The sequence below is a fragment of the Aquarana catesbeiana genome, linkage group LG02, assembly GCF_042186555.1.
Source record: "Aquarana catesbeiana isolate 2022-GZ linkage group LG02, ASM4218655v1, whole genome shotgun sequence".
NCBI classification, from domain to species: Eukaryota; Metazoa; Chordata; class Amphibia; order Anura; family Ranidae; genus Aquarana; species Aquarana catesbeiana.
In genome coordinates this window covers 795,383,677-795,527,855 of record NC_133325.1, presented here as the reverse complement: position 1 = coordinate 795,527,855, position 144,179 = coordinate 795,383,677, and positions in this window count along the sequence as shown.

Sequence of the window (144,179 nt, the reverse complement as noted above, 5' to 3'; positions counted from 1 at the left end):
TGTCTTGTGAGTGAGCTGTTTTTATGCTTTTATTCGTGTTTTATGCTATGGAACGTTCCTTTTTTTTTGCAAATAGCGAATTGAGAGGGGTTATTGTCAGATGAGCCGCGTGTGGAGGATGGTTGTAGATTTGACCATTGATTTATAGGATCAAGTCCTTGACATGAGTAAAGCTAGGTCTGCAGCACCATGCGATTACCTGGGGCTATTTTTGTAAAAAAAAAATTTAAAAAGGTCAGCGACTTTTTCCCCCGCAGGTACAGCAGCCCCTTTGAATGAATGAGATGGCGTGCCCGCACAAGCGCAGCGCACACAGGGTCCGCACAAGTGTGAACCCAGCCTTAGAGGATATTGGAGGGGATCGCCAATTTATTTATCCATCACGGCACTTTGTGGCAGAAGCACTTTTTGCACTTTACTATTGCAACTTACACTAAGGAATTGTAAATATTATTAAAAATTTTGTGAATAATATTAGTGTCCATAAATTTACAATATATTCTATCGATTGTTTTTCATTCTCTGAATTGATTCGGGTCAATGTTGCACTTTAGGATTTGTCTGTGGCACTTTATTTGCACAATATTGCAAACTGATTAATTATTTTTTACCTTTTTGCACTTTAGGCCGGGTTCACACCTATGCAAATTAGATGAGGGTTTCCCCGCATCCAATTCGCATAGCAGGAGAATGTGACCGTGTCTCTATGGAGCCGGTTCACATATCTCCGCAGCAGGTCCGGTGCGATTTGCTGAAAAAACGTGTGCTTTTTTTGGTGTGTTTTAGGTCTGAATTCAGCCCATAATTCGGGCTGTAATCTGACATGAAATGGTGAACCAGCACACACCGGACCCCTGCTACGGATCCGGCGATGGTGTGAACCCGGCCTTATGGTTGTTTGTTGGTATCAGCTTTTTAGTTGGTGCTCTTTATAACACACATTGATTGGTTCAACCATTTATTTTGCATGTATAACAGCTGTAGTTGGGGTGAAATGTTCATTTACTGGGTTAACCTCTTCTCCCCTGGATCAGTTGTACTCATTAAAATCTGAATTTTTTTTTTGTTATTTACCCCCCCCCCCAGAATATTATATATTCTGAATGGAGAGGCCACATAGAAAACAGACAGTAGTTGAAATAGTTTATGTTGCACAATATTTGCCCAACTATATTATCAAGTGATTGTAAACACTCAAAAAATAAAAAAAATGTTATACTTACCTGCTCTGTGTAATGGGTTTGCACAGAGCAGCCCAGATCCTCCTCTTCTCGGGTCCTCGCCGGCGCTCCTCCCCCCTGCTGAGTGCCCACATAGAAATCTTGTCTATATTCCTATTGCACACTTTCTGGAAATCAAGGCTCATCAATAGTGGGTGCTGTACCGATTACCAGCTGGATCCTGGAAACATCAGGCAAGTGTACATATTCACCAGCACACCAAGGATCTACAATCACCGTCTAAAAGTTTTTATTGCAGAGATCACATCACAGTGATAAGTGCAACATTTTGGAGTCGCGCAGGATCTCTTCATCAGGCATGTGATGTAATAATAACCTTTGGACGGTGATTGTAGATCCTTGGTGTGCTGGCGAATATGTACACTTGCCCACATACCAAGCTGCTTGCTATGGCGTCATGCATGTAGGCTTGCTCCTGAGCCGGGTCTGTGTGTCTATTGACACCCTCTGCTCCTTCCTCACTGGTTGTGATTGGCCCCAGCAGGAGCCAATGACTCCTGCTGCTGTCTCTGAGCATATGAGGAGGGAGGGAGCCGCTGCTCTCATACACATCGCTGGATTGGGATTGGGTTCAAGTAAGTATAAGGGGTGGGGGGGGCGCTGCAAGCAAAGGTTTTTTTTTTTAGCTACATAGTTAGTCAGGTTGAAAAAAGACACAAGTTCATCTAGTTCAACCATAAAAAATAAATAAAACAAAAAATATCATACAATCCCATATACCCAATCCTATACCCACAGTTATCACCGAATGTAGAGAATGCATTAAGGCAAGAAAAACCTTCTGCTTTTAGAACCACTTTCAGGAAAAATACAGTAAATTAAATTTCAACACCCAAACACAATATAATCCCTGATTCTTTTTTACATTTTTTTTATGTACAAAATAAAAGATGAGGTTGCATATAAATAGATACCAAATACGTCAAACCTGAAAATGGCGCGCTCCTGCAAAATGACAAAAAAAAAAAAAAAAAAGACAGTGTCCCAAATTATCAATAGGTGGCGCTTTAAATGCCTTTACAGCTTATTTATTTATTATTTATTACTCATCACTTTACCACTGTAAATAAATAAGTAAATATAATAAATAAGGGATCTAGAATAATTGCTCTCACTTTGATGTTTGCAGTGATACCTAGCATGACTTGTGCAATTGTTTACATAAAAAAATACACACTGGATGTGATCATTTGTGTTCTGTGGTTGTTTTTAAATGCCTCAATCGGGAAAAATACCACATTATGGCCACTAGATGGCACTTCCAATCATATAAGATTATTATATTGGCCCCTTAAAGTAAATATTAAGATTATTCCATCAATATAACAATATGTGACGGTTTCTTCTTGAAAAGGAATCAGTAAAGAAATGTGATATTGATTCGTTTTCACTTTTTAATGAGAGTTCTGATAATCAGCAATCCCAGTAAATGTGAGAGACATAAGATATGTGAATGATGAATACAGAGATTTTTATTGTGTTTGAGGAATCAGAGTAAAGCTGGATTTTCACTTTAATGGAATCGGGAAGATTTATTATAGAAATGTTGGAATCCGATATCCTGACACGGCACTTTTCAAGCTCTCATTTTATAAACCTTTCACTGGTTTTTCAACCATAACTCTAAATTGAATGCATCTTATCAAATGTGGGTGTCTTCACCATAAAAATATGGGGTCCCTTCTCTGACCCCCATCCGCCATTTTTTCTTCTTACCCTAAATTTGGTGGAAAAATGCAAACAGGGGACAAAAATAAAATGCTGAGCTATTTATCCTGTGAAGTTGCTTGTACATTCGTTCTGTGCCAGTCGGAGCAAAATTGAATGGTATTAGCCCCTTTTATCTCCAGTCTGAATGTTCTTTGTAAGTTATTAGGAAAATACAGCACTATGGCCTGTAGATGGAGCTGAGCATTGCAATAAATATTTATCTCCTATGATCATCAGCTCCATCTAGTGGCCATAAAGCCGTGTCTTCTTGATTCACTCTATTGTACATGTATGAAGAACATTTGACTGACAGTAAAAAAAAAGCCTAATAATATTCTATTCTGTCCCCATTTTGCACACAATTAATGCACATGGAGCTTGACAGGTAGAAACACTTTTTAGAAATGATCCCCACAGTGGACAACATTTACTGAAGAAATGCACAAGTGTCCTCAACCTTCCATTCCAAAACTTCTACAGAAAACCTCTCCATATATGTTATGATGACATAATGTGTAATGTCTGTATGTACGGGGTTTCCCAATCATCATCTCAGGGTTCTCATAGTTGCTCGATCTCAGGGGCTATAAAGCATTTATTGGATGGAATATGTGCAATAATGAGATATGGAGGATGTAAAGTGTACCTGTCTAATACCATTAAAGGTCTTTGGATCTCCTAGAAGTATCAGCCTGTGTATGGGAGGACATTGGAGAAGAAGGCAGAATCTTCTTGTTGGCACTTTGACCTGAAATGTAACATTTTATAAATACTTTGACTGTAAATTGTTTCTTTTATATGAAAGTATCATTTTCCAGACAGATCAGCATTGTATTATTTATATTGGTGTTGTATTCCTAAGGCCGTGCTCACACAGGGGGGGGGGAAGGGTTTTACTGCGGCACACGTGTGGGAAGTGTGGAGAATGTCGCTCAGGTTGCATCACATATCAGACTTGTCCATTGAAGTCAATGGGACTTCACCACCATCACCACCACCACATGGCAGATGCTTGGCTCCTGGTTGTGATGTTTTATGCCAAACCACCATGTGGGAAAAACCCAAACCATACAGACATTCAGGAGGTTTCATCCCCTCCTCCATCACCTGGAAGCTGCTGATCACCACCCATCTGATAAGCGATCCACCATCAATCATTGGGGGGGGATGGGGACAGCCGCCTGTGTGAACTCAGCATTGGGTTCGGTTCTGTCATCTCTCTCTCTGGATAAATATTCTGTCATTTTATATCCTTCATGCCGGAGCAATACAGAAATAAAATATTTTATACTTGTTCTCATTGTGTGATTTCCTCTGTTCATCATCTGATTGATATTTTGGAAGTTTTCATTCCTGGACATTCTTGTCTCCTTCGGATTCTTTTCACTGCGATAACAGGAGCCCCAAAATTAATTATTAAAGTACTGAATATGTAAAGACAAACCTTTTTTGGTGGGTTAGACCCTCTGTCCGGATTCTATTACTGTCTGTGTCCCGGCTGGGGAGAGTCACCCTATTGGTTCTGGTGACCTTTATCCCCGAGACAGAAACTGAAGGGAAATCCAAATGTTACAGCCGTCACCAGAGGGGAAATCATCCAATGGGGACACATTTCTAAGATGGGAATTCTCTTCACTTCAGTCATTTCCTGTTCTCTCCCCAGGATAGGAAGTTCTGAGGGGGAGACAAAAATATAACCAGATAGGGGTCACCGGAGCGCCTTTCATAACAGGAACTCTTAATGCTTGAGAAGGACCTATAATGTCCCTGGACCAGTGGGGACCTGTCCATTAGGTGCATCCGGGCACAGCCTCCTCTATCCTCCCCACCCCCCATATGGATAGATTCATGCATAGCCGTGGTGGCCACCCCCTATTCATGCCTCCGGCCCTCTTTTAGGATGCCGGCGCCTGAATTACAGCGGCGGGGGTGTTTTTTTGAAGCACCTAATTAGAGCCATAGGCTCTAATAGGCTTAAAAATAGGGTGGGCTTAGAGCATTGTGCCATGAGCCCACCCAGGTGTTATAATCATTCACTGTTGTAACACTGATCCTTAATCCGGTCAATCAGAAGCAGGTCCAAGACCCGTTTTCTGATTGGCCAAAAAGAGAAGACCCCCAATTGGCCACCGAGGAGGAGGGAGGAAACGGAAGCCGCTGATGCCCATGGAGAGCAGAGGAAGGGAAAGCTGTCGCTGCCGCCAGAGCCCAGGAGAAGCACTGCATAGATGGGGTAGATTCACCAGACCCCCCCCCACACCGACCGATGGTCTAGTACTGTTTGCCGCATCCACAAAAATAATTACCACCGGCTGCCACTGCTCTGGACTGGTCAAATGACACTGGGAAATAAGGTATCTATACATTGAATGTAATAAAAAAATATATGAAGTGATAGGTGACCCCCCCAACAACAACTGAAATTAAACTCCCTAATTCAATGCTGACATCTCACTGACAGAGCCCCCCCCCCTCCCTTTAGTATGACGGCCCACCCAATGTTCAGCATTCAATGGTAAACTTCAAACTCCAAGATGCACATTAATATCGCAGTTATGTGATTTGGATTTTTCTTTTGTCCAAAAGTTGCATCCATCTCTGCAGGGCATTCTTGATTTAAATAAATGATCCACAGATTGCTTTTCATAGGGCAGTAATCATTCCACTGCTCTTCCTCCTTATTCCTGTCCACCGAGATTTAAAATAGAATTCCTGCATTACACTATGTTTAAAAATGTCCCCCCTCCCCTCCTGCTAACAATCCTGGCAATCCTGAGTAAGAAAGATCTGTGCACTTCCCTATTTATAATCCGCTCCGGTCACATGATCAGCAGGTCCGCCTCCCCTGTGTGAGTCAGCAGTGGCTGCTGCAGGGGAGAGGACAAAGCACCAACAATGTATGGGACATGGGAACTTATGGGTGACATCACAGCTCCCAGAATTCCCAGCCGCTCTTGAGCGCTCCCTCCTCTCCCCTGCAGCTGAGCCCCCCCTCCTCTCCCCTGCAGCCGCCACTCACTAACTCTAGAAACAGGATAGGGGGAGGGGGAAGGAACAGACAGTTATTAAGATAGAATTTGACTTTAAAGAGCATTTAACCCTTGCAGTGCAGGGGGGTGGACCACTTAGCTGCTTCAGCCCCGGAAGAATTTACTCCCCTTCCTGACCAGAGCACTTTTTGCGATTCGGCACTGCGTCGCTTTAACTGACAATTGCGCGGTCGTGCGACGTGGCTCTCAAACAAAATTGATGTCCTTTTTTCCCCACAAATAGAGCTTTCTTTTGGTGGTATTTGATCACCTCTGCCATTTTTAGTTTTTGCGCTATAAACAAAATAAGAGCAACAATTTTGAAAAAAAAACGCATTATTTTTTACTTTAATAAATATCCCCCAAAAATATATAAAAAAACATTTTTTTTCCTCAGTTTAGCCCGATACATATTCTTCTACATATTTTTGGTAAAAAAAAAAAAAATCGCAATAAGCGTTTATTGATTGGTTTGCGCAAAAGTTATAGCATCTACAAAATAGGGGATAGTTTTATGGCATTTTTATTAATAATTTTTTTTTTTACTAGTAATGGCGGTGATCAGCAATTTTATTTTTATTGGGACTGTGACATTATGGCGGACACGTCGGACATTTTTGACACATTTTTGGGACCATTGTCATTTATACAGCAATCAGTGCTATAAAAATGCACTGATTCCTGTGTAAATGGCAGTGAAGGGGTTAACCACTAGGGGGCGGGGAGGGGTTAAATCAGTATTAGGGAGGTGTTTCTAACTGTGGGGGGGAGGGGCTGTGTGTGTCAGCACACTGATCTCTGCTCCAATGACAGGGAGCAGAGATCAGTGACACTGTGACTAGGCAGAACGGGGAGATGCTGTTTACATCAGCATCTCCCCATTCATGCTCTCCGTGAGACGATTGCGGGTATCCCCATGGCGATCGAGTCCGCGGGACCCGCGACCCGACTCACGGAGCTCCCGGCCGGCGCGCACGCAATGACACTGCGGGAAATTCAAATGGACGTACCTATTTGCCCAGCCGTGCCATTCTGCCGACGTACATTGTCGTGCGTCGGTCGGGAAGCGGTTAACAAGACCCCGACACCAGGGGGCATCAATCTCACCCAGGCAAGAAAGGTGGAAATGCTGAATGTACTCCACTAAAAATAGTTACCCCCCCCCCCCACCTGTACATAGACCAGCATGCAACACCTCGGCTATGACCGCTCACAGATCACACGGGGGGGGGGGGGAAGACTTACCTCCGAGTAGAAATGGTGGTGGATCCCAACATCCGCCATCTTCCTGTACTCTCAGACATAGATGGGGCTGAGCTGTGTCAGTCAATAAACAATATTCTCCAAAAAGGACAGACGAAAAAAGCTCTAAAATGAAAGTGAAAACCAAACTCACTCAGTCATTAACTACGACTAATCCTTATGCTCTGGTCTTAGTAAATAGATAGGAAGGTAAACAGTAATACCTCGGATTGCGAATAACGTGGTTTACAAGTGTTTTGCAATACGAGTTGTTTTTTTTTTTTTTTTAAATCCCGACACGATTTATAAGCCTCTGGGGTGTGCAGTACCGCATGTGGACAGAGGTGTGGGGGCGCCGGTGACGCTTTGAGTAGTCTGAGTGTTTCTGAGTGTCTCCACCTCTGGCCACATGCGGTATTGCATACACCAGCAGTGGCACTGGAACGCATTATCTGAGTTTCCATTTATTCCTATGGCGAAACTCGCTTTGATATACGATTGCTTTGGATTACAAGCATGCTTCTGGAATTAAATTATGCTCATGATCCAAGGTATTACTGTATTATATTTACTTGTGTTGACCTTTAACATTTCCTTAGTTACCTCCTGGATTCTGGCCTAAGCCAAAATGATGTCATACATCTCAGGAGTCTTCATGGGCATTTCTTTCTTTATTATATATCGGGAGGAGGGACTTTCTCACCTAAGCACGCCCTCCTGCATGCCTGAGCTAAGGACAGGTGAATTCCAGTAAGTACATATTACATGAATTATTACCCTTAATCTAGGTGACCACAGCCAGAAATGCTAGTGGGGACTTTTTCAAAGTTATTTCTCAGCAAAATAAAGCATGGAGACATAGATGAAGGGGAGAGTTGGCTGTGACTATTAAAAATAAATGAAATAGTCTCTTCAGTTTGTGGTGGTCAGATAAAGCTTAGTTATGCTTTAACTTCTTGCTGCCCGCCCAGCTTTAAATGACAGAGTGGTGCGCCTCTCTTTCTGGGAAGACATCATATGATGGTGCCCTAGAACGGCCGCTCCTGTGGGGGGCGTGCAACGCAGTGATCGCGGCCGCTACGTGTCCCTAGGACATGGCACGACCCCATTCTCGGTAAAGAGCAGATGAGGCGGCTCTTCAACCATGTGATCGGCTGTGTCCAATCACAGCCGGTCACATGGAAAAGGGGAAGTGCCGTTTATCCGCTCTCCTCACCTCACACTGACAGAGTGTGTGGTGAGGAGAGCCGATCAGCAGCATCTCCTCGCAGGGGAGACCAGGACAGGTAATCAGGGCACTGATCATTAGTGCCCTGATTACAGTAAAGCCCCAGCAGTGCCCATCAGTGACTCCAATCAGTTTTTCCTTTCAGTGCCCACCAGTGCCGCCTATCAGTGCTTATCAGTGCCACCGTTAAGTTCCCATCAGTGCAGCATATTAGTGCCATCTCATCAATGCCCATCAGTTCCCATAAGTGCCGCCTCATCAGCAGGGCAGCCATCAGAAATTTTGGGGCCCCTTACACAGCTTTAGGCCTGGGCCCCCCAATTTCTTTTAGTTGCAGTCTGCGGGGTGACCAGGGAGTGATGTTGGGAAGATAAGGGTCCGAGTGATGTCCATCAGCTGGATGTATGAAGTGGTCTGGGGGGGGGGGGGTGATGTAAGCTGGGGGAGTGTAGGGGGACTGAGATGGGGTCAGATAGTCATGTTTACAATATAAAAAAAAACTAACTATTGTGCTTATCTAATATATACAACAATACATAATACAAAAGTACTACTCAGAGAACCTCCTCTGGTTATAAACTGTAAATATACAAGATCTATATGAGCAGCCCCCAGCACTCTGTGTATGTCCAGATGAAGTAAAGTTAATTTATGACCATTCATTTAACCATTTCTGGACCAAGCCTCTTTTTGAGATTTGTTGTTTACAAGTTAAAAAAAATTTTTTGGCAGAAAATTACTTAGAACCCCCAAACATTTATATATATATATATATATATATATATATATATATATATATATATATATATATATATATATATATATATATATATATATATATATATATATATATATATATTTATATTTATATATATATATATATATATATAATTCCCCCCCCCCACACCCTAGAGAATAAAATGGCGGTCATTGCAATACTTTGTCACACCGTATTTGCGAAGCGCTTTTTTGAATTAAATAAGACAACAGTAAAATTGTCCCAATTTTCTATATTGTGAAAGATGATGTTACGCTGAGTAGATTGATACCAAACGTGTCACGCTTCAAAATTGCGCCCCCTCGTGGAGTGACAACAAACTTTGGCACTTAAAATCTCCATTGGTGATGCTTAAAAATTTCTACAGGTTACCAGATTTTAGTTAGAGGAGGTCTAGTGCTAGAATTATTGCTCTCTTTAACGATCGCGCCGATACCTCACATGTAGTTTGAACACCGTTTTCATATGTGGGCGCTACATACGTATGTGTTCGCTTCTGTGTGCGAGCTCAGCGGGACGGGGCGTTTAAAAAGTCAAATAAATAAGATTTTTTTTACATTTTTACACTGTCCTTTTAAAAAAAAAACAAACATTTTGAGTCACTTTTATTCCTATTATAAGGAATGTAAACATCCCATGTAATGAATAAAAGCATGACAGGGCCTCTTAAATATGAGATCTGGGGATCAAAAAGACTTCAGATCTCATATTTATACTAAAATGCAATTTAAAAAAAATTCCCCTTTTTAAGAACATTGGGTGGAAGTGATGTTTGATGTCGGTTCTGTAATCCAATGATATGGAGCCGAGAGAGGACCATCTTCCCCTCACTTGTCATCCAGTCTCCCAGGGGAAAGGATCTGATAGTCTGACCGAGATGACAGGAACACGGTGGAAAAGGGGGCACCTCTCCCACCGCCGAAAAAAGTGATCTTGCGGCGAATCCGCTATGGAGACCACTTATATCTGAAAGCCGATCGCCTGCCGTTTAAGAAAATACCATTGTTATGGCAGCTAGGTGCTGCCATAACAACGGTATTGCATGTCAAAGTACCGATGTATAACGATGGCGGCTGGTCATTAAGTGGTTAATGAAGAAGTAATGATGCCTAGAATGAGACTTACCTCTCGGTACTGTAACTATCTCCTAAATGTGCGCCGTTTAGGAGATATTTACTGTATACTGCGCTGATGATGTCATTGGTGTATGCGCTCTGAAGGAACGGGCGCCTGTGCCGTTTCTTCAGAGCCGTGTGCTGTGACCGGCGGCTCCCGCACATGCATGGGAGTGATGTCACGCCGCTCCGGCCAATCACACAGCCGGAGTACGCAGCCCTGGAAGGAAGGCGAAGGTGCATGTGGCCTCCAGCAGGGGGGATGAGAGCTTTGTTTGCAGGTAGGTTTAACAATGTGCTAGTATGCCAAGCATATGCCAAGCATACTAGCACATTATGCCTTTACTTTGCAGGTCAGAAAAATAAATCCTGCATTTAACTTCCTCTTTAAAGTGGTTGTAAACCCACTTTGAAAAAAAATAAATAAATAAACTAAAACCTGCAAGAGAAAGGCATAATGAGCTAGTATGCAGTCTTATTATAGCCTTTCCTGTAGTATAAAGTGGTCTGTAAGAGTTTACAACCACTTTATCCCTGTGTCAGTCATGTGAGTCCGGACAATCAGAAGTGTGAACTCCCCATATAAACACATTATCAGTACAGAGAGATCGGGGGTGATATATAGATATATAGGGCTGTGTGCTGGAGGGGAGAGATCTGTCACTCTCACTGTGTACTCAGCAGGAGAGCTCCGCCCCCCTCTCACTACAGCTCCGCCCCCCTCTCACTACAGCTCCGCCCCCCTCTCACTACAGCTCCGCCCCCCTCTCACTACACAGCTGTGCAAAGTTTTGCTTTCGGTTAACAGATATCAGCCTTCCCCCCCCTCCCCTCCCTCACTACTTGCCCCGCCCCACTCCCTTCCCGTGTGGTTATCGAGGAGATGAACACGCCCCCACAGTGGCAGAGGGAGGCCAAAGGGAGAGGACGAGGGCGGGGACACAGGGAGAGGGCGGGGACACAGCATGGAGGCTGGTATATAAGGGTACGGGGACGCAGACTAGCATAGAAGTCTGGGAGCTGAGTGGTTCCTCCAGATGTGTGTAGAGCGGTCCTGTGATAGACGGCGGAGGAGGAATACACAGCACCGGGGAATACGGGGTAAGACACCGGATAACAGGGTGATGGGGGGTGGAATGGAGAGAGTTCTCAGGGGGGTATTATTATTAGGGGGGTGGAATGGAGGTGATATTGGGGGGTCAGCCCAGTATAGGGGGGGGAGGGGAGGTGATTGCAGACTGAACAGGCAGCATGGCTTATAATTGGGGGGCACTATGGGGGGGGGGGACTTGTACTCCTTTCCTCTCTATGTAATACCCCATGGTTGATCTTGCACTCCTCTCCTGTTCTCATCACCTTCCATCATACTGATCACTGTCTGTATCTAGAACTATCTGTATATGATAAGATATTACAAATTATCTTCACCCCCCCCAAAAAACATTTCCTCTCCTTCACACATCCCCTTTCTAATTCTGTACATACTGCCCCCTGTTATACCTGCTACACTTCTCTCCTCTACCTCCAGTCCTCCTCTCCTATACACACTGCTCACTTTCTTACACTTTCACACTCCTTTCTTACATATACTGGGTATGATTATCCCCCCTTCTATACATGTACTATGATAATAGAAGGGGGGGGGGGTGATGTGAGTCAGCAGTGGCTGCTGCAGGGGAGAGGACAGAGCACCAACAATGGCTGGGACATGGGAACTTATGGGTGACATCACAGCTCCCAGAATTCCCAGCCGCTGTTGAGCCCTCCCTCCTCTCCCCTGCAGCTGCTGCTCACTAACTCTAGAAACAGGATAGGAACATTCTTAGACAGTTATCATCAAGATAGAATTTGACTTTAAAAAGCATTTAACCCTTGCAGTGCAGGGGGGTGGACCACTTAAGGGGTAGATTTTTCAGGAAGTCCCAAGTTCAGCTTTAACAAGACCCCGACACCAGGGGGCATCATTCTCACCCAGGCAATAAACAATATTCTCCAAAAAGGACAGACGAAAAAAGCTCTAAAATGAACGCAAATCTAAACTCACTCAGTCATTAACTAGGACTAATCCTTATGCTCTGGTCTTAGTAAATAGATAGGAAGGTGAACAGTAATACCTCGGATTGCGAATAACGTGGTTTACAAGCGTTTTGCAATACAAATTTATTTTTTTTTTTTAAATCCCGACACGATTTACAAGCCTCTGGGGTGTGCAGTACCGCATGTGGACAGAGGTGTGGGGGCGTCGGTGATGCTCGTCTTCAAGTAGTCTCAGTGTTTCCGGGTGTCTCCAGCGCCCCCGCACCTCTGGCCACATGCGGTACTGCATACACCAGCAGTGGCACTGGAACGCATTATCTGAGTTTCCATTTATTCCTATGGCGAAATTTGCTTTGATATACGATTGCTTTGGATTACAAGCATGCTTCTGGAACTAAATTATGCTCATGATCCAAGGTATTACTGTATTATATTTACTTGTGTTGACCTTTAACATTTCCTTAGTTACCTCCTGGGATCTTGCCTAAGCCAAAATGATGTCATACATCCCACGAGTCTTCATGGGCATTTCTTTCTTTATTTTATCGGGAGAAGGGACTTTGTCACCTAAGCACGCCTTCCTGCGTGCCTGAGCTAAGGACAGGTGAATCCAGTAAGTAAATATTACATGAATTATTACCCTTACCCAAGGTGACCGCAGCCAGAAATGCTAGTGGAGAGTTCTTCAAAGTTATTTCTCAACAAAAAAAAAAGCATGGAGACATAGATGAAGGGGAGAGTTGGCAGTGACTATTAAAAATAAATGAAATAGTCTCTTCAGTTTGTGGTGATCAGATAAAGCTTAGTTCGGCTTTAACTACTTGCTGCCCGCCCAGCGTCAAATGACAGAGGAGCGGTGCGCCTCTTGTTCTGGGAAGACATCATATGATGGTGCCCTAGAATGGCCGCTCCCACGGGGGCACGCAGCGCTGCGACCGGGCCGCTACATGTCCCTAGGACACGGCACGACCCCTGATCTCGGTAAAGAGCTGATGAGGCGGCTCTTCAACCATGTGATCGGCTGTGTCCAATCACAGCCGGTCACATGGAAAAGGGGAAGTGCCGTTTATAATCTCTCCTCGCCTCACACTGACAGATTGTGTGGTGAGGAGAGCCGATCAGCAGCATCTCCTCGCAGGGGAGACCAGGACAGGTAATCAGGACACTGATCATTAGTGCCCTGATTACAGTAAAGCCCCAGCAGTGCCCATCATTGATTTCAATCAGTGCCCATTAGTGACGCCAGTCAGTTTTTCCTTTTAAGTGTCCACCAGTGCCGCCTATCAGTGCTTATCAGTGCCACCGTTAAGTTCCCATCAGTGCAGCATATTAGTGCCATCTCATCAGCAGGGCAGCCATCAGAAATTTTGGGGCCCCTCACACAGCTTTAGGCCTGGGCCCCCCAATTTCTTTTAGTTGCAGTCTGCGGGGTGACCAGGGAGTGATGTTGGGAAGATAAGGGTCCGAGTGATGTCCGTCAGCTGGATGTATGAAGTGGTTTGGGGGGGAGTAGGGGGCTGAGATGGGCTCAGATAGTTTTTTTTTTTTTTTTTTTTTTTTTTTATATTGTAAACATGACTAACTATTGTGCTTATCTAATATATACAACAATACATAATACAAAAGTACTACTCAGAGAACCTCCTCCTGTTATAAGCTGTAAATATACAAGATCTATATGAGCAGCCCCCAGCACTCTGTATGTTCAGATGATGTCAAGTTAATTTATGACCATTCATTTAACGATTTCTGGACCGAGCCTCTTTTTGAGATTTGTTGTTTACAAGTTAAATTTTTTTTTGCCAGAAAATTACTTAGAACCCCCAAACATATATATATATATATATATATATATATATATATATATATATATATATATATATATATATATATATATATATATATATATATATATATATATATTTTCAGACACCCTGGAGAATAAAATGGCGGTCATTGAAATACTTTGTCACACCGTATTTGTGAAGCGGTGTTACAAGCAAAGTTTTTTTGGAAAGAATATACACTTTTTTGAATTAAATAAGACAACAGTAAAATTGTCCCAATTTTCTATATTGTGAAGGATAACGTTACGCCGAGTAAACCGATAGCAAACAGGTCACGCTTCAAAATTGCGCCCGCTCGTGGAGTGACAACAAACTTTGGCACTTAAAATCTCCATTGGTGACGCTTAAAAATTTCTACAGGTTACCAGTTTTTAGTTAGAGGAGGTCTAGGGCTAGAATTATTGCTCTCTTTAATGATCGCGGCGATACCTCACATGTTGTTTGAAGATCGTTTTCATATGCGTTCGCTTCTGTGTGCGAGCTTGGTGGGACGGGGCGCTTAAAAAGTAAAAAATATACGATTTTTTTTTTTTTTAATTTTTACACTGTCCTTTTAAAAAAAAAAATAACATTTTGGGTCGCTTTTATTTCTATTATAAGGAATGTAAACATCCCTTGTAATAGAATAAAAGCATGACAGGGCCTCTTAAATTTACACTAAAATGCAATTTAAAAAAAAATCCCCTTTTTAAGAACATTGGGTGGAAGTGATGTTTGATGTCGGTTCCGTAATCCAATGATATGGAGCTGAGAGAGGACCATCTTCCCCTCACTTGTCATCCAGTCTCATAGGGGAAAGGATCCGATAGTCTGACTAATATGACCGTAACGCGGCGGAAGGGGGGCACCTCTCCCGCTGCTGAAAAAAGTGATCTTGCGGCGAATCCGCTGCGGAGACCACTTATATCTGAAAGCTGAGTGCCTGCTGTTTAAAAAAATACTGTTGTTTTGGCAGCTATGTGTATTGCACGTCAAAGTACCGATGTATAACGATGGCGGCTGGTTGTTAAGTGGTTAATGAAGAAGTAAAATTCCCTCTGTTTGTGCCTAGAATGAGACTTACCTCTCGGTACTGTAACTATCTCCTAAATGTGCACCGTTTAGGAGATATTTACTGTATACTGCGCTGATAATGTCATTGGTGCATGCTCTCTGAAGGAATGGGCGCCCCTTGCCGTTTCTTCAGAGCTGTGTGCTGTGACCGGCGGCTCCCGCGCATGCATGGGTGTGATGTCACGTGGCTCTGGCCAATCACACAGCTGGAGTCCGCATCCCTGGAAGGAAGGCAGGTAAAGGTGGATGCAGCCTCCAGTGGGGGCGACGAGGGCTTTGTTTGCAGGCAAGATTAACAATGTGCTAGTATGCCATGCATACTAGCACATTATGCCTTTACTTTGTAGGTCATAAAAAGAATACCAGCGTTTACCTTCCTCTTTAAAGTGGTTGTAAACCCACTTTGAAAAAAAAAAAAAAACTAACACCTGCAAGACAAAGGCATAATGAGCTAGTACTGTATGCATAGCTACAGGTAAGCCTTATTATAGGCATTCAATGGGCAGCGCTTATGAATATGATTAATCACATGACATGAGCAATCTGTTCCATATATGTCCGTTCTATGAAGTCCGTACACCAATATGTATAAATATAAATCCGTAAAGAATGATAAAAACACAAGATTGTGTCATTATTTGTTGTGGAGAAACAGCGAGTCCTTTGAGATCATTTATATAAAGAACATTTGAAATGAAGAATTGCTGTCACCAGAAGAAAGCCAACATCACACATGCACAGATAGAGGGGGAGGGGGGGGGGGGTGCAGGAAAACCACCTATTGAATGAAACTCTTACCAGATAATCTTTGACTATATATCTCTCAAAGCAGTGGGAAGTCTCTGCCGGGATCCTCCTTCCTTTACCCAAAGCATGACAGCTATCAGATCGCTCACTTCATTTTTTCACACAACTGTAAAAGACCTCCAAGTATAAGGAAGAAAACACTCCATAAACTGCTGTCTTCCAGCCATTCAGATATAAGAGCCGGCAGTCCAGCCATTTTTTCTTTTTTCGTATCTTCTTTAGCAGTGCGTTTGGTTCTTTCAGACTTTACAATGACGGCATCACAAACGAAGACTTCCCAGTACACTTACCAGCCTTTATTTTGCACAATCCAGTGCCGGTGTCTTGCCGAGAAAGTTCCTGTACTACGCATGCGCTGCGCTTGTGCAGTACGAACGACTACAGAGCCGCCGAAAGTCTCCGAAGTTGAACAGCTGATCGTCAGCTCTACACTGCGCCTGCGCGCTACATTCTGCCCTGAGTCCAGGTTCAAGCCCCATCATCCAAGTGGACATAGAGTTAGTATAAAAATATGCCAAGCGAGGCCGTGCCCGAAGAGAGGCCGTGCCCGAAGCGTGGCGAGCGAAGCGAAGCCGTGCCCGAAGCGTGGCGAGCGAGGCCGTGCCCGAAGCGTGGCGAGCGAGGCCGTGCCCGAAGCGTGGCGAGCGAGGCCGTGCCCGAAGCGTGGCGAGCGAGGCCGTGCCCGAAGCGTGGCGAGCGAGGCCGTGCCCGAAGCGTGGCGAGCGAGGCCGTGCCCGAAGCGTGGCGAGCGAGGCCGTGCCCGAAGCGTGGCGAGCGAGGCCGTGCCCGAAGCGTGGCGAGCGAGGCCGTGCCCGAAGCGTGGCGAGCGAGGCCGTGCCCGAAGCGTGGCGAGCGAAGCCGTGCCCGAAGCGTGGCGAGCGAGGCCGTGCCCGAAGCGTGGCGAGCGAGGCCGTGCCCGAAGCGTGGCGAGCGAAGCGAGGCCGTGCCCGAAGCGTGGCGAGCGAAGCGAGGCCGTGCCCGAAGCGTGGCGAGCGAAGCGAGGCCGTGCCCGAAGCGTGGCGGGCGAGGCCGTGCCCGAAGCGTGGCGGGCGAGGCCGTGCCCGAAGCGTGGCGAGCGAGGCCGTGCCCGAAGCGTGGCGAGCGAGGCCGTGCCCGAAGCGTGGCGAGCGAAGCGAGGCCGTGCCCGAAGCGTGGCGAGCGAAGCGAGGCCGTGCCCGAAGCGTGGCGAGCGAAGCGAGGCCGTGCCCGAAGCGTGGCGGGCGAGGCCGTGCCCGAAGCGTGGCGGGCGAGGCCGTGCCCGAAGCGTGGCGGGCGAGGCCGTGCCCGAAGCGTGGCGAGCGAGGCGAGGCCGTGCCCGAAGCGTGGCGAGCGAGGCGAGGCCGTGCCCGAAGCGTGGCGAGCGAGGCGAGGCCGTGCCCGAAGCGTGGCGAGCGAGGCGAGGCCGTGCCCGAAGCGTGGCGAGCGAGGCGAGGCCGTGCCCGAAGCGTGGCGAGCGAGGCCGTGCCCGAAGCGTGGCGAGCGAGGCGAGGCCGTGCCCGAAGCGTGGCGAGCGAGGCCGTGCCCGAAGCGTGGCGAGCGAGGCGAGGCCGTGCCCGAAGCGTGGCGAGCGAGGCCGTGCCCGAAGCGTGGCGAGCGAGGCCGTGCCCGAAGCGTGGCGAGCGAGGCCGTGCCCGAAGCGTGGCGAGCGAGGCCGTGCCCGAAGCGTGGCGAGCGAGGCCGCGCCCGAAGCGAAGCGAGGCCGCGCCCGAAGCGTGGCGAGCGAGGCCGCGCCCGAAGCGTGGCGAGCGAGGCCGCGCCCGAAGCGTGGCGAGCGAGGCCGCGCCCGAAGCGTGGCGAGCGAGGCCGCGCCCGAAGCGTGGCGAGCGAGGCCGCGCCCGAAGCGTGGCGAGCGAGGCCGCGCCCGAAGCGTGGCGAGCGAAGCGAGGCCGCGCCCGAAGCGTGGCGAGCGAAGCGAGGCCGCGCCCGAAGCGTGGCGAGCGAAGCGAGGCCGCGCCCGAAGCGTGGCGAGCGAAGCGAGGCCGCGCGGGGGCCTGTTACAGGCGCCATGTACAGCTGACTTACAGGTGTTCAGCTTCGGCTATTTTCGGTGGCTCGTATTGCACAAGCGCTGCGCCTGCGCAGTACAGGGGGGTCCTTATCCGCCGGGGGGAACTTTCTCGGCAGAACAGGGTCACATGACTTTGAATCAACTTCCTTCTAAAAGTAAAATCATTTGACAACTCTCTGCTCGGATGTTCTGTTTTCTGCCTTCTGGATAAAAACAGCGGCGGGGAAAGGAGAAGTCACATGGGAGGAGAGAAGAGACCTAGGCAGACAGTTTTCATCTGAACTCCCCCCCCCCATTCATTCATTCATTCCAGCAGCGGTACTGGATCTAGCAGTACAAGGAGCTCAGTCTGTACTCAATGCAACATCGGGTGTGACATTTGTCTGACTTCCTTAGAGAAAAAAAAAATCATCAGCGAGTGTCTGTAAATTATGATAGGCTGGTAGGAAATTGTCCTCCTGCCAAGCTGCAACAGAGGCGGGGTTATACAGGACACGCCCCCTTGTGGTCACATATAAAAGTGAGGAGGACGGAGAGGATCGTAGTGATCGGAGACATAGAGACGGTCCTGTGATAGGAGGAGGAATACACAACACCGGGGAATACGGGGGAGGGAGACTGATAATAGGGGGGTCCGGTGATATATAGGGGGTGTCATTGTAGTGGGGGGTAAAAATGGGTTCAGGTGGAATGGAGAAGAGTTCATTGTGGGGGGTTATTAAGGGAAAGTGGATCTCATAGGATCTAGATTAGGGGGGGGGGGGGTGATATTGGGGGTCATCCCAGTATGGGGGGAGGGGTGATTGTTCTCTATGTACTGCCCCATTCATGATCTTGCACTCCTCTCCTGTGCTCATCACCTTCAATCATACTGATCACTGTCTGTATCTAGAACTAGCTGTATGATCCTCATAGGAGACAATATAGAGGAGAGGAGTGCAGAGAGTATTATGTATGGGATCTCTTCATATTCTACATACATATTACCTTCACCCCCCCAACCACAAATACTCTTTTCCCACACATACTGCAGTCTGTCATTCTGCACTCCTCTCCTACACATACTACCCGCTGCTTATACCCTCCTCAGTTCTCTCCCATACACCCTCCAAATTATAATACCCTCCAGTACTCCTCTCCTACACACACTCCCTCCCTGCTGTCCTCCTCTCCAGTACTCCTCTCCTGCACACACTGCCCTCTGTCCTCATCTCCAGTACTCCTCTCCTGCACACTTCCCCCCTGCTGTCCTCCTCTCCTACGCACACTGCCCTCTGTCCTCCCCTCCAGTACTCCTCTCCCTCCCTCCCTCCCTCTCTCTCTCCTTTCCAAATCTGTACTCCTCCACTCACCTGTCACTCCTTCCTCCTCTCTCAGTAGAGCAGCTCTAACCCCCTGTACTCCTCTCCCCTCCATACCGCCCCATGTGTGACCCCCTGTACTCCTCTCCCCTCCATACTGTCCCATGTGTGACCCCCCTGTACTCCTCTCCCCTCCATACTGTCCCATGTGTGACCCCCCGTACTCCTCCCCAGTGTGAAAGGGGTCTTAGTGGCTGATTTGCACCATTAGTAAAAAAAATTATATAAAAATACCCCATACTGTGTAGATGTTATAATTTTAGTGTAAACCAAACAATATACACTTATTGGTATTCACTTTTTTTTTCTATTGGATGTGTTTTAGAGCACAAAGTAAAAAAAATTGTCGTTTTTTTTAAAGCGCAAAAAAATAAAACCGCAGAGATGATCAAATAACACCAAAAGAAATCTCTATTTGTGGGAAAAAAAGATACAAATTTTATTTGGGTACAACGTTACATGAGTGTGGAATTGTCAATTGGCCTGGTCAGGAAGGCGGGTTAGGGGGGTAAAACTTCCAGAGTTCAGCTTTAACAAGACCCCGACACCAGGGGGCGTCATTCTCACCCAGACAGGAAAGGGGGAAATACTCCACTAAAAATTGTAGCAACAAAAAGTAATTACACTTAGATGAAGGAGGAGGAGAGGATGAAGAAACCTGAAGAAGTGACTGAAAGTTGGAAATGATTCAGTGAGGAGAACTGACAGCTCGGGGGGGGGAGGTGATCATTAGATCTGTCAGTCTGTTCTAAAAATATCCTCACATTCTCCCCCCCCCCCCCCAACCCTAATTATAACCCTCCAGTACTCCTCTCCTGCACACACTCCCTCCCTGCTGTCCTCCTCTCCTAAGCACACTGCCTAACCTTCCAGTACTCCTCTCCTACATACACTGCACCCTGTCCTCCTCTCCCCTCTGCTCTAGACGAAACCTCATTTTGCTGCCCCTGACTCCTCCCCCTTTGCCCTGCCCATGTATACGGTGGAGGTGGCAGGGCGTGGAGTTTATTTGCGGCTCCACCTATTTCTTCAGCTGTGGTCTCCACCACGTCTCTGGACCCGTCCTGAAGAAAAATAGTGGCAATACAGGGCCCCTTTACAATACAGGGCCCCTTTACAATACAGAACCCCTTTACAATACAGAACCCCTTTACAATACAGGGCCCCTTTACAATACAGGGGCCCTTTACAATACAGGGGCCCTTTACAATACAGGGCCCCTTTACAATACAGAACCCCTTTACAATACAGGGCCCCTTTACAATACAGAACCCCTTTACAATACAGGGCCCCTTTACAATACAGCGCCCCTTTACAATACAGCGCCCCTTTACAATACAGAACCCCTTTACAATACAGGGCCCTCTTTCCATTCAAGTCCCCCAATTTACATCACAGACCTTCCCCCTTTACATCAGTGTCCTCAGCCCCCCTTCCTTGCATCCCCCTTTCTTTGTACCCCAGTCCCCTCCACAGCCCCCGTCCTTACATCCCAGCACCTCCTTCTGTGTACACCAATCTCCTCCACACAGATCTCCTCCTTGTATACCAATCTCCTCCACACAGATCTCCTCCTTGTATACCAATCTCCTCCACACAGATCTCCTCCTTGTATACCAATCTCCTCCACACAGATCTCCTCGTATACCAATCTCCTCCACACAGATCTCCTCCTTGTATACCAATCTCCTCCACACAGATCCCCCTCCTTGTATACCAATCTCCTCCACACAAATCCCCTCCTTGTATACCAATCTCCTCCACACAGATCCCCCCTCCTTGTATACCAGTCTTCTCCACACAGATCCCCTCCTTGTATACCAATCTCCTCCACACAGATCTCCTCCTTGTATACCAATCTCCTCCACACAGATCTCCTCCTTGTATACCAATCTCCTCCACACAGATCCCCCTCCTTGTATACCAATCTCCTCCACACAGATCTCCTCCTTGTATACCAATCTCCTCCACACAGCCCCCTCCTTGTATACCAATCTCCTCCACACAGATCTCCTCCTTGTATACCAATCTCCTCCACACAGATCCCCCTCCTTGTATACCAATCTCCTCCACACAGATCTCCTCCTTGTATACCAATCTCCTCCACTCAGCCCCCTCCTTGTATACCAATCTCCTCCACACAGATCCCCTCCTTGTATACCAATCTCCTCCACACAGATCTCCTCCTTGTATACCAATCTCCTCCACACAGCCCCCTCCTTGTATACCAATCTCCTCCACACAGATCTCCTCCTTGTATACCAGTCTCCTCCACACAGATCCCCTCCTTGTATACCAGTCTCCTCCACACAGATCCCCTCCTTGTATACCAATCTCCTCCACACAGATCCCCTCCTTGTATACCAATCTCCTCCACACAGATCCCCTCCTTGTATACCAGTCTCCTCCACACAGATCTCCTCCTTGTATACCAGTCTCCTCCACACAGATCTCCTCCTTGTATACAATCTCCTCCACACAGCCCCCCCCCCTCCTTGTATACCAATCTCCTCCACACAGCCCCCCCCCCTCCTTGTATACCAATCTCCTCCACACAGATCTCCTCCTTGTATACCAATCTCCTCCACACAGATCTCCTCCTTGTATACCAATCTCCTCCACACCCCCCCCTCCTTGTATACCAATCTCCTCCACACAGCCCCCCTCCTTGTATACCAATCTCCTCCACACAGCCCCCCTCCTTGTATACCAATCTCCTCCACACAGCCCCCCCCTCCTTGTATACCAATCTCCTCCACACAGATCCCCTCCTTGTATACCAGTCTCCTCCACACAGATCTCCTCCTTGTATACCAATCTCCTCCACACCCCTCCATCACATTTGGCTACCCGCTGGAGTGCGCATGCGCAACGACGCCATACGTGTTCCAACACTTTTACGACAAAATACAACACTTAAACCGAGTGCAACAGGGCCCCTCGCAGTCTCGCCACGTTTCGGGCACGGCCTCGCTTCGCATAATTATATATGAATTCTATGTCCACTTGGATGGCGTTGCTTGAACCTGGACTTAGGGGTGGAGCCACATTATAACTGTGTTTTGTTGTAAAACTGTTGGAACACATATCAGCGTCGTGCATGCGCACTCCAGCGGGTAGCCAAATGTGATGGGTCGCCATATGTGATGGGTCGCCATATATGACGGTACACCCCCTTCTTTACCTGCAGATAGAAGACAGAGGATGCGGCATGCTGGATCAGAGGGCAGGAGATGTCCAACATTCAATGTAACAGACAGATCATTGGTTGCTAGGACCGCCCCTAGCAACCAATCACAGAAGTTTAAACTTAAAAAGTTTGACAACTCTCTGCTCCGAGGTTTTGTTTTCTACCTTCTGGATAAAAACAGCGGCGGGGGAAGAGGAGTCACACGGGAGATGAGACCTAGGCAGACAGTTCTCACCTGTATTCACCTCACTAATTTCAGCAGCTGTACTGGAACCAGCAGTGCGGGGAGCTCAGTCTTCAGTCAGTGCAACAGTGGGAGGCGTGACCGCCGTCTGATCTCTTCTCAGAAATAGGGGAAAAATCAAGCGCGCCGATCCTCCTCTTAAGTCCCGATCCTCCTCTCAAGTCCCTAAAAGGCATGGTTATACAGGACACGCCCCCCCCATTCTATGTCCACTAGTGAGGAGGATGGATGGAGAGGATCGCAGTGATCGGAGACATAGAGACGGTCCTGTGATAGGAGGAGGCGGAATACACAACACCGGGGAATACGAGGTGAGACACCGGAGAACGTGTGATAGGGAGGATGTGTGGGGGAGGGAGACTGATAATAGGGGGGTCCGGTGATATATAGGGGGTGTCATTGTAGTGGGGGGTAAAAATGGGTTCAGGTGGAATGGAGAAGAGTTCATTGTGGGGGTTATTATTAAGGGAAAGTGGATCTCATAGGATCTAGATTGGGGGGGTGTGACATTAATCTTGCACTCCTCTCCTGTGCTCATCACCTTCCATCATACTGATCACTGTCTGTACAGAACTAGCTGTACGATCCTCATAGGAGACAATATAGAGGAGAGGAGTGCAGAGAGTATTATGTATGGGATCTCTTCATATTCTACATACATATTCCCTTCAAACCCCCCCCCCCTCCCCCCAACCACAAATACTCTTTTCCCACACATACTGCAGCCTGTCATTCTGCACTCCTCTCCTACACCTACTACCCGCTGCTTATACCCTCCTCAGTTCTCTCCCATACACCCTCCAAATTATAATACCCTCCAGTACTCCTCTCCTACACACACTGCACCCTGTCCTCCTCTCCTACATACACTGCACCCTGTCCTCCTCTCCTACATACACTGCACCCTGTCCTCCTCTCCTACATACACTGCACCCTGTCCTCCCCTCCAGTACTCCTTTCCTACACACACTCCCTCCCTACTCTCCTTCTCTCCTATGCACACTGCACACTGTCCTCACCTCCAGTACTCCTCTCCTGCACACACTCCCTCCCTGCTGTCCTCCTCTCCTACATACACTACACCCTGTCCTCCCCTCCAGTACTCCTCTCCTACACACACACTGCCCTCTGTACTCGCCTCCAGTACTCCTCTCCTGCACACACACTGCCCTCTGTACTCGCCTCCAGTACTCCTCTCCTGCACACACTCCCTCCCTGCTGTCCTCCTCTCCTACATACACTACACCCTGTCCTCCCCTCCAGTACTCCTCTCCTACACACACACTGCCCTCTGTACTCGCCTCCAGTACTCCTCTCCTGCACACACACTGCCCTCTGTACTCGCCTCCAGTACTCCTCTCCTGCACACACTCCCTCCCTGCTGTCCTCCTCTCCTACATACACTACACCCTGTCTTCCCCTCCAGTACTCCTCTCCTACACACACTCCCTCCCTGCTCTCCTTCTCACCTATGCACCCTGTCCTCGCCTCCAGTACTCCTCTCCTGCTGTCCTCCTCTCCTGCCCTTTGTCCTCCCCTCCAGTACTCCTCTCCTGCACCCACTGTCCTCCTCTCCTGCACACACTCCCTCCCTGCTGTCCCCCCTCCAGTACTCCTCTCCCTCCCTCTCTCCATTCCTAATCTGTACTACTCCACTCACCTGTCCCTCATTCCTCCTCTTTCAGTAGAGCAGCTCTAACCGCCTGTACTCCTCTCCCCTCCATACCGTCTCATGTGTGACCCCCCGTACTCCTCTCCAGTGTAAAAGGGGTCTTAGTGGCTGATTTGCCACCATTAGTAAAATATATATATATACCCCATACTGTGTAGATGTTATAATTTTAGTGTAAACCAAACAATATACACTTATTGGTATTCACTTTTTTTTTTTTTATTTATTTTTTTTTTTTACCAAAAATATGGAGCAGAATACATATTGGTGTAAATTTTATGAAGATATATATTTTTTTTTTTTTTTTTTATATATGTTTTAGAGAAGTAAAAAAAAAATTGTCGCTGTTTTTTTAAAGCGCAAAAAAATAAAAACCGCAGAGGTGATCTAATATCACCAAAAGAAATCTCTATTTGTGGGAAAAAAAGATACAAATTTTATTTGGGTACAACGTTACATGAGTGTGGAATTGTCAGTTAATGTAACGCAGTGCTGGATAGTTAAACATGGCCTGGTCAGGAAGGCGGGTTAGGGGGGTAAAACTTCCGGAGTTCATCTCTAACAAGACCCCGACACCAGGGGGCGTCATTCTCACCCAGACAGGAAAGGGGGAAATACTCCACTAAAAATTGTAGCAACAAAAAGTAATTACACTTAGATGAAGGAGGAGGAGAGGATGAAGAAACCTGAAGAAGTGACTGAAAGTTGGAAATGATTCAGTGAGGAGAACTGACAGCTCGGGGGGGGGAGGTGATCATTAGATCTGTCAGTCTGTTCTAAAAATATCCTCACATTTCCCCCCCCCCCCCAACCCCAATTATAACCCTCCAGTACTCCTCTCCTGCACACACTCCCTCCCTGCTGTCCTCCTCTCCTAAGCACACTGCCTAACCTTCCAGTACTCCTCTCCTACATACACTGCACCCTGTCCTCCTCCTCTCCCCTCTGCTCTAGACGAAACCTCATTTTGCTGCCCCTGACTCCTCCCCCTTTGCCCTGCCCATGTATACGGTGGAGGTGGCAGGGCGTGGAGTTTATTTGCGGCTCCACCTATTTCTTCAGCTGTGGTCTCCACCACGTCTCTGGACCCGTCCTGAAGAAAAATAGTGGCAATACAGCACCCCTTTACAATACAGGGCCCCTTTACAATACAGGGCCCCTTTACAATACAGAACCCCTTTACAATACAGGGCCCCTTTACAATACAGAACCCCTTTACAATACAGAACCCCTTTACAATACAGGGCCCTCTTTCCATTCAAGTCCCCCAATTTACATCACAGACCTTCCCCCTTTTACATCCGTGTCCTCAGCCCCCCTTCCTTGCATCCCCCTTTCTTTGTACCCCAGTCCCCTCCACAGCCCCCGTCCTTACATCCCAGCACCTCCTTCTGTGTACACCAATCTCCTCCACACAGATCTCCTCCTTGTATACCAATCTCCTCCACACAGCCCCCCCTCATTGTATACCAATCTCCTCCACACAGATCTCCTCCTTGTATACCAATCTCCTCCACACAGCCCCCCCCCCCCCTCCTTGTATACCAATCTCCTCCACACAGCCCCCCCTCCTTGTATACCAATCTCCTCCACACAGCCCCCCCTCCTTGTATACCAATCTCCTCCACACAGCCCCCCTCCTTGTATACCAATCTCCTCCACACAGATCCCCTCCTTGTATACCAATCTCCTCCACACAGCCCCCCCCCTCCTTGTATACCAATCTCCTCCACACAGCCCCCCCCCTCCTTGTATACCAATCTCCTCCACACAGCCCCCCTCCTTGTATACCAATCTCCTCCACACAGATCCCCTCCTTGTATACCAATCTCCTCCACACAGATCTCCTCCTTGTATACCAATCTCCTCCACACAGATCCCCTCCTTGTATACCAGTCTCCTCCACACAGATCCCCCTCCTTGTATACCAATCTCCTCCACACAGCCCCCCTCCTTGTATACCAATCTCCTCCACACAGATCCCCCCTCCTTGTATACCAATCTCCTCCACACAGATCTCCTCCTTGTATACCAGTCTCCTCCACACAGATCTCCTCCTTGTATACCAATCTCCTCCACACAGCCCCCCCCCTCCTTGTATACCAATCTCCTCCACACAGCCCCCCTCCTTGTATACCAATCTCCTCCACACAGATCCCCTCCTTGTATACCAATCTCCTCCACACAGATCTCCTCCTTGTATACCAATCTCCTCCACACAGATCCCCTCCTTGTATACCAGTCTCCTCCACACAGATCCCCCCTCCTTGTATACCAATCTCCTCCACACAGCCCCCTCCTTGTATACCAATCTCCTCCACACAGATCCCCCCTCCTTGTATACCAGTCTCCTCCACACAGATCCCCTCCTTGTATACCAATCTCCTCCACACAGATCCCCTCCTTGTATACCAATCTCCTCCACACAGATCTCCTCCTTGTATACCAGTCTCCTCCACACAGATCCCCTCCTTGTATACCAGTCTCCTCCACACAGATCTCCTCCTTGTATACCAGTCTCCTCCACACAGATCTCCTCCTTGTATACCAATCTCCTCCACACAGATCCCCCCTCCTTGTATACCAATCTCCTCCACACAGATCCCCCCTCCTTGTATACCAATCTCCTCCACACAGATCCCCCCTCCTTGTATACCAGTCTCCTCCACACAGATCTCCTCCTTGTATACCAGTCTCCTCCACACAACCTCCTCCACACAGATCCCCTCCTTGTATACCAGTCTCCTCCACACAGATCCCCCCCCCTCCTTGTATACCAGTCTCCTCCACACAGATTCCCCCTCCTTGTATACCAATCTCCTCCACACAGCCCCCCTCCTTGTATACCAATCTCCTCCACACAGATCCCCTCCTTGTATACCAATCTCCTCCACACAGATCCCCTCCTTGTATACCAATCTCCTCCACACAGCCCCCCTCCTTGTATACCAATCTCCTCCACACAACCCCCCTCCTTGTATACCAATCTCCTCCACACAGATCTCCTCCTTGTATACCAATCTCCTCCACACAGCCCCCCTCCTTGTATACCAGTCTCCTCCACACAGATCTCCTCCTTGTATACCAATCTCCTCCTTGTATACCAATCTCCTCCACACAGATCCCCTCCTTGTATACCAGTCTCCTCCACACAGATCCCCTCCTTGTATACCAATCTCCTCCACACAGATCCCCCCTCCTTGTATACCAATCTCCTCCACACAGATCTCCTCCTTGTATACCAATCTCCTCCACACAGCCACCCTCCTTGTATACCAGTCTCCTCCACACAGCCCCCCTCCTTGTATACCAGTCTCCTCCACACAGATCCCCTCCTTGTATACCAATCTCCTCCACACAGATCCCCTCCTTGTATACCAGTCTCCTCCACACAGATCCCCTCCTTGTATACCAATCTCCTCCACACAGCCCCCCCTCCTTGTATACCAATCTCCTCCACACAGATCTCCTCCTTGTATACCAATCTTCTCCACACAGCCCCCCTCCTTGTATACCAATCTTCTCCACACAGCCCCCCTCCTTGTATACCAATCTCCTCCACACAGCCCCCCCCCTCCTTGTATACCAATCTCCTCCACACAGATCTCCTCCTTGTATACCAATCTCCTCCACACAGATCCCCTCCTTGTATACCAGTCTCCTCCACACAGCCCCCCTCCTTGTATACCAATCTCCTCCACACAGCCCCCCCTCCTTGTATACCAATCTCCTCCACACAACCCCCCTCCTTGTATACCAATCTCCTCCACACAGATCCCCTCCTTGTATACCAATCTCCTCCACACAGCCCCCTCCTTGTATACCAGTCTCCTCCACACAGATCCCCTCCTTGTATACCAATCTCCTCCACACAGATCCCCCCTCCTTGTATACCAATCTCCTCCACACAGATCCCCTCCTTGTATACCAATCTCCTCCACACAGCCCCCCCTCCTTGTATACCAATCTCCTCCACACAGCCCCCCTCCTTGTATACCAATCTCCTCCACACAGCCCCCCTCCTTGTATACCAATCTCCTCCACACAGCCCCCCTCCTTGTATACCAATCTCCTCCACACAGATCTCCTCCTCCTTGTATACCAATCTCCTCCACACAGCCCCCCTCATTGTATACCAATCTCCTCCACACAGCCCCCCCCCCCCCCTCCTTGTATACCAATCTCCTCCACACAGCCCCCCCTCCTTGTATACCAATCTCCTCCACACAGCCCCCCCTCCTTGTATACCAATCTCCTCCACACAGCCCCCCCTCCTTGTATACCAATCTCCTCCACACAGATCTCCTCCTTGTATACCAATCTCCTCCACACAGCCCCCCCTCCTTGTATACCAATCTCCTCCACACAGATCCCCTCCTTGTATACCAGTCTCCTCCACACAGCCCCCCTCCTTGTATACCAATCTCCTCCACACAGATCTCCTCCTTGTATACCAATCTTCTCCACACAGCCCCCCTCCTTGTATACCAATCTCCTCCACACAGCCCCCCCCTCCTTGTATACCAATCTCCTCCACACAGATCCCCCCTCCTTGTATACCAATCTCCTCCACACAGATCTCCTCCTTGTATACCAATCTTCTCCACACAGCCCCCCTCCTTGTATACCAATCTCCTCCACACAGCCCCCCCCTCCTTGTATACCAATCTCCTCCACACAGATCCCCTCCTTGTATACCAGTCTCCTCCACACAGCCCCCCTCCTTGTATACCAATCTCCTCCACACAGATCTCCTCCTTGTATACCAATCTCCTCCACACAGCCCCCCCCTCCTTGTATACCAATCTCCTCCACACAACCCCCCTCCTTGTATACCAGTCTCCTCCACACAGCCCCCCCCCCTCCTTGTATACCAATCTCCTCCACACAGATCTCCTCCTTGTATACCAATCTCCTCCACACAGATCTCCTCCTTGTATACCAGTCTCCTCCACACAGATCCCCTCCTTGTATACCAGTCTCCTCCACACAGATCCCCTCCTTGTATACCAATCTCCTCCACACAGATCCCCCCTCCTTGTATACCAGTCTCCTCCACACAACCCCCCTCCTTGTATACCAGTCTCCTCCACACAGCCCCCCCCCCTCCTTGTATACCACACAGCCACCCTCCTTGTATACCAGTCTCCTCCACACAGCCCCCCTCCTTGTATACCAATCTCCTCCACACAACCCCCCTCCTTGTATACCAGTCTCCTCCACACAGCCCCCTCCTTGTATACCAGTCTTCTCCACACAGCCCCCCTCCTTGTATACCAGTCTCCTCCACACAGCCCCCTCCTTGTATACCAATCTCCTCCACACAGATCTCCTCCTTGTATACCAATCTCCTCCACACAGATCCCCTCCTTGTATACCAATCTCCTCCACACAACCCCCCTCCTTGTATACCAATCTCCTCCACACAGATCCCCTCCTTGTATACCAATCTCCTCCACACAGCCCCCCTCATTGTATACCAATCTCCTCCACACAGATCCCCCCTCCTTGTATACCAATCTCCTCCACACAGATCCCCCCTCCTTGTATACCAGTCTCCTCCACACAGATCCCCTCCTTGTATACCAATCTCCTCCACACAGCCCCCCCCTCCTTGTATACCAATCTCCTCCACACAGCCCCCCTCCTTGTATACCAGTCTCCTCCACACAGCCCCCCTCCTTGTATACCAGTCTCCTCCACACAGCCCCCCTCCTTGTATACCAATCTCCTCCACACAACCCCCCTCCTTGTATACCAATCTCCTCCACACAGATCCCCTCCTTGTATACCAATCTCCTCCACACAGCCCCCTCCTTGTATACCAGTCTCCTCCACACAGATCCCCCCCTCCTTGTATACCAGTCTCCTCCACACAGATCCCCCCTCCTTGTATACCAGTCTCCTCCACACAGATCCCCTCCTTGTATACCAATCTCCTCCACACAGATCCCCTCCTTGTATACCACACAGCCACCCTCCTTGTATACCAGTCTCCTCCACACAGCCCCCCTCCTTGTATACCAATCTCCTCCACACAACCCCCCTCCTTGTATACCAGTCTCCTCCACACAGCCCCCTCCTTGTATACCAGTCTCCTCCACACAGCCCCCTCCTTGTATACCAGTCTCCTCCACACAGCCCCCTCCTTGTATACCAATCTCCTCCACACAGATCCCCCCTCCTTGTATACCAATCTCCTCCACACAGATCCCCCCTCCTTGTATACCAATCTCCTCCACACAGATCCCCCCTCCTTGTATACCAATCTCCTCCACACAGATCCCCCCTCCTTGTATACCAATCTCCTCCACACAACCCCCCTCCTTGTATACCAATCTCCTCCACACAGCCCCCCTCATTGTATACCAATCTCCTCCACACAGATCCCCCCTCCTTGTATACCAATCTCCTCCACACAGATCCCCCCTCCTTGTATACCAATCTCCTCCACACAGCCCCCCTCATTGTATACCAATCTCCTCCACACAGCCCCCCCCCCCCCCTCCTTGTATACCAATCTCCTCCACACAGCCCCCCCTCCTTGTATACCAATCTCCTCCACACAGATCCCCTCCTTGTATACCAGTCTCCTCCACACAGATCCCCTCCTTGTATACCAATCTCCTCCACACAGATCCCCTCCTTGTATACCAATCTCCTCCACACAGCCCCCTCCTTGTATACCAGTCTCCTCCACACAGATCCCCTCCTTGTATACCAATCTCCTCCACACAGATCCCCTCCTTGTATACCAATCTCCTCCACACAACCCCCCTCCTTGTATACCAATCTCCTCCACACAGCCCCCCCCCCTCCTTGTATACCAATCTCCTCCACACAGATCTCCTCCTTGTATACCAATCTCCTCCACACAGCCCCCCTCCTTGTATACCAATCTCCTCCACACAGCCCCCCCTCCTTGTATACCAATCTCCTCCACACAGCCCCCCCTCCTTGTATACCAATCTCCTCCACACAGCCCCCCCCTCCTTGTATACCAATCTCCTCCACACAGCCCCCCCTCCTTGTATACCAATCTCCTCCACACAGCCCCCCCTCCTTGTATACCAATCTCCTCCACACAGCCCCCCCTCCTTGTATACCAATCTCCTCCACACAGCCCCCCTCCTTGTATACCAATCTCCTCCACACAGATCCCCTCCTTGTATACCAGTCTCCTCCACACAGCCCCCCTCCTTGTATACCAGTCTCCTCCACACAGCCCCCCTCCTTGTATACCAATCTCCTCCACACAGCCCCCTCCTTGTATACCAGTCTCCTCCACACAGATCCCCCCTCCTTGTATACCAATCTCCTCCACACAGATCCCCTCCTTGTATACCAATCTCCTCCACACAGCCCCCTCCTTGTATACCAGTCTCCTCCACACAGATCCCCTCCTTGTATACCAATCTCCTCCACACAGATCCCCCCTCCTTGTATACCAATCTCCTCCACACAGATCCCCTCCTTGTATACCAATCTCCTCCACACAGATCTCCTCCTTGTATACCAATCTCCTCCACACAGATCCCCCCTCCTTGTATACCAATCTCCTCCACACAACCCCCCTCCTTGTATACCAATCTCCTCCACACAGATCCCCTCCTTGTATACCAATCTCCTCCACACAGATCCCCTCCTTGTATACCAATCTCCTCCACACAACCCCCCTCCTTGTATACCAATCTCCTCCACACAGATCCCCCCTCCTTGTATACCAATCTCCTCCACACAGCCCCCCCCCCCTCCTTGTATACCAATCTCCTCCACACAGATCCCCTCCTTGTATACCAGTCTCCTCCACACAGCCCCCCCTCCTTGTATACCAGTCTCCTCCACACAGCCCCCCCTCCTTGTATACCAATCTCCTCCACACAGCCCCCCTCCTTGTATACCAATCTCCTCCACACAACCCCCTCCTTGTATACCAATCTCCTCCACACAGATCCCCTCCTTGTATACCAGTCTCCTCCACACAGCCCCCCCTCCTTGTATACCAATCTCCTCCACACAGATCCCCTCCTTGTATACCAATCTCCTCCACACAGATCCCCTCCTTGTATACCAATCTCCTCCACACAGATCCCCTCCTTGTATACCAATCTCCTCCACACAGCCCCCCCCCCTCCTTGTATACCAATCTCCTCCTTGTATACCAATCTCCTCCACACAGATCTCCTCCTTGTATACCAATCTCCTCCACACAGATCCCCCTCCTTGTATACCAATCTCCTCCACACAGATCCCCTCCTTGTATACCAATCTCCTCCACACAGCCCCCCCTCATTGTATACCAATCTCCTCCACACAGCCCCCCCCTCCTTGTATACTAGTCTCCTCCACACAGATCTCCTCCTTGTATACCAATCTCCTCCACACAGATCCCCTCCATCACATTTGGCTACCCGCTGGAGTGCGCATGCGCAACGACGCCATACGTGTTCCAACACTTTTACGACAAAATACAACACTTAAACCGAGTGCAACAGGGCCCCTCGCAGTCTCGCCACGTTTCGGGCACGGCCTCGCTTCGCATAATTATATATGAATTCTATGTCCACTTGGATGGCGTTGCTTGAACCTGGACTTAGGGGTGGAGCCACATTATAACTGTGTTTTGTTGTAAAACTGTTGGAACACATATCAGCGTCGTGCATGCGCACTCCAGCGGGTAGCCAAATGTGATGGGTCGCCATATGTGATGGGTCGCCATATATGACGGTACACCCCCTTCTTTACCTGCAGATAGAAGACAGAGGATGCGGCATGCTGGATCAGAGGGCAGGAGATGTCCAACATTCAATGTAACAGACAGATCATTGGTTGCTAGGACCGCCCCTAGCAACCAATCACAGAAGTTTAAACTTAAAAAGTTTGACAACTCTCTGCTCCGAGGTTTTGTTTTCTACCTTCTGGATAAAAACAGCGGCGGGGGAAGAGGAGTCACACGGGAGATGAGACCTAGGCAGACAGTTCTCACCTGTATTCACCTCACTAATTTCAGCAGCTGTACTGGAACCAGCAGTGCGGGGAGCTCAGTCTTCAGTCAGTGCAACAGTGGGAGGCGTGACCGCCGTCTGATCTCTTCTCAGAAATAGGGGAAAAATCAAGCGCGCCGATCATCCTTTCAAGTCCCGAACCTCCTCTCAAGTCCCTAAAAGGCGGGGTTATACAGGACACGCCCCCCCATTCTATGTCCACTAGTGAGGAGGATGGAGAGGATCGTAGTGATCGGAGACATAGAGACGGTCCTGTGATAGGAGGAGGCGGAATACACAACACCGGGGAATACGAGGTGAGACACCGGAGAACGTGTGATAGGGAGGATGTGTGGGGGAGGGAGACTGATAATAGGGGGGTCCGGTGATATATAGGGGGTGTCATTGTAGTGGGGGGTAAAAATGGGTTCAGGTGGAATGGAGAAGAGTTCATTGTGGGGGTTATTATTAAGGGAAGGTGGATCTCATAGGATCTAGATTTGAGAACTTAAGTCAAGCCATCAGACAGTTGCAAATCAGTGGTCATGCTATCAGACGAGTATTTTTTGGTTGGATTTTAAACACACAAAAACTAAATATAACATAATGGATGTGTGAGAGCTCTGTATAATCATTATATTATATGTTACATCACCCTCTCTAACATTTACAATACGGTGAGATTTTACTGTGGAAATTTAAAGATACAGAGCCCCAAATACCAACCCATTGGCTACATAGTGACATTTTCCCAATAATTCTAAATGGGTTAAAAAAAAAAAATTTCCATTGGACCAATATGTTTACAATGCAGATGTGTCATACACACCCCCCTCTATGGTATCTTACAATACGGTAAGATTTTACTGTGGAAATTTAAAGGTACAGAGGCCCAAATACCAACCCATTGGCTACATAGTGACATAATTGCAATATTTCAAATTGGGTTCAAAACCAATTCTCCCATTGGACCAATACGTTTACAATGCAGATGTGTCATACACACCCCCCTCTATGATATCTTATAATACGGTAAGATTTTACTGTGGAATTTTAAAGATACAGAGCCCCAAATATCAACCCATTGGTTACATAGTGACGTTTTTGCAATATTGCAAATTGGGTTAAAAAAAAATTTTCCCATTGGACCAATACGTTTACAATGCAGATGTGTCATACACACCCCTCTCTATGATGTCTTATAATATGGTATGATTTTACTGTGGAAATTTAAAGATACAGAGCCCCAAATACCAACCCATTGGCTACAAACTGACATTTTTCCAATACTTCTAAATGGGTTCAAAAAATGTCACTATGTAGCCAATGGGTTGGTATTTGGGGCTCTGTATCTTTAAATTTCCACAGTAAAATCTTACCGTATTGTAAGATACCATAGAGGGGGGTATGTATGACACATCTGCATTGTAAATGTATTGGTCCAATGGGAGAATTGGTTTTGAACCCATTTAGAAGTACTGGAAAAATTTCAGTTTGTAACCAATGGGTTGGTATTTAGGGCTCTGTATCTTTAAATTTCCACAGTAAATTCATACTGTATTGTAAGATATCATAGAGGGGGGTGTGTATGACACATCTGCATTGTAAACATATTGGTCCAATGGGAAAAAATTTTTGAACCCAATTTGCAATATTGTAAAAATGTCACTATGTAACCAATGGGTTGGTATTTGGGGCTCTGTATCTTTAAATTTCCACAGTAAAATTTTACCGTATTGTAAGATACCATAGAGAGGGGTGTGTATGACACATCTGCATTGTAAACATATTGGTCCAATGGGAGAATTTTTTTAAAACCCATTTAGAAGTATTGGAAAAATGTCACTATGTAGCCAATGGGTTGGTATTTGAGGCTCTGTATCTTTAAATTTCCACAGTAAAATCTTACCGTATTGTAAGATACCATAGAGGGGGGTATGTATGACACATCTGCATTGTAAACGTATTGGTCCAATGGGAGAATTTTTTTTAAACCCATTTAGAAGTATTGGAAAAATGTCACTATGTAGCCAATGGGTTGGTATTTGGGCCTCTGTATCTTTAAATTTCCACAGTAAAATCTTACCGTATTATAAGATACCATAGAGGGGGGTGTGTATGACACATCTGCATTGTAAACATATTGGTCCAATGGGAGAAATTTTTTTGAACCCAATTGGCAATATTGCAAAAATGTCACTATGTAACCAATGGGTTGGTATTTGGGGCTCTGTATCTTTAAATTTCCACAGTAAAATCTTACCGTATTGTAAATGTTAGAGAGGGTGATCTAACATATAATATAATGATTATACAGAGCTCTCACACATCCATTATGTTATATTTAGCTTTTGTTTGTTTAAAATCCAACCAAAAAATACTCGTCTGATAGCAAGACCACTGATTTGCAACTGTCTGATGGCTTGACTTCAGTGATTTGAGGGGGGGGGGTGATATTGGGGGTCAGCCCAGTATGGGGGGGTTATAATGGGGTGGTCAGCCTATATGGGGGGGTGATAGTGGGGGGGGTCAACCCAGAAGGAGGGGGGGGTGGTAGTGGGGGGTCAACCCGGTATGGGGGGGGTGATAGTGGGGGTTCAGCCTAGTATGGGGGGGGTGATAATGGGGGGGTCAGCCTAGTATGGGGGGGTGATAGTGGGGGGGGGGGTCAGCCTAGTATGGGGGGTGATAGTGGGGGATTCAGCCCGGTATGGGGGGGTGATAGTGGGGGGATTCAGCCCGGTATGGGGGGGTTATAATGGGGGGATTCAGCCCGGTATGGGGGGGTGATAGGGGGGGATTCAGCCCGGTATGGGGGGGTGATAGTGGGGGGGTCAGCCCGGTATGGGGGGGGGTGATAGTGGGGGGTCAGCCTGGTATGGGGGGGGGTGATAGTGGGGGGTCAGCCTGGTATGGGGGGGTGATAGTGGGGGGTCAGCCTGGTATGAGGGGGGTGATAGTGGGGGGTCAGCCCGGTGTGGGGGGTCAGCCCGGTATGGGGGAGAGGGTGATAGTGGGGGGCCAGCCCGGTATGGGGGGGGTGATAGTGGGGGATCAGCCCAGTATGAGGGGGGGGTGATAGTGGGGGGGTCAGCCCAGAAGGAGGGGGGGGTGATAGTGGGGGGTCAGCCCAGAAGGAGGGGGGGTGATAGTGGGGGTCAGCCCAGTATGAGGGGGGTGATAGTGGGGGTCCAGCCCGGTATGGGGGGGGTGATAGTGGGGGGGGGTCAGCCCGGTATGGGGAGGGTGATAGTGGGGGGGGTCAGCCCGGTATGAGGGGGTTGTGATAGTGGGGGGCCAGCCCAGTATGGGGGGGGTGATGGTGGGGGGCCAGCCCAGTATGGGGGGGGTGATGGTGGGGGGGCCAGCCCAGTATGGGGGGGTGATGGTGGGGGGGCCAGCCCAGTATGGGGGGGTGATGGTGGGGGGCCAGCCCAGTATGGGGGGGGTGATGGTGGGGGGGCCAGCCCAGTATGGGGGGGTGATGGTGGGGGGCCAGCCCAGTATGGGGGGGTGATGGTGGGGGGCCAGCCCAGTATGGGGGGTGATGGTTGGGGGGCCAGCCCAGTATGGGGGGGTGATGGTGGGGGGGCCAGCCCAGTATGGGGGGGGTGATGGTGGGGGGGCCAGCCCAGTATGGGGGGGGTGATGGTGGGGGGGCCAGCCCAGTATGGGGGGGGGTGATGGTGGGGGGCCAGCCCAGTATGGGGGGGTGATGGTGGGGGGCCAGCCCAGTATGGGGGGGGTGATGGTGGGGGGGCCCAGCCCAGTATGGGGGGGGTGATGGTGGGGGGGCCAGCCCAGTATGGGGGGGTGATGGTGGGGGGGCCAGCCCAGTATGGGGGGGTGATGGTGGGGGGGCCAGCCCAGTATGGGAGGGGTGATGGTGGGGGGGGCAGCCCAGTATGGGAAGGGTGATGGGGGGGGGGGGGGCCCGCTGTCGTCCTCCTCTCCTGCACACGCTGCCCGCTGTCGTCCCTCCTCTCCGACACCGGCCTGATAGAACCGAGAGATCTGTCCACTACCGGTACACCGATATCCAACCCATTTATATGGGTGACACCCCAAAATCTGCCCCCCCCCCCCCATACATAGGAGAAGATCAGTCGGTGCTCCTCATCACCCTCCAGTCGGTGCTCCATATATGACGGTACACCCCCTTCTTTACCTGCAGATAGAAGACAGAGGATGCGGCATGCTGGATCAGAGGGCAGGAGATGTCCAACATTCAATGTAACAGACAGATCATTGGTTGCTAGGACCGCCCCTAGCAACCAATCACAGAAGTTTAAACTTAAAAAGTTTGACAACTCTCTGCTCCGAGGTTTTGTTTTCTACCTTCTGGATAAAAACAGCGGCGGGGGAAGAGGAGTCACACGGGAGATGAGACCTAGGCAGACAGTTCTCACCTGTATTCACCTCACTAATTTCAGCAGCTGTACTGGAACCAGCAGTGCGGGGAGCTCAGTCTTCAGTCAGTGCAACAGTGGGAGGCGTGACCGCCGTCTGATCTCTTCTCAGAAATAGGGGAAAAATCAAGCGCGCCGATCCTCCTCTTAAGTCCCGATCCTCCTCTCAAGTCCCTAAAAGGCATGGTTATACAGGACACGCCCCCCCATTCTATGTCCACTAGTGAGGAGGACGGAGAGGATCGTAGTGATCGGAGACATAGAGACGGTCCTGTGATAGGAGGAGGCGGAATACACAACACCGGGGAATACGAGGTGAGACACCGGAGAACGTGTGATAGGGAGGATGTGTGGGGGAGGGAGACTGATAATAGGGGGGTCCGGTGATATATAGGGGGTGTCATTGTAGTGGGGGGTAAAAATGGGTTCAGGTGGAATGGAGAAGAGTTCATTGTGGGGGGTTATTAAGGGAAAGTGGATCTCATAGGATCTAGATTGGGGGGGGTGTGACATTAATCTTGCACTCCTCTCCTGTGCTCATCACCTTCCATCATACTGATCACTGTCTGTATCTAGAACTATCTGTACGATCCTCATAGGAGACAATATAGAGGAGAGGAGTACAGAGAGTATTATGTATGGGATCTCTTCATATTCTACATACATATTACCTTCAACTCCCCCCCCCCCCCCCCTCCCCCCAACCACAAATACTCTTTTCCCACACATACTGCAGCCTGTCATTCTGCACTCCTCTCCTACACATACTACCCGCTGCTTATACTCTCCTCAGTTCTCTCCCATACACCCTCCAAATTATAATACCCTCCAGTACTCCTCTCCTACACACACTGCCCTCTCCTCCAGTACTCCTCTCCTACACACACTCCCTGCTGTCCTCCTCTCCTACATACACTGCACCCTGTCCTCCTCTCCTACATACACTGCACCCTGTCCTCCTCTCCTACATACACTGCACCCTGTCCTCCCCTCCAGTACTCCTTTCCTACACACACTCCCTCCCTGCTCTCCTTCTCTCCTATGCACACTGTCCTCACCTCCAGTACTCCTCTCCTGCACACACACTGCCCTCTGTACTCGCCTCCAGTACTCCTCTCCTGCACACACTCCCTCCCTGCTGTCCTCCTCTCCTATGCACACTGCACACTGTCCTCACCTCCAGTACTCCTCTCCTGCACACACTCCCTCCCTGCTCTCCTTCTCTCCTATGCACACTGTCCTCACCTCCAGTACTCCTCTCCTGCACACACACTGCCCTCTGTACTCGCCTCCAGTACTCCTCTCCTGCACACACTCCCTCCCTGCTGTCCTCCTCTCCTACATACACTACACCCTGTCCTCCCCTCCAGTACTCCTCTCCTACACACACTCCCTCCCTGCTCTCCTTCTCACCTATGCACCCTGTCCTCGCCTCCAGTACTCCTCTCCTGCTTGTCCTCCTCTCCTGCCCTTTGTCCTCCCCTCCAGTACTCCTCTCCTGCACCAACTGTCCTCCTCTCCTGCACACACTCCCTCCCTGCTGTCCCCCCTCCAGTACTCCTCTCCCTCCCTCTCTCCATTCTAATCTGTACTACTCCACTCACCTGTCCCTCATTCCTCCTCTTTCAGTAGAGCAGCTCTAACCGCCTGTACTCCTCTCCCCTCCATACCGTCTCATGTGTGACCCCCCGTACTCCTCTCCAGTGTAAAAGGGGTCTTAGTGGCTGATTTGCCACCATTAGTAAAATATATATATATAAATACCCCATACTGTGTAGATGTTATAATTTTAGTGTAAACCAAACAATATACACTTATTGGTATTCACTTTTTTTTTTTATTTATTTTTTTTTTTTACCAAAAATATGGAGCAGAATACATATTGGTGTAAATTTATGAAGATATATATATATATTTTTTTTTTATATATGTTTTAGAGAAGTAAAAAAAAAATTGTCGCTGTTTTTTTAAAGCGCAAAAAAATAAAAACCGCAGAGGTGATCTAATATCACCAAAAGAAATCTCTATTTGTGGGAAAAAAGATACAAATTTTATTTGGGTACAACGTTACATGAGTGTGGAATTGTCAGTTAATGTAACGCAGTGCTGGATAGTTAAACATGGCCTGGTCAGGAAGGCGGGTTAGGGGGGTAAAACTTCCGGAGTTCATCTCTAACAAGACCCCGACACCAGGGGGCGTCATTCTCACCCAGACAGGAAAGGGGGAAATACTCCACTAAAAATTGTAGCAACAAAAAGTAATTATCCTTAGATGAAGGAGGAGGAGAGGATGAAGAAACATGAAGAAGTGGCTGAAAGTCTGAAATGATTCAGTGCCAGAGAACTGACAGCTCGGGGGGGGCGGGATGATCATTAGATCTGTCAGTCTGTTCTAAACAAATCCTCACATTTCCCCTGAAGAGTGGGACAACATGGACCAACCCGCAGCAGCCACTGTGCTAGATCTAGGGATCACCCTGGAGAGGGGAATACCAACGGGCGCATGCGCCACAGCTGTCAGAAGACACTGGACCACAAAACCTCTATAGTCTCTAGAGAGGCGGGGTTATACAGGACACGCCCCCTTGTGGTCACATATAAAAGTGAGGAGGACGGAGAGGATCGTAGTGATCGGAGACATAGAGACTGTCCTGTGATAGGAGGAGGCGGAATACACAACACCGGGGAATACGAGGTGAGACACCGGAGAACGTGTGATAGGGAGGATGTGTGGGGGAGGGAGACTGATAATAGGGGGGGTCCGGTGATATATAGGGGGTGTCATTGTAGTGGGGGGTAAAAATAGGTTCAGGTGGAATGGAGAAGAGTTCATTGTGGGGGTTATTATTAAGGGAAGGTGGATCTCATAGTATCTAGATTTGAGGAGGGGGGGGGTGATATTGGGGGTCAGCCCAGTATGGGGGGGTTATAATGGGGTGGGTCAGCCTATATGGGGGGGTGATAGTGGGGGGTCAACCCAGAAGGAGGGGGGGTGATAGTGGGGGGTCAACCCAGAAGGAGGGGGGGGTGGTAGTGGGGGTCAACCCGGTATGGGGGGGTGATAATGGGGGGGTCAGCCTAGTATGGGGGGGTGATAGTGGGGGGGGGGGGTCAGCCTAGTATGGGGGGTGATAGTGGGGGATTCAGCCCGGTATGGGGGGGTGATAGTGGGGGTTCAGCCCGGTATGGGGGGGGTTATAATGGGGGGATTCAGCCCGGTATGGGGGGGTGATAGGGGGGGATTCAGCCTGGTATGGGGGGGTGATAGGGGGGGATTCAGCCCGGTATGGGGGGGGTGATAGGGGGGGATTCAGCCCGGTATGGGGGGTGATAGGGGGGGATTCAGCCCGGTATGGAGGGGTGATAGGGGGGGATTCAGCCCGGTATGGAGGGGTGATAGTGGGGGATTCAGCCCGGTATGGGGGGGTGATAGTGGGGGGGCGGGGTCAGCCTAGTATGGGGGGTGATAGTGGGGGATTCAGCCCGGTATGGGGGGGTGATAGTGGGGGTTCAGCCCGGTATGGGGGGGTTATAATGGGGGGATTCAGCCCGGTATGGGGGGGTGGTAGGGGGGGGATTCAGCCCGGTATGGGGGGGTGATAGTGGGGGATTCAGCCCGGTATGGGGGGGGTGATAGTGGGGTTCAGCCCGGTATGGGGGGGGTGATAGTGGGGGGGTCAGCCCGGTATGGGGGGGGTGATAGTGGGGGGGTCAGCCTGGTATGGGGGGGTGATAGTGGGGGGTCAGCCTGGTATGGGGGGGGGTGATAGTGGGGGGTCAGCCTGGTATGAGGGGGGTGATAGTGGGGGGTCAGCCCGGTGTGGGGGGTCAGCCCGGTATGGGGGGGAGGGTGATAGTGGGGGGCCAGCCCGGTATGGGGGGGTGATAGTGGGGGATCAGCCCAGTATGAGGGGGGGGGTGATAGTGGGGGATCAGCCCAGTATGAGGGGGGGTGATAGTGGGGGGGTCAGCCCAGAAGGAGGGGGGGGTGATAGTGGGGGGTCAGCCCAGAAGGAGGGGGGGGTGATAGTGGGGGTCAGCCCAGAAGGAGGGGGGGTGATAGTGGGGGCCAGCCCAGTATGAGGGGGGTGATAGTGGGGGGTCCAGCCCGGTATGGGGGGGGGGTGATAGTGGGGGTCCAGCCCGGTATGGGGGGGGGTGATAGTGGGGGTCCAGCCCGGTATGGGGAGGGTGATAGTGGGGGGGTCAGCCGAGTATGGGGGGGTGATAGAGGGGGGTCAGCTCGGTATGAGGGGGTTGTGATAGTGGGGGGCCAGCCCAGTATGGGGGGGGTGATGGTGGGGGTTGATGGTGGGGGGCCAGCCCAGTATGGGGGGGGTGATGGTGGGGGGCCAGCCCAGTATGGGGGGGTGATGGTGGGGGGGCCAGCCCAGTATGGGGGGGTGATGGTGGGGGGGCCAGCCCAGTATGGGGGGGTGATGGTGGGGGGGCCAGCCCAGTATGGGGGGGGTGATGGTGGGGGGGGGGCAGCCCAGTATGGGAAGGGTGATGGGGGGGGGGGGCCCGCTGTCGTCCTCCTCTCCTGCACACGCTGCCCGCTGTCGTCCTCCTCCTCTCCTGCACACGCTGCCCGCTGTCGTCCTCCTCCTCTCCTGCACACGCTGCCCGCTGTCGTCCTCCTCCTCTCCTGCACACGCTGCCCGCTGTCGTCCTCCTCCTCTCCTGCACACGCTGCCCGCTGTCGTCCTCCTCCTCTCCTGCACACGCTGCCCGCTGTCGTCCTCCTCCTCTCCTGCACACGCTGCCCGCTGTCGTCCTCCTCCTCTCCTGCACACGCTGCCCGCTGTCGTCCTCCTCCTCTCCTGCACACGCTGCCCGCTGTCGTCCTCCTCTCCTCCTCTCCTGCACACGCTGCCGTCCTCCTCTCCTCCTCTCCTGCACACGCTGCCGTCCTCCTCTCCTCCTCTCCTGCACACGCTGCCGTCCTCCTCTCCTCCTCTCCTGCACACGCTGCCGTCCTCCTCTCCTCCTCTCCTGCACACGCTGCCGTCCTCCCTCTCCTCCTCTCCTGCACACGCTGCCGTCCTCCTCTCCTCCTCTCCTGCACACGCTGCCGTCCTCCTCTCCTCCTCTCCTGCACACGCTGCCCTCCTCCTCTCCTCCTCTCCTGCACACGCTGCCCTCCTCCTCTCCTCCTCTCCTGCACACGCTGCCCTCCTCCTCTTCCTCCTCTCCTGCACACGCTGCCCTCCTCCTCTCCTCTCTCTCTCTCTCTCCTAGTTCCACGATCGTCTGTGACCCTCCTCAACGCATATCGATACAGGGTCTTTTATCTTCCTCAGGGGGATTTCTATAGGAAGAGCGGGCTATCAATCTATTTATACAGATGGGCACCAATTTCTTGTAGTCTTGCAGGTATGACCAGAGACCTCCGACACCGGCCTGATAGAACCGAGAGATCTGTCCACTACCGGTACACCGATATCCAACCCATTTATATGGGTGACACCCCAAAAATCTGCCCCCCCCCCCCCCCATACATAGGAGAAGATCAGTCGGTGCTCCTCATCACCCTAGAAGCTTCATTCAGAAAAACAAATAAAACTCGGATCGGTTCGGAGGATTTCCAGCTTCTCCCGATCACTCCGCACCGATCCGGGTCACCTCCAGAGATTAGAGACCCTCCGACCTCTATCCGATCATCACCGGGGAGAGTCCGGGGTACAAATCCATCAGTCCGGCCAGTATTACTCTACACTCGCCGGATGAGCCCTCCGAGGTCCCGATTATTTCAATAGAACGTCCTGAGCACAGCGCCAGTCATCTCATACATTGTATCCAATCCGTTCCTCCCCATCCAAACATTGTATCCAATCCGCTCCTCCCCCTCCATACATTGTATCCCATCCGCTCCTCCCCCTTCCATACATTGGGTCCCATCCGCTCCTCCCCCTTCCATACATTGGGTCCCATCCGCTCCTCCCCCTTCCATACATTGGGTCCCATCCGCTTCTCCCCCTTCCATACATTGGGTCCCATCCGCTTCTCCCCCTTCCATACATTGGGTCCCATCCGCTTCTCCCCCCTTCCATACATTGGGTCCCCATCCGCTTCTCCCCCTTCCATACATTGGGTCCCATCCGCTCCTCCCCCTTCCATACATTGGGTCCCATCCGCTCCTCCCCCTTCCATACATTGGGTCCCATCCGCTCCTCCCCCTTCCATACATTGGGTCCCATCCGCTCCTCCCCCTTCCATACATTGGGTCCCATCCGCTCCTCCCCCTTCCATACATTGGGTCCCATCCGCTCCTCCCCCTTCCATACATTGGGTCCCATCCGCTCCTCCCCCTTCCATACATTGGGTCCCATCCGCTCCTCCCCCTTCCATACATTGGGTCCCATCCGCTTCTCCCCCTTCCATACATTGGGTCCCATCCGCTTCTCCCCCTTCCATACATTGGGTCCCATCCGCTTCTCCCCCTTCCATACATTGGGTCCCATCCGCTTCTCCCCCTTCCATACATTGGGTCCCATCCGCTTCTCCCCCTTCCATACATTGGGTCCCATCCGCTTCTCCCCCTTCCATACATTGGGTCCCATCCGCTTCTCCCCCTTCCATACATTGGGTCCCATCCGCTTCTCCCCCTTCCATACATTGGGTCCCATCCGCTTCTCCCCCTTCCATACATTGGGTCCCATCCGCTTCTCCCCTTTCCATACATTGGGTCCCATCCGCTCCTCCCCCTCTATACAAACTCTAAAAGCAGCACGTGCCTCCTCCGATACATTGTATCCTCCGCTCTCATCACACCGACCAATCAGGTGATGGACGCACAATCCTCACCTCCTCGGTGCTGTTCTCCTCTCTGCCGGGAGGTGGTGCTCTCCGCTATGTCCTGTGATGTCACCAGACGCTCTCCCTTCTCCTGTCAGATCTCTCCATGTACTTTATCCGGGAGATCTCTGTCCGTCTCCTCACCGTGTCCAGGGTGGGGGCCCAAGACCTAAAGTTATGTAAGGGACCACAAACTTTCTGATGGCTGCCCTGTTGATTACCACTGATAAATAGTAGAGAAAACTGATAGTGCTTATATAGTTTAAAAACCATTTATTTGCATAAAAACTGATGACTGGGTACTCACATTTTTCTGGTGCTAAAATTGCACCAGTCTGTAAACGGCAAAGATAAAATCCGTGTTTGGGAATCACCTCTCCGATCAGCACTTCTCATGGAAATAACTAGCTCCGTGCTAGTTCCTAGTTCCACGATCGTCTGTGACCCTCCTCAACGCATATCGATACAGGGTCTTTTATCTTCCTCAGGGGGATTTCTATAGGAAGAGCGGGCTATCAATCTATTTATACAGATGGGCACCAATTTCTTGTAGTCTACAAGAAAATGGCACCCATCTGTATTGATAGCCCGCCCTCCAAAATATTCAGCACCAGCCGCCACTGCTGGAGACCATACAGCAAAGAACTAATGCAGAGTTCAGGTTTAACCACTTCCGGACTGCCCACCGTGAATATACGTCACTACTTTGACGTTAAATACTGGTATTTTTTAAAATGACAGGCGGTCTGCTTTGACATAAGTGGTCTCAGAGGCGGTGGGAGAGGTGCCCCTTCCCCTCCCGCCATTTCCCGGTAGTCTCCGCCGCTTACTGGAGCCATTGGTAGCAGTGGAAACGTTTCGATTTTTTTTTTTTTTAACCACTTCCAGACCGCCACACGCCGATATACGTCGGCTGTTTGAAGTGGGATATCTTTGTTATGGCAGCAGCTAGCTACCATAACCCCAGTATCCTCTTCAGCCTGTGGTCTGGTTTCCAATAATGGTGGTCTCTGCGGCGAACTTGCCCCCACCACTCTCCTGTGCCCTCCACCACTTACCGGAGCTGTCGGCAGAGACGATCGGGTCCTTCTGGTGGCTGGGTATGGAGATGAGTGAGGGAAAGATGGCCCCCACCCAGGGGTGGACCGACCATTGAGCCACTCGGGCACTGCCCGAGGGCCCTGGGCTACTAAGGGGCCCCATCAGGGTTGCCAACCTCAGTAAAACCAGGGACAGTATGTATAAATCTGTGTTTTTTTTTTTTTTTTTTTTTTTTTTTTTACATCTGTCTGTGTATACTGTGTGTGTGTGTGTGTGTATATACTGTGTGGCCCCATAATCTCTGATTGCCTGGGGGCCCCATGATTTCCTATTGCCCGGGGGCCCCATGAGTTATCAGTCTGCCCCTGCCCCCACCCGTCTCCATACCATTGCTGGATTGCATTTTAGTGTAAATATGAGGTCTTTTTGACCCCCAGATGTCATATTTAAGAGGTCCTGTCATGCTTTTTTTTTTTTTTCTATTACAAGGAATGTTTACATTCCTTGTAATAGGAATAAAAGTAACATTTTATTTACTAATATTTTTTTTTAAAGAACAGTGTAAAAAAATAAAAGTAAAAGGTAAAATAAATAAGAAAAAAAAAATTTTAAACACTCCCCGTCCCACGTGCAATAGTGAACGCATACGTGAGCAGCGCCCACATATGAAAACAGTGCTCAAACCACACATGTGAGGTGTCGCCGTGATCGTTAGAGCGAGAGCAATAATTCCAGCCATAGACCTCCTCTGGAACTCAAAACATGCAACCTGTACCTTCTTTTTTTTTTTTTTTTTTTTTTTTTTTTTTAACATCGCCTTTGGGGATTTTTAAGGGTAAAAGTTTGACGCCAATCCACATGCGGGCGCAATTTTGAAGCGTGACATGTTGGGTATCAATTTACTCGGCGTAACATTATCTTTCACAATATAAAAAAAATTGGGCAATCTTTATTGTTGTCTTATTTTTTTTTTCCCAAAAAAGTGCGTTTGTAACACCGCTGCGCAAATACGAGTGCGCAGGTGTGTAGGCTCATTATAAGCAAGGCATAGCTCAGACAGCCAGTTGAGGTTTTGAGCTCCTAAACAGACAATTAATGGGTATATTCTGTAATTTTCCTGATTATAGATCCGGTCCTTCTCCCTGATAGATGACAATAGGACGCTGATTATCCCCAGTGTGCAGAGAGACGACGCCGAGAGGAGATTCCGGGTCAGGATCACAAACCCGGTCAGTGAGGAGATCCGGGAATACCGTCTGGAAATGGAAGGTAAGAGGAGCAAAGACAACATTTCGAATAATAAAAAAATAAATAAAAAATTTGATATTAAAAAAAGTACATGGGTGCAGGAGGGAGTTAAAAGCTGTACAGGCTTATTATAAATAAAACAATATCTGATAGTGAAGTAGCCTCCGCTCCTCCGGAATGACAACCACCATACAGTGTGCAGGAATGTAAAGATTTCTAGTAACAGAATCCATGGAAGGTCATTCTGGAAACAAGGCTTGTGAAAGAAAGTGATCCTTTGAAATGCGTTGGTGCCACCTAGTGGCCATTCCTTAATCACACACAGCTGCCTCTATCCACACACACTAAGAGGTTTCCTGAGTGAGATGATTCAGCGCAGCTCCTACCAGAGTTTATTCTTCAGCAGCAAAGTCACTTGAAGATAAGATGAGATTTATTGTCATTGTAGAAAACAAATTCACAATGAAATTATATTTCTACTCCACACATTTATTCATACATCACAATTATCAACCATGCATTTACCACACAGGATTTAATTATACCAACAAATATATATATATTTATATATATTATAATATGTGTCCCTGTATTATAAAAGTATAAAAAGTGTCCTCATATTAAAAACTAAACAAGACAATAAAACAAGATTATGTGACCTTTCATTTCATTCTTGTATTGACAGCCTTACTAGCCCTGTGAAAAAAGCTCTCTTCAAAGTGATTGTAAAGGTTTACATTTTTTTTTTTTTTTTTTTTTAAATTTTTTTTTTAACCACTTGCTGACCAGGCCATAGCCGAAAGACGGCTATAGCACGGTCAGCTTATTCTGGGTGGGTGTCCATGGACGTCCTCCCAGAATCTTGCTCCCGCGTGCCCCCAAGGCCTGTTATGAGTGGAACCTGTGTATATATATATACATACATACATACATACATACATACATACATACATACATACATACATACATACAATTAAACATGTCCAATAGATGGTAGTAGTAAATGACTTGCTGGTTGGAGGGATAAATTAAAGTGATGTAGCACTATCAACGAAGGGCTGCTCTTCCCAGGAGTGAAGTCAGCTCAGAGTCAACAAGGGAAAAAAACAGAGATGAGCGCTTTATTCCATGTATAAAAGAAATAGTAGCCACTTGCATGTCAAGAAAAAAACGAAGCTCTACACAGGTTGATGTCTATCGAAATGATGTAGCTGTAAGTATGTAGCGGAGTCCCCAGGAGTGTCTCTGATCTAACTGCAATGATGGCGGGGAACCGAGATGGACACAGCCGATCCTGCTGAAAAGGGAACGAGTACTCGTGGAACCTGCGTGTGACGTCAGCTAGTGAGGGGAACACAACACGTTTCAGAGCATGCGTGAAGTCCATGAGGCGCATGCGCGCTCCTTTCCCAAGTGTAATAGGGGATAGGTAGAACGACATTTATATGCGTGCCATTTGCTGACCAAAATGGCACACAGCAGACAATATAGTGGAATATCTACTGCAAAACAATGTAAGGACTGGGAAGTGCATGTTAAAAGGGTTATAGCCCAAATCTGCTAGCCGATAAAGTGGACATAAGCAAAGGGGGTTGTGACCTGTCCACACCATTGTATACGCAATGACATGCCTCCATCCCTAAATAGTATAGAAACAAAGAATAGAAATTGGAGCGGGACTTTAGATGAGGCATGTCAACGAGTTGATATAAAGTTGTTAATTGGAAATAAATTACTTTGTTTTTAACAATACTAAATCATACTAAATAGTAAAGAATGGGGCTTGGGGTAATTCAAATAAAAAGATGCATGTATGGGCAATGACGTAACTAAGATGAAAAGGAACACATGCATCCCTACGAAACTATATTATATTAGCGTGCCTACCAACAAAATTAATTGATTAATAAATTGGTCAATAAATGATATATGTAAAAAAATATATATACTATAACAGGCACTGGGGAGCAGATGTACAAGAATAATAAATGAAAAACAAATTATTATAATCATAAATTATTATATATTATGAAAAACAAAAAAAAAACTTTTTATGACTTATTATAATTTTTGTTTTTCATTTATTTTACTGAGTGGTACTGGCATTTAGTGTCCTGTTCCTTTTTAAGGACAAAGTTCCAGAATGTGGTATTCCAGAACCCTTTCCCAAAATAGATGGAAACATCAGTACCGCTCTGTACAGCATCCAGCTGCAGCCTACCATACACTTTATCAGGCTGCCTTCAGCAGGGCTGGATGTTGCTCCTCTCCTTCCCATGCATTGCACACTAATGCTGGGTGGCCCCATGTGCAAGGGACCCTATAGTTACATGTATTAGTAGCTGGCAGTGTAAAAAATATCTTGTTCTGTGCTGGACTCCCATATGTACATGTAGTATTATTATATAACTGGACTGGTCATGGCCAAAGCTGAGCCTAAAGGACTAAGATTGTGCACAATATTCCTACCTGGGGCAGGTCCATACATTGGGGTAATAACCTGAACTGTATAGATTGAACATGGGGGATCTTATATTCTTGTGTGACACACAATGGTAACATTGTTTTTCTCTATTCTCCTCTGCTTCAGGGATATTACAGGTCAGTTATAAATCTTGTATATAATTACACGGTTCTATTTCTATACATTGTATTATCACACTCTGAATATTATCTCACAAAATGGTTAATATGAACTTTATTCTCTGACAGATTCTCATTCAAATTTCCGAACATTACCAGGACCTCCCATTGCTGCTGGTATAAATATCCGTGTTCTGGTGAGTAATATTTTGTGGGCACAGACTGTAGTATATGTTGCTGTGTACACAGTGAGTAGGCTCAAGCTTTAAGCCCCTCCCACTATTAATGCAATTGTTCAGTGCACTTCCAAAAAGTTCCCTATATTGATGGCTATTTAGTGACAGGTTCTCTTTAATGAGACATCAGTCTTTCCTTGTCCTCTGTAATGACGGAAAATTAATAACTTTACACAAAGTTCACTATATGGACCACTTGTGTATTTATACATTGTGATCATATTCTCCTTTATGTATTTATTTATTGTGATCATATCCCCCCTTAGGTATTTATACATGGTGATCATATCAGTTTAGACATTAATGGCTGTGTGTTGAGTTATTTTGAGGGGACAGCAAATTTACACTGTTATACAAGCTGTACACTCACTACTTTACATTGTAGACAAGTGTCATTTCTTCAGTGTTGTCACATGAAAAGATATAATAGAATATTTACAAAAATGTGAGTGGGGGGTGTACGTACTTTTGTGAGATAGGTAGGTGGGTAAAGGTGATTCTGAGCAGCATAGTTGTTAAGTTATCATCTTATGATGGAGATACAAGACACATATATTTTGGGAAATGCTGACCTCGGGTATATGACTAAGCACCAGTACCACACCAGGGTGTGAAACGCGTCAGATGATTCATCCACTGTCCTTGATTGCTGTATGGACTGATTTTATTCAATAAAGAAATTTTTTTCTGGAGTGCAGCTGTCTGGATTTCCTCTATTGCATGGGTAATAAATACAATGGGGGGAAATAATGATTTGATCCCCTGGAGATTGTGTAAGTTTGCCCACTTAGAAATTATAGACCCTTCATTTCTTTGTATTATAGGTGTATTTTAAATGATAGAAACAGAATATTAACCATAAAGAGAAAAAAACGCATAAAACAAATGCTAAAATGTAAGATACAGTTCAGTGAGTAAAATAAGTATTTGATCCTCAAGAAAAACATGACTCAGTAATTGGTGGAGAAACCCTTGTTGGCAATCACAGAGGTCAGACGTTTCTTGTAGATGGTGACCAGGTTTGCCCACATCTCAGGAGGTAGTTTGGTCCACTCTTCTTTACAGATCTTCTCTAAATCCTTAAGGTTTCTTGGCTGTTGCTTGGCAACTCAGTTTCGTCTCCCTCCATAAATTTTCTATAGGATTAAGGTCTGGAGACTGGCACTCCATGACCTTAATGTGCTTCTTCTTGAGCCACTTATTTGTTGCCTTGGTGGTATGTTTTGGGTCATTGTCCATGACCCATCTTCAGTGTTCTGCCTGAGGGAAGAAGGTTCTCATCCAAGATTTTACAATACATGACCCCGTCCATTGGCCCCTCAATGATGCAAAGTCGGCCTGTACTTTTAGCAGAGAAACGGCCCCAAAACATCATGTTCCCACCTCCGTGCCTGACTGTAGGGATGGTGTTCTTAGGGTCATTAATGGGATTTTTTTTTTCCTCCAAACAGTTGCGTTAATTCAGAAGAGCTTAATTTTGGTCTCATCTGACCACAGAACACAAAATGTGCAGGAGATCAAATAACTATTTCCCCCTGTATGATAGTGATGTATTGCTCCATCACCTGACCTGCAGTTGTCTTTTTATATTTCTAGACTTGTTGCAAAGAAGAAAGTAAAGATCTTCCTCTGAGTATCGTGGAGGAAGGATATTCACAACCAATCCACAATGAATCCACATCCACCCATGGGATCCATGAAGATGATTCTCTGAATATAATGGAGGATGAATATGAGCAACTCAACAACAACACATCTACATCCACCCATGGAATCCATGAAGATCTTCCTCTGAGTGTCATGGAGGTTGGATATTCACAATCCATTCATAACGAATCCATATCCAGTCCTGGGATCTTTGATCCACATTTGAATAAAGAGTGAGGGCGGGGGGATAATCCACCAATTAGAAGGGATCCCTGTCTGGAGCGGGGGATGGAAGAGTGCTCCACAAACTCTACTAGGCCATGCCCCCCCCCATCTATTTACAGTGATGAATGTAAAACTCGTACCGTTTTTTTGTCATGGCTGGTGGACTTCTGGAGGATATGTATTGATACGTTATTTTATCTACTTTTATTATTATGCAATCTGTACATTTTATGATTTGTGGTTTATTTTTGTTTTTAAGGAGACCTTAAAATGGAACTCCAGACAGCCAGAACATTTTTATTTAGTGTGGAGGAGGGTGGGGAAAGCTTAGAACCTCATCCAGGTTGTAAGTGTATGTGCTGGGGGGGGGAGATTTTACTCACTTCCTGTTCCACTGACCACAGAGGAAGTGATGGAAATTAGTCCAAACACAGAGGTGCCAAACCACCCCTACACAACTTTTATAGCTGTGCGTGTCCCACTCTCTCTCGCCAAAAAAATGGCTGGAGGTTTGTTTTTAAAACCAGTTATACAGTAAGTAAGCTTATGTAAGAATCAAAATATCTTCAGCTTTGTGTAAGAAGTCAGAGATCACATCAGGGTTTTAAAAAACATTGCTGGACAAATGTCGCAAGCATTCACCCAGCCACCACAAATATTCACTCTAATTTGCCAAAGGTGTTTATTACGTATAATCGTCAGCTCCATCTAGTGGCCATAATGTGGTAATTGGATTGGATTGATGCATTTCAGGAAAATACCACATTGTGACCACTAGATGGAGCTGGCAATTATGGAAAATAAACAAATCAGGCAAATGATGGTGATTATTCGTGATGGTTGGGCAAATGCTTGTGTCAGCTCATCCAGCATTATTTTTTGTTTTTAGTTTTTTTTTTATAACTGGACCCCTTAAAATCTAAAAGTTGCTGTCTGATCCTACACTCCCTATTCCTAAGAGTGCGCTGGGTAAAAATGTGTGTTTATAGATGGATTTAAAAAAAAAAAAAAAAAAAAAAAATGAACCTACCAAATAAAATTGCCAAATCAAACTACTATAAAGAGCAAAACAGGTGAAAAATAATTAATCGGTGCACAATAATTGTTACAGTGCAAAATGATTTGTCTGCTCCTGATGAAATGCTGTGAGTGGGCGGAGACATGCTGATGTCATCACGCACACCAGGAAGTCTCACTGTTACAAAGCCTAAGAGGGGTGGCTGAGCGCAGGTTCTGGTGATGTTACAGCACCTGTCTTGTGAGTGAGATGTTTTTATGCTTTTATTTGTAAAAATGTTTGTTTTTATGCTATGGAATGTTTTGTTTTGTTTTTTTTTTGTGTTTTTTCTCTCAATGGTAAATTGTGAAGGATTATTGGCCACAGAGTGGGGGAAAGAAAGCGATGTGTGGGGGGGATTTAACCATTTGATTTATGGGGTCAAGTCCTCAAGGTAAGTAAGATGATACTGGAGAGGATCAGCACTTTATGTATTCATCCCGGCACTCTGTGAAAGAAGCACTTTACTATTGCAGTTTGTTATAAGGGATTGTAAATAGATTTATGGGCCTTTTTTGTTTTGCATTCTCTGAATTGATTTGGGTGAATGTTGCACTTTAGTTTTTGTCTGTGGCACTTTATTTGCACGTTTATTGTGAACTGATTTTTATTTTTACCTGTTTTGCACTTTTAGTATGGTAGTTTGTTAGTATTCATTCTTCTTCCCTTTTTTTTTTTTTTTTTTTTTTTTTTAAATTAAGTGCACTTTATAATCCCACATTGATTGGGTAAACTGTTTTTACTTGCTCAGCAGCTGTAGTTGGTGTGGTCGGTAGGTGGACAGGATCTGTGGGTTAGCCACTTCCCCTCTGGAACACTTGTTTGCTTTTTCACACACATTAAAAAAAAAAATCAGCATTTTTGGTTAGATTATTTAAACCCCCCTCAGAATTGTATATATTTTCTGAATACAGAGGCCCTGTAGAATAATTTTTTTTTTTTTTTTTATACCAAATATGCCAAGCCTCAAAACTGTAAAAAGATTGCAGTACCTCAAATCACCAGTAGTTGGCACTTTAAATGCATTTACATCTTATTCGTTTAGACCCCTTTCACACTGAGGCGCTTTGCAGACGTTATAGCATTAAAAATAGTGCCTGCAAAGCGCCCTGAAACAGCGGCTCCATTCACTCCTCGGGCTTTCACACTGGAGCGGTGTGCTGGCAGGGCGTCAGAAAAAGTCCTGCATGCAGCTTCTTTGGAGCGGTGAGTTCACTGCTCCTAATGCGCTCCAAAGAAGCTGCATGCAGGACTTTTTCTGACGCCCTGCCAGCGCACCGCTCCAGTGTGAAAGCCCGAGGAGTGAATGGAGCCGCTGTTTCAGGGCGATTTGCAGGCGCTATTTTTTAAAGCGCCCCTGCCCATTGATAATAATTGGGCAGTGCTGCTATACAGCTGCAGCTGCGTTTTGCGGGCGGATTTAACGCCTTTTCGGCCGCTAGCGGGGTTAAAACCGCCCCGCTAGCGGCCGAAGAGCGCCGCTAAAACGACGCTAAAAATAGCGCCGCTTTACCGCTGACGCCTGGGGCGGCTCAGTGTGAGAGGGGTCTTGGGGGCAAACAGGCATGAATTTTAATGCAGAAGGGACATGCTTTTGCTTCTTCTGCATTCAAGTTACAGTAGCGGCTGGTGCTCAATTCCTGCGCCCACCCAGCCAGCCAAAGCTCAGGCTCTAATCATGTGCTTCCAAAAAAAGAAATTTAAATCCATGCGCTCAGAACCATGCATGTAGATTAGAGGCCGGGCGCATGGATTAGGTGAGCGGTTATCACTGATTACCTGCCTGTCCACATGCAGCTCACTGTACAAATTTGGCAATGCCAAACCTGAATGAACTCCCATCCATGAGTGAGAGGGACGTCATCTCTCCCAATAATAGCAGCGAGCGATGAGACCCAGAAGCCGGCCGCCCACAGATGTCAGTGGCCTGATGGGGGAGATCCAGGACGGTGCATTGCTGGATTGGAGGTGAGTATAGTTTCGCTTTAATGGTAAATTAGGGACTATGAATTATCACTCTCACTGTGACGTTTGCGGTGATGCCTAGCAGCATGACTTGCGCAATTGTTGTTTACATAGATATACACACCCAACATGTTTGCTTGTGTTCTGTGTTATCAGTTTTTAAGCCAGGAAAAATACAGCATTATGGCCACTAGATGGCGCTTCCTATCATATGAGATTATATGAGCTGTGTAGATGTTTCCCATTCCTTCCATACATGACTCTCTAGAGTGAATATTACGATTATTACATGGACCAAATTGTGACTTTCTTCTTGAAAAGGAACCAGATAAAAAAATGATATGTGATGTGTTTTGCACTTTTTTTATTGACCGTTCTGATAATCCGCAATCTCTGTCTCAGTATATGTGAGAGATATAAGATATGTGAATGATAAATACAGGATATTTGTGTTTGTGTTTTGAGGAATGTCAGAGAAAAGCTGGATTTTCACTTACATGGAATGAGGAAGATTGTCTACAAAAGTTTTGGAATCTGACATCTTGGCACGACACTTTTTAGGCTTTTTTTTTTTTTTTTTTTTTTTAAACCTTCCATTGCTTTTTCCACCATAATTATATGAAGAGAGCAAAAGACTAAATGTGGGCGTGTCCTCACCATGAAAAAACCATGGGGCCCCTGCTCTGCATTATGGCCAGTAGATGGAGCGGAAAATCATAATAAATTTTTTTTTTTTGTTTCACAAAGTTTTATTGAATGAACATAAAAACATATTACAATGTAATGTTGGTATGAACACGTAAACAAATTACATATAACAAATGGGTTTTAGTACAATTTATATTAAAGTATCAATATTGTTCTATACTTTTTCTAGGTATCTCCAGTGATCATCAGCTCCATCTAGTGGCCGTAATGCAGAGTTTTCATAATTTGCTTTATTGTGTATGAATTAAAGTGGTGGTCCGGCCGAAATTATACTTTTTAAATAAAAATACCCCTATAATACACAAGCTTAATGTATTCTAGTAAAGTTAGTCTGTAAACTAAGGTCTGTTTTGTTAGTTTATAGCAGTAGTTTGTTATTTTATAAACTTACAGCAGGCCGTGGCCAAGTGTGGGCATCTGAAGCCAGACTGTATTTCTTCCTGGATCTCATCCTTGCAGATCTCGCACATGCTCAGTGCAGCACAAGCAGTGTAATAGGTTTCAGGTCAGGTTTCCATAGCAACGGCAGTGTCAGAGGAAGTTGCTGCCCCTTCCCAGAAGGCATTGCAAACAGGAAATGATGCGATGGGCCACGGCCAGGGAGGGGGAAGTGAAAAATGAATACAGCAGATATACAGTAGGTGCTGAGAAAAAAAATAATAAAATATCCAATTCATTTACAGTGCACAGTTTAGTGAGGGATGCTGAAGAGTTGTAAAAGTGGGTGGAACTCCACTTTAAGAACATTCAACCTACAGCAAAAATAGCCTAAAACATTATATTTTGCCCCAACTGAATGCACATGCAGGACAAAAGCCTCAATTTTTTATTTTTTTAACAATGTGCCGAAGAAATGCACAAATGTCCCCCAACCTTTCCATTACGAAACTTCTCTAGAAATCCTCTCCATGTGCATTTTCTCTGTTGATGGCATAATCTGTAATGTATGTAGGGGGTTTCCCAATCATCATCTCAGGGTTCTCATAGTTGCTCAATCTCAGGGTTTATTGCAATAAAGCATTTATTAGATGGAATATGTGCAACAATGAGATGTGGAAGATGTAAAGGGCACCTGTCTAATTCCATGGAAGGACTTTGGGTCAGGTAACATTGGAGAATAAGGCAGAATGTTGACCTTAATTGTAACATTTTTTAAATACTTTGACTATGAATTTTTTTTATTTTTTTAAGAATATGTATCATGTTCCAGACATATCAACATTGGGGGGTTATTTACTAAAACTGGAGAGCGCACAATCTGGTGCAGCTCTGCATAGAAACCAATCAGCTTCCAGGTTTTATTGTCAAAGTTTAATTAAAGTTAGAAGCTGATTGGCTACCATGCACAGCTGCACCAGATCATGATTGCTCCAGTTTTAGTAAATCTCCTCCGTCATTTTATTTATATTTGTAATGTAATCTTGTTTTACTCGCCCCCAAACCGTCCAAAGAAAGCCTAGCAAGGCAGCTGGAGGGGGTTCCACACATGCGGCAAGTCTGGCAGATTTGAATCCGGTTGCAGCACATATCAAACTTTCCCATTGAAGTCTATTGGACTGCACCACCACCACAACATGCCAGATGCTTGGCTCATGTGTACTGCGTGTTGCTTTAATGCAACAAAACAAACATTCAGGAGGTGTCGGCATCACCTGGAAGCTACTGATCTACCACCCTCTGATAAGCGATCCACCATGAATCGCTTTTAGTAGGGAGATAGAGACAGACATCTGTGTGAACTTGGCATTGGGTTGGTTATATTACCTCTCTGTATAAATATGCTGTCATTTTATATCCTTCATGCTGGAAAACTGTAGGAGGTCACACCCATACAGCAATAACATTTTTTATACTTTTTTCTTATTGTGGGATTTCCTTTGTGTTCAGAATCTCATCCATATTTTGGAATAAAGTTTTTTACAAGTTCCTTGCGGGCAGGGACCGATGTGAATGTATAATATATGTAAAGCGCTGTGTAAATTGACGGCACTTTAGAAGTACTTGTAATGAATCAATAAAGTTTTCACATTCAGGACATTCTTGTCGTCTTTGGATTCTCTTCACTGCATTACAGGAGCCCCAAAATCAAATATTAAAATATATGTAAAGGCAAACTTTTTTTTGGTGGGTTAGACCCTCTGTCAGGATTGTATTACTGTCTGTGTCCACCACTGGGGAGAGTCACCCTATTGGTTCTGGTGACCTTTATCCCCGAGACAGAAACTGAAGGGAAATCCCAAAACTTAACAGCTGTCACCAGAACAGGAAGTGGGGGGAAATCATCCAATGGGGACACATTTCTAAGGTGGGAATTCTCTTCACTTTAGTCATTTCCTGTTCTCTCTCCCGGAATAGGAAGTTATGAGAGATCTCCCAAGGGGGAGCCAGAAATATAACCTGATAGGGGTTATCTGAGCACCTTTCAGTACAGGAGCACCTACCGCCTGAGGAGGAGGACCTGCGATGTCACCGGACTGGTCAAATGACACTGAGAAATAAGATATCCGTTCACTGAATTTATTTTAAAAAAATGTGAAAGGTCCCCCCCAATTGAAATTTTAAATTCTGAAATCTCACTGACAGAGGCCTCCCCTCCCCCTCCCCATGGGCCATTCAGTAGAAGACCGACTACCACTCACCCAATTTTTAATGTTAAACTTCAGACTGCCAGATGCACATTGATATCACACAGTTATGTGACTGCGATTTGTATTTGTACTTTGGCCAAATGTTGTGTCCATCTCTGCAGTTCAATTGAAATAAGTGATCCGCAGATCACCTTTTAGAGAAAAGTAATCATTCTTCTGTCTGATGCCCTTCTACCCCATTCCTCTACTCCGAGATTTATAATCAAATTACTACCTAAAACTATGTTTCAAAATATTTTCTCTCCCCTCCTACCTATCCTATCCAGTGGTGGCGGGTGCTCAAAATTTCAGGAGGGGAGGGCGGCACACAGACTAACAACCCCCCCACCTGGAGCAAAAAACGGCGCCCCACCCCCACGGGAGACCAACGGTGGAGATAGGGAGGGAGTCATTAGACTTCGTGGCCAATAGGGGCTTCCTGATTAGCCAGGAGGAGGATCAATGTGTGAATAGCAAATATTTATTTGCTATTGCCACACAAGTGGGTGGGATCAGTGCACAGTGCTCTGCACCCCGAGCCCACCCTTTTTTGAAGCCTGGTTTGAAACAGGAAAATCTGGATGCCGCACACCGGATAAAGTTGAAAACATCTTCTTTATTGTAAAACTTGGATCATAAAAAACAGGACAATCAGGCGGGTGGTACAGACACAGCTGACGCGTTTCACGCTCTAGTTTGAGCACTTACTCATAGCACATAGTGCTATGAGTAAGCGCTCGAACTAGAGCGCGAAACGCGTCAGCTGTGTCTGTACCACCCGCCTGATTGTCCTGTTTTTTATGATCCAAGTTTTACAATAAAGAAGATGTTTTCAACTTTATCCGGTGTGCGGCATCCAGATTTTCCTGTTTCAAACCCTGCTTCAATTTGCATTTAGCCAGCACCTGGGACTCCTCTCCTCTGAAGGATTCACTAACACACACCTGAAAGCAAGTTCTCCTGAGCGGTGATCTATTTTCTCTGTCTTTTTTGAAGCCTATTAGAGCCTCTGGCTCTAATCACGTGCTTCAAACCCCCCCATTGAAATCCATGTGTCTGGCGCCCTGCATATAGATTAGGGGGCTGGATGCATGGATGGGGGGTGGCGCCACTGATCCTATCTACCCTGAGTACCCTGAGTAAAAAAAGATCTGTGCACTTCCTTATTTATAGTTCGCTCCGGTCACATGATCAGCATTGGCTGCTGCAGGGAAGAGGAGGGAGCACCAACAATGGCTGGAACATGAAAACCTATGCATGACATCACAGCTCCCCAAAGTCTCAGGTGTTGTCGAGCGCGCTCTCCTCTCCCCTGCAGCCACTGTTCACTAACTCTAGAAACAGGATAGGCAGAAGGGGGAGGGAACATTTTTAGACATAGTTAGTGTTGGGCTGGAATTCTACCTTTTTAATGTGCATTTAAGTGGTTAAATAAACACTTCTCAATGTTAAAATTTATTTTTGATTTTTTTAATGTATTAAAAACGTTTATTTGCACTAGCGGTTGAGGGGGATTTACCGCCCCTCCACCGCTACCACCTTTTAGCTGTAGAGGCAACGGCTGAGCATATTCACATGCTGCAGTTATACCCACTGTTACTTTTAGCAGGTGTAGCACCCACTGACCGGGACCCATTCAAGTGAATGGTGGCACAATGCAAGCACCCTACAACTGTGTGGAGTTAAAGCAGGTGGTTTTAAAAAGCTGTTTGCTTGTTACAGAGAAACGCGTCGGTTGGAGAGAATCTTGTGACATCACCACGCACCAGCTGGCAGCCTGATAGCTTGTAGCTGTGTGTTTGTATGTTTCTTCTTTCGTTGTGCATGAGAAGAATTTTTGGAATAAAAATACCAATAATTTATCACACTATGAAGTTACCTAGGTTGGACTTGATGGACTATGAAGTTACATAGGTTGGACTTGTGTCTTTTTTCAACCTCACCTACTATGTAACTATGTAAGTTCCTCCTTCTTTGTTTTTTAAAAATATCCTAAAAATCTGCTGGAGGAGTATCGAGCGGAGCAATTGGGAAGTGTTTAATCCATCTTGATAACTTTGACAGGGGTGACTGGCTATTCGGATTAGGAGTGGACTAGGTGGAAATCTACAGCTGATCTTTCCCAGAGTTACTTCCAGGTTCGTGAGCTCCAGTGCTGTGATTCGCCGGAGCCGTGATGACGTCACTCCCATGCATGCGCGCAGGTCCCGCCGGTCACAGCAGAGGGCCCTGAAGAAACGGCACGATCGGCTGTTCCTTCAGTGCGCATGCGCCAATGACGTTTGTGGCAGCGTATATAGTAAATATCTATAAAAATGTGTGCAAGTTTAGGAAGTATTTTAATAGACTTACCTGTAGGTACAATTAAACAGGAAGACTTTACTTCTTCTTTAAGTCCAAGCTTTTATTGTTATTTTTCTATTTGGAGATTACTTTGAATAACGGGTCCTTCTCTTGGTGTCTGTATCTATCTCTATCCCTTTTGCCACGCTATCCTGTCAATTCACTAACGGTTACCCCATGTGATAACAAGGTCACGTGACTCATTTACATAACTTATCACATGCAGTAAAAATGGTTAAATTCACACAAAAAAAAAGATTGTGCGGTCTTTAGTGCTAAATGAAAAATGTGTCGGTATATATTACATAAAAAACATGCGGTAAGCTCTTAACTACTTCAGCCCCAGAAGAATTTACCCCCTTCCTGACCAGAGCACTTTTTGCGATACGGCGTTGCGTCGCTTTTACTGACAATTGTGCAGTCGTGCGACATTGCACCCAAACAAAATCATTTTATTCCCACAAATAGAGATTTCTTTTGGTGGTATTTGATCATCTCTAAGGTTTTTATTTTTTGCGCTATAAACAAAAAAAGAGCGACAATTTTGAAAAAAAAAGCAATGTTTTTTACTTTTTGCTATAATAAATATCCCTAAAAAATATATTAAAAAAAATTCTTTCTCAGTTTAGGTCGATACGTATTCTTCTACATATTTTTGGTAAAAAAAAATCACAATAAGCCTATATTGATTGGTTTGCGCAAAAGTTATAGCGTCTACAAAATAGGGGATAGATTTATGGTATTTTTATTACACATTTTTTTTTTAATTAGTAATGGCAGCGATCTGCAATTTTTATCATGACTGCGACATTATGGCCGACACATCGGACACATTTGACACTGTTTTGGGACTATTGGCATTTGTACAGCGATCAGTGATATAAAAATGCATTGATTACTGTGTAAATGACACTGGCAGGGAATGGGTTAACCAGTAGGGGGCGATCAAGGGGTTAATTGTATTCCCTCACTGTGTTCTAACTGTGGGGGGGATGGTCTTACAACAACATGACAGAGATCACTACTCCCGATGACAGGGAGCAGTAGATGCCTGTCGTGTTGCTAGGCAGAACAGGGAAATGCCTTGTTTACATAGGCATCTCCCCGTTCTGCCTCTCCGTGACACGATTGCAGGCCCCCAGCGGACATTGAGCCCGCGGGCACGGTCACGGAGTACACAGCGCGCGCACCCACTATGCCACAATTTAAAGGGGACGTACAGGTACACTGTGCCAACGTATATCGCCGTGCGCTGGTCGGCAAGGGGTTAAAGTGGTTGTAAAGGCAGAAGGTGCATTCTATGCATTAATATAAAAAAAACCTGTGTGCAGCTCCCCCCCAATACTTACCTGAGCCCCCTCTCTCTCCAGCGATGTCCACAAGTTCCTCGACCGTCACACAGCAGTGGCACTATTCGATCCTGCTGCTGTCAAAGTCAGTTAGCCAATCAGCAGAGCCGAACCGGGGCTGCGTGTCTGAAAGGACACAGGGAGCTGTGACTCGCCTCGGGTGCCCCCATACTAAGCTGCTTGCTGTGGGGGGTGCTCAACAGGAGAGAGGAGCCAGGAGAGCCGAAGAGGGACCTGAGAAGAGGAGGATCAGGGCTGCTCTGTGCAAATCCACTGCAACAGAGCAGGCAAGTATAACATGTTTGAAAGAAACAAGACTTTATAAATACTTAAAAGAGAAGTATGGTTTTTTTAATTCCCTAATCATACTTACCTCGGTGAATGCAGCATCAGACCGATTCTGCAGCTGTCCCCCGGCGTATCTGCACTGAAAACCGAGCCACCGAGCACCACCGATGGCTCAGTTCTCACTCCTCCCCGAGCAGAGCGGTGCCGACTGTCAGTCAGCATAACTTCTGTTCTACTTCTCAGCGATCAATGGAGGGGCGGGGAGAGGCTGTCTCAGCGGCTCACTGAGACGGCCATCAGTCAAGGCAGCTGGCGGATCCAGACTTGGAAAAGGGTGAAAACGGGTCACAGGAGTGCAAAACGAATTGCACTCCTGTGACCCATAGGAGAAGCCCAGCCTAAAAAGCTCAGGCTGGACTTCTCCTTAAAAGTCCAATTCACAAACAGAACAGAGTAAAAAACATGCAATATTTAACCATTTCAATACCAGGCACTTTTACCCCCCTTCTGGCGCAAGCCAATTTTCAGCTTTTTAGCACTCTCGCGATTTGAATGGCAAATTGCACTGTCATACAACACTGTACCCAAACTAAATCACCACTTTCTGTAGCTGCTGACTTTTAATAAACAAAGTCTGGAACTCCGCTTTAAGACGGGTTCAGGATCACTGGGTTCTCAAAAACATTCAATTGCAATATTGGCAGAACACTAATTGTAAACTCCGTGTTTCCTGGAGGTAACAGGGAGAGGACGGCACATTCAGGACCCTCTAGCAGCAGTTCCAGTCCATATAGAGACCTCTGACACGTGTTTGCCTTCTGGCACTTCGCACAACTAAGTCGGTTCACACTGAGGCAGCACGACTTGCAGCGCGACTGCCTCAGACGACTTGAACACGACTGCAGCGGCGACTTGCAAAACGACTTCTATATAGAAGTCAACGCAAGTCGCCTCAAGTCGCCCCCAAAGTAGTACAGGAACCTTTTTCTAAGTCGGAGCGACTTGCGTCGCTCTGATTAGAACGGTTCCATTGTACAGAACGGGACGCTACTTGTCAGGCAGTTAAGTCGCCTGACAAGTCGTCCTAGTGTGAACCGGCTCTTAGGGTCCTTTCACATGGGACGGATCCGAGATGATCCGCCCCGTGAACATCCACTTGCTCAGCGGGGATCGCTCCACCGATCCCCACTGAGCAGGCAGATGACAGGTCCGTCGCTGCACACTGTGCAGCGACGGACCTGTCACAGTGCCGCTCTCCTCTATGGGGGATCGGATGATGACGGACCGTAGAGTCTGTCGTCACCTGATCCAATCCGAAAACGGATGGAAAAGTAGGTTTTTCCTCCGTTACACTTTTTTGGAGCGGGTCGGATGTCAGCGGACATGTCACCGCTGACATCCGATGCTCCATAGAGGTCTATGGAGGGTCCGTTCAGGTCCACCTAAAAAACTGACAGGCGGACCTGAAGGGATCGTTCGTCTGAAAGAGGCCTAACAGTCCACAGCATGGTCGTTACTCATAGTGTCCGAGGAGCTGTCCACCACTCGGCCTCTACAGGTAGTTCTTCAAGCGGAGGTCCACCCTAAAAAAAATTACATAAAAAGGCTCCTAAAAATGTGAATTAAAAAAAATTTTACTTACCAGAAATGGCTGTTGCTAGGCAGATCGTCCTGATCTGCCACTTCCTATTCCACGGTAGTCTTCATTCTTCTCCTCCTCGCATTGTTTTCTGGGGAATGGGGCGCGCTGTCTTCTCTGACCTGTGTGTGTCCCAGAACACAGCCAGCCATTCACAAAGCGCCGTGCAACTCGCGCATGCGCAGTGGGAAATGGGCAGTGAAGCCGTAAGGCTCCACTGCCTGTTTCCCTTAGTTTGAATGGCGGTGCCGGGACCCGATCCGATGGACGTAACGGCCTCGGGCGGCCGACATCGTGGGCACCCAGGACAGGTTATTGTGCTTATTAAAAGTCAGCAGCTACAGTGTTTGTAGCTGCTGACTTTTAAAATGTTTTTTTTTTTTTTCAGCTGGAACACCGCTTTCAGTGAGAGAGACAAAAGATCCTTCTCCAGATCAGACAGTGCCCTCTAGCAAATAAAAACGTTTAGCTCCTGCTGAGGCCCAGACTGCAATCTCTTCTCTCAGTAGCCTTCTCTTTCAGGGGCAGCAACCCAACTTGGGGAGGAAAGAACAATCAGCTCAGGCCTCCTGCACATGTATTACCTTCTGCATGCCTCCTTCAAGGGATTGGCGGGAGCACAATAAATATTCAACTGATTATTTTAATCTCCCCCTATGCTCTGGAAGCTTCTTCTAGGGGCAGGGAGAAGTAATCTAACTCTCAGCTCAGGAATCCAGGTCAGACCAACACAATCAACAACCACTCCACTCACTACAGAGGAACCAACAAATAACTAGGAAGGTGCTACTACAAGTGTCACTGAATCATTGGGTGTTTGATGCCCATGTCATTCCCTCCACACTGCGACATGCCATCATACCCTCCTGCACACACTGCCCCATTTTACACCCTCTATGTTCACCATATATACTACAGTAAAACCTTGGTTTGAGAGTAACTAGGTTTGAGAGGTTTTTGCAAGAAAGGCAAATTTTTTTAATAAATTTTGACTTGATATACAAGCGATGTCTTGATATACAAGTAACATCATGTCACAACTGAATATAAAAGAGAAGAGAGGCGCCTCTAAGTGTAGCAATGTGGTTACATTTCATGAACGTACAACATTTAGCAACATGTTGCTACACTTAGAGGGGCCTCTCTTCTCTTTTATACTCTGGAGCTCCTGTTGGATTTTGCTTCTAATCCCCTTGTGGAGGCTTCCATTTGTGGACGGACATTTTATGGTTACACAACCAATCACATTGCTATAATCTTTTTATATGGACTATAAACTGAAGGACTTATGAATATATGGTTGTGGAACAAATCATTTGAGTTTCCATTATTTCTTATGGGGAAATTTGCTTTGATATACAAGTGCTTCGGATTACAAGCATGTTTCTGGAACAAATTATGCTCATAATCCAAGGTTTTACTGTATTTGCTATCAGTATGTTGACTATTTGTGTATTGGTCATGTATACAGTTTAGTATCAGTATTGACAATTTGTATATTGATCATGTATAGTATTATTTGTACATTTACCATTTGTGTATTGATCATGTATAAAGTTTACTATTGATATATTCAGTGGTGGCTGGTGTTCAATTTTCTGGGGGGGGGGCTGCAGCCCCTCCAGCCAGCCAACCAACCACATAACCCAAACACCCCCCAGCGCTCACTCGATCACCACTCCCCCCATTGCTCGATTGATCGCCCATCACCTGCCGGGCCCACACTTACTCCATCCAGGTGACAGCTCACCCCCCCTGCATGCATCTCCTCCTGAGTCCCGGTGGTCGCTTCTCCTCCTGGCCAATCAGAAGTTAGGACTCGCTGCCAATCGGGTCTTAGTACTCCCAGCCAATCGGGTCTCAGGACTCTCGGCCAATCGGGTCTCAGAACCTACTTCCTGATTGGCTGGGAGGAGAAACAAGAAGGCATTAGCAAATATTAATTTGCTGATGTCACAGAACTGGGAAGGCTCGGGGTGCAGTGCTCTGCACCCTGAGCTCACCCTTTTTTAAGCCAATTTAGAGTCTGTGGCTCTAATCATGTGCTTCTAAAAAGAAAAAAAACATTGGAATCCATACATCCGGCACCCTGCATGTAGATTGGGGGCCAGGTACATGGATTAGGGGGGCGGTGCCCCTAATGGATGGGCGGCCACTGGATATATTTACTATGTACATTTATTTATTGTTCATTTTGTTGACAGTGTATAATTACTATTCCTATACTATATGCAGTTTCATGCAGATTTTGTAGCGATCATTCCCCCCCAATTTCCCCTTCCCTTTATTTTTCTGATTTGATCTCCAGTCTTCCCATCATTCCCTCAATACTCTCCCCCTCATTTTATGAATACAGCTCAGACTCACAGTATCGATCCTCCTCATCCTCCTGTCCATAACCCCTGATTTACAGTATCTCACAAAAGTGAGTACACCCCTCACATTTTTGTAAATATTTTATTTTATCTTTTCATGTGACAACACTGAAGAAATGACACTTGTCTACAATGTAAAGTAGTGAGTGTACAGCTTGTATAACAGTGTAAATTTACTGTCCCCTCAAAATAACTCAACACACAGCCATGAATGTCTAAACCGCTGGCAACAAAAGTGAGTACACCCCTAAGTGAAAATGTCCAAATTGGGCCTAAAGTGTCAATATTTTGTGTGGCCACCATTATTTTCCAGCACTGCCTTAACCCTCTTGGACATGGAGCTCACCAGAGCTTCACAGGTTGTCACTGGAGTCCTCTTCCCCTCCTCCATGACCACATCACGGAGCTGGTGGATGTTAGAGACCTTGCGCTCCTCCACCTTCCATTTGAGGATGCCCCACAGATGCTCAATAGGGTTTAGGTCTGGAGACATGCTTGGCCAGTCCATCACCTTTACCCTCAGCTTCTTTAGCAAGGCAGTGGTCATCTTGGAGGTGTGTTTGGGGTCATTTTCATGTTGGAATACTACCCTGCGGCCCAGTCTCCGAAGGGAGGGGATCATGCTCTGCTTCAGTATGTCACAGTACATGTTGGCATTCATGGTTCCCTCAATGATCTGTAGCTCCCCAGTGCCGGCACCACTCATGCAGCCCCAGACCATGACACTCCCACCACCATGCTTGACTGTAGACAAGACACACTTGTCTTTGTACTCCTCACCTGGTTGCCGCCACACACGCTTGTCACCATCTGAGCCAAATAAGTTTATCTTGGTCTCATCAGACCACAGGACATGGTTCCAGTAACCCATGTCCTTAGTCTGCTTATCTTCAGTAAACTGTAAACTTCAGTAAACATGATTTTTAGAAGAGGCGTCCTTCTGGGATGACAGCCATGCAGACCAATTTGATGCAGTGTACGGCGTATGTTCTGAGCACTGACAGGCTGACCCCCCACCCCTTCAACCTCTGCAGCAATGTTGGCAGCACTTATATGTCTATTTCCCAAAGACAGCCTTTGGATATGATGCTGAGCACGTGACCTCAACCTCTTTGGTCGACCACGGCGAGGCCTGTTCTGAGTGGAAACTGTCCTGTTATACTGCTGTATGGTCTTAGCCACCGTGCTGCAGCTCAGTTTCAGGGTCTTGGCAATATTCTTATAGCCTCGGCCATCTTTGTGTAGAGCAACAATTATTTTTTGCAGATCCCCAGAGAGTTCTTTGCCATGAGGTGCCATATTGTACTTCCAGTGACCAGTATGAGAGAGTGAGAGCGATAACATCAAATTTAACACACCTGCTCCCCATTCGAACCTGAGACCTTGTAACACTAATGAGTCACATGACATCAGGGAGGGAAAATGGCAAATTGGGCCCAATTTGGACATTTTCTCTTAGGGGTGTACTCACTTTTGTTGCCAGCGGTTTAGACATTAATGGCTGTGTGTTGAGTTATTTTGAGGGGACAGTAAATTTACACTGTTATACAAGCTGTACACTCACTACTTTACATTGTAGCAAAGTGTCATTTCTTCAGTGTTGTCACATGAAAAGATAGAAGAAAATATTAACAAAAATGTGAGGGGTGTACTCACTTTTGTGAGATACTGTATATATTGTGGTTACTTCACAATATTCTCCTCTTTTGGCTTTTTTGACAGAACACCGGTGATAAAGCTGAGGGATTATCATGGGATGTCCATTATATGGCTCCACCAGATATGTCTACAGCCAGTTGTCATATTACACATTCCCCAGACAGCTGTAAGATGTGTGATCGGAGCATGCATACAGCTATCAGCCAATCAGGATGCGGTAGCCTCGACTGTCAGATCGTGATTGGATGACAATCGGACAAGAAGATGACCTTTATTTCCAATGCAGAATTTCTGCGATGTGTAGAGAGAAGTCAGAAAGTTCACAGTGACCGGGGAGAAGATGAGGCGGCCGGTGGCGGTGATCAGTGTGTACTGCGGGGAGTGGGGGGAGGGGAGGGCAGCTTTGCCAAACGTCAGTATTTTTACTGGCAGCCAGTAAAAAACAGGCACTTTTCTCCTGCCAGTAAATGCCACTGACAGGAAAAGGTTGCCAGTAAAAAATATGGCTGTGATGCTCGGCTCGGAGCTGCGCATATGCAGTTCTGGACCGGAGCCCGCCAAGACCATCTGAGTGTCTGCTACAGTGTGTTCAGGCAGTGCTGGTGGGGGGACTTGTGGAGGCGGTGCCTGAGTGCGTTGTGTGATGTCATGGTGCAAGGGAGCCGAGTAGAGCGGAGTGGTCCGGAGTCTCATGTGTGGGTCTGTGGGACGGGAGCAAAGCAAACCAGGGGAAGGGCTGTCAGTGCTGTTTGGACTGGAGTGGACTAAAGGGACCACTTGGTGTCACTGTGACTCAGGAGGGGACGTGCCATGTTGGTGAGGTGTCATCATCATGCCACACACTGCTGTCAGTGTCACTGTGAGAGTCAGTTCCATGTGTGTGGCCACCCATTCTAATTTCTTGCCCTCCTGAGTCCTGTCCCTGGGCTACTTACTTACTATATCCAAAATAAAATAAGAAAAACATTTTTTTGCCTTGATATCTCCCTTACATCATATTGCTAATTGCACTTGTTTGTACCCTAAATACTGAAATTTGCACTTAAATCTGTAATATTGTAACTATAGGATATGCCAGTAAAAACTTGGCTGTGCTAGTAAATTTTGAGTGCCGCGTCAGTAAATTTCAGTCTGAAAGGTTGACAACAGTGGGGGAGGGGGGATTCTGCATCTTCACAGCTCTCCTCCCTGGCTCCTCCACATTCAAGGGTGACATCTCCCCCTCCGGATCTCCCCTACAAGAGTCTGCTGGAAGTCTCCTGATGCCCCCCATAATTTGTCCTGTCTGCACTGTGCTCCCCTGTCTGCACTGTACTCCCCTGTCCCCTCTGTGCTCCCCTGTATCCACTGTGCTCCCCTGTATCCACTGTGCTCCCCTGTCTGCACTGTGCTCCCCTGTCCCCTCTGTGCTCCCCTGTCCCCTCTGTGCTCCCCTGTCCCCTCTGTGCTCCCCTGTCCTCTCTGTGCTCTCCTGTCCCCTCTGTGCTCTCCTGCCCCTTCTGTGCTCCCCTGTCTGCACTGTGTGCCTCTATATCCTCTGTGCTTCCCTGTCTGCACTGTGCTTCCCTGTTCCCTCTGTGCTCCCCTGTCCCCTCTCTGCTCCCTTGTCCCCTCTGTGCTCCCCTGTCTGCACTGTGCTCCCCTGTCCCCTCTGTGCTCCCCTGTCCCCTCTTTGCTCCCCTGTCTGCACTGTGCTCCCCTGTCCCCTCTTTGCTCCACTGTCTGCACTGTGCTCCCCTGTCCCCTCTGTGCTCCCCTGTCTGCACTGTGCTCCCCTGTCCCCTCTGTGCTCTCCTGCCCCTTCTGTGCTCCCCTGTCTGCACCGTGTGCCTCTATATCCTCTGTGCTTCCCTGTCTGCACTGTGCTCCCCTGTTCCCTCTGTCTGCACTGTGCTCCCCTGTCCCCTCTCTGCTCCCTTGTCCCCTCTTTGCTTCACTGTCTGCACTGTGCTCCCCTGTCCCCTCTGTGCTCCCCTGTCTGCACTGTGCTCCCCTGTCCCCTCTGTGCTCTCCTGCCCCTTCTGTGCTCCCCTGTCTGCACTGTGTGCCTCTATATCCTCTGTGCTTCCCTGTCTGCACTGTGCTCCCCTGTTCCCTCTGTCTGCACTGTGCTCCCCTGTCCCCTCTCTGCTCCCTTGTCCCCTCTGTGCTCCCCTGTCTGCACTGTGCTTCCCTGTCCCCTCAGTGCTCTCCTGCCCCTTCTGTGCTCCCCTGTCTGCACTGTGTGCCTCTATATCCTCTGTGCTTCCCTGTCTGCACTGTGCTCCCCTGTACCCTCTCTGCTCCCTTGTCCCCTCTGTGCTCCCCTGTCTGCACTGTGCTCCCCTGTCCCCTCTGTGCTCCCCTGTCTGCAGTGTGCTCCCCTGTCCCCTCTGTGCTCTCCTGCCCCTTCTGTGCTCCCCTGTCTGCACTGTGTGCCTCTATATCCTCTGTGCTTCCCTGTCTGCACTGTGCTCCCCTGTTCCCTCTGTGCTCCCCTGTCTGCACTGTGCTCCCCTGTTCCCTCTGTCTGCGCTGTGCTCCCCTGTCCCCTCTCTGCTCCCTTGTCCCCTCTGTGCTCCCCTGTCTGCACTGTGCTCCCCTGTCCCCTCTGTGCTCTCCTGCCCCTTCTGTGCTCCCCTGTCTGCACCGTGTGCCTCTATATCCTCTGTGCTTCCCTGTCTGCACTGTGCTCCCCTGTTCCCTCTGTGCTCCCCTGTCTGCACTGTGCTCCCCTGTTCCCTCTGTCTGCACTGTGCTCCCCTGTACCCTCTCTGCTCCCTTGTCCCCTCTGTGCTCCCCTGTCTGCACTGTGCTCCCCTGTCCCCTCTGTGCTCCCCTGTCTGCAGTGTGCTCCCCTGTCCCCTCTGTGCTCTCCTGCCCCTTCTGTGCTCCCCTGTCTGCACTGTGTGCCTCTATATCCTCTGTGCTTCCCTGTCTGCACTGTGCTCCCCTGTTCCCTCTATCTGCACTGTGCTCCCCTGTCCCCTCTCTGCTCCCTTGTCCCCTCTGTTCTCCCCTGTCCCCTCTGTGCTCCCCTGTCCCCTCTGTGCTCCCCTGTCTGCACTGTGCTTCCCTGTCCCCTCTGTGCTCCCCTGTCCCCACTGGGCTACAAGAAGGGATATGGTAGAGGGACAAGGGTAATTGTGCTAGGAGGAGAAATGTTTTGTTTGGAGGCAATATATGTTAGGAGGGGGGATTTGTACTAGGAGGGGGAAGGACGTGTACTTGGAGGAGAAATTTGAGGGGTAAAGGATTTGTGCTAGGAGGGGTTTTTTTTTGGGTGGGTCATTTGTCCTGGGGGGATGGGGGAAAAAGATTTGTGCTGGGAGGGGAGATTTCTGCAGGGGGGGTGAGTTTGTACTGAGAGGTGTGGGGGTTAATACTTGAGGGCAAGCATGCAGATTAGTGCTCTATTTTTTTGGGTGGTGCGGGGGATTTTTGCTGACACATAATGCTCCTACATCTTGGAGGGGTGCGCAGTTTGGCATGTTCACCCTCGGCTCCAGGTGACCTTGTCCCAGCATTGCACTGCCCCCACCTATCCTATTCTTTTATCTGTTCTATATGGTTTGTTTCTGTGTTTTTTATTCTTAAACACAAATCTCTCTTCTTTCTATATCTCTGGACTCTCAACATCCAAAATAATGCAATAATCCTCTGACATAAAAAGATATATTTTCCCTCCCCAGGTCTTGTGTTCATCTGGCACATCTCATTAGTATTACCAGGAACCGTGTATGGGGGACGAGGTTTGGATTTCGGTGACTGTAACATGAAGTGTCCTCAGAGGTCCAGGGTCCTGTTGCTGGTTCGGACCTGTACTGATTCTGTATGGATTCTAGCTGAAGTCCACTGTGACAATCTGATGGTCTGTAGTAACCCTGAACTCCGAAACCACCTGAACACAAGCAGCGGGTGCTGGACCATGATGAACACCACAAAGGATGACTCCTGTCTATTTAGAGTCTGGTATGATGGACGCCCCCTGGATTCTACTCACATCCGCATACCCGGTAATCTTCTATTACATGGAAAATTATTTCTTATGTCATTCTGCCTAAATGTTTGTAGCACAGAAGTATTTGTTCATTATGTAGCAATAGTAGTGCTGCACCATGGTTAGCTGTTCTCCCTAAAGTCTGATTGTAATAAATATGTCGTCGGAAAAAGCTATGATGGTTTTTCCGACGGAATTCCGCTCAAGCTTGTCTTGCATACACACAGTCACACCAAATTCCGACCACCAAAAACGCGGTGACGTACAACGGGACTATAAAAGGGCAGTTCAATACAAAGTGTGCCACCCTTTGGGCTCCTTCTGCTAATCTTGTGTTTATCTTGTGTTAATAGAAGTTTGGTGAGAGATGATTCGCGCTTTTCAGACTCGTGCTTTTTCAGATCGTTTTACTGCTGTTCAGTTTGTGCTTGTGGGTTTGTATCTGCTTTTCAGTGTGCGTAGACAGTTCGTATCTGTTTACCAGTGTGTTCTTGTCCGCTCGTTACTGATTTTCAGCTTGCTCTTCACAGACCTTGCTGTTCTTCAGTGCGTTCTGTTAGTTCGTTCTGACCAGCTGACCATTTTGAAGCCATGTTGCGGGTACGTGCTCGTCGTAGAATTCGTGCTGTTCGGGCTTGGTGTTGGGCTTCTAGCTTTGACCCAAGCCCGGTCCATGAACAGGGTGGGGAGGAGTTCATCGACCAAGAATTGGTTGCTCCAGCATGACCAATTCTCTCATATGCCTTTGTTGCGGGAGATCCAGGAGAATAACCCTGATGATTTCAGGAATTATCTCCGGATGACGCACCCCGTTTTTCACCGATTGTTGGCTTTGCTGTCCCCTTATATCAGCAGGCAGGATACTTACATGCGGCAAGCCATCACTCCTGAACAGAGGCTAATCGCTATGTTGTGGTACTTGGCGACTGGGAGAAGCCTGCAGGACCTCAAGTTCTCGACAGGCATCTCCCCCCAGGCTCTGGGGATCGTTATCCCAGAGACCTGTTCTGCTATCATTCAGGTCCTGCAGAAGGACTATATTAAGGTAAGATTTCTCCTTTAACATCACATTATATGTATTTAATGTTTGCTAATATATTGTATTTCTTTCATCATTCCCTAATGACCATGATTGTAATATGCTGTGAATGTCCCCTTTGTCCTCATGCATGCTGGAATTTTTAAAAGTTCTTTTTTTGTCCTTCATGCATATTTGCCTTCACTAACCTCCCCAACATGCTATCCTGGGCCCATACACACCTAGCCTAGTCACTTAACAATGTATTTAGTCAGCTCCATAGTAGTGCTTTACCCTAAACACCCCCTAAAATATGTCCAAATGTTATTTCTGTCCTTAAATTCATGCAGAGTGCCAGAGGCTTTTTTTTTGGGCCCAAAATCATTTGTAACCCTCCCTACCCCGAACCGTTAAATCAACCGATACCAATCCTCAATCTGCCAAACCCATACACACTATACCTACCTCTTTTGTGGTCATATTTATGGAGGAATTCACCAAAGCATGTAGTGCAAGGGCCTGCCAGAATACCTTCAAATGGTACTGTTTAAAGTTTTGTTCTCCTATTCTCTTCTTTGGTAATTGCAGAATGTAAAAATGTGCTTCAATTTATACAGTGTGTATTTTTATTTTTGTATTATGACACTTCTTACCTGTCCAGTGGGCTGCCAATAGTGTAAGTAAGGAGGGGCTGGCCAAAGTAACACACATTATGTATGCATTCATCTCTCAATGAAGTGGAGAGGGTTATCTGTCCAAAACATACCCCCCCTAAAATTTTTACAATGGGCCATCAGAGGGGGTGAGGAATCTGATAAGTGGACCTTATACTTTTGTCTTTAAATACTCCTTCAAATAAATGTTATACTGATGTTGGCCAAGAATGTTTGTGTCTAATCTGCTTGCAATGTTTATGTGCAAAATGAATAATTTTTCTTTCTTGTTTGACTTCACAGTTTCCTTCAACGCCACAGGAATGGCAGACTGTGGCATCCCACTTTGCCGACCGTTGGGACTTTCCCAACTGTGCAAGGGCAATCGATGGGAAGCACGTCCTACCACCCCATTCGGGGTCATACTATTATAATTACAAGGGATTTAATAGTATTGTGTTGATGGCGATGGTGTCGGCGACATATGAGTTTTTATATATGGACGTGGGGAGGAATGGCCGGATGTCGGATGGTGGAGTATTTGCTCGGACCAAGTTCTACCAATGTCTCGAGAGTGGTGGCTTGGGATTGCCACCTCCGGAGGAGAACGTGGAAGGACTGCCATTTGTCTTCGTCGCAGATGAGGCATTCAGTTTGGGTGACCACGTGATGAGGCCATTCCCCCAAAGGACCCTCACCCCGGAGAAGAGGGTTTTTAATTACCGGCTGGCCAGAGCCAGAAGAGTCGTGGAGAATGTGTTTGGGATCCTGGTCATCCGGTTCCGCCTATTTCAAACAGCCATAAATATGGCGGAATATAAACGAAACCATATCATTTTATATCGCTGCATCCTGCACAATTTTTAAAAAAAACATAATGCAAGTTATATTGCCTCCGTTGGGCCTGAGGCCGGACTTTCAGAAACTCCAATGACGGCCCTGGAAGCTGGCCATCCTGGCTTACCCCCCCAAAGCACCCATGAAGTGCAACACAAATATGTTGAATATTTTACGGGTAGGGGGGCCATTGCTATGCCACCAAATTTTGAATACATTTTATATTTTATCAGATCAAATCTTGAATTTCATTTACTGCTTGGGTTTATTTTTGCTCTCTCCTAGGTTCTCCTAGTGCACTTGTAGTGCCAAGTGGTTTTTCCATTATTAAATAACACCCATTGTCACTGTAAACTCCAACTTAACACAAAAACTGGTATTGATCATTGAAAGAAGAAGCCACACATTGTTGGGTATAAAATCTTTTACTCCGTGCACATTCACATGTGCGTTTTAGAAAACATTTGGCGGTACCTTGAAATTTTTGTAAAAAAAATGAAACAGGCATGTTTCCAAACATAACATATACAATTCTGAAACTTACAAAGTTCAACATTGCAAAAAAGAAGGCAATATCAGACATTTTATAATAGTGTGAAAAAGGTCTTGATCTCACCTTCATCAGATGGGGTGATGTCACCCCTGTAAAAGCCAAATTTAGAAGATGCACACAAATTGTGAGTCAAAATGGGGATTTCCTTTCCGATTCCATGCCCAATGTCAACATGTGCTATCTTTCATCATGGGGGATCAATGGACGTGTTTTGAGGGTGCAACCCCTTCCTCTCACCTACTAGAGTTACGAGGAAGGGGTTGCACCCACAAAACGCGTACATTGAAATCCCCTGATGGCAAATAGCACATGTTGACACACTGTGTGCATCTTCCAAATTTGGCTTTTAAACTGTATAAAAACGTTAGATAAAATTTGTTAGCAAAAAAAATAAAACATTCCAAGAATCTTTTTATGATTTAGATTCTCCCTAGTACATCAATCATGTTCTTCAGTCTTTGTTCAATCTCCTTGGTTTTTTCTTTGATAAGGTCCAAATCCTGACTACAAAACATGATTTCCTGGATAATCCATTGTGCACTGTCCCTGGTGAAATGACTCAATTTTGGTACCACAACCTGAACATCACCTAAAATAGAAATACACACCATGTATTATAAATATGCAGGCATACATCTATTACCTGATACTGTGGTGTCTGACACTGACCTGTTGTGGTGCCAAATTCGAACAATTCTTCCACCTCTCCTTCCTCCACATCCTGAGGTACCACAATACTCTGCTCCCCTTCTTCATGAGGTGGGGGATTCCTGGTGTGCTCCGATGGAGCGAGTCTTTTCTCCCCTATGAGAATGAAACAAAAGGTATACTTAGCACACAGATATTTGTGGATAGAAATATGAATGTGAAACATTGCTGGGAAGTGGGTACAATTGTCTGTTTGGGCAGAGTTCCAAGTTGAAGACATGATTAATTCCCTTAACCAAGCTGGAATACTTACCTTTTTTGGACAAGTTTCACACATGTAGACACCCCAAGTATAGCACCTGTGTGAGACACCCTAAAAAGTTTGTTCTAGTGTACCATACTAGTGCTCCAAAGTCAAGATGTGTAAACAGCTGCTGAGTTTCCTCTCCTTACATTACACTGAATGAAGTTTTCAATTACTTCCAGTTTCAAACACATCTAGACAACAATGTCCTAAACTTCTTTTAATACAAATTATCAAGACCAAATGTAGTTAACCCTGTATCTGGCAAAAACATTGTATATAGTTGGCAAACGATGTTTACTACGACCGATTACTGTGCCCACGAACATGAAAGTAGCCATTTTAAAATGTCCAACAGTAAATCACATGGAGCAGCATGCAAGTAATAATAATAAGAATAGGAACACACGACAACTACTTACTTTTTCGAAGAACTTTCTTGATCCTTCTTTACTGATCCTGCTCCCTTAATTTGAGGTCCGACCAGTGTTTCCTCAATTGCTCCTTGGATCATCGTACCCCAAAATTCCAGCGCAGACTCTTCACAACTTTAGTCATGATCTTGGCCTTTCTCATATTTGGGTTTGTGTACGGTCCAAAATCACCATCATAGTCGGCACTCTTCAATATGTCCACCATCTCTACAAAGGACATATTTGAGGCCTTAAATCTGCTCCTGGATCGGGACGTTTCTGGCTCCGGGCTTTCCTCTTCGTTACTGCTATTATGCACCTGTTGTGTCTCCGCCATGTCGTCTCCCACTGCGTGGAAAGAGACTGGGTGAGGAATATTCTAGAAAGAATGTCAGGGGTGGGCGACACGGGCAGAGTTTCACGCATGTGCAGTGTCTATGAAGCTAACACACGTGTGTCATACCTACGTTCTGTGTGCGGATGAAGGAGGAACGGAAGTGACGAGTGTAATAACGAAGGTAAAACATTTTAACATGAGTGGCCTATACTGATTCTAGATTGAGGCCTATATTGGGATAAGATTAGAATTATCCCAATAAAGGTCTGTTTGGTCTTTCACAAAAAAAGAAACAATTTAAAGATCCTGATTTTATGGGACAATTCATAGACCGATACAGAGATATGAGGAATTTATGGGTGGTGAAAAACCCCCTATATAGAAACAAACCAGCAAGGACGGCATCGTTGGAGAAACTGCGTGAAAACGCAGGTCCCAGACACAGACATCACGTTTGTTGAAAATAAAATTGGTAGCTTGAGAAGCACATATAGGAAGGAGCTTCAGAAGGTCCAGAAGTCCATGAGGTCAGGAGCAGCAGCAGAAGCCGTGTATGTACCCAGTCTTTGGTACTACAACAAGATGAGTTTTCTGGATGACCAGATGGAAACCAGGGAATCACTTTCCACTCTTCCGGCCCCCCTTCCATCCAGCCTTCCCTCAACCCCAGCTGAGGCTTCCGAGGACCAACCTGGGCCTTCCATCCAGAAAGAAATTGAGGAGCCCAGATGGAGCCAGGTATAGTTTTATTAAAAATATTCTTTGTGGGAAAATGATTGTTGTTAACTAGATGTTATTATTGCTAACAAATGAATGATTTAACAAAAAGTGTTTTACATATCAATAGACAGTAGGGGCCAAAAATGATTTTGACAAGAATGAAAAATGCTGGGCTCAGAATGATAGTCTTTTCTATTTATTAACATTCAATTTGCAACAGTCATGAGCTGAAAATTGTGTGTGATTGATGAACCAAAAACTAAAACTATGTCCCTTTTTCATACACAGGAAGACCTCAGCCAGGACGAGGCTCTGGCAAGTGGCACACAGGAGGAGGCGGGGGAAGTGCCAGCCAGGAGGTGGCGGGGGTTAGTGTCAGCCAGGAGGTGGCGGGGCCCAGCCTCACCCAATCCCAGGTCCCTCCCCTCTGCCTTCCAACCAAAAGGCCCAGGAAGGGGAAGAATGTGGAGGAGGCAGCACTGGGCCTCATTAAGGAGGCTAATGATGCCCTGAAAGCTCTCCTCAACGATATAGAGGCCTATGGCATGTATATAGTATCAAATTTGCAGAAAATGGAGGAGGGCCCATGCCGCAAATGTGAAAAAATAATTTTTGAGGCCATCCACAAGGGGTTGAGTGGCCAAATGACGGATGACGTCCAGTTATGTGTGCTCGCCCATCCTCCTCCTCCTCCTCCTGCCACAAGTCCACCTCCAGAGCCACAGCCTGCAGGATAGGGTGCAGGGCAGTGTAAAGGGAAGGTTGCAGCGAAGAGAAGAAAGTGATTGCCTGGCTTCAGTCTGGTCTGACAGAACACGCAGGCTGTTGTAGTACCACAGCCTGAGGACATTTATGTCACCTGCTGCTGTTCCTGATCTCTGGGAGTCCTGGACCAGATTGTGCTCCCTTATACATGGACTTCTCAAGCTACCATTTTTTTTTATCCAAAGAGTTGATGTCTGCCCTGGGGGCCAAAGGCTTTGCAAATTCCAGCTGTTTCTCCAGAGTTGCCTTCCCTCTTTATTTTGTTCTTATGAGCCAGAATAAATGGAGATTTTTTTGTTATGAAAATACTTGCCTATGTGTTTTTCTTCAAATGGGACAGTTTGTGAGTAGGCAGGTACATTTCAAAAATACAATGTCAAATTAACAAGGGACACCAAGCAACCTCCTTGAGGTTTACAAATACAAGTTAATATTGGTGTTGTGGAAACGTGACATACAAAAAAATATGGAGATCACTCTAAAATAATTACCAAAAAAAAAACAACGGGAGATCTTGATTAAAAAAAATTACTACTACTCGTGGAAGTCCTCTTCCTTAAAATAGCTCGGGGTCCATATCACGCCCACATACGACACTCTATATAAAGCTAACTTCCCTCAACTATTTACCTACATTAGAGCTTCCCTGACCAAATGGAAGTCTTTAAAACTGTCCCTTTTCAGCCGCCTTGCGACCTTAAAGATGACAGTCCTACCTAAACTCTTATACTTTTTTGAGACGCTGCCCATCCCCATCCCATCCTCGCACCTTAAGAGACTCCAGGGCGACTTAATACATTTTTCTGGAACTATAGGAGACACCGTATCGCTAGATCGGTTCTGTATGCTCCTTGTAACCAAGGTGGCCTAGCATTCCCTAACATAGCCAAGTATTATCTAGCTGTCCAGTTACGCCCTGTAGCCTCTTGGTGCACTCTCCATGCTTATAATCGATGGACACAAATTGAAAAATTATGGTTGGCCCCTGTTCATCCGAATTCCATGCTATGGAGCTCTGATATAACATCTGGCAGCATACAGCTGCTAGGACCAATGGCCCTTCTGCGTATGCTGTGGCGACGAGCCAAATCGATATATCCGCTTACCACTACCTCTTCCCCAGTCACCTCATTCTTATTTACACCCAATATTCCCGATAACTTGACCCTACAGATGTCTCACTTCTGGATGGATAAGGCCCTATTTCGCTATGGTCAGTTGATAGACCCTAAAACCAGATAACTAAGATCTTTCCAAGATCAGCAAGACACCTTTGATATTTTTTTAGTTATTTGCAAATACGGCATTACGCACAATCTTTGGTAACGAATCTTTAATTCTCTCCTTTAACTGAATTAGAAAAACTATGCTTAGAGGGCTCGTCCCCTAAGGGTATGATCTCGCGCACCGATCAGCTCCTGATCATGGACTTATCGCCAGCTGGACCTATCGCCAGCAGCATACCTATATGGGTAAGTGGGAGCAGGCCCTGGGTACAGATATACCCCTGACGACATGGCAGTTCATATGGTCGCAGGCCTCTAAGAGCTCCATCTGTACGTTCTATAAAGAGAATCAATATAAGATTCTATTCCATTGGTATCAGACCCCTGACTTGCTCCACTCCAGTTACCCCTCAGCAGATCCCCGTTGTTGGCATTGTTGTAAATATAGGGGGACGCTATTTCATGTCTATTGGACCTGCCCTCTAATCATCCCCTATTGGCATATGGTGCAAACCCTGCTTCAATCTATCTTTGGTACTGGAGTGCTCCTTGACTCGAAGATCTTTCTTTTGGGCCTTCCACCTACCTTCTTCTCTAAAATGTCAAAAAAACTCTTAGTACATGTGCTAACTGCAGCACGGTGTTTGGGGGCCCTAAAGTGGAAAAAGAGGGAACCCCCCTCACTATCCAAGCTACACTCCAGGATCAGAGATGTTAAGAGAATGGAGTACCTGACGGCCTCTTTAAATGATACTCTTGATAAGCTTAATCGAGTATGGGAACCCTGGGTCCTGTTGGGGACTCCTGTGACCTAATGCTCTGCATTTCTCGATTCTTGATTATCTTTGGTTGGCCCCCTCGGGGTGGTTCCGGGCTTTGGGGACGGGTGGTTGTTCTCTCTCTCTCTACTTTCTCAACACCTTTACTATATCTGTCTCCTCTTTCATATGTTTGTACGCCTTAATATAGGGATGTACTCTCTGAGTTAAATGATGCTTCTGCATACTCCCATTGGTTGTAAACTATGCATGTTCACATTGAAATGTACCATTGACCAAATGTATGTTGACTGTATACCGGAAGTACCTGTAACACTATGAAATGTATTTCCTGTACCCTATGCTGAAAATTTCTTTATATTTTTGAAAAATTAATAAAAATTGTCAGTTATAAAAAAAAAAATGACTAAAAAAAAATAAAAATAGTATTCATGAGATCACGAGAAATAATAAAGAAAGAAGTTTGTGAGAACTCTGTGTGAATATGAGCAGCAAAACAACTTCATTCTTCTAGCATTATAAGAAGAGAATGTGCTGCATTGAAAGATTTAAAAATGATCTGTGTGACGAATGTGCCATCTCCATTACGAACGGTAGTTTTACCAGACTGAGCGGCTCTGTCTCGTACTTGATTCTGAGCATGCGTGGTTTTTTGCATGTCGGAATTGCATACACACGAACGGATTTTCCGATAGGACCTTTTTCCGTCTGAAAAACTGAGAACTTTTGCCGATGGAGCATACACACGGTCGCATTTTCCGATCAAAAGCTCTCATTGGTCTTTTGCTGACCGAAATTTCGATCGTGTGTACGGGGCACTACACTTGTCATTGGGAATAATCCTCTCTTACGGATAACTAAAAAAGATCAATGGTGTCAGTGGGAACTTATCTAAGAGGCAAATATTGCTCAAGGAACCCCTAGCAACCTCTGGAGGAACCTTAAACTTCCATGGAACCCTGGTTGAGAAACCCTGCTCTACTCCAATATTTGATGTCAATATATATATATATATATATATATATATATATATATATATATATATATAAAATTTTAAGCTTGTCACTTTATTACCCAAAACTTCTCCTATTGCCCTTTTTTATATAAACAGAGTGAATCACAAATTAATTGTTTTTTTAGTATATTTTTTATTTATTATTATTTTTTTATTTGGTAATAATGAGTCACCTATATTCTTTTATTAGGTTTCTTCACAATTTGCAATGTTTTAGAACTTTTTTTGTAGTAATTTTAGCATTTTATGCACAACTATGCTGAGTTCTTTATCTCCACGTTTCAATATTTAAATATCTCCTACCACTTCCCAGACACAGACCCCACATGCTGGTGGTGCAGGACATCTGGAGGTACAATAATTCATATTTTCTGGTTATGTCCATGGATCTGGCCCTTCTGACAGAGTGTCTGTGCTTTTATTCAGGATCTGACTGGTTTGGCACTAGACAATGACCCAACTGCCTGCCTAGTACATCTCAGCCCGCTATCCGAATGGAAGTACCGCCACTCTCTAATGAGACTCCTCATCATTGCAGCCAGGGCTTGTATACCAGTCCTTTGGAAATCTGCCTCACCTCCTACAGTGAGTCATTGGATTCATTAGGTTAATGATATTATGTATATGGAGGATCTTACCACCTCTTTGATTAGACAAGAGGCCCAGATTCACAAGACTTGGTATTACTGGACCCAATTCATTTTCTTTGACAAGTACAAGGATCTCCATGACTCCAACTCCAATTGGGAGGTCCAGGGAGGAGACCCTTATTATAATTTTTTTCCTCGCCTCTCCCCCCTTTTTTATTTCTTTTTTCTGCCCCTTCTTTCTGCCCTTATCTTGCTAACTCCTATCTTTCTTCAAAATTGTATGGGGTACATTAGTCCCCCGCCAGCATCTCCTGATTACTTTGCATCTATAGCCGGACTTTATTTGCGATAGGCTTACAGTGTCTGGTCCTCTTGAAGTGCATACCATTTGTTTCCCTGGCTTTCTGAGGAACTGTCACATAATGTATTGTACTTCATGTACTGTATACACTGTAATGATAAAGAACCAGTTTTGCTGATTGAAAGTATGCCTCGCTGTACTGTGTGTTTGGTTGCTATAAATAAAGAGTTTATAAAAAATCTCCAAGTACTGTTGCCAATTTCAGGCTTGAGAAAGGGGTGGAATCCTCAGAAACACGTTGCCTGATTACTCTGAGAGTCTCACCTGTGCTCCAGTCCTGAGTGGTGGTGTGGAGTCAGTCTGTGGAGTGAGATGTTCTTATTGCTCCAATGCTGGATTTGTCTTTGACAGGCGGCCGGTGCTAATCTCTGGATCTCCTCTGGGCTCCTCTGTACTTTTGTGATGTCCCATTTGGAGCTTTTGCACCATCCCCTCATTATCACATGACCCTGTGCTGTATTAGTCACACATTCTCAATCTAAGTGATGGATGGATTCCAAATGTACCCATTCAGAAGTCTACAAACCACAATGTAAGTGGATATGCTTTTTTATTTATAATAAAACTTCTTCTTTTTTACTGACACCCTCCTGCACTCTCTACACTTCCATTATTTATTTATCTGTGCAAGTTGGATCGTCTCCCAAGATCTGTTTTTTTTTTTTTTGATGCTGCGGTCAGTGATATGTGCGCTCTCTGATTGAAGACATCTCTTCTCCTACTCTGTCCATACAGTCCTGGCCAGCCATTAAGGATTGAGTCACTGTTTGAACTGTTATATATACACATATGTTATTTTGGACTTGCATATTATAATAAATAAATTATTTATATATATATATATATATACTCGAGTATAAGTCGTTCCGAGTATAAGTCGAGGCCCTAATTTACCACAAAAAAATGGGAAAAACTTATTGACCCGAGTATAAGATGAGCGTGAGAAATGCACAGCTACTGTAAGTGGAAAAGAGGGTTAACAATGCCCATTTGCATGCCTCACTGTGCCCATTTGCAGCCATAGGTCCCCCGAACTTCAAACTCGGTAGTTAAGGGTTCCTAGATGCCACCTAGCTGCAGCCAATATTTGGGGTCTCTGAACCCAAAGGGTCCCAAAATGACATTGCTGCAGATGGACACAGTTGACCGAATTGGGGCCCCGTATCTTGGGGCCACTTAGTGCTAAGAACCCCAAATTTGGTGTGCAAAGGCAGTGGAACTAGCACCATAAAATATCCAAAGCTGGGGTTTTTAGCACCAAGTGGCCCCGAGATACAGGGTCCCAAATATCGGTTCAGAAAATGTCAAGCACTTTTCTGTAGCAAAGAATGACATTTTCCGAACCGGGTTTGGGGCCCCGTATCTCGGGTACCAGTTCCACTGGGTTTGCACACCAAATTTGGGGTTCCTAGCACTAAGTGGCCCTGAGATACGGGGCCCCAAAGTCGGTTCAGAAAATGTCAAGCACTTTTCTGCAGCAGAGAATATTTTCCGAACCGATTTTGGGGCCCCGTATCTCGGGGCCACTTAAAGCTAGGAACTCCATCTTTGGATATGTTGGGGTACCAGTTCCACTGGGTTTGCACACCAAATTTGGGGTTCCTAGCACCAAGTGGCCCTGAGATACAGGGCCCCAAAGTCGGTTCAGAAAATGAAATTTTTTACTGCAGAAAAGTGCTTGACTCGAGTATAAGTGGAGGGGGGCACTTTCAGCACAAAAAAATGTGCTGAAAAACTCGACTTATACTCAAGTATATATATATATCTATCTCTATCACGGTAGGTAAAATAAGTATTGAACACGTCACTATTTTTCTAGGTAAATATATTTCTAAAGGTTCTATTTTGTCCAGGCAGCTGGCGTATCCAGACTCCATGGTTGGGATGACGCGGTTGCCTAGACTGACATTGGTGATGTCAGCAGAGAGTGGACGTCAGTCTGCTCTCTGCTGCAAACGGGTCACAGGAATACAAAACGAACTGCACTCCTGTGACACATAGGAGAAGCCCAGCCAAACAAGCTTTGGTTATGAGTTGGTTATGCACAGAGTGGCCCGATCTACCTCTTCTGGGCGCCCTCCTGGCTCCTCCTCTTCTCGAGTGCCCCGTAGGAGAAGCGCTCTCCCTCAGGACACACGTGCGGGTGCGCTCCCATGTCCTGCTGCTGCATCCATTGACACAGACTCGGCCCCGCCCCCCAGCTCCCGCATCATTGGATATATTGATAGCAGCACAGCCATTGGCTCCATCAATCTATCCAATCAGGACACCGGCCTGAGCTGGTGTGGTCATTCCCGTCACGGGAATTATGGGGCTCGGGTAAGTAAAAGGGGGGCTCAGGGGGGGCTGCTGCATGACAGGAGGTTTTTCACCTCAATGCATAGAATGCAAACCTTGAGGGTTTACAACCCCTTTAAGGCATTCATTTGGTCAAATCAATACATTTTGCAAATCATTTGGAAGTACAAATTCTGAAGCAACTGCTGTTTTTTTAATATCTTAATTTCTGCATTGGCTCCAGAGCTATGCAAACACCCCTACATAGAAGGTCAGTCAGCCAGGAGAAGCCTAAGGAACCCCTAGCACCTCTGGAGGAACCCTGGCTGAGAATGGCGAGACTAGAGATTTTTTTTATGGGTTATTTGTACAGGAAGACGGCAAAGAAGGGAGACCAACAACCAAATTCTGAATTTTATTTGATTCATTATAGGTCAGCTACAGATAATAATCATACAATCATATTAAAACGTGTACAATATGTATAAAAGAACACATAGAAAAATATAGTTTACTTCTGTCCCAAAATTGTGGCAATGACTGATATAAATCGGATACAAATATTAAAAAGTGAATGAAAAAAAAAGTGCAATTTACTTTTGACTTCAAATGAGACCAATCTTCTCTCTTCTATGTAGAGGAGAAGAGTACCTGTCCTCCATAGAGGAAGGGAGGCTCAGAGATGTGATCACATTCTAGACAGATAATAGATCTTCATTGTATATAGACAGGTACACTTTACACATTCCATGTCTCATTATTGCACATTTTCTATTTGCAATGCTAAGTGCTTTATCCTGAGATAATTCAATGCTAACGGGATAATTGGGAGAACCGGTATTCACCGATGATACAGATTATACAGTTGGGAGAACTGATAGTGTGTATACATACAGTAAAGTTTAGCAATATATACAGACAGTACAGATTATACCATCAGAAGAACCAGAACATACATATCATATAAATTATACTATTTACAACATAAAAAAAGTGAATGTTTCTCTGAGTTCCTTTACATCCTATACAATATATATATATATATATATATATATATATATATATATATATATATATATATATATATATATATAATTTTTTTTTTACATGTCCAGCCTCAGTGCTCAATGCAATATTCACCTCTGGACTCCCCTGCAGAATCTCATTATCATCACAAGATGTCCTCAGTCTTCCAGGTTGAGGGATATCCAGTGTGACTAGACCTGCTGGAAGACTGAGGAAAGACTGTGAGTGCAGAGCGCTATGATCCCGCCCCCTGTGCACATCCCCTCCCCCCCACTGTGTAATATTGCAGAGAGCAATCAGTGCCACTTTCTGCATCATCCAGGACTGCCCACCCTGGGAGAAGACCAGAGAGGACATGAACCCAGCGTGCCACATGACTGGCCAGAAGACATCAGAAAAGGGTAATTAAGAAATGTTAAAAACACACATATATATACGGGGGAAAAGGGGGTCAAGGAGCACGGAGTTGGACTTATAATTATTTTTGCAGATAACTAGCCTGAGTATCTGAATCTGTGTGGATATCACCCTCTGAACAGCAGCATTCAGAAAGGGAGGGGCAACAGTATGAGCCAATCAGGGCTCTGCTGCTTGCACATGTGCTGAGAGGAGGAGAGGGCAGAGTTGATAAGTTAGTCTGTGTTGCTGTCCCTTCACCATCCAATCAGCATGCTGTGGGCAGGAGGTGACATCACTGTATTCTATAGCTGTAAACATCACCTGTCCGGCTCTGATGTGTGAATCACAAAAGTGTCTGGACAGAATTATAAATCCTTTGATGTGGATTTTACCCGATTATTTAGCAGTTTGACTGGAGATCAACTTCGTATAAATGGCAACAGTAATTTCCTCCAACAATATTGTGGATTAATATGACCCGGCAATGTTCAAATACATTCCAACACAAGACATATAGCCAGGAAATGCCAACAATCACCCGGCAGTGTTGTCACCGGAATAAGAAGTCCAGATCAATGTTTTGCTCATCTGGCAGATCTAAACAGTAGAAAATCCTGAGAAATGTAGGAAATTGATTTTTCCTGCTGGCAATGTTATTCTGCACACTGATTGTAGTACATGCAGAGTGCAATGTATAGTCCTGGGATCTCACAGATGCCGGGAATGGAGCCGGATGCTGAGATCATATAACTCCAGTGTACATCCAATGGGAGAAGGAAGAAGATGGCAGCTCTGGAAGAGGAGGGGAAGGGCGTGGCATTGGTAGGGATGGAGTGAATGTGGGGGGCTCAGACCTCTCATCATTGGAGGAGAGCACACCCAGAGGTAAGTGCTGTGAATACTTCATATCAAGGCAAATGCTGGCGGACGTTATTCAGGGTATAACCCCTTTTTATGTGCAAGTAAAGGCTTTTTTTACAACAGGGCTGGACCCCAAGTCAAAAATGTTATTGCTATGTCCCCAATATGGAGACTCTTTGTCTCTATTTGTCCTGGTGACAGAACATAATGAGAAGTCCAAAAGTTGACTAAACATCCTTCAATGGTCTCTGTGACAACTTTCTAAGACTCATTTCCTGTTGCACCCCAAGTCAAGAAAATGAAGGGAAATTGCTGCATTGGGTTACAAGAGAAAACATAACTTGATGGGGTTAACACTCTTCTCTACTCTACTTCTCAAAAATATGGCTGCACATCCAATTCGAAAGCGGACTATTCTCAGGAATCTTTAGATGGCCACTGTATATAATGGAGGTGATGCCTGCATAAAGGCAGCTTTTCTAGACTCTGCCCCTAATGACCCCATGAGTGTCAGAGGTAGGAGTGGGCGGGGTATATAGTTGATGATGTCACACATCTGATAGGTACCTAAGAGGAGAGGAGTGTTCAGACACTGGAGGGGTCAATCACACCTGAGTGCACAGAAAACACATGCACTGCATGCAGGTTAATGTGCGTTGACATACATCTCTCTGCACACTGACCTGCACATTTTTTTAAAATGCAGTTTGACACAAAGAGGGTCAAGATACTCACTTTTTTTTTGTAATTTGACAAGAATGTTACATTTATGTAGACTTTTGTGTGTAGCGCTGCATCAATTGCAGTGTGGTGTGAAGGGCTCATAGACAGCAATTGTTTTTAGAGTGTCCTTGTATTGATCGATACATCTGGTTTGAACGTTCCCTCATATGTGAGGAAGTGCTCCACCGCTTCTAATCAGGAATTATATGATAAGGGTCTTTTTTTTAATGATTGCTAACAAATCTCTGTTAGACAGCCAAACATTAGACTCTGGATCATGGAGAAAATTGGATCATGCATTGCTGGGTTTTTTGCCTTCCTCTGGATCAACTGAGTAGAGGATTGTGTGTAAAGGGTTGTAAATTTTTGTTTCCCTTTTATTGGTTGAACTAGATGGACTTGTGTCTTTTTTCAGCCAGACTAACTATGTAGATAGTGAGCTGCTCTACATGAAGTAGGGGGCCCTGTTTCTTTCAAATGATGAAACTTTGTCCAATCTTATCGGTAGGTATGGATTCATTCTGGATGGGTGGCACAGATCTGTTCTCTGCCAGTGGCACTTCTTGAGGGACACCATTGGTGGGTATGGATCCATTCTGGATGGGTGGCACTGATCTGTTCTCTGCCAGTGGCTCATCTTCATAGACACCATTGCTCTTCAAATCTCTTTTTCTGCAGTAAATCTGGAAAAATAAAAATCGCACAAAATTGCAGAGACTATCACCAACATACAGCATTGGAGCTGTTCTCTCTCTAGTTTATTCCCACCCTCCATCATCCAATAGCCCATTCTCCCATGTGATATGGCTTCTGATTCATCTTTATTTTCACCTGCCTGGTAATTATGTGAATAACACACTTCCTGTCCTAGGGTGACAACACTCACTCACTGCACTGTATCTGTGTAGAGCGGAGTTGTCACCCTGGGCTGCTCTCCTGAATTGGACTACAAACAGATCTTCATATCGATTACATGGGGGAGGGGAATTCATAGAGGTTTGGAAGAAAGGACACTGAATATATGGCAGGATCAAAAACTTATCTGTACTTGCTGATGTTCTTAGACTGAAAAAAAAAAGAAGACAACAAATGCAGCCACCACATCTAAGGACTGATATTTCTTTAAAACCATCCCTCCACACTCACCAACCTTTATCTGTACCAGATGTCACTGCACAGACCTCATCCAAACACTAATTCTGCATCCACAAGGTGTCCCCCCCATGTATCCCCTTCATTCCCATCCCATGATGACCAAAATAAGAGGCCTGAGCTGGTTATAGCAGACCTTGACTTAAGACTTAAAACCAGAATGTATAAAGAGTAATGGAAGAAGTGGAGTATTTACTTTCCTGTAACAATTTCCACTTTGGGTTTCCTCCAGTGCTGCTTACACTATTATATGCATTTGGTTCAGTTTGGCTAATCTCCTCCTTCAGTAAAGATCATGTGACCAGCACCTAAAACTTTGTCTGCAAGAGGAATATTAACCAACCCGAGCTCTCAACTCCCCTTCAGAAGAAATCACATGACCAAAAAGTCATATACTGTAGTCAGCAGTGCCCCCCCAGCCAGCCAATTGACCGCCCCCTGCTCGATCGATTGCTGCATCGCTCGCCTGTAACCCACCAAGCCCCCTGCCAACTTGCACTTACCCATCTAATTCACAGCTTCCCCCACATCTCCTCCTGAATACCAGCGGTCGCTTCTCCTCCCAGCCAATCGAGTCTCAGGACTCACGGCCAATTGGGGCTCAGGACCCGCGTCCTGATTGGCTGGGAGGAAAAACAGGAAGACATTAGTGAATATTAATTTGCTAATGTCACACAACTGGAAGTGCAGTGCTCTGTGTCCGGAGCCCACCTTTTTTTGAAGCCAATTAGAGCCTCAGGCTCTCATCACACGCTTCTGCATGTAGATTAGGGGCTGGGCACATGGATTAGGGGGGGCGGCACCCCTGTGCCCTGCATGAGTGGCTGCCACTGGTAGGAAGTCTAATGCTCAGTTCACATATGAGCCGCTGAATTCTGACCTGAAAACGGACCAAAAGATGCACAGCATTTTTCTGCAAAACTCTCCAAACCTGCTGCGGAGATGTGTGAACCGGCTCCATAGAGAGCCAGTCAAAATCTCCTGATATTGCGAATTGGATGCGGGGATCCCACATCCAATTGACAATGGTGTGAACCCGGCCTAAAGCAGCATTTTCTCCAGGAGCAGCAAGTATTTCAGACCTTACATTGCTCTTTATGCTTTCCAGAAACGGCTAACATAACTTTCAGTATAGATCCATGTTAAATCAACAGAGTCTCTCTAGAGGCGGCTGCTGATCTAGAGGAATAATCCGATCACAGAAAGGAAAGATGTAACCATTACTCACCAGAAACACCAAAATCCCAATAATCACAACCAGCACTCCAGGAACAATGAGAAACATTCGGGATCTTCTATAATCTGATGTAAAATCTGTCAGAAAATAAATACAATGTTTAGAACACATCTCTGTGTAGAGATTACATGTGTGATCAATATACAATGTATCCATTCTACAGTCTGCTTTGTTATATTACAATATTTATACATCAGCAAACTTCAGCTTTATTATAGAAACATAGAAAAGTGACGGCAGAAAAAGACCGGAGTATTCCATCGAGTCCGTCCATTTTTATTTATTTTTTATTACCTTCATTGTCTGACTAATATATATAACCTGCACACTGACCTCATACTGTATATTTTATACACACACATATATACAGTATATAAGGCAAGTCCCAGGGAAGAATGACACCCTCCTCTATTCCCCCAGTAATTGCCCCTCTCACCTCTGATCTCCAGCCGGTATTCCCGGATCTCCTCACTGACCGGGTTTGTGATCCTGACCCGGAATCTCCTCTCGGCGTCGTCTCTCTGCACACTGGGGATAATCAGCGTCCTATTGTCATCTATCAGCCGGTATCTTTCAGGGAGAGGCTCCCCATCCACCTCCCAGGTCACAGCGCTCTCTTCTCCAGAGAACTGGACGATCACTGCGACCTCCTTACCCAACCGGCCCCCGGTACTGGTGATATTGCAGATGAGAACCGGATCTGGAAAGTTCAGGAGGAGGACAGTCACCATCAGTCATATGTCACCAACACAGAGCCCAGATACATAGAATAGAGTGCTAGCTCTTTTTGTATACTTATATACACTGCTTAATGCTCATCTGACCTGAATCCTCTTCCCCCACATACAGTCATAACACTGGGGACTGTATCAGTTCATTCTCTGCGTGGTACAGTAAATAAGTTGGTTTTGGGTTCTGGGGTGCAGCCATATCTATACAGATACATTTTAATACTTTGTTGTTGTTTTTGTTCATTTATTCACTTGGATTGGATTTTCCTGCAGGGATATTTACTTACCCATTTGGATTTGAAATATGTCTGCCTTTGTTACCCTCCATTAAATAGGGGATGATAGGTGTAGTAGTGTACAGTTCAGTTCATCTGATAGAAAAGTGACAAGAAAGGGGCATTTCTGGCAGGAGCAACAGATATTTTTTGTATTTGCTAAAAAATATTGGTCTATAAAAATAAAATGAATGCAGACAAAATATTTAAAGTGGAAGTCCATGCAAAATCTAAAATCCCTGCATCTATGGACAGCAGGGATCTAACACTAACCTCTCTATCCCTGTAAAGAAAAGATGAGTATACATACCTTTTTGGAAGCCGATCTGACCAGATCCGACCGGATCTCCAGTGGTGGAAGCTCTGCAGAAGACATGGAGGACAACGGCTGTGAAATTAATGGGAAGTGACGTCACCCATAGAGTTACTATGGGGCTTCCATTGTCATCTGTCTCCTCTGCACCTGCCCCCATGGCAGACAGCTCAGCGTGGGATCCGGTCAGATCGGCTTCCAAAAAGATATGTGTATTATAGTATATTTGCATGGACTTCCACTTTAAGGACTGTAAGCTGCAATTTATTAAATGTTTATTTGGGTGTTTACTTATCCTTTAATAGAAAAAGAAATGTCAGGAAAGTGCAGTCTGGCAATCACATACTGTATCATCTCCTCTTATGGAGCTTAATGTCCCATCACTGACCCCCCGATCCCATCACTGCTCTCCCACAGGAGGCAGCAATGGTGGCAACATGCAGAGCAATGCAAAAAGACCAATGCATTAGCCCCCCTCTGGGGGAGAAGAGCTTTTATATGGTATATGGACTCTTACCCAGTACACGGATCTCTGTAGAGGACATTACATATCCCGGATCACAGTAACACCAGATCTTATACACACAGGAATCATCCTTCCTGACATGTGTCAGCTTCCAGCAGCCACTCTCTGTGTGCAGTCGGAGTCTGGAGTCATGAGATTTAGTGTGATTGTAATAACAGTGATTTTCCAGCAATGTCCTCTCCTCTCCTCTGCATTGTCTGTACAGCTCCAGGGTAACATCATCCTCAGGACATTTCATATTACATCCAGTGATGTCTGATCCGCTCTGTACATACACCGTTCCTGATGACACCGATATAATCATCATATACAGGAGACCTGGGAGGAGAAGACAGATCAGAAATGTGATCAAAGTTTATATCAATGCCAGCTGAGGATTACTAATCACTGATAGGAGAGATGAATACTCAGGGGCTGGAGAGAAAAAAAAAAACTATTAGAGCCAATTTACATAAGCGTTGGCGGTGAGGAAGCGTTATGTCACCTCCTCACTGTCTGTGTTAACCCCTAAAAATCTGCACCACCATTCCACAACCACATGGCAGCAGCGTGTCCCCATTCAGGTAAATGAGTTGCATTTACCTGCCCAATGTGACAGAGGGATTATTTTGTGCCATAACTGTGAAGCCAAGCATCATGGTTGTGGTGTGTATATCCCGGTCCACTGCCTTTGCAAAGAATGTTTACATAACATAGCAAAATAGCAAACAATTTCCTGATTTTATTATTTAATTCCTCCATTGGCAACATTTGGCCTCTATCACCGTCCTATCCCGGAAGCTGCGATGCGCTCTGTGTTCCGCCCTCTTCCCCCTCTTTGAAGGGAGGTGGACGGGTTTCATGACGCATCGACGCCACGCCACGTGCCTCACGAGTGACGTCATCACGTGCGTCACCGCGTGAGGTGCGGTCGTCACCATTCTGGCTGCCACACTGGGGAGGCTCAGCTCCGACCGTGGGCGGAGTTTACCGCCCGTATCGGAGCCCCTCCCTCCACGTGGTGCGCCGCGTGACGTTGGTATTAAGCCAATATGCAGTTGTTTGGCGAGTACTTAACACGCCGCCCGCACCCAGCCATGTCTTTCATGGCGAGTCAGATGCCAGATGACACAGGTATCCTCCACATCTCTAACTAGCCACCAAGGTAACCTATACACCAGCCATCAGGCCGGCACATTCCTTAAGTGGATACATCATACCTAACTAGTATCCTCTATTTTCACCCAGACCATATAACAGCTTTTAGGATCTTTGGTTTACCATGGCATGGGTTGTGGAGTTCCTCACTTATTCCCCCGCCTCATCAACACTGTGTTACATCTCTCAACTGTACATGGCCTCACAATACCTCAGCTTCCGGGACGGACATTGTTCGACTGGCCTCAGTCCCACACCCTACAAACTCTCTCCATTCACCAGTCTCTATATGTAAGTACTTAGGTTGGGTTTTCTCACCTATGTTTTACTATTATAAGTGCCACACTAGATTAAACATCCTATTTTTCTTAGATACTTGAGAGCATCCACCCCTGATGAGTGTACAAACACAAAACGCGTCGGGCAATTTAGGATGCCCACATATGTTTCCACCGGCTACCAACCAAGTTTGAACAACTATGCCCCGATTCACTGTCATTCTGCTATTATAAGTATTTGACTGCTTCCACCATTGCTACCACATGTATTGTACTCATGGGAACTGCCCATTGATCTCTATATTTGTCATGTTTTTATTAGTTGACACTATGTCGCATCCTTGACGTACCATGTTAGATATATGCACTGCCATATTGTCATGCGTTTCCAAGTTGATATGATTATTATGTCTCTTTTATTCATGCTGTATTTTGTACCTATGCGCAATTCCATGACTCATATATGTATTGCACTCTTCGTGTTAATAAAACATATTATCTTCTTCAAACATTGTTTCACCACGTCTTGTACCTCAATTAAATTCCCACAAACTCCCATTTTTAAACATTGTATTGTATACAGGGATGGAGGCACATATCACATGTGCCTCATTTAAAGTCCCACCCGGGTTGTTTTACAGCCCCCCCCTCCTTTTTTTTTTTTTACCCCCCTAGGGAGGGACCACAGCCTGCAGAACCTTTCTGCCAAAAGCCTGATCCCCTGCTGACAGGAGATCCAGTCTGTAATGACGGACAAACGTTAAGTAACTTGACCACGTAGCCACCTTACAAATTTGATCTGGGGTGGCACCAGCTCTTTCTGCCCATGTAGTGGCCTGGGCCCTTGTTGAATGAGCCCTAATTCCCAGTGGGGGAGATAAACCCATCTGAGAGTAGGCTACAGAAATAGCTGTCTTAAGCCGTCTAGCCACTGATCCTTTTGATGCTTGGTGGCCTTTTTTGTTACCAGAAAAAAGAACAAATAATGAATCTGAAGCTCTAAAACCTCCTGTTATTTCCAAATAATGTAAAAGAATACGTCTTACACCCAAGTTGTGAAACTGCTCTTCCTTTTTACCCGAAGGGTTAGCACAAAAGATTGGGAGAATAATCTTCTAAGACCTGTTACTAAAACTTGCCACTTTTGGAAAAAACCCTGGGTCTACTTTAAGGACAACCCTATCTGGAAAAACTGACAAAAAAGGCTCTTTTACTGATAGGGCGTGCAGTTCACTAATCCTTCTTGCTGAAGTAATTGCTACCAGAAAAATAGTTTTCAAAGTTAAATTCCTTAGAGATATGGCCTGTAAAGGCTCAAATGGTTCTTTTGCAAGAGCTTGCAGAACCACCGAAAGATCCCAATTTGGGAAATGCCTCACCGGGACCGGTCTTGACCTGGAAAGTGCTTTGAAAAATCTCATGATCAGAGTTTCTGAAGATAAGGATCTCTCCAGATAAACTCCCAAAGCGGCCACCTGCACTTTAAGAGTGCTGACCGCAAGATCTTTGCCTGCACCTTTTTGCAAAAATTCCAGCACTGAAACTAGGTCTTTAACATCCCTATGTTCTGAATGACAGAAAGAAACATAGACTTTCCATACTTTGGCGTAAATATCCCTGGTTACCTTTTTCCTACTGGAAAGCAACGTAGTAGTTAATTGTTCTGAAAAGCCTTTGCTTCTCATCAATTGCTCCTCAGATACCAGGCAGTGAGCTTTAACCTGCCTACATCTGGATGATGCACTGGCCCCTGAATCAACAGATCCTGACTGAGCAGAAGATGCCAACATGGTTTGATTGCCAACTGAAGAATCGTGGAAAACCAAGCTCTCTTTGGCCAATATGGAGTAAACAAGATTATTGATACTCTCTCTTTTAGTATTTTTCTCAACACTAGTGGAATTAACCGGAATGGAGGAAAAGCATATCCTAGGTGAGAATCCCTACGGATGCGCCAGAGCATCTATCCCCTGAGAGCTGTCTCTCTGAAGGGAGAAAAATTGCAGGAGCTGCATGTTTTGTCTTGAAGCAAACAGGTCTACCTGCGGAAGGCCCCAAGTACTGGTGATCAATGCAAATACCTCCCTGTTCAGACTCCACTCTGATTCCTGAACTTTTTTCGGCTCAGATAATCCACTACTTCGTTTAACGTGCCTTTGAGATGAACTGCAGATAGAGATAGTAAGTCGTTCTCCACCCACTCCAGAATCTCTACTGATAGTAAGTGAAGAGCTTTGCTTCTTGTGCCTCCCTGTTTGTTCAGGTAGGCTATGGTAGTGGCATTGTCCAACAAAATCTGGACATGGCAACCTATGAGGTTTTGAGAGAAGAAAGCGAATGCTAGGACGACCGCTTTTAGCTCTCTCCAATTTGAGGATTTTTCGGCCTCGACCTGGGACCATGTTCCCTGTGCTAAGGCCTGACCCATGTGGGCCCCCCATCCCTGCAAACTGGCGTCTGTTGTGACCACTTTTCCGGTCAGAAAAGACCAAAGAAGACCTCTTTGTAGTACTACATGACTTTTCCACCACTAAAGCGAACGTTTGACTCGGGTGGGGATCTTTATTTTTGTATCTAAACTCTGTCCTGTGGTTCCATGTTCTCAGAAGGAACCTCTGGAGAGCCCTGAAATGCAGTCTTTGGATGGCTGGCATAGAAGAGGTTAATGTCCCCAGAGCCAACATAACCTTTCAGACTGAAATCAGTTGATTTGTTTGTAGTGTCATTATTACCCTTTGAACCTTCATCTTTTTCTCTTCTGGGAGAAAAATCTTTTGCTCCACCGAATTTATCAAGTAACCCAGAAAAAGTACTTGCTGAGCTGGAATGAAATTCGATTTTTGAACATTCACTATCCACCCTAGTGACTCCAAATGACTGCGGGCTCTGTTCAGATCCCCCTGCAACTTTTCCCTGGATGGGGCAAAAAAAAAAAAAAGGAGGAGGTCGTCCAGATATGGGATTACCGCAATCCCCTGGAGTCGAAGAGGGGCGAGAGCTTCCGCCATTACTTTTGTAAAAATACGAGGAGCTGTTGACAGGCCAAAGGGAAGGGCCCTGAACTGAAGATGTATAATCTTGTGCCCATATTCACCGCGAACCTCAGGAATCTCTGGGACTGAGGTGCTACAGGAACATGAATGTAAGCATCCCTCAGATCGATTGATGCCATAAAACATTCTTTTGTCAGAATGTTCCTGACTGTGAAAATTGAGTCCATACAAAACTTTTTGTATAGGACCGACTTGTTCAGGGGTTTCAGGTTGAGAATAAGACGGAAGTTTCCGGATGGTTTTCTTATCAGAAATATGTGTGAATAGAAGCCCTGACCCTGTTCTTCTGGGGATACTAGTATCACAACCCTCCGGTGCCTCAGATCCTTTAAAAGGTTCTTCATGGCCAGGGCCTTTGTTAGACCCCTTGGTAAGTTTGTCACAAAGAATCCTTCTGGCGGGCGATCCAAAAATTCTATCCTGTAACCTTGGGACAGCATGTCTAAAACATATTGACTTTCTGTCATGCTGGCCCAAAGGAGGAGGAAACTTTGAAGCCTTCCCCCCAACTGGTACGCACAAGTCATTGCGTTTTACCGGAGGCTGCAGGAGGATGGAAAAGGACATTTCCTTTTCCCTTTCCCTTCTGCGATGCCCAATTTTTTTCTTTTCTCCTGGGGTTTGGTTTGTTCTTGAGCCCTTTGGGAACAAAAAAAAAACATTTAACTGGCTGTGTTTTCTTTTTGATAGGGAAAGACTTCTTTTTATCAGCTGTTCTATCCAGAACTGCATCTAAGTCAGGACCAAACAGCAAGTCCCCCAGGAACGGTATCCCACACAGCTTATTTTTGGATGCCGCGTCCCCCGGCCAAGTTTTCAACCACAGAGCCCTTCTGGCTGAGTTTGCTAAGGCGGCAGATCTAGCTGTCATTTTGATTGATTCCACGGAAGCATCAGAAATAAAGGCTACAGCAGCTGACAGAGTCGAAAAGGAATCCAAAATTTCTTGTTTTGGCGAGTCTGCTGAAATATGGGCCTTAAGTTGATTTAACCAAAACTCCATGTTCCTGGATATGACAGTAGTCGCCATAGCAGGTTTAAGATTTCCCATGATGGATTGCCAAGCCCTTTTAAGTAGCTGATCCGTTCTTTTGTCCATGGAATCTCTTAACACCCCCATGTCCTCGAATGCCAAATCTGTTGACCTCGAGACCTGGGAAAACGCAGCATCTAGTTTGGGGCTTTTGTTCCAAACCGCCGCTGGACCCTCATCAAAAGGAAAACGCCTTTTTAAGACTTTGGGAAAGAAAGGTTTTTTCTCTGGATCTGTCCACTCTTTCTTAATAGTTTCAGAAATAACAGAGTATACTGACAAATTTAGATTTTTGTGCTCGCAGAGCCCTACATACATTTTGTCATGCAGAGATAACTCCTTTCTTTCCTCTTCCAGACCCAGTGTGGTATAGATTGCTTTTAACAGGCCATCTACCTGTTCTAAAGACAACTTAAATTTTGAAGGTAAATTTTCTCCTTCCTCCCCCTCATCAAATTCCTCTCCAGACTGGGAGGGAAAATGTCCCTCTGGGGTAGGAGATGCCTCAGTCTCCACCGTCGGTATTACAAGTGAGCCCTGAGAGGACTGTGAGGTAGTAGGCTGACTCAGGGATAGGTTTGCTAGAGAAGAGCGAAATGATTGAATAGTCGCATCAATTTTTTTTTTTAACAGATGCAATCAAGTGGCTGCAAGCGGAAGAAGCTTCTTCTTTAACTAGCGAATCAATACAGGCTTGACAAAGTCTTCTTCCATCCTTCAGGTAGGTTTATATTTACATGAAGGGCATTTCCTTTTTGCCACTGGATCAGAGCTCTTGGCCTGCCATGAGACAAAAAGAAGAAACCATCCCAGTGAGACAACCTGTCCTTTCTTCAAGGATGCAGTGAGAACTAAAGCTGCCTCATGTGCCCAGACAGGCCCCTGCCACTGGGGGGGGGGAGAGAGCGAGAGAGAGAACGAGAGAGAGAGAACATGAGAGAGAACACGAGAGAGAGAGAACGAGAGAGAGAGTACGAGAGAGAGAGAAAACGAGAGAGAGAGAGAGAACGAGAAAATGAGAACGAGAGAACGAGAACGAGAGAACGAGAACGAGACCCCACAGTAAAAGGAGGACAGTATACAACTGCCCCTTACCTGGGCCTTGCTGGTGCCTGTGCCTGTCCCACTCGCTGCCGCCATTGATTCCATCGAGGAACGCTGTGTTGCTGTGTGTATGGCTAAAACCGCCGTTTCCAGACTACAATAGCACCAGTGCGCCGGACCGGAACCGCTAAATAAGCACCAGCCTCGTTCCTCCCCTTTCCCTGTGCGATATCCGGCAGAAATGACGCCATACGCCTGCTCCATGGGCGCCACCCCCTTCCCGGATGCCTCACTTCTGGCGGATGGAGCCCCGCTGCCATCCCCAAGATGGCAGCGGCACAATAGGCAACAGGCGGCGGACTGAAGAAAAACAAACGGAGCGGCCACCGCCCACCTTGCCGCCGCCTGAGAGTGATGCCCATGACAGTCCTGACTCACCCTGAGCCCTGATGAAGAGGGAGCCCAGCCAGCAGCACCTAACAGCTGTGGAATGGGAGGAACAGCTCTCATGAGGTAAGTAAAAATATTTGGTGAAAAACACAGGAAACCTGGGCTTTCAGGACAGCACCCGAGAGCCCTGACTTCCCCACGATGTGTTCCCTCCGGAGGAAACACAAACTGACAATGTGTGGAAAGGAGCCTCCTTTTAAGTTTGGTGGAAGAGGTGTTTCCTGTTTGCAAGGGGAGGAGTCACTCTCTCTCAAGTGCTGTCCTGAAAGACGTTAAGGGAAAAATAGATTTAAAGAGAGCTTCTTTCCCAGGGCTGTTAAGGCCATCAATGCAGGAATTAAATGAAAGAGGTTACATAGTTTTATTTTTATTGCTTTGTTTAGTTTTCTTTTTAAATATGAGGGCACTTTTTATACTTTTATAATATGGGGACACTTTTATATATTTATAGACATTATACTCTTTTTGGTATAATTAAATCCTATATGGTAAATGCATGGTTGAAAATTGTGATGTATGAATAATGTGTGGAGTAGATATGTAAGTTCATGTTAGCAACAAGCAAGTGTCGCCTTGTTTTGTGCTCAGAGAGGTTGGAATATCTGATATCTGTATACAGACTGGGAGGAAGTGGTATATGACGGAAGCACTCAAGCAGAGTGTGGGACGTTCCGTGACAATTAGTAATAATAAAAATAGTAATAATAGCAATAGTAAATCAGAGCAGAGATGTCACGTGCTTCTTCTCCTCAGTCTTTGTATCGATTTCTCTCATATAAAAAAATGTAACCATTTTTCCAGAACGGTCACTGTGTACCACCCCCCGTGTGTCATCTCTGGGAGGAGCCTGTCCATAGAAGGAGACAAGGGGGCGGGGTTTAGGCTGTATGGTGGTGTGGATTGGTTAGTACGGGGAGGGGCAAATGTTGGCGCGTGCGGGAGAAAAAAAAAGAAAAAAGGTGGGGAGAGGAGCAATGTGTAATGGGGGAACATGAGGATTTTTCAGTTCCCGAGCTCCGTGTAAGTACCAGCTTGTCTCCTGTCTGGGCTCCTCCACCCCCCCACTGATCTCTCCTCCCTTGTATGATGTGCCCGGACCTTCACCCTCCCATCCCCCCACTGTACAGGTGTAGGGATCACTGGAGAGAAGTCATACATCCAATTTCCAGCTAGGGGAGGGGAAGCAGGTATTGTACAGGATGATCCTGGATGTATCTAATTATCAGAGTTCAGAAAATGATCGATCATCACCTGGCTGTATCCGATACATCATATTCAAAACTTTAGGATGCATCCATTTATATCAGAGACATTCAGGGAATAGTAATGGGGTGTGAGGGCGTCACCCTGACATCAATAGGGGACACGGGTGTGTACATCTTAGGGGGTTAAGAATGTTTGGACCGGATAGAGCAGTGTGTGTTTGAGTGAGGAGTGTGGAGCAATGCGTGTGTGTCCCCTCTCATCCACCTGATACCTGCTCTGCTCACCTTACCTCACCTGATGTCTGCCGACAGCTGCCGTTACTGTCCATAGAGAGCATGACTGATAAGCTGACTGATAAGCACTAAGTCTCCTAACACATCGTGTGCCTCTTTCCTCTTTCACTTTGGCTGACTAACTGGCTGATCAGCTGGGCTGTGGAGAGAGATATTCCTACAGACACTGACGCTGATATCTGCAGGGTTGTGTTGTGAGTAGATGAGGCAGGAATGACAACAAGCCAACGGCAGGGATTGAGAGGAGTGATTTGAGCCACAAGTTGCCTGCATTACTTGGAAACAGCTGAAGGAGGAGAAGGCAGTGACCTTAACACAGAGATCTGTGCTTTGAGAGAGCTGCAACCCTGAAATTCCCCCCTGAGGACACGTGAGTAAAGGTTATTTTGGAGCTCGGTAATCTCAAACTTGTTTGAGGGCTGCATAAGTAAAGGGGGGATTAGCAGGACAAGCTACATGGTGGGCTGGAGCCTAAATGATAGAGGCTGTGTACACCGGGACGTTTAAGATCAGGACTGGACCCATACAGGCTGGACTGGAGAAGTGGTAGTGGCATGAATGTGCACAGATGATAAAGCTAGCTTGTGGATTGTTATATATGCATATTATAGATGCCCTAAAACGCCCCCCTCCATGCTGATTTAATATTTCCCCTTTATGCTGACCTAAATTTATACATTCTTGATTTTGATTTCGGACTAAAATTAAAATAAAAGGGGTTAATTTTTCATAGCCCCTTAGCAATTTACTGCGACTTTGGTTTGTCTGGAAATCACAGATGTCAACTTATTGAGGCTCTTTCCCCATTTGTGGTTGACCCGCTGGAGGACAATAGTTAAAAGATGCACCACCTACGCTCCTCAAAGGAGAAAACTGCACAACAGATGGCAGCAGCAGCAAAATTGGAGCAATATGCCCATGCCCCTGCTCAGACGCCACCAAAGAAGGGAACCCAGACTAAAGCACAACAAGGGGCTACGACAGATAGAAAAAGCCAGGGCCAATCAGTGGCTATAGTGCCACTGGCTACGACAACAAAAGCGCTGAGTAACAAGAGCCCAGAACCAATGGAGCAGGTTGAAGAAGTAACAAACGATCCATGCCTACCACTAGAGAAAGAGCCAACATTGAAGGATGTATTTGTGGTAGTGAGTGCTTGTCAGGGATCACTAAAAGAACTCTGTGACCAAATGAAAGGGGTAAAGGAAGATCTGATATTGGTCAGACAGGACCTACAAAAAACTGCAGAAAGAACAACAGCCCTGGAGGGGAGGAGGACAAGCCAATTAGAAGATGATATACTTCCATTAATAAAAGAGGTGAAAAATATGAAAGAACAGATGGCTAGATATACATCAAAAATGGACAAGCTGGAAAACAGAAACCGAAGGGACAACGTGAGGATGGTGGGGTTGCCGGAGAAGAGCGAGGGCCCTAACCCCATAGAGTTCCTGGAAAAATGGCTTGTGGAACTTTTTGGAAGAGAGTCATTCTCAACAATGTTCACTATTGAAAGGGCACATAGAGTCCCGTTTAGGGCCCCGCCAGCAGGTGGGTATCCCAGGCCACTCTTGATGAAGTTCCTCAATTATAAAGATAAAGTGACATTGCTGCGGAAAGCAAGGGAGGCGGGAAATATTTTCTTTAACGGCACCAGGATATCATTATACCCTGACTTTTCACCAGAACTTCAGAGACGCAGAGCAGAGTTCATACAGATCAAGCGTACCTTACAGAAATTCAAGCTCTCTTATGCCCTGCTCTACCCAGCTAGGCTACGTGTAACGGCTCTGGGGGGCAATCAGTTTTTTGACTCCCCAACTAGTGTGGAGAAGTGTTTGGAAGAGAATAAGGAGAAACTGTAGCTAAATTAAGGAAGGAGGGAATTGGAGAAAGGGTCCGGTTGTATTGTTTGAAAAGCTTATCCTTTTTTTTTTTTTGTCTCTCTCTTTTTCTTTCTTTGAAGAAATGAGTGGAGAGGGGGTAGATACACACGGATGAGGTATGTAGAGTGATAGATGGAAGTGTTAACGAGGGACAGATGGTGTGGGAAATGGTCACTATAAGGACCCCTAGGGTTCACCTAGATAGGTGGTGGGGGGAGCGGGGGGGGAAAGGGGGGGGGGCTGGGGGATGGGAGGGAGGGAGGAGGGAAAGGTTGATGGGGGGAGGTAAGATAGGTAATGATAGACTATTGGCACAGGGGAAGAGTGGATTGAATGAGGGTCAAAATGCTAAGGGTGTGTCACCAAAGAATTTTCTGGGAAAGTATGATCACTTTTGCAAGATAATTCATAAAGTAATAATTTGTGGCACAGGAAAACAATGGTTGAAACTCACATGCACTATTTTGGAAAGTGAATTTACTTGAATTAGAAGCACTGCTTAAAATTATAAAAGGTAATGCAAATGAGTTGTGTGCACAGGGATATTATCATAAAATATTTGATAGTAACGTAGAGATTAGATATGAACTCAACATAAACTTATTTTGGAATAGGAACACAAGACAGTTTTATATATATTCCTCACCTCTATATGCAAGCTAAAACACTCAATATAGGATCCTGGAACGTTAGAGGTTTGGGAACACTGGCTAAAAAAGCAGCAGTATTCTCCATGCTAGAGAAATATGGAGTTGAGTTGGTCTGCCTGCAGGAAACACACCTAACCAAACATACAACCCAGCAACTGAGGAATAGGAAATACCGACTTCAGTTTCACTCGGTATATTCTTCTTACTGTAGGGGGGTAAGTGTTATGGTGAAATCTGGGGTGGCTTTTTCCTGCAGTCAGACCAGCATAGACGAGAATGGCCGATATATTTTTTTATATTGCTCAATTGGAAATAGAAAGTATGTATTAGCAAATATCTATATTCCTCCGCCATTTAAAATTGATGTTATGATCAGATTAAATTAATTTTTGGTAGATAAAGAAGAAGTACCGGTTATAGTAGTAGGGGATTTCAATGAGATCCTAGATAAAAAGTTGGATAGATTCCCCATACGGATAAACACGGAGCCCACGGGGAGGGGCCGATTGAGTCAACTTTTGGATGAAGTGGGGCTGATGGATATTTGGAGGGTGCGGAACCCGGGAACCCAACAATATTCCTGCTACTCAACTTCATATTCCACGCTTTCTAGGATAGATATGGCTCTGGGTAATGATAGAGCACTGCAGATTACAGAGAAGGTTGTATATATGCCAAGAGGAATATCAGATCACTCTCCAATAGTCCTTACATTGAAATTAGGGGGGAAAAAGGCTCAGAGGGAGTGGAAAATAAACCCATATTGGTTTGAACTAATTAAAAAAACCGGACAGATTTCTTCCTCAATTGAGAGAATTTATAGTATGTAATGAAGGTACAGCAATGGCCAGGATTCTGTGGGATACTCTGAAGGCATATCTTAGAGGGGTTCTGATCCAGCAGGTAGCTAAATTTAATAAGGAAGCTAAGATATGGAAAGAACGCATTAGAAGAGAGGTAATAGAGGCAGAGAACAACTATGTAATGGATCCATCATCTGAAAGGGAAAAAATATGGTTGGATAAACAACAAGACTATAAAATTACGATTATGCGGAAGGTTGAGACCAGGCGACTCTTCCTTCGGCAGTCTTCCTTCGCAGAGGGTGAAAGTGTGGGAAAGATGTTGGCGCAGTTGGTGAAGTCCAACTCCCCACCTTCCTCTATCTGCTATCAGGTCCCCAGGAGGAGAGATTTTATCTGACACCACAGAAATATTGCAGATATTTAGGGATTATTATAAAAATCTTTATTCAGCCCAAAAGGTGGGGGTAGATGGCATAATGGAAGACTTCCTAGGCAACTTGGAAATCCCGACCATTACGCAAGAGGAAAGAAGAGTTGGAATCCCCAATAACTTTAGTAGAACTTCAACAGGCAGTAACGAGTATGGCTTATCAGAAATCCCCTGGTCCAGATGGTCTTCCAACTGAGGCCTATAAATATTATGGAGAAATATTACTCCCGGAGCTCCTAAAAGCATTGAGGGGAGCACCCAGGGAGGGAAGACTTCCCATTTCAATGCTAGAAGCAAGCATTGTACTTATACAAAAGAAGGGAAAGATCCCCTGGATGTAGCGGCATATAGACCAATTTCTCTTTTATGCTCAGATGCTAAAATCCTAGCCAAGGTACTGGCAACTAGGTTGAACAGATTAATTTCAAAACTGATCCACCCAGATCAGGCGGGTTTTATAGCAAATAGATCTACAAGCATGAATATCAGAAGGACATTCTTGAATATACAGACTCCAACGGAGAATGTAGGTTCAAGAGTCGTGCTGTCACTTGATGTTACAAAAGCTTTCGATAGCGTGGAGTGGGGATACATCTGCAGGGTTTTGGGGAAATTTGGATTTGGCCCTTCCTTTATTGGGTGGATTAAGATGTTGTACCATAGACCCAGTGCTAGGCTTAGAATTAATAACGAACTCTCGGATAAGATTGAGCTTGAGAGGGGACGAGACAGGGGTGCCCTTTGTCGCCCCTCCTCTTCGCCCTGGCAATGGAACCTCTCGCCATTTCTATAAGATCAAGCGCTGAAATAACTAGGTTTCAGAGAAAGACGGGAGATGAAAAAAATTGCGCTATACGCAGACGATATCCTTCTTTATCTGGGAGATATGGGGCAATCATTGACAAAAGCGATAAGCTTAGTCAAGAAATTTGGAAGCTTCTCAGGGTTAGAGATAAACTGGGAGAAAACGGAACTCCTTCCACTAGATTCCACGACTGAGTTAATAATGCCAGGAATACCTCAGTTGGTAGTAGTGGATACTTTGAAATATCTGGGGATAGCTTTGACGAAAGACCCTAATCAATTCATTTGTAAAAACCTTATGCCACTGCTGGCCAAATTCAAACAAAAAATAGGCATCTGGAAACGACTTCCATTATCAGTGGCAGGCAGATGCAGCCTTATAAAGATGATCTGGATGCCCCAATTATTGTACCTGCTGCATAACTCCCCAGTCTGGATCTGTAAGAAATGGTTCAACAAAATTGAGTCCCTTTTTAGGGAACTAATATGGAAGGGGGGGCAAGCCAGGATCCGACTTCGAACACTACAACTACCAGCGGGGGAAGGAGGTGTGGCATTGCCTCGCCCTGAGCGTTACTATCTGTCATCACAGCTGCAGCACCTAATGGGATGTGACGTTCCAGGTGGAGGTACCCCAATGGGAGAATCGTGCTGACTGAAGCTTCACATAATACAATTATTGAAACACTAGAGGCGGATTCCTTTGGCTATAGGTCTCCAACAATAAAAATGATAACTAAAATATGGAAAACTGTTAAAAAACAGATGGGATATAATGGGCTAACTGAATACACTCCCCTTTGGAATAACTACAATCTGCAGGAAACCCTCCCGTTAGGAAAAGTAAGAGAATGGGAAATACATGGCATCCAAAGACTGAGACAACTGTACCTGGGAAATACTTTTAAAAAATTCTCAGATTTGAGACGAGAGTTCAATATATCGCAACGCTCATTTTATTCCTACGTACAGTTGAGGCATGCCCTTGAAGCCCAATTTAGGAAACAGCCACCAGTATGGAACGAAATGCCCCTCTTTCAGAGTATATTCCAGGTAGGCTCCACTAAGGGACTTATATCTGAACTCTATGGACAGATAAGCAAAGAAGTTAATGCTGAGGAGAAACTCCGCAAAGAGAAAAAAAAGATGGGAAGAGGATATAGGGAGAATAACACAGGAACAGTGGAAAAGAATCCTAGAAATGGGCTTGAGGGTATCGGTCTCACCCCCTCAGAAGATATCCCATCTGATGTTAAATAGGGCTTATTATACTCCTAAGAGGCTGTTCAAGTTTGGCAGAAGATCAGACGATAAATGCCCCAGATGTCAGGGAACCGGCGATCTTATACACATAGTATGGAGGTGCCCCAAACTGTATCGGTAGGAAGTGCTTAAAATCATAAGCGATATATTTAAAATAACAATGAAAATGGATGCTGTGGTATGCATATTGGGGTACAGGAAGGAGCGGGGGGAGAGGAATAGTACCACAATTGCAATAGTGAGGTGTTTGTTCCAAGCCAGAAAAATTATTGCAACCAGATGGCAATCTAGAACAACCCCTACTGTGAGAGATTGGATCCGGGAAGTGAATGAGACTATATGTAAAGAAAGAGCAGTGTATACAAAGAGAGGCAACCTTAAGGAATTTGATGCGATGTGGAGGAGATGGTTGGAAAAAATGGGTTCCCCCCTATAGAGTGATACATTAATGGGAGGGGTAGGAAAGAGCGGAGGGATTAAGGGGCAACGCTTGGTCTGTAACACTGAAAATAGGTGAAGTGAGTGGGATGGAGGAGGTCTTTTGATCACTTTGGTTTCTACTACTCATTTTACTGTCTTTTAGTATATGCGCCCTCACTTCTTGTTGAGGTACTTATCCATTTTATTATGTAAGAGAACGTTTTGTGTATTCACTTTTTAACTAATTTGTTAACCCTTGGAGGAAGCGAAGGGGAAGGGAAAGAAAAATTGAATAAAGATTAAATAGGGGGGAGGGATAAAAAGGGGAAAGAAAAGATTAAAGCTACTATGATGTGACATTTGATGGTATAAAAATGAACTTTAATGGTGAATTAAGTATCCCAAAAGTATTTGCTGAAGTAGCTTAAAAAAAAAAAAAAAAAAAAACACCTATGTGGTTAGGGAGCAAAATATCTAATCCACTCTGAGAATAACAGAGAGAAGAGATGTATTGTATATACTATTAAAGGAGATATACTATTAGAGGAGATATATTGTATAAACGGTTAGAGAAGAGAGATACTGTACATAATATTTATCAGATTCACCCTTTAATAGTATCAGACTCAGAGATCAAATGTCTTCCTTCAAAAAAAAAATTTCATTTTAAGAACGTTCCTTCGATTTTCTAATCATTAGTGGGGTCAAGTCGACGTTCATTTTCAACCACAGTGGCGGGAAAATTTAGAAATAGAAAACTTCCTGGTCAAAGGAATTTTCAGACAGTGTATGTGGTTTTCGTTCAGAAGTTACATTAATGTTAAAAACAAGTGAAAATTTCAAACAACATTCTTTCATTCAGCGAATATACAAAGATTTTACGTCTGAATATTCTTGTCTGAAAATCGATCGGTGTGGCCAGCATAAGGCTCGGGTCTCACCTAGGCAGTTTGCTTTCGATCTGTTTCTGCAGTGCTTTTTGCTGTGAGTTTTGAATTTTGCGGCAATTTGCGTTTTTGCATTTTTTTTGGCCAATTTGTTGTTGGGCAGATTAAAAAACATAAATTGCTGTAAAAACGCATTAAATGCTTTTCTGCAGCTTCTCCATTGAAATATATTGAACCAAAAAGCACCGTTTTTGCGTTTAAACAAAAAGGTCCTGACCCTTTTCAAATATGCAGCGGCTGAAAAAAGCCTAGATGTGAACGTGTCCAATGGGAAACCATGTAAACGAACTGCAGTGCACTTCTGCAAAAAAGCACCAAAAAAAAAAAAAACACATAGATGTGAACCAGGTCTAAGACGTTTAGTAACATAATGGGGTTAAAAAAAAACTAAAATTAGCCCTTTATAGTACAAGTAAAAAAAAAAAAAAAAAAAAAAAAAAGCAGATAATCACTATTGTAAGGTGTTCATTTTTTTACTGTAGAACTGTGAAAGTAACATCTACAGTAGCGATTATTTGCTTACTATAAAAGGGCTTGTTTTATTTTTATTTTTTTAACCCCATTAATTTACTGGCCGATTAATCGATTAATTTCATAATCGTTTAGTTGTTGATTAATAGATTAGTTGTTTCAGCCCTACAGTTCAGTGAGTAAAATAAGTATTTGATTCCCCCCCCCCAAGTAAAACCTGACTTAGTACTTGGTGGAGAGGAGGGGGGGGCACAAAACACAAAAAGGAGAGAAAAAAAATTCTAGTCCCTTAAAGCAGATTAAATAGCACTGTGCAGTGTAATCAGCCTCCCTCTAAACTGTAAAAACCTGTCTGATCCTGCCACTGCCTGTATTCCCCTCTCTGCGCTGACCATGAAAATCGGGGCTGCTGAGCCCTGACTATAGTAGTCAGTGTATGTGCCTCTGTCACCTGCAGCTGTCCTCTGCTCTCCTCTCTCCCCCTCCTTCCCTGCCTGTTCGTCCCTGCCCCCGGCCGCTATTACAGATCAAATATTCTAAATGCTCAGTGCCAGCCCCTCTATTAAAGCCTGGTGTACCACACTGTACATGCCTCTTATAAAAATTAGGCTTTTAAATACCAATTAGAGTGCTCTTCAGGCCAGTCATGTGACTCTCGGACGGTTTCTGGGGGTACTGTAGGAGGGGCTGAGCGGCCATGTGATCTCCCCGGCTGACATCACAGAGAGATCTCAGCCCCTCCTGCGGTATTGGAAATGTAAAGTGGCCGCGGGCGACATGACCGGCCTGAAGATCACCATAAAATGGTATTTACAAGCCTCGTTTTTTTTGTTTTTTTTAAACATGTATAGTGTGCTATGCCTAGCTCTAATAGAGGGGCTGGCATAGATTTACTTATATGGGTTCACAAACACTTTAAGGTTTCTTGGCTGTCGCTTGGCAACTCTGAAGTTTCAGTTCCCTCCAAAAATTTTCTATAGGATTAAGGTCTGGAGACTGGCTAGACCACTCCATGACCTTAATGTGCTTCTTGAGCCACTCCTTTGTTACCTTGGTGGTATGTGGCCTTCACAGCGCATGCGCCGCTGACATCAGCGGCTGCATGCAAAGTGAATATTTCCTAAACTGTACAGGTTTAGGAGATATTCATTATACCTACAGGTAAGCCTTATTATAAGCTTACCTGTAGGTAAAAATTAAAAAAAGGGTATACAACCACTTTAAAAGGAACGGGGATTTTTTTTTGTTTGTTTTTTTGGCTTAACAAATGCTTTAACTGTAGGGATGGTGTTCTTAGGGTTTTTGTCGGCATTTGTCTTCAATGGTGCTTTAGAGCAGACAGTCAACTTTATCGTAATACCAACTGATGCGACTCGACATCCGCTTGGCTGTTATTACAAGCAGCAGGAAGGGATGTCCCCGCCTTCCGCCGCTCGCCTGGGCTCTCCCATCCCACCAAGAGGATTGAGCAACCAGTGGGCACGTCCACCGGCTGGCCTAAGACCCAAACAAAGCTGATGCTTGTCTCAGATCTAGTAACCCAGAAGCAATGTCATGACATCACTTTCCGGATTACTGAGATCTTAAAGGTGCCAGTTTTAAAAAATAAAGTATTCAAAAAGCGCTGATCTTGACATTTTTAAATACCTTCAAGTGCAGAGGACGGATTTGGGGGTCTCTAATGGTGTTAGTGGGGCAGGGCAGAGGATGGTGTCAGTGGACGGTGTCAGTAGTAGGGCTGTAGATGGTGGCAGTAGGGCACAGGATGGTGGCAGTGGACGGTGTCAGTAGTAGAGCAGTGGACGGTGTCAGTAGGGCAGAGGACGGTGTCAGTAGGGCAAAGGACGGTGTCAGTAGGGCAGAGGACGGTGTCAGTAGGGCAGAGGACGGTGTCAGTAGGGCAGAGGACGGTGTCAGTAGGGCAGAGGACGGTGTCAGTAGGGCAGAGGACGGTGTCAGTAGTAGGGCTGTAGATGGTGGCAGTAGGGCACAGGATGGTGGCAGTGGACGGTGTCAGTAGTAGAGCAGTGGACGGTGTCAGTAGTAGAGCAGTGGACGGTGTCAGTAGTAGAGCAGTGGACGGTGTCAGTAGGGCAGAGGATGGTGTCAGTAGGGCAGAGGATGGTGTCAGTAGGGCCGAAGACGGTGTCAGTAGGGCCGAAGACGGTGTCAGTAGGGCCGAAGACGGTGTCAGTAGGGCCGAAGACGGTGTCAGTAGGGCCGAAGACGGTGTCAGTAGGGCCGAAGACGGTGTCAGTAGGGCCGAAGACGGTGTCAGTAGGGCCGAAGACGGTGTCAGTAGGGCCGAAGACGGTGTCAGTAGGGCCGAAGACGGTGTCAGTAGGGCCGAAGACGGTGTCAGTAGGGCCGAAGACGGTGTCAGAAGGGCCGAAGACGGTGTCAGAAGGGCCGAAGACGGTGTCAGAAGGGCAGAGGATGGTGTCACTAGGGCAGAGGATGGTGTCACTAGGGCAGAGGATGGTGTCAGTGGATGAGGGCAGAGGATGGTGTCAGTGGATGAGGGCAGAGGATGGTGTCAGTGGATGAGGGCAGAGGATGGTGTCAGTAGGGCAGTGGACGGTGTCAGTAGGGCAGTGGACGGGGGCAGTGGACGGTGTCAGTGGGGCACAGGACGGTGTCAGTGGGGCACAGGACGGTGTCAGTGGGGCACAGGACGGTGTCAGTGGGGCACAGGACGGTGTCAGTGGGGCACAGGACGGTGTCAGTGGGGCACAGGACGGTGTCAGTGGGGCACAGGACGGTGTCAGTAGGGCACAGGACGGTGTCAGTAGGGCACAGGACGGTGTCAGTAGGGCACAGGACGGTGTCAGTGGACGGTGTCAGTAGGGCTGTGGACGGTGTCAGTAGGGCTGTGGACGGTGTCAGTTGGGCTGTGGACGGTGTCAGTAGGGCACAGGATGGTGGCAGTGGACAGTGTCAGTAGGGCTGTGGACAGTGTCAGTAGGGCTGTGGACAGTGTCAGTAGGGCTGTGGACAGTGGCAGTGGATGCTGTCAGTAGGGCAGTGGATGCTGTCAGTAGGGCAGTGGATGGTGCCAGTAGATGGTGTCCGTAGAGCTGTGGACGGTGGCAGTGGGGCTGTGGACGGTGGCAGTGGACGGTGGCAGTGGGGCAGTGGCAGTGGGGCAGTGGACGGAGTCCGTAGAGCAGTGGACAGTGGCAATGGGCAGGGGGAGTGGGGCAGGGGACGTGGGACGGTGTCAGTGGGGCAGAGGACGGTGTCAGTGGGGCAGAGGACGGTGTCAGTGGGGCAGAGGACGGTGTCAGTGGATGGTGTCAGTAGGGCTGTGGACGGTGTCAGTAGATGGTGTCAGTGGGGCAGAGGACGGTGTCAGTGGGGCAGAGGACGGTGTCAGTGGGGCAGAGGACGGTGTCAGTGGGGCAGAGGACGGTGTCAGTAGTTGGTGTCAGTGGGGCAGAGAACGGTGTCAGTGGGGCACAGGACGGTGTCAGTGGGGCAGAGGATGGGGGCAGTGGACGGTGTCAGTAGGGCAGAGGATGGGGGCAGTGGACGGTGTCAGTAGGGCAGAGGATGGGGGCAGTGGACGGTGTCAGTAGGGCAGAGGATGGGGGCAGTGGACGGTGTCAGCAGGGCTGTGGACGGTGTCAGTAGATGGTGTCAGTGGGGCAGAGGACGGTGTCAGTGGTTGGTGTCAGTGGGGCAGAGGACAGTGTCAGTGGGGCACAGGACGGTGTCAGTGGGGCAGAGGATGGGGGCAGTGGGGCAGAGGATGGGGGCAGTGGACGGTGTCAGTAGATGGTGTCAATAGGGCAGAGGACGGTGTTAGTGGGGCAGGGGACGTGGGACGGTGTCAGTAGATGGTGTCAATAGGGCAGAGGACAGTGTCTGTGGGGCAGGGGACGTGGGACGGTGTCAGTAGGGCAGTGGAAGGTGTCAGTGGGGCACAGGACGGTGTCAGTGGGGCACAGGACGGTGTCAGTGGGGCACAGGATGGGGGCAGTGGACGGTGTCAGTAGGGCAGAGGATGGGGGCAGTGGACAGTGTCAGTAGGGCTGTGGATGGTGTCAGTAGGGCACAGGATGGTGGCAGCGGACAGTGTCAGTAGGGCTGTGGACAGTGTCAGTAGGGCAGTGGCCATAGGGCAGTGGACAGTGGCAGTGGATGGTGCCAGTAGGGCAGTGGATGGTGCCAGTAGGGCAGTGGATGGTGCCAGTAGATGGTGTCCGTAGAGCTGTGGACGGTGGCAGTGGGGCTGTGGACGGTGGCAGTGGGGCTGTGGACGGTGGCAGTGGGGCTGTGGACGGTGGACGGTGTCAGTAGGGCAGTGGACGGAGTCCATAGAGCAGTGGACGGTGGCAATGGGCAGGGGGAGTGGGGCAGGGGACGTGGGACGGTGTCAGTGGGGCAGTGGACGGTGTCAGTGGGGCAGTGGACGGTGTCAGTGGGGCAGTGGACGGTGTCAGTGGGGCAGAGGATGGGGGCAGTGGACGGTGTCAGTAGGGCAGAGGATGGGGGCAGTGGATGGTGTCAGTAGGGCTGTGGATGGTGTCAGTAGATGGTGTCAGTAGATGGTGTCAGTGGGGCAGAGGACGGTGTCAGTGGGGCAGAGGACGGTGTCAGTGGGGCAGAGGACGGTGTCAGTGGGGCAGAGGACGGTGTCAGTGGGGCAGAGGACGGTGTCAGTGGGGCAGAGGATGGGGGCAGTGGACGGTGTCAGTAGGGCTGTGGATGGTGTCAGTAGATGGTGTCAGTGGGGCAGAGGACGGTGTCAGTGGTTGGTGTCAGTGGGGCAGAGGACGGTGTCAGTGGTTGGTGTCAGTGGGGCAGAGGACAGTGTCAGTGGGACAGAGGACGGTGTCAGTGGGGCACAGGACGGTGTCAGTGGGGCACAGGACGGTGTCAGTGGGGCACAGGATGGGGGCAGTGGACGGTGTCAGTAGATGGTGTCAATAGGGCAGAGGACGGTGTCAGTGGGGCAGGGGACGTGGGACGGTGTCAGTAGATGGTGTCAATAGGGCAGAGGAGGGTGTCAGTGGGGCAGTGGACGTGGGACGGTGTCAGTAGGGCAGAGGACGGTGTCAGTGGGGCAGAGGACGGTGTCAGTGGGGCAGAGGACGGTGTCAGTAGTTGGTGTCAGTGGGGCAGAGGACGGTGTCAGTAGTTGGTGTCAGTGGGGCAGAGGACGGTGTCAGTAGATGGTGTCAATAGTGCAGAGGACGGTGTGAGTGGGGCAGGGGACGGTGTCAGTGGGGCAGAGGACGGTGTCAGTGGGGCAGAGGACGGTGTCAGTGGGGCAGAGGACGGTGTCAGTAGTTGGTGTCAGTGGGGCAGAGGACGGTGTCAGTAGTTGGTGTCAGTGGGGCAGAGGACGGTGTCAGTGGGGCAGAGGAAGGTGTCAGTGGGGCAGAGGACGGTGTCAGTGGGGCAGAGGACGGTGTCAGTGGGGCAGAGGACGGTGTCAGTGGGGCAGAGGACGGTGTCAGTGGGGCAGAGGACGGAGTCAGTAGAGCAGTGGACGGAGTCAGTAGAGCAGTGGACGGAGTCAGTAGAGCAGTGGACGGAGTCAGTAGAGCAGTGGACGGTGTGAGTGGGGCAGAGGACGGTGGCAATGGGCAGGGGACGTGGGACGGTGTCAGTGGGGCAGTGGACGGTGTCAGTGGACAGTGTCAGTGGGGCAGTGGACGGTGTCAGTGGGGCAGTGGACGGTGTCAGTGGGGCAGTGGACGGTGTCAGTGGGGCAGTGGACGGTGTCAGTGGGGCAGTGGACGGTGTCAGTGGGGCAGTGGACGGAGTCAGTGGGGCAGTGGACGGAGTCAGTGGGGCAGTGGACGGAGTCAGTGGGGCAGTGGACGGAGTCAGTGGGGCAGTGGACGGTGTCAGTGGGGCAGTGGACGGTGTCAGTGGGGCAGTGGACGGTGTCAGTGGGGCAGTGGACGGTGTCAGTGGGGCAGTGGACGGAGTCAGTAGAGCAGTGGATGGTGTCAATAGGGCAGAGGATGGTGTGAGTGGGGCAGAGGACGGTGGCAATGTGCAGGGGGAGTGGGGCAGGGGACGTGGGACGGTGTCAGTGGGGCAGAGGACGGTGTCAGTGGGGCAGAGACGGTGTCAGTGGGGCAGAGGACGGTGTCAGTGGGGCAGAGGACGGTGTCAGTGGGGCAGAGGACGGTGTCAGTGGGGCAGAGGACGGTGTCAGTGGGGCAGAGGACGGTGTCAGTGGGGCAGAGGACGGTGTCAGTGGGGCAGAGGACGGTGTCAGTAGGGCAGAGGACGGTGGCAATGGGCAGGGGGAGTGGGGCAGGGGACGTGGGACGGTATCAGTGGGGCAGAGGACGGTTTAAGTGGGGCAGAGGACGGTGTCAGTGGTTGGTGTCAGTGGGGCAGAGGACGGTGTCAGTAGGGCAGAGGATGGGGGCAGTGGACGGTGTCAGTAGGGCAGAGGATGGGGGCAGTGGACGGTGTCAGTAGGGCTGTGGACGCTGTCAGTAGGGCTGTGGACGCTGTCAGTAGGGCAGTGGACGCTGTCAGTAGGGCAGTGGACGCTGTCAGTAGGGCAGTGGACGCTGTCAGTAGGGCAGTGGACGCTGTCAGTAGGGCAGTGGACGCTGTCAGTAGGGCTGTGGACGCTGTCAGTAGGGCTGTGGACGCTGTCAGTAGGGCTGTGGACGCTGTCAGTAGGGCAGTGGACGCTGTCAGTAGGGCAGTGGACGCTGTCAGTAGGGCTGTGGACGCTGTCAGTAGGGCAGTGGATGCTGTCAGTAGGGCAGTGAACGCTGTCAGTAGGGCAGTGGATGGTGCCAGTAGATGGTGTCCGTAGAGCTGTGGACGGTGGCAATGGGGCAGTGGACAGTGGCAGTGGGCGGTGGCAGTGGACGGTGTCAGTGGGGCAGTGGACGGTGTCAGTGGGGCAGTGGATGGTGTCAGTGGGGCAGAGGACGGTGTCAGTAGGGCAGAGGATGGGGGCATTGGACGGTGTCAGTAGATGGTGTCAGTAGATGGTGTCAGTGGGGCAGAGGATGGTGTCAGTGGGGCACAGGACGGTGTCAGTGGGGCAGAGGACGGTGTCAGTGGGGCAGAGGACGGTGTCAGTGGGGCAGAGGACGGTGTCAGTAGTTGGTGTCAGTGGGGCAGAGGACGGTGTCAGTGGGGCACAGGACGGTGTCAGTGGGGCAGAGGATGGGGGCAGTGGACGGTGTCAGTAGGGCTGTGGACGGTGTCAGTAGATGGTGTCAGTGGTTGGTGTCAGTGGGGCAGAGGATGGGGGCAGTGGACGGTGTCAGTAGATGGTGTCAATAGGGCAGAGGATGGTGTCAGTGGGGCAGGGGACGTGGGACGGTGTCAGTAGATGGTGTCAATAGGGCAGAGGACGGTGTCAGTGGGGCAGGGGACATGGGACGGTGTCAGTAGGGCAGTGGAAGGTGTCAGTGGGGCACAGGACGGTGTCAGTAGGGCAGAGGATGGGGGCAGTGGACGGTGTCAGCAGGGCTGTAGACGGTGTCAGTAGATGGTGTCAGTGGGGCAGTGGACGGAGTCAGTGGGGCAGAGGACGGTGTGAGTGGGGCAGAGGACGGTGTGAGTGGGGCAGAGGACGGTGGCAATGGGCAGGGGGAGTGGGGCAGGAGACGTGGGACGGTGTCAGTGGGGCAGTGGACGGTGTCAGTAGATGGTGTCAATAGGGCAGAGGACGGTGTCAGTGGGGCAGTGGACGGTGTCAGTGGGGCAGTGGACGGTGTCAGTAGATGGTGTCAATAGGGCAGAGGACGGTGTCAATAGGGCAGAGGACGGTGTCAGTGGGGCAGAGGACGGTGTCAGTGGGGCAGAGGAAGGTGTCAGTGGGGCAGAGGAAGGTGTCAGTGGGGCAGAGGAAGGTGTCAGTGGGGCAGAGGAAGGTGTCAGTGGGGCAGAGGAAGGTGTCAGTGGGGCAGAGGAAGGTGTCAGTGGGGCAGAGGAAGGTGTCAGTGGGGCAGAGGACGGAGTCAGTGGGGCAGAGGAAGGTGTCAGTGGGGCAGAGGACGGAGTCAGTAGAGCAGTGGACGGAGTCAGTAGAGCAGTGGACAGTGTCAATAGGGCAGAGGACGGTGTCAATAGGGCAGAGGACGGAGTCAGTAGAGCAGTGGACGGAGTCAGTAGAGCAGTGGACGGAGTCAGTAGAGCAGTGGACGGTGTGAGTGGGGCAGAGGACGGTGGCAATGGGCAGGGGACGTGGGACGGTGTCAGTGGGGTGGTGGACGGGGGCAGTGGACGGTGTCAGTGGACGGTGTCAGTGGGGCAGTGGACGGAGTCAGTGGGGCAGTGGACGGAGTCAGTGGGGCAGTGGACGGAGTCAGTGGGGCAGTGGACGGTGTCAGTGGGGCAGTGGATGGTGTCAATAGGGCAGAGGATGGTGTGAGTGGGGCAGAGGACGGTGGCAATGGGCAGGGGGAGTGGGGCAGGGGACGTGGGATGGTGTCAGTGGGGCAGAGGACGGTGTCAGTGGGGCAGAGGACGGTGTCAGTAGGGCAGAGGACGGTGTCAGTAGGGCAGAGGACGGTGGCAATGGGCAGGGGGAGTGGGGCAGGGGACGTGGGACGGTGTCAGTGGGGCAGAGGACGGTGTCAGTGGGGCAGAGGACGGTGTCAGTGGTTGGTGTCAGTGGGGCAGAGGACGGTGTCAGTAGGGCAGAGGATGGGGGCAGTGGACGGTGTCAGTAGGGCAGAGGATGGGGGCAGTGGACGGTGTCAGTAGGGCTGTGGACGGTGTCAGAGGGGCAGAGGACGGTGTCAGAGGGGCAGAGGACGGTGTCAGAGGGGCAGAGGACGGTGTCAGAGGGGCAGAGGACGGTGTCAGAGGGGCAGAGGACGGTGTCAGAGGGGCAGAGGACGGTGTCAGTGGGGCAGAGGACGGTGTCAGTGGGGCAGAGGACGGTGTCAGTGGGGCAGAGGACGGTGTCAGTGGGGCAGAGGACGGTGTCAGTGGGGCAGAGGACGGTGTCAGTAGGGCTGTGGACGCTGTCAGTAGGGCTGTGGACGCTGTCAGTAGGGCTGTGGACGCTGTCAGTAGGGCTGTGGACGCTGTCAGTAGGGCAGTGGACGCTGTCAGTAGGGCTGTGGACGCTGTCAGTAGGGCAGTGGATGGTGCCAGTAGATGGTGTCCGTAGAGCTGTGGACGGTGGCAGTGGGGCAGTGGATGGTGGAAGTGGGCGGTGGCAGTGGGGCAGTGGACGGTGTCAGTGGGGCAGTGGACGGTGTCAGTGGGGCAGTGGACGGTGTCAGTGGGGCAGTGGACGGTGGCAGTGGGGCAGTGGATGGTGTCAGTGGGGCAGTGGACGGTGTCAGTAGGGCAGAGGATGGGGGCATTGGACGGTGTCAGTAGATGGTGTCAGTAGATGGTGTCAGTGGGGCAGAGGATGGTGTCAGTGGGGCAGAGGACGGTGTCAGTGGGGCAGAGGACGGTGTCAGTGGGGCAGAGGACGGTGTCAGTGGGGCAGAGGACGGTGTCAGTGGGGCAGAGGACGGTGTCAGTGGGGCAGAGGACGGTGTCAGTGGGGCAGAGGACGGTGTCAGTGGGGCAGAGGACGGTGTCAGTGGGGCAGAGGACGGTGTCAGTGGGGCAGAGGACGGTGTCAGTGGGGCAGTGGACGCTGTCAGTAGGGCTGTGGACGCTGTCAGTAGGGCTGTGGACGCTGTCAGTAGGGCTGTGGACGCTGTCAGTAGGGCTGTGGACGCTGTCAGTAGGGCAGTGGACGCTGTCAGTAGGGCAGTGGACGCTGTCAGTAGGGCAGTGGACGCTGTCAGTAGGGCAGTGGATGGTGCCAGTAGATGGTGTCCGTAGAGCTGTGGACGGTGGCAGTGGGGCAGTGGACGGTGGCAGTGGGCGGTGGCAGTGGGGCAGTGGACGGTGTCAGTGGGGCAGTGGACGGTGTCAGTGGGGCAGTGGACGGTGTCAGTGGGGCAGTGGACGGTGTCAGTGGGGCAGTGGACGGTGTCAGTGGGGCAGTGGACGGTGTCAGTGGGGCAGTGGACGGTGTCAGTGGGGCAGTGGACGGTGTCAGTGGGGCAGTGGACGGTGGCAGTGGATGGTGTCAGTGGGGCAGAGGACGGTGTCAGTAGGGCAGAGGATGGGGGCATTGGACGGTGTCAGTAGATGGTGTCAGTAGATGGTGTCAGTGGGGCAGAGGATGGTGTCAGTGGGGCAGAGGACGGTGTCAGTGGGGCAGAGGACGGTGTCAGTGGGGCAGAGGACGGTGTCAGTGGGGCAGAGGACGGTGTCAGTGGGGCAGAGGACGGTGTCAGTAGTTGGTGTCAGTGGGGCAGAGGACGGTGTCAGTGGGGCACAGGACGGTGTCAGTAGGGCAGAGGATGGGGGCAGTGGACGGTGTCAGTAGGGCTGTGGACGGTGTCAGTAGATGGTGTCAGTGGTTGGTGTCAGTGGGGCAGAGGATGGGGGCAGTGGACGGTGTCAGTAGATGGTGTCAATAGGGCAGAGGATGGTGTCAGTGGGGCAGGGGACGTGGGACGGTGTCAGTAGATGGTGTCAATAGGGCAGAGGACGGTGTCAGTGGGGCAGGGGACATGGGACGGTGTCAGTGGGGCACAGGACGGTGTCAGTAGGGCAGAGGATGGGGGCAGTGGACGGTGTCAGTAGGGCTGTAGACGGTGTCAGTAGATGGTGTCAGTGGGGCAGTGGACGGAGTCAGTGGGGCAGTGGACGGAGTCAGTGGGGCAGAGGACGGAGTCAGTGGGGCAGAGGACGGTGTGAGTAGGGCAGAGGACGGTGTGAGTAGGGCAGAGGACGGTGGCAATGGGCAGGGGGAGTGGGGCAGGGGACGTGGGATGGTGTCAGTGGGGCAGAGGACGGTGTCAGTGGGGCAGTGGACGGTGTCAGTGGGGCAGTGGACGGTGTCAGTAGATGGTGTCAATAGGGCAGAGGACGGTGTCAGTGGGGCAGTGGACGGTGTCAGTGGGGCAGTGGACGGTGTCAGTAGATGGTGTCAATAGGGCAGAGGACGCTGTCCGTAGAGCTGTGGACGGTGGCAGTGGGGCAGTGGACGGGGGCAGTGGACGGTGGCAGTGGGGCAGTGGACGGAGTCAGTGGGGCAGTGGACGGAGTCAGTGGGGCAGTGGACGGAGTCAGTGGGGCAGTGGACGGAGTCAGTAGAGCAGTGGACGGAGTCAGTAGAGCAGTGGACGGAGTCAGTAGAGCAGTGGACGGTGTCAATAGGGCAGAGGACGGTGTGAGTGGGGCAGAGGACGGTGGCAATGGGCAGGGGGAGTGGGGCAGGGGACGTGGGACGGTGTCAGTGGGGCAGTGGACGGTGTCAGTGGGGCAGTGGATGGTGTCAGTGGGGCAGTGGATGGTGTCAGTAGATGGTGTCAATAGGGCAGAGGACGGTGTCAGTGGGGCAGTGGATGGTGTTAGTAGATGGTGTCAATAGGGCAGAGGACAGTGTGAGTGGGGCAGTGGACGGTGTCAGTGGGGCAGTGGACGGTGTCAGTAGATGGTGTCAATAGGGCAGAGGACGGTGTGATTGGGGCAGTGGACGGTGTCAGTGGGGTAGTGGACGGTGTCAGTGGGGCAGTGGACGGTGTCAGTGGGGCAGTGGACGGTGTCAGTGGGGCAGTGGACGGTGTCAGTGGGGCAGTGGACGGTGTCAGTGGGGCAGTGGACGGTGTCAGTGGGGCAGTGGACGGTGTCAGTGGGGCAGTGGACGGTGTCAGTAGATGGTGTCAATAGCACAGAGGATGGTGTGAGTGGGGCAGAGGACAGTGGCAATGGGCAGTGGACAGTGTCAGGATGGTGTCAGTAGGGCAGTGGACAGTGTCCGAGGATGGCGTCAGTGGACGGTGTCAGTGGGGCAGTGGACAGAGTCAGTGGGGCAGTGGACGGAGTCAGTGGGGCAGTGGACGGAGTCAGTGGGGCAGTGGACGGAGTCAGTGGGGCAGTGGACGGAGTCAGTGGGGCAGTGGACGGAGTCAGTGGGGCAGTGGACGGAGTCAGTGGGGCAGTGGACGGAGTCAGTGGGGCAGTGGACGGTGTGAGTGGGGCAGGGGACGTGGGATGGTGTCAGTAGATGGTGTCAATAGGGCAGAGGACGGTGTCAGTGGGGCAGGGGACGTGGGACGGTGTCAATAGGGCAGAGGACGGGGTGAGTGGGGCAGAGGACGGTGGCAATGGGCAGGGGGAGTGGGGCAGGGGACGTGGGACGGTGTCAGTGGGGCAGTGGACGGTGTCAGTAGATGGTGTCAATAGGGCAGAGGACGGTGTGAGTGGGGCAGTGGACGGTGTCAGTAGATGGTGTCAATAGGGCAGAGGACGGAGTCAGTGGGGCAGTGGACGGAGTCAGTGGGGCAGTGGACGTGTGAGTGGGGCAGTGGACGGTGTCAATAGGGCAGAGGACGGTGTCAGTAGGGCAGAGGACGGTGTCAGTAGATGGTGTCAATAGGGCAGAGGACGGTGTGAGTGGGGCAGGGGACGGTGGCAATGGGCAGGGGGAGTGGGGCAGGGGACGTGGGACGGTGTCAGTAGATGGTGTCAATAGGGCAGAGGACGGTGTGAGTGGGGCAGGGGGAGTGGGGCAGGGGACGTGTGAGTGGGGCAGTGGACGGTGTCAATAGGGCAGAGGACGGTGGCAGTGGGGCAGAGGACGGTGTCAGTAGGGCAGAGGACGGTGTCAGTGGGGCAGAGGACGGTGTCAGTGGGGCAGAGGACGGTGTCAGTGGGGCAGAGGACGGTGTCAGTGGGGCAGAGGACGGTGTCAGTGGGGCAGTGGGCGGTGTCACTGGTTTTTGTTTACTATATATATTTTTTTATTTTCCCTGTCGGGGGGCTTTGGATTTAGGTCTCTGAATGAACACAGGGGTCCCCCCTACTGTCTGTACACTACAAGACCCAGCATGTCCAGGACTCGCCCCTCCCCCATGCTGGCTCCTGTCACAACCCCAAATATAGGATGTTCCCAGTACAGGGGGGTCAGGAGAAGTCTTAGTCTCTCCCTCAGGGTGTAGAAGATAACACGGCCCTGTGCCCCGCACTGCTGAATGTTGGAACATTCCCGATTCCGCCCGCCCTCCACTCTCACTACTTTGGCTCCAGCTAGAGAGCATGTTTATCCCCCAGCGGGTCCCGCCATGACTGAGGACAGGTGGTGGGAGAGGAGAGGCGGTAGTAAGCGAAGAGGGAGGTGAGAAGACACAAGCGGCGTCTGACTTGAATGGAGAGGTCAGGGGAGGAGACAGGGGAGGAGGGGGAGGAGACAGGGGAGGAGGGGGTGGAGACAGGGGGAGGAGACAGGGAAGGAGGGGGTGGAGACAGGGGGAGGAGGGGGTGGAACAAACTCACAGAAGCTTAGAAGCTGAGTCCGGAGAAGGCGGGGTGTCTTGTCTCTGCCATGAAACAGAACATTCATCATGGTACATGACTCCGCCCCATCTCAGCAGTGTGAAGGTGAAGATACATGGGATCTAATGTGGAGGGAGCCCCGCCTCTTAGGGTCCGGGTCACTCTGGCTGTATCCCTTCACGCTGCCCACTTATCACTGCCGCCCCTCTGTAAATGCCCATTGGGTCTCATTGTACGGCCCCCGGCTCTGGGTATTGGGATCCTCTGGGGGGGCTCTGCACTGATTGCCCCCCCCCCTGTATTCCTATCCCTGGATGTGTTGGATATAATGTCTCCCCTCCCTATCGGTGTTGGGGGATGGAGCTCATATGATGAGATGTAGTCCGGTACAGATCGGGGTCTCCGGTGCTAACCATTCTCGGCACAACACCGGACAGGACGGTCGGCTGTCATCAGTCCCGCTGTATCTCATCCCATTCCAGCCCTCCCCGGTATTACCGCCCCCATATCTCCGCACTCACCTCCCGGTAGAAGAGTGTACGGGGACTCCATGCTGCTCCGGGAAAATTGCTGCCAGTGTCTCCAGACTTGCAGCGCCCATCTGGTGTATGAAGAGACACCGCAATCCTATTTGCCGCTTGAAATCCCGCTCCCTACATTCACCAATTAGTCTCCCCTTTTGTGACATGTGGGCGGGGTTTGGTCTGTAGTGTGGAAATCCACTTCTATGTTGATGAGTTTTTTCGCGGGGAATACAAATGACTGGAGGATGAGGACCTGAGAGAACCGTCATTCGCCGGTGTTCTGCCGAATAAGTTCCGCTCGGCGGATAAGTTCCTCACTGTACTGCGCATGCGCAGTACGATCCGGCGGAAATAGCCGAAGCGGAACAGCTGAAAATCAGCTGTACACGGCGCCTGTAAGAGGGCCCCTCGCTTCGCTCGCCACGCTTCGGGCACGGCCTCGCTGCGCTCGGCACTTTTAGATTCCCCCTCCAGGTCCACTTGGAGGGTGGGGAAGGAATCTGGACCCAGAGCGCAGGCGCCGTGTACAGCCGATTGTGGATTTTGAGCTTCGGCTATCTCCGCCGGCTGACAGTAGTTGGTACTGCGCAGGCGCTGCGCCTGCGCAGTACAGGGGAGGAACTTATCCGCCGAGGGAACTTTCTCGGCAAGACACCGGCTTTACTGCAGAAGCCCCTCCCTCTCCCCCTCCGTCCTCTTATCAGAGAAGGAAAGCAGCCGGAGATGTGATCAGAAGTAGACCGGGGTGTCTTGTCAAATACAGTCCCCTATCATATAGTGTCCTCCCTGTAGTGCGCAGGCGCAGTACGGAGGACAAACGAGACGCCGAAAGTCTCCGAAGTTTAACAGCTGATCATCAGCTGTACACGGCGCCTGCGCTTTTATTCTCACCCTGTGTCCAGGATCATTCCCTACTATCCAAGTGGACATAGAGTTAGAATAAATAGTTGCCGAGCGCAGCGAGGCCGTGCCCGAAGAGTGGTGAGCGAAGCGAGCCCGTGAGTGGCCCTCTTACGCAGCCATCGCTAAGAAGTGCCCGAGCGCCGTGTACAGCTGATGGTCAGCTGATCAATTTCGGAAACTTTCGGCATCTCCTTCTGCTCCATGCTGCGCCTGCGCAGTACGGAGCGGACACTATCCGATAGGAGGACAGTATATGTCAGAACACCGAATGGTCTCTGTGTATTCAGAAGGGGGCGGGGCGGTCCATGCCTGACTCGTTCTCCTCCTCCCCTCTGTGTGTCTCACTCCTGCCTGCTACTGATGGGAAGTCCGGTGTTGTGCAGAGAATGGTTTCCCCGTCGAAATCTGTTCCCCCTTCTCTCGGCTGAGATCGGAACTCCGCCTCTCCAGGTCTCTGCACTGCCGCTCCTCCCACTCTCCCCCGAATGCTAATCATCCTTCTACCGTCCCCGCCCCCGTGCGCGTCCCCTGTACATTATTATTAGTCCATCCACACAAATATATATATTATCACTCCTTATAAAATATATATATGGTACAATATTATTACTCCTTCCATATATATATATATTATAAACTATACACACGTCATCATTATTATCCCTTCATATTAATGTGTCTAATTTATTTTACCCCTCCTACGTCTTCATTATTATCCCCGCCTATTATTTAATATTATTGAACACTGGAAATTCTCCCCACAGTCCCTATTATTATTATTATTATTATTATTCCTACCACCTATTATATATCTACCAGTATACACGTCATCATTATCATCTCTTCCTATTATTTTATCTAATTTTTTATTGCCCCTCCTATTATTTTATTTATTATTACGGCTCCTATTATTTTATATTTATTGTTAATCCTTCTATTATTTTATATTATTGTTACACCTATTATTTTATCTAATTTATTATTTTATCTAATTTTGGCAGATGGTGCTGAAAATTTTTTTGGGGGGCGCAAACAAACTGAAAAAATCTGAAAAAAAATCTTTAAATGCAGCCACTGTGCACATCTGTTTCTCTGACTGCTCTACTCTTTGTATCGATCATCCTCACTCTTCCTTCATACCCCAGACCCTTTCTGTCCAGGGGAAGCGGATTCTGATAGCAAGCTGACTGTGTGTTAAATTTGGTGTTATCGCTCTTACTCTCTCATACTGGTCACTGGAAGTACAACATGGCACCTCATGGCTAGAGATGAGCCGAACACCCCCCGGTTTGGTTCGCATCCAGAACATGCGAACAGGCAAAAAATTAGTGCGAACACCGTTAAAGTCTATGGGACACGAACATGAATAATCAAAAGTGCTCATTTTAAAGGCTTATATGCAAGTTATTGTCATAAAAAGTGTTTGGGGACCTGGGTCCTGCCCAGGGGACATGGATCAATGCAAAAAGAAGTTTTAAAAACTGACATTTTTTCAGGAGCAGTGATTTTAATAATGCTTAAAGTGAAACAATAAAAGTGTAATATCCCTTTAAATTTCGTACCTGGGGGGTGTCTATAGTATGCCTGTAAAGTGGCGCATGTTTCCTGTGTTTAGAACAGTCTGACAGCAAAATGACATTTCTAAAGGAAAAAAAGTCATGTAAAACTACTATCGCTAGCGCCGGCTATAATGAATTGTCGGTCCGGCAATACACATAAAAGATCATTGCTAGAAACGGCATGGAATTTCCCCACAGGGGAACCCCGAACCAAAATTTAAAAAAAATGGTGTGGGGTCCCCATAAAAATCCATTCCAGACCCTTCTCCAAGCACGCAACCTGGCAGGCCGCAGGAAACAAAGGGGGCGAGAGAGCGCCCCCCCCTCCTGAACCATACCAGGCCACATGCCCTCAACATTGGGAGGGTGCTTTGGGGTAGCCCCCCAAAGCACGTTGTCCCCATGTTGATGGGGAGAAGGGCCTCATCCCCACAACCCTTGCCCGAAGGTTTTGGGGGTCTGCAGGCAGGGGGCTTATCGGAATCTGGAAGCCCCCTTTAACAAGGGGACCCCCAGATCCCGCCCCCCCTGTGTGAATTGGTAATGGGGTACAAATGTACCCCTACCATTTCACAAAAAAAGTGTCAAAAAGGTTAAAAAACACAAAACAGTTTTTGACAAGTCCTTTATTTCTTCTTCTTTCCGCTTCTTCTTCCATCTTCTTTCTTCTGGTCTTCCTTCAGTGTTCTTCTACTTCCTCCATCTTCTTCTTCACCATCTTTTTCTTCCTCTGCTCTTCTCGTCCCGCATCTTCCCCCGGCTTCTTCTCCGCTCCGTCCGCACGATCCGCCTCAGTGGGAGTCTTCCGCTGTGTGACGCTTCGGTTCTTCTGACACTTCTTATATAAGGGAGGGTGGGGCGTGTCAGAAGAACCGAAGTGTCACACGGCTGAAGACTCCCACCGAGGCGGATCATGCGGACTGAGCGGAGAAGAAGCCGCAGGAAGATGCAGGACGAGAAGAGCGGAGGAAGAAGATGGAGAAGAAGGAAGATGGAGAAGAAGGAAGATGGAGGAAAAAGAAAAAGAACACCGAAGGAAGACCAGAAGATGGAAGAAGAAGCGGAAAGAAGAAGAAACGAATAAAGGACTTGTCAAAAACCATCTCTTGTGTTTTTTTAACCTTTTTGACACTTTTTTTGTGAAATGGTAGTGGTACATTTTTACCCCATTACCAATTAACACGAGGGGGCAGGATCTGGGGGTCCCCTTGTTAAAGGGGGCTTCCAGATTCCGCTAAGCCCCCCGCCCACAGATCCCCACAACCACCGGGCAAGGCTTGTGGGGATGAGGTCCTTCTCCCCATCAACATGGGGACAAGGTGCTTTGGGGGCTACCCCAAAGCACTCTCCCAATGTTGAGGGCATGTGGCCTGGTATGGTTAAGGAGGGGGGGCGCTCTCTCGTCCCCCCCTCTTTTCCTGTGGCCTGCCAGGTTGCATGCTCGGATAAGGGTCTGGTATGGATTTTTGGGGGGACCCCACACCATTTTTTTTTAATTTTGGCGCAGGGTTCCCCTTAATATCCATACCAGACCTGAAGGGCCTGGTATGGAATTTAGGGGGACCCCCACGCAGTTTTTTTTTAAATTTTGGTTCGGGGTTCCCCTGTGGGGAAACTCAATGCCGTTTTTATCAATTAACTTTTATGTGTATTGCCAGACCGACAATTCATTATAGCTGGCGCTAGCGATAGTAATTGTACATGACTTTTTTTCCTTTAGAAATGTAATTTTGCTGTCAGACTGTTCTAATAACGGGAAACATGCGCCCCTTTACAGGCATACTATAGACACATACTATAGAAGCCTGAGGAGCCGAGCGGACACAGGGGCCACAGCCGCCGGTACAGAAGAGGAGGAAGCCCGTCACTCGGTAAGTGCCACTAGCCCAGCTGCACGGGGGGGTTAGTGAAGTAACAGCCGAGTTGGGGGACGCGCCTGGCTGCATATACTGGGCACAAGTGGCTCCATTTGAATGGCAGAAGTGGCTGCGTATGAGGGGCACAAGTGGCTGTGTATGAGGGGCACAAGTGGCTGCGTATGAGGGGCACAAGTGGCTGCGTTTGAGGGGCACAAGTGGCTGCGTTTGACAGGCACAAATTGCTGCATTTGACGGGCACAAATTGCTGCATTTGACAGGCTGCAATTGATTGGGGGGGGCGCTGGGGTGGTTTCAGTATTTTTCCGTTTGTTTGCGCCCCCCCAAAATTTTTGAGCACCAGCCGCCACTGTCACAGACACTGCTCTATAATTTTCCTTGACCTCCCTTTTATGTATTTTGCAGGGCTGTGCACAGACAGATTTGTGTAAGCGGAGGCTCCATGTGTCAGGCTGCTGTTTTCGTTCCTGAACAGATTGAACAGCCCTTCACATTATGTACATCATGCAGTGTGGATGCTCATATTGATGAGGAATGTCTAGTATGCAAAGGCTTGGCCCCTCCCACAGGCACAGCTCTATATTTTTCCTGGACCTTCCATTAATATACACAGTGCTATTATGCACGGGGCCCCCCCCCCTTCAGCAGAGCAGGCTAGGGGCGAGGGCAGAGCTGGAGGCGGTGCAGCGCTATATTTTCTCTCGACCTCGGTCCCGTTGATATACACAGTGCTAAGTTGCAAGGGGTCCCGCCCCCTTCTCCAGAGCAGGCTAGGGGCGGGGCTGGAGGCGGTGCTGCTGATGATGTAATTAAGCAACTCACACTGCCTCCGCCTACCCACTCGAGTCTATAATTTTTTCCCAACTGAAATGAGCGTCTGCACATGCGCGGTATAGGCATGGTGAAGCAGCGCATGCGCAGTGGAGCCCTGTGATCAGCTGTTTTGTGACGTAGCCACGCCGGAAGTGATGCGGTTGAACTTCTGCACGAGTCAAGGTTTTTTTTTAGCACACCGGCAGCACTTATGCAGCCCCAGACCATGACACTCCCACCACCATGCTTGACTGTAGACAAGACACACTTGTCTTTGTACTCCTCACCTGGTTGCCGCCACACACGCTTGTCACCATCTGAACCAAATAAGTTTATCTTGGTCTCATCAGACCACAGGATATGGTTCCAGTAATCCATGTCCTTAGTCTGCTTGTCTTCAGCAAGCTGTTTGCAGGCTTTATTGTGCATCATCTTTAGAAGAGGCTTCCTTCTGGGATGACAGCCATGCAGACCAATTTGATGCATTGTGCGGCATATGGTCTAAGCACTGACAGGCTGACCCTCTCACCCCTACAACCTCTGCAGCAATGCTGGCAGCACTGATACATCTATTTCCCAAAGACAACCTCTGGATATGATGCTGAGCACGTGACCTCAACTTCTTTGGTGGACCATGGCGAGGCCTGTTCTGAGTGGAACCTGTCCTGTTATACCGCTGTATGGTCTTGGCCACCGTGCTGCAGCTCAGTTTCAGAGTCTTGGCAATCTTCTTATAGCCTAGGCTATCTTTATGTAGAGCAACAATTCTTTTTTTCAGATCCTCAGAGTTCTTTCCCATGAGGTGCCATGTTGAACTTCCAGTGACCAGTATGAGAGAGTGAGAGCGATAACACCAAATTTAACACACAGTCAGCTTGCTACCAGAATCCGTTCCCCCTGGACAGAAAGGGTCTGGGGTAAGAAAGAAGTGTGAGGATGATTGATACAAAGAGTAGAGCAGTCAAACGGATGTGCACAGTGGCTGCGTTTTAAAGATTTTTTTTTTTCAGATTTTTTTCAGTTTGTTTGCGCCCCCCCCAAAAAATTTTCAGCCCCATCTGCCACTGGGAGGGGGTAATAATAAATTAGATAAAATGAATAGAAGGTGTAACAATAATATAAAATAATAGAAGGATTAACAATGAATATAAAATAATAGGAGGGGCAATAAAAAATTAGATAAAATAATAGGAAGAGATGATAATGACGTGTATACTGATAGATATATAATAGGTGGTAGGAATAATAATAATAATAATAACAGGGACTGTGGGGAGAATTTCCAGTGTTCAATAATATTAAATAATAGGAGGGATAATAATGAAGACGTAGGAGGGGTAAGAATAAATTAGACACATTAATATGAAGGGATAATAATGACGTGTGTGTGTGTGCATACACATATACACACATATACACACATATACACACATATATATATATATATATATATATATATATATATATAATATTAATAATATTGTACCATATATATATTTTATAAGGAGTGGTAATATATACATATATATTTGTGTGGATAGACTAATAATATTGTACAGGGGACGCGCACGGGGGCGGGGACGGTAGAAGGATGATTAGTATTTAGGGGAGAGTGGGAGGAGCGGCAGTGCAGAGGGCTGGAGAGGCGGAGTTCCGATCCAGCCGAGAGACAGGGGAACAGATTTCGACGGGAAATCATTCTCGGCACAACACCGGATCTTTTAAGTGAATCGGTTCTTCGGTTCATTTGCTGATTCTACTGACAAGCAAGTTAACTAAACCTCTCACTCAACCTTCTTAAATGATTAGAATCAGAAGAATGATTCTTCACAGAAGGTTGGGAGGTCCTGGGGGGACATTTACTTGTATTTAGTTCCTTGTTCAGAGGACAATCCCATTGTTGTGTCTAGGGTTGTCCCGATACCACTTTTTTATTACCGAGTACAAGTACCGATACTTTTTTTCAAGTACTCGCCGATACCGATACTTTTTTTTAATGTCACGTGACAGTGGTTTTTTTTTGTTTGTTTTTTTTTTTTAGGGGGGGGAGTGAACGGTGTGTGTGTGTGTGTGTGTGTGTGTGTGTTTTTTTTTTTTTTCATTTACATTTATTATTTTTTACAATTTAATTTATTTTTTATTCTTTATTGCACTATGTGTGTGTGTTTTTTTTTTTTTTAATCAGCCCTGTTGGGGGGCTTTGGTGAGATATCAGGGGTCTTAACAGACCTCTGATATCTCCCCTTTGAGACAGAGAAAGAGACCGAGGATAGAGATTCCCCAGTCCCTTTCTCTGCAGCCTCAGCTGCACTGAGAATGAATGGAGAGAAGACAGCGGCTCCTCTCCATTCATAAACTGACACATCACATCGTAATCACAGGTGATTACAATGTTTCAGTTATGTGAATAGACAGAGTCAGCTGACTCTGTCCATTCACACAGCGGAGAGACAGCAGAACGGAGGGGACAGAGGAAGAGAGAGGGGGACAGCGGAAAGCCAGAACGGATGGGGACAGCGGAGGGGGACAGAGCAAAGAAGGAGGACAGCGGAGGGGGTCAGAGGAACGGAGGGGGACAGAGCAACGGAGCAGGACAGCGGAGGGGGACAGAGGAACGGAGGGGGACTAAGGGGGATGAGGTGACAGTCAGCGGTGATCGTGTGTGGGGGAGTTACAAGCACCGATCACCGCTGTATGTCACTAAAGCAGCTGAAAGCCGCGGGGGAAGCTTGTAACTCCCCCACGCGCCGATCACCGCTGACAGTCAAGGTATCGGGGGAAGCATCGGGAGCATTTGCCCGAGTACAAGTACTTGGGCAAATGCTCGGTATCGGTGCCGATACCGATACTAGTATCGGTATCGGGACAACCCTAGTTGTGTCAGACCACAATTTGTCAGATTAGCCGGCATCATTAATTTTGGTGGTGCACAAAAAGCTGTGTAAATGAAAAGCGTTTTTTGTGCGTGTGAACCTCATTCTGATGGGACAGCTTCACAGTTAACATTGCTAAGCCATCAGTTTCTTCCGTAGTCTTTACAGTGCATGCACAGGAAAAATGATCGGATTTTACTACCATGGGCAGGTGAAGTACCCAGGGTAGTAAAATCCAATCGTTAGGCTCCTTTCACACTTGTGCGACTTGAAAGTCGTGCAATTTTTGCCATGATTTTTACCGTGACTTTGATGCAATTTTGATGCGACTTGAAGCAATGCCTATGTAATCTTGAGGTCTCTGCCTCAAGTCCCATCAACATCGGACCAAAGTAGTGCAGTGACTACTTTGACGTCACTATGACTTGAAGACCCACAGATATGAACGGTACTCATTGGAAATCATGGGGTACCACTTGTCATGCGACTTTGTAGTCCCAAGTCGCAGGACAAGTCACACAAGTGTGAAAGGGGCCTCATTATGCACTGTAAAGTACTGGTGGTGACTCGTGGTTCTTTCAGTGTATTGTGTTCTAACAACTCATAGGGTTCTTTAACTCGGTGTACTGTGTACTTCTGACTCGTTTTAAAGCGGAGGTTCGCTGAAAAAAAAAATATTAAAAGCCAGCCGCTACAGATACTGCAGCTGCTGACTTTTAATATATGGACACTTACCTGTCCAGGGAGCCCCCGACGTCGGCAGCTGAAGCCGATCCGTCCTTCGGCTCTCGGCTGCTGCCGCCGCCATCCTTAGTAAGGGAATAAGGAAGTGAAGCCATGCAGCTTCACTTCCTGGTTCCCTACTGCACATGGGCGAGTCGCGCTGCAGGTCCTCTCAGATCCCTGCTGTGTTCTGTGTCTCTCCCAGAATACAGCAGGGGAGGACAGGCTAGGCACCGAAAGTGGCGTAGGTCACCGCAAGCACCGCGGTGATCTATGCCAGGAAGTGGGAGCAAATACCTGTATTAGACAGGTGTCTGCTCCCTCCTCCCCCCTGAAAGGTGCCAAATGTGACACCGGAGGGGGGGAGGAATCCAAAAAGTGGAAGTTCCATTTTTGGGTGGAACTCCACTTTAAGTTTATATCCAGTTATCTACTAACGTCCATAGGAACTGCAGTCTCTGACCATCTCTTGTATCATGTCTGCAGTCTCTGACCGTCTCCTGTACTATGTCTGGGGGCTCTTTCTAACATACTCTTTAACAGAAGCCCTCTCTGTGCATCAGAGACTCCCCTCCAGGTCTCATTAGTGTACGCTCTTCCTGTATATTCTTTATTGTTAAAAGATCATGGGAGGATCCCAGGGTAACGAAGACTTCTTAAGGGAGCATCTGTGTTTGAGTCATTGCCATAGAAATATTTGTAAAGGGGAGGAGTTGGTAAGATGTGGGGGCGCCAGAAATATTTCTGCACCCAGGCGTATGTAACCCTAGGATCGGCCCACAGCTGTGTTCAGTGTTGGTGTGAACACAAGCGGCTTTGTAGTAACTCAGGAAGCGACCTTCTGACTGTACAGCAGCCTGACTGCAAGATCTTGAAAAGCCTTCACCTCCCATCCAGATCCTAGGAGAAGAGGACCTGTCACCTCCCATCCAGATCCTAGGAGAAGAGGACCTGTCACCTCCCATCCAGATCCTAGGAGAAGAGGACCTGTCACCTCCCATCCAGATCCTAGGAGAGGAGGACCTGTCACCTCCCATCCAGATCCTAGGAGAGGAGGACCTATCACCTCCCATCCAGATCCTAGGAGAGGAGGACCTGTCACCTCCCATCCAGATCCTAGGAAAGGAGGACCTGTCACCTCCCATCCAGATCCTAGGAGTGGAGGAGCCGTCGGCTCGCAGCCAGATCCTAGGAGTGGAGGAGCCGTCGGCTCGCAGCCAGATCCTAGGAGTGGAGGAGCCGTCGGCTCGCAGCCAGATCCTAGGAGTGGAGGAGCCGTCAGCTCGCAGCCAGATCCTAGGAGTGGAGGAGCCGTCGGCTCGCAGCCAGATCCTAGGAGTGGAGGAGCCGTCGGCTCGCAGCCAGATCCTAGGAGTGGAGGAGCCGTCGGCTCGCAGCCAGATCCTAGGAGTGGAGGAGCCGTCGGCTCGCAGCCAGATCCTAGGAGTGGAGGAGCCGTCGGCTCACAGCCAGATCCTAGGAGTGGAGGAGCCGTCGACTCCAATACAGATTTTTAAAAAATTGTATTCCTAAAATAAAAAGCCCAGTGGTGATTAAATGCCACTAAAAAAAAAAGCTCTTTGTGTGAAAAAAATATATAAATTTCTTCTGGGTACAGTGTTGCATGACCACACAGTGCTGAATAGCAAAAAAAAAAAAAATGGTCTGATCATGAAGGACGTAAAACCTTCTGGAGCTCAAGCTAATAAACAGATCAATGTGTTAAAAAAAAAAAACACTTAACTTATTAGAATGTTTAACCACTTGACCACCGGGCACTTAAACCCCCTTCCTAACCAGACCAATTTTCAGCTTTCGATGCTCTCACACTTTGACAATTACTCAGTCATGCAACACTGTACCCATATGAAATGTTTGTCCTTTTTTCACACAAATAGAGCTTTATTTTGGTGGTATTTAAGCACCGCTGGGTTTTTTATTTTTTGCGCTATAAATCAAAAAAGACTGAATATTCAGTAAAAAAAAAAAAAATTTCTTTGTTTCTGTTAAAATTTATTGGCGGAGTATTGGCAGAGTATTGGCACTGTGGGCTGGATCTGTAGTGCCCACAGCGCTGCAAACAATCTCTCTCCCTCTCACACTGTACCAATCGGTACAGAGAGGGGAGGGAGGAACCGGCCTCGGAGGGGAGGGAGGAACCGGCGTCATGACATGATGCCAGTTTGTTTACAAGTGATGCTCCGTCATTTGACGGGGCGATCACGTGGTAAACGGCCGCTATCAGTGGCTGTTTACCATGATCCGGGGACCCGGTGGTCACGGATGTTCCCGTGTGGGCACCCCAGGGGGCGTGTGGGAACGCGATTCTGTGAGGACGTCCATGGACGTCCACCCAGAATAAGCTGACCGCGCTGTAGCCGTCTTTCAGCTATGGCTCGGTCGGCAAGTGGTTAAAGAGGAGGCAAAAAGGAAGTTCTGGACAGCCGCACTCCGGAATATAGCCTTTATTTGTAAAAAGTCCAACAGATACAGCAAAAAATGGGACAAACGAGCTGACGCGTTTCACACTTGACAGTGCTTAGTCATAGCTGCCCTACCACCAAAAACAGTGCAATATATATACTAAAATGTTTCAAATATGTGACTTCATGTGTAGTTAATTGAGTCTAATTACTCAATTAGATCTTTAATTGAAAGAAACCCTTGATTAACAAACGTGTTCAATGTGTGTGAGTTGGGGGAATACACATGAATATGTGAATTCAGTGCAAAGATGAAGCAAATGCTTTTATAGTGAATTAAATTTAAACCAACTAAAATAAAGTGTCTAACTTATTTTGTTTTAATAAATTGTTCCAATGAACTGTGAGCTGTAAATATGTCTAATAAATATGTGAACACCTGAATAGTTGGTGAATAAATGAAATAAAATAAAAATAAAATGTGATTAGAATTAAACATTTGAATAAAATAAAATGACTGACTATATGATAATAATAAATATGTAAAAAAAAGTGTGTGTGTGTGTGTGTGCCAAAACATACGTAATCACAAAGGTATATGTAAATAAATGGATGAATAAGTGCTGTCTAATACCAACTGTGTGTAAGGAACGTGTGTATATAGATACACACATACACACGTTCCTTACACACAGTTTGTATTAGACAGCACTTATTCATCCATTTATTTACATATACCTTTGTGATTACGTATGTTTTGGCACATATATATATATATCCCGTGTGTATACTTTTATATGGGATCTACCAGATCTCTGTTGTATATGCAATAGGTATATCATGAAGACATAATATGGGACATTGTTAATAAGTGTGTCCAACATGAAACAAAATCCAATTTTGTATAAATGAATGCAAAACCAAATGAAGCACTCTACACTAGCATAGGGAAAAGGGAAACAAAAACCAGGCAGGGAGAAAACAGGAAACGAGGGAAAACATTATTGTTAATGAGAACAGACAGTGGAAGACATAGCTATGTATGGCCAATCACGTTTTAACTTGTGGACATCTCCTTGCTCAAACCTCCCAATGGTCCATAGTGTTTCAAATATGTCCCGTTTAGAGTCCTGATGACGGCCTAAACTGCCCATATGTAGGTAAAAGCCATCTAAATGTAACACTCCCCACTCATGTCCACAACACTATGCAAACAGAGTGGTCAGTATCAAGATGGCCAAAGTATTGCCACACTTCCCGTTAAAAACGGGCATACACATGACAATGTTAATTGTATGAACCATAGTAAACTGAAGCCTGAATGGCAAATCTTGTCTGCCCTACAACCCATATACACCGCCATTAATCTAGTCAGAATAGTGAGAAATGTCCCACTCAAAGTTCAATCCTGTCGGGATTCTGGTGTGTAGAGTAAATATCCAGAATATTTCACGCTTGCAAAAGTATTCTGAACTTGTCCCCTCCTCTTTTGGGGGTAGTCATTTTCTCCACACCCTGTATGGAAAGGCCAGTGACATCCTTAAAATGTATGAGGTTGCAATGTTTATCTACATTTGTGGATTTGTTTTTTTCAATGTCGTATAGATGATCGTATAATCGATCTTTCAGCCTACGTGTAGTACGGCCAACATACTGGATCTGACATTGTTCACATGTGATAACATAGATGAGAAATCTGGAATTACAGTTAATGAAGGATGTGATGTCAAAAGTTTTACCGTTTACACTAGAGCTCACAACTTGGCCTTTTTTATATAGAGACAATAGTCACATCCTTTAATGCCACATTTAAAGTTACCTTTTAAAGTGAAGCCAATTGGAGCCTGATTGTGTGCTGGAGAACAAACTGGGTGAAAGGGATCTTCCCAGAGTGGGGGCTCTACGAGAAACTGATCTTATACCCTTTGAAAGAATTTCATTGTAAATGAGGTTATTAACCACTTGCCGCCCGCCATATAGCAGAATGATGGCAGCAAAGTGGTTTCAATCTCCTGAAGGGCGTCATATGACGTCCGCAGGTTATTGAGCCGCTGCACGCCCCCGGGGGCGCACATCGCAGCGATCGTTGTTGCGGGGTGTCAGTCTGACATCCCACAACACCGATCTAGGTAAAGAGTCTCTGATGGAGACTCTTTACCACGTGATCAGCCGTGTCCAATCAAATAAATAAATAGGAAGAGCCGGTGATCGGCTTTTCCTCACTGATTGTTTAACAGCACAGCCCCCCCTCGGATCCCACCCAGGACCACCAGGGAAGCCATCCACACTGGACCACCAGGTATGCCCCCTAGACCCCCAGGGAAATACTAATCTGTGCCCAGGCAGCTGCCAATTAGTGCCCACTCGCAATGCCTACCACTGCCAGTGCCACCAGGGATGCCTATCAGTGCCACGTATCCGTGCCCATCAGTGCCGCCTATCAGTGCCACCCATAAGAACCGACCTTTGCAGCTTTTCAGTGCCCATCAATGTCACCTATCAGTGCCCATCAGTGCCACCCATGAGTGCCCATCAGTGCCGCCTATCAATGCCCATCAGTGCTGCGTATCAGTGCTGCCTACCAGTGCCCATCATCGGTGCCCGCTCATTGGTGTCACCTCATCGGTGCCGCCTTATCAGTGCCCATCAGTGAAAGATAAAACTTACTTATTTACAAAATTTTTTAACAGAAACAAAAGCAAAAATTTTTTTTTTTTTTTTCAAAATTTTTGGTCTCTTTTTATTTGTTTAGCAAAAAATAAAAACCGCAGAGGTGATCAAATACCACCAAAAGAAAGCTCTATTTGTGGGAACAAAATGATAAAAATTTTGTTTGGGCACAGTGTTGGATGACCGCGCAATTGTCATTCAAACTGCGACAGCACTGAAAAGCTGAAAATTGGTCTGGGCGGGAAGGTGTATAAGTGCCCGGTATTGAAGTGGTTAAATAAGACAGGTAGGTATTTAGTTACTGTATTACAAATTTTTGAAAATTCTGTACTATAGGTTGTAAAAAAATAGGAACATTGCCCATAGAAATGGAAAGTTTGTTTTTTGATGTGATTTTTATCTTTATTCTCTTCCAGTAAGGTGTTTCTAGGGACCTTATTGGCTGCAGAGAGGGCCCTAAAAATGACCTTTCTCTGGGTACCCCCTATCCTTGAACCTTTGGGTCATGTCCATGGCCTCTTTTTGAAAAGTTTCCGGTGTGCTACATAGTCGCTTTAATCTCAAGAACTGGCCAAACGGGAAACCTCCGATGGTGTGTCTCGGATGGGCAGAATCGGCTCTTAACAGAGCATTTCCAGTTGTAGATTTCCTGTATATACCCGTTGTCACCTCACCATTCATACCAGACAATTTCACATCCAAAAATTCAATGGAGCTCTCTTGGAGGTGCCCAGTGAACTTTGGATTAAGGGAGTTCTTGTTTAAAAAAGAGAGCCAGTTTTCTAATGAAACCTTATGGTCCGATGTGATAAACAGGTCATCTATGTAGCGACTAGGGATGAGCCGAACACCCCCCTGTTCGGTTCGCACCAGAACATGCGAACAGGAAAAAAGTTCGTTCGAACATGCGAACACCGTTAAAGTCTATGGGACACGAACATGAATAATCAAAAGTGCTGATTTTCAAGGCTTATATGCAAGTTATTGTCATAAAAAGTGTTTGGGGACCTGGGTCCTGCCCCAGGGGACATGGATCAATGCAAAAAAAAGTTTTAAAAACGGCCGTTTTTTCAGGAGCAGTGATTTTAATAATGCTTAAAGTCAAACAATAAAAGTGTAATATCCCTTTAAATTTCGTACCTGGGGGGTGTCTATAGTGTGCCTGTAAAGGGGCGCATGTTTCCTGTGTTTAGAACAGTCTGACAGCAAAATGACATTTTGAAGGAAAAAACTCATTTAAAACTACCCGCGGCTATTGCATTGCCGACAATACACATAGAAGTTCATTGATAAAAACGGCATGGGAATTCCCCAAAGGGGAACCCCGAACCAAAATTAAAAAAAAAAAAATGACGTGGGGGTCCCCCTAAATTCCATACCAGGCCCTTCAGGTCTGGTATGGATATTAAGGGGAACCCCGGCCAAAATTTTAAAAAAAAAATGACGTGGGGTTCCCCCTAAATTCCATACCAGACCCTTCAGGTCTGGTATGGATTTTAAGGGGAACCCCGCGCCAAAAAAAAAAAAAAAAACGGCGTGGGGTCCCCCCAAAAATCCATACCAGACCCTTATCCGAGCACGCAACCTGGCAGGCCGCAGGAAAAGAGGGGGGGACAAGAGTGCGGCCCCCCCTCCCTCCTGAACCGTACCAGGCCACATGCCCTCAACATTGGGAGGGTGCTTTGGGGTAGCCCCCCAAAACACCTTGTCCCCATGTTGATGAGGACAAGGGCCTCATCCCCACAACCCTGGCCGGTGGTTGTGGGGGTCTGCGGGCGGGGGGCTTATCGGAATCTGGAAGCCCCCTTTAACAAGGTGACCCCCAGATCCCGGCCCCCCCCCTGTGTGAAATGGTAAGGGGGTACATAAGTACCCCTACCATTTCATGAAAAAAGTGTCAAAAATGTTAAAAATGACAAGAGACAGTTTTTGACAATTCCTTTATTTAAATGCTTCTTCTTTCTTCTATCTTCCTTCATCTTCTGGTTCTTCTGGCTCTTCTGGTTCTTCTGGTTCTTCCTCCGGCGTTCTCGTCCAGCATCTCCTCCGCGGCGTCTTCTGTCTTCTTCTCCTCGGGCCGCTCCACACCCATGGCATGGGGGGGAGGCTCCCGCTCTTCTCTTCTTCTCTTCTTCTTTTCTTCTTTTCTTCTTTTCTTCTTTTCTTCTCTTCTTCTCTTCTTCTTCATTTTCTTCTCCGGGCCGCTCCGCAATCCATGCTGGCATGGAGGGAGGCTCCCGCTGTGTGACGGCGCTCCTCGTCTGACAGTTCTTAAATAACGGGGGGGGGGGGGGGCCACCCGGTGACCCCGCCCCCCTCTGACCCCCCTCTGACGCACGGTGACTTGACGGGACTTCCCTGTGACGTCACGGGGAATGCCACAGGGAAGTCCCGTCAAGTCCCGTCAAGAAGAAAAGAAGAAAAGAAGAAGAGAAGAAGAGAAGAGCGGGAGCCTCCCCCCCATGCCATGGGTGCGGAGCGGCCCGAGGAGAAGAAGACAGAAGACGCCGCGGAGGAGATGCTGGACGAGAACGCCGGAGGAAGAACCAGAAGAACCAGAAGAGCCAGAAGAACCAGAAGATGAAGGAAGATAGAAGAAAGAAGAAGCATTTAAATAAAGGAATTGTCAAAAACTGTCTCTTGTCATTTTTAACATTTTTGACACTTTTTTCGTGAAATGGTAGGGGTACATACCCCCTTACCATTTCACACAGGGGGGGGGCCGGGATCTGGGGGTCACCTTGTTAAAGGGGGCTTCCAGATTCCGATAAGCCCCCCGCCCGCAGACCCCCACAACCACCGGCCAGGGTTGTGGGGATGAGGCCCTTGTCCTCATCAACATGGGGACAAGGTGTTTTGGGGGGCTACCCCAAAGCACCCTCCCAATGTTGAGGGCATGTGGCCTGGTACGGTTCAGGAGGGAGGGGGGGCCGCACTCTTGTCCCCCCCTCTTTTCCTGCGGCCTGCCAGGTTGTGTGCTCGGATAAGGGTCTGGTATGGATTTTTGGGGGGACCCCACGCCGTTTTTTTTTTTTTTTTGGCGCGGGGTTCCCCTTAAAATCCATACCAGACCTGAAGGGTCTGGTATGGAATTTAGGGGGAACCCCACGTCATTTTTTTTTTTAAATTTTGGTCGGGGTTCCCCTTAATATCCATACCAGACCTGAAGGGCCTGGTATGGAATTTAGGGGGACCCCCACGTCATTTTTTTTTTTTTAATTTTGGTTCGGGGTTCCCCTTTGGGGAATTCCCATGCCGTTTTTATCAATGAACTTCTATGTGTATTGTCGGCAATGCAATAGCCGCGGGTAGTTTTAAATGAGTTTTTTCCTTCAAAATGTCATTTTGCTGTCAGACTGTTCTAAACACAGGAAACATGCGCCCCTTTACAGGCACACTATAGACACCCCCCAGGTACGAAATTTAAAGGGATATTACACTTTTATTGATTGACTTTAAGTATTATTAAAATCACTGCTCCTGAAAAAACGGCCGTTTTTAAAACTTTTTTTTGCATTGATCCATGTCCCCTGGGGCAGGACCCAGGTCCCCAAACACTTTTTATGACAATAACTTGCATATTAGCCTTTAAAATTAGCACTTTTGATTTCTCCCATAGACTTTTAAAGGGTGTTCCGCGGCATTCGAATTTGCCGCGAACACCCCAAATTGTTCGCTGTTCGGTGAACTTGCGAACAGCCAATGTTCGAGTCGAACATGAGTTCGACTCGAACTCGAAGCTCATCCCTAGTAGCGACAGAAAAAAAACATACCAAACCGGCGGGGGCTATCATGTCCAAAGATGCGGCTCCTCTCCCACCAACCCATGTATAGGTTGGCCAGTGAGGGCGAATTTGCTTCATCTTTGCACTGAACTCACATATTCATGCGTATTCCCCCAACTCACACACATTGAACACGTTTGATAATCAAGGGTTTCTTTCAATTGAAGGTTTAATTGAGTAATTAGACTCAATTAAATACACATGGAGTCACATATTTGAAACATTTTAGTATATATATTGCACTGTTTTTGGTGGTAGAGCAGCTATGACTAAGCACTGTTAAGTGTGAAACGCGTCAGTACGTTGGTCACATTTTTTTGCTGTGGCTTGTATCTGTTGGATTTCTTACAAATAAAGGCTATATTCTGGAGTGTGGCTGTCCAGAGATTCTTTTTTGCCTCATGTTGCTATATGCTTAGCCGGCACCAGATGTTCCAGTTCTGAGGAGAGTTCTATATCCACATTTCCACCTGGAGCGGTGATCCCCTTTCCCTCCCCTAATGTTTAAGGAGGAGTTCCACCCAAAAGTGGAACTTCCACTTATCTGTCTTCTCTCCCCCCTCCAGTGCCACATTTGGCACCCTTCAGGAGGGAGGAGCGGGTACATGTGTTTGACACTTCCTCCTTCCCCTGCTGCCAGGCCAGTAAGAGTGCAGCGCTCTTCGCACATGTGCACTAGAGCTGCACGATTGATCGTTCAGAATCGTTATTGCAATTTCTCCCCCCCATAATCTTAAAGCATTCTCCCAATTCTTTCTATGCAAAGAATTCTCTGCTCAAGCCGACGGCTTTCAAAAAAAAAAAAAAAAGGACAGTCTGCCAAGTATCACAACATTTTTCAGCTGCTGAGCGAACTATAAACATTGTAATGTTTTGTTCTTTAAAAGGAACGAACTTCGGTCTGTAAATGAGGGATGTTTAACCACTTAAAGACTAAACCTTTTTTAACACTTGTTGGTTTCAAGTTAAAATCATTATTTTTTGCTAGAAAATTACTTAGAGCCACCAAACATTTTATATATAGTGAAACCCTGGATTACGAGCATAATCTGTTCCATGAGAATGCTTGTAATCCAAATCACTCGCATATCAATGCGAGTTTCCCCATAGAAGTCAATGGAAACAAAGATAATTCGTTCCACATTGACTTCTATTACATGCAATACCATATGTGGCCAGAGGTGGGGGGGGCATTGGAAATACTTGGGAACAGAGTATTTCCGAACGGCTGTGACCCATTCCGAGTGTTCCCGGCACCCCCGACCCTCTGGCCAAATGCGGTACTGCACCGCCTATTAGCTTGAATTCTGCTAGTTTTGAGAGACTACACTAGCAAACCGAGTCAGAATTTAAAAAAAATATAAAATGCTGCTCCTTATTCAAAACGCTCGTAAAATGCATTACTCATAAACAAAGGTTCCTGTGTGTATGTGTAAAAAAAATAAATAAATAAATAAAAAAAATATATATATTTAGTTAGTTATACTGCAACGGATCAAAAAACTCACGGTTCAGATCGTTCCTCGGATCAACAAATAAAAAATCTCCCCCACTGTAATAATATATTAGCAGAGTATTGTGTCAGGGTTTTGCAGGGTATTGTCAGGGCATTGCAGAGTATTGGCACTGCTGCCATCTGATCTCTCCCCTCCACTGTACAGATTAGTACACAGAGTGGAGAGAGATATGCTCAGTATGAAGCTGTGGAGCTTGGTGTAAGTGGAGCTGGATTAAGTGGGAGTTAAAAACAAGTGTTAGAGTATACAAGTCTTGCTGTCTGTTGGTGCGTGTTGCTGTCTGTTGGTGTGTGTTGCTGTCTGTTGGTGTGTGTTGCTGTCTGTTGGTGTGTGTTGCTGTCTGTTGGTGTGTGTTTGCTGTCTGTTGGTGTTTGCTGGGTTGCATTTTGGGGACTTTTCCTTTTAGTTTTTAATTTGCCTTTTGCTGTCACTTTTTAAATAGCTTTTTTTTTTTTTCTTGTTTCATCAGTCTATCAATTAAGGGGTGTGGTTAATTGCTCACAGGTGCCTATTTAACTTGTTGTAGGACTCAGTCTGAGCGTGCTCAGTTTGAAGCTGTGGAGCTGGATTAAGTGGGAGTTAAAAACAAGAGTTTAAAACAGGAGGTTATAACAGGGGTCATAGTACCTGTGTAGTGTGAGTATCTGAGTGTTGTCTGAGTAGTGTGTGTGGATCGTTAGTACTTGTGTATTGTGTACCTGTGTATTGTCTTGTCGTGTACCTGTGTATTGTCTTGAGTATTAGTGCCAGGAAGCTAGTTGTTAGGTAATTTGGACAGGGTAAAATCCCCAAATCCTCACCAAATTTAATAGGTACGATGCCCGGCGGGTGTGGAGAGGCGACTCTTTGTACATCTTGCCGCATGTATGCGTTCCTTGATCATCCGATCGAGGGTGAATACTGCTGTGCAAAATGTAAGCACATTGTTTCCCTGGAAGCCCAGGTTCTGAATCTGGGGAAGCAACTGTCAGCACTGAGAAGTCCCTCCATACTAAAGGTGAGCCAGGAACATACACGGCAGGTGCCGGCAGGGGCCAGCACAGAGGCGGGTGGAGACAAAGAGGTGCAGGCACTAGCAAAGAGTAGATGGGTGACAGTCAGGAGGGGTAGAGGGGGAAGTGCCAGGGAGGCCGATCCAGGACTGGAGCATCCCAATAAGTACGCTCCATTGAGTGACATTGGTGTAACCAGTCAGGGACCAGCACTGCTGGAGATGAGGGACTCTCCTAGCTGCCAGGGGAAGAACTCCTCCAGTGAGAGTGGGGGGGCAGCAAAGGGAAAGGAAAGACAGATTCTGGTGGTAGGGGACTCAATTCTTAGAAGGACAGAGAGGGCAATCTGTAACAAAGACCTGAAGTGCCGAACAGTATGTTGTCTACCGGGCGCTCGGGTTCGGCACATCACGGATCTTGTGGACAGATTACTGGGAGGGGCTGGGGAAGACCCGGCTGTCATGGTGCACGTTGGCACCAATGACAAAGTCAGAGGCAGATGGACTGTCCTAAAAAACGATTTTAGGGACTTAGGAGCTAAATTGAGGAAAAGGACCTCCAAGGTAGTGTTCTCAGAAATACTACCGGTACATCGAGCCACACCAGAGAGGCAGAGGGAGATTAGGGAAGTAAACAAGTGGCTGAAGAGCTGGTGTAGTAAGGAGGGGTTTGGGTTCCTGGAGGACTGGGCCGACTTCTCAGTCGGTAGCCGGTACTATAGAAGGGACGGACTGCACCTAAATGAGGAGGGTGCAGATCTGCTGGGAATGAAGATGGCCAAAAAGTTAGAGGGGTTTTTAAACTAGGCGATGGGGGGGAGGGTCCAGAGACAGTGATAGCCAGCGCGGAAGATATTCCAGAGGGTAGTATTGGGGGCATTTAGTGGTAGGTTAACCAAAGCACAAAAACACAAGGTGAGTATAGTAGCAAGTCCAAGTTGCAATCTTGAAACACCCAATACGAGGACAATATGCGACCGGTCTAAACTATGTGGCATGTTCACCAATGCCAGGAGCATGGCGGACAAGATGGGTGAACTAGAGATAGTGTTGTACAAGGAGGATTTGGATTTTGTGGGAATTTCAGAGACCTGGTTCAACAGCTCTCATGATTGGCTGGCAAACATTCAAGGGTATACCCTATACCGCAAGGATAGAGAGGGTAAAAAAGGGTGAGGGGTATGCCTATATATCAAGAATAATGTACAAGTGAATGTGAGAGATGACATCACTGAGGGGGCTAGGGAGGAGGTGGAATCTTTATGGGTAGAGCTCCAAAGGGATGAAGCTAAGGGGAAAATAATACTGGGAGTATGCTATAGGCCCCCTAACCTGAGGGAGGAAGTGGAGACGGATCTCCTATCACAAATTGGATTAGCAGCAATGATGGGAAGTGTTATCATAATGGGGGATTTTAATTATCCAGACATAGACTGGGCGGAGGGAACCGCGCATTCATTTAAGGCTCGCCAGTTCCTTAGTGTCTTGCAGGACAATTTTATGGGTCAGATGGTAGACACACCAACTAGAAATAAAACATTACTAGATCTACTGATTACCAACAATACAGACCTGATAACAGATGTGGAAATACGGGGCAATTTAGGTAACAGCGATCACAGGTCAATTAGTTTCAGTATAAATCACACAAATAGGAGACATGAAGGGAACACAAAGACACTGAATTTCAAAAGAGCCAACTTCCCTAAACTACAAACCTTGCTAAAAGGCATAAATTGGGATAAAATATTAGGAACAAAGAATACGGAGGAGAGATGGGTTTGCTTTAAGAGCATATTAAATAAGGGCATTAGCCAATGTATCCCATTGGGTAATAAATTTAAAAGAGCGAACAAACATCCTGGATGGCTTAACTCCAATGTAAAAATGCATATAAAAGCAAAGGAGAAGGCCTTCAAAAAATACAAGGTTGAGGGATCATCCACAGCATTCAGATTTTATAAACAATGCAATAAGAAATGTAAGGGTGCAATTAGGTTGGCTAAGATAGAACATGAAAGACACATAGCGGAGGAGATCAAAAAAAATCCCAAGAAATTCTTTAAGTATGTAAACAGTAAAAAAGGGAGGACAGACCATATTGGCCCCATAAAGAATGAGGAAGGACATCTGGTTACAAAGGATGGGGAGATGGCAAAAGTATTGAATTTATTCTTCTCCTCAGTCTTCACGAGTGAATCGGGGGGCTTCAGTAACCAAAACTGCAGTGTTTATCCTCATGACACAACACAGGAAGCACCTACATGGTTAACAGACGACGGAATTAAAATTAGACTTGAGAAACTTAACATTAATAAATCACCGGGACCAGATGGCTTGCATCCGAGGGTACTTAGGGAACTCAGTCAGGTGATTGCCAGACCGTTGTTCCTAATTTTTACAGACAGTCTATTGACTGGAATGGTACCAGCTGATTGGAGAAAAGCCTATGTAGCACCAATATTTAAAAAGGGCCCAAAAAACATCCCTGGGAATTACAGACCAGTTAGCCTAACATCAATAGTATGTAAACTCTTGGAGGGGATGATAAGGGACTATATACAAGATTTTAGTAATAAGAATTATATCATTA